This window comes from Alnus glutinosa, chromosome 11, assembly GCF_958979055.1.
Source record: "Alnus glutinosa chromosome 11, dhAlnGlut1.1, whole genome shotgun sequence".
Classification (NCBI taxonomy): domain Eukaryota; kingdom Viridiplantae; phylum Streptophyta; class Magnoliopsida; order Fagales; family Betulaceae; genus Alnus; species Alnus glutinosa.
This window is the reverse complement of record NC_084896.1, coordinates 954,935-1,089,645: the sequence shown is the minus strand read 5'-3', so window position 1 is coordinate 1,089,645 and position 134,711 is coordinate 954,935. Positions and strand designations below refer to the sequence as shown.

The 134,711-nt window shown below is 35.9% G+C and overlaps 12 protein-coding genes, 1 long non-coding RNA gene and 1 other non-coding gene across 20 annotated transcripts; 9 read left to right on the top strand and 5 right to left on the bottom strand.

Moving 5' to 3' along the window:
- The first annotated feature begins 4,285 nt into the window (after positions 1–4,285).
- Positions 4,286–7,276, top strand: LOC133882800 (BTB/POZ domain-containing protein At1g63850-like). The gene is made up of 2 exons (XM_062322020.1): positions 4,286–5,531; positions 6,802–7,276. The coding sequence occupies exons 1-2, from the start codon at positions 4,449–4,451 to the stop codon at positions 7,078–7,080; spliced, it is 1,362 nt and encodes a 453-aa protein (XP_062178004.1). The 5' UTR covers positions 4,286–4,448; the 3' UTR covers positions 7,081–7,276.
- Positions 7,277–8,266: 990 nt separating this feature from the next.
- On the bottom strand, positions 8,267–12,978 carry LOC133882802 (uncharacterized protein At1g01500-like). Of its 3 annotated transcripts, none has more exons than XM_062322023.1 (3): positions 12,676–12,978; positions 10,961–11,672; positions 8,267–8,921 (listed from the first exon to the last, which is right to left on the bottom strand). In XM_062322023.1, the coding sequence occupies exons 2-3, from the start codon at positions 11,666–11,668 to the stop codon at positions 8,694–8,696; spliced, it is 936 nt and encodes a 311-aa protein (XP_062178007.1). In that variant the 5' UTR covers positions 11,669–11,672; positions 12,676–12,978; the 3' UTR covers positions 8,267–8,693. The 3 variants fall into 3 exon arrangements, with proteins under 3 accessions (XP_062178007.1, XP_062178005.1, XP_062178006.1); XM_062322021.1 differs by having other exon boundaries at positions 10,961–11,821; positions 12,676–12,977; XM_062322022.1 differs by lacking the exon at positions 12,676–12,978 and adding an exon at positions 12,384–12,531 and having other exon boundaries at positions 10,961–11,821.
- Positions 12,979–18,154: 5,176 nt separating this feature from the next.
- LOC133882427 (protein NUCLEAR FUSION DEFECTIVE 6, mitochondrial) lies at positions 18,155–20,947 on the bottom strand. Of its 2 annotated transcripts, none has more exons than XM_062321602.1 (3): positions 20,707–20,947; positions 20,513–20,631; positions 18,155–18,406 (listed from the first exon to the last, which is right to left on the bottom strand). In XM_062321602.1, the coding sequence occupies exons 1-3, from the start codon at positions 20,853–20,855 to the stop codon at positions 18,387–18,389; spliced, it is 288 nt and encodes a 95-aa protein (XP_062177586.1). In that variant the 5' UTR covers positions 20,856–20,947; the 3' UTR covers positions 18,155–18,386. The 2 variants fall into 2 exon arrangements, with proteins under 2 accessions (XP_062177586.1, XP_062177585.1); XM_062321601.1 differs by lacking the exon at positions 18,155–18,406 and adding an exon at positions 19,911–20,200 and having other exon boundaries at positions 20,707–20,944.
- A 1,921-nt stretch (positions 20,948–22,868) lies between these two features.
- Positions 22,869–27,720, top strand: LOC133882737 (NADH dehydrogenase [ubiquinone] iron-sulfur protein 8-A, mitochondrial). Its single transcript, XM_062321955.1, has 8 exons — positions 22,869–23,074; positions 23,845–23,923; positions 25,711–25,764; positions 25,868–25,959; positions 26,038–26,151; positions 26,957–27,024; positions 27,098–27,209; positions 27,294–27,720. The coding sequence occupies exons 1-8, from the start codon at positions 23,021–23,023 to the stop codon at positions 27,387–27,389; spliced, it is 669 nt and encodes a 222-aa protein (XP_062177939.1). The 5' UTR covers positions 22,869–23,020; the 3' UTR covers positions 27,390–27,720.
- Positions 27,721–29,372: 1,652 nt separating this feature from the next.
- LOC133882070 (phenylalanine--tRNA ligase alpha subunit, cytoplasmic) lies at positions 29,373–38,562 on the top strand. The gene is made up of 18 exons (XM_062321176.1): positions 29,373–29,653; positions 30,147–30,272; positions 30,553–30,642; positions 31,297–31,353; positions 32,405–32,460; positions 32,669–32,761; positions 33,453–33,543; positions 34,519–34,556; positions 34,659–34,697; positions 35,284–35,360; positions 35,488–35,572; positions 35,669–35,765; positions 36,429–36,525; positions 37,222–37,293; positions 37,530–37,596; positions 37,680–37,805; positions 37,970–38,024; positions 38,116–38,562. The coding sequence occupies exons 1-18, from the start codon at positions 29,507–29,509 to the stop codon at positions 38,164–38,166; spliced, it is 1,464 nt and encodes a 487-aa protein (XP_062177160.1). The 5' UTR covers positions 29,373–29,506; the 3' UTR covers positions 38,167–38,562.
- An 8,338-nt stretch (positions 38,563–46,900) lies between these two features.
- On the top strand, positions 46,901–50,046 carry LOC133882134 (uncharacterized). The gene is made up of 6 exons (XM_062321243.1): positions 46,901–46,960; positions 47,065–47,118; positions 47,190–47,216; positions 49,135–49,250; positions 49,341–49,465; positions 49,602–50,046. Exons 4-6 carry the CDS (start codon positions 49,169–49,171, stop codon positions 49,821–49,823), a joined length of 429 nt encoding a protein of 142 aa, XP_062177227.1. The 5' UTR covers positions 46,901–46,960; positions 47,065–47,118; positions 47,190–47,216; positions 49,135–49,168; the 3' UTR covers positions 49,824–50,046.
- A 415-nt stretch (positions 50,047–50,461) lies between these two features.
- Positions 50,462–55,540, top strand: LOC133882136 (uncharacterized). The gene is made up of 2 exons (XR_009902630.1): positions 50,462–54,764; positions 54,894–55,540. It is a non-coding gene; the product is annotated as an uncharacterized LOC133882136 (long non-coding RNA).
- Positions 55,541–57,807: 2,267 nt separating this feature from the next.
- On the bottom strand, positions 57,808–61,665 carry LOC133882133 (transcription termination factor MTERF2, chloroplastic). The gene is made up of 6 exons (XM_062321242.1): positions 60,972–61,665; positions 60,308–60,716; positions 59,862–60,077; positions 59,455–59,562; positions 58,872–59,146; positions 57,808–58,607 (listed from the first exon to the last, which is right to left on the bottom strand). Exons 1-6 carry the CDS (start codon positions 61,598–61,600, stop codon positions 58,370–58,372), a joined length of 1,875 nt encoding a protein of 624 aa, XP_062177226.1. The 5' UTR covers positions 61,601–61,665; the 3' UTR covers positions 57,808–58,369.
- Positions 61,666–61,735: 70 nt separating this feature from the next.
- On the top strand, positions 61,736–61,807 carry TRNAQ-CUG (transfer RNA glutamine (anticodon CUG)). The gene has a single exon. It is a non-coding gene; the product is annotated as a tRNA-Gln (tRNA).
- Positions 61,808–62,476: 669 nt separating this feature from the next.
- On the bottom strand, positions 62,477–69,121 carry LOC133881801 (probable LRR receptor-like serine/threonine-protein kinase At2g16250). Its single transcript, XM_062320834.1, has 4 exons — positions 66,779–69,121; positions 65,127–65,255; positions 64,286–64,311; positions 62,477–63,504 (listed from the first exon to the last, which is right to left on the bottom strand). Exons 1-4 carry the CDS (start codon positions 68,710–68,712, stop codon positions 62,885–62,887), a joined length of 2,709 nt encoding a protein of 902 aa, XP_062176818.1. The 5' UTR covers positions 68,713–69,121; the 3' UTR covers positions 62,477–62,884.
- A 24,106-nt stretch (positions 69,122–93,227) lies between these two features.
- LOC133881724 (glycine-rich RNA-binding protein-like) lies at positions 93,228–94,319 on the top strand. Its single transcript, XM_062320737.1, has 2 exons — positions 93,228–93,424; positions 93,686–94,319. Exons 1-2 carry the CDS (start codon positions 93,311–93,313, stop codon positions 94,097–94,099), a joined length of 528 nt encoding a protein of 175 aa, XP_062176721.1. The 5' UTR covers positions 93,228–93,310; the 3' UTR covers positions 94,100–94,319.
- Positions 94,320–106,593: 12,274 nt separating this feature from the next.
- LOC133881383 (protein RADIALIS-like 2) lies at positions 106,594–108,124 on the top strand. The gene is made up of 2 exons (XM_062320299.1): positions 106,594–107,007; positions 107,888–108,124. Exon 1 carries the CDS (start codon positions 106,748–106,750, stop codon positions 106,997–106,999), a length of 252 nt encoding a protein of 83 aa, XP_062176283.1. The 5' UTR covers positions 106,594–106,747; the 3' UTR covers positions 107,000–107,007; positions 107,888–108,124.
- Positions 108,125–111,718: 3,594 nt separating this feature from the next.
- On the bottom strand, positions 111,719–115,738 carry LOC133880985 (uncharacterized). Of its 4 annotated transcripts, XM_062319954.1 has the most exons (4): positions 115,585–115,732; positions 114,955–114,993; positions 112,092–112,284; positions 111,719–111,976 (listed from the first exon to the last, which is right to left on the bottom strand). In XM_062319954.1, exons 3-4 carry the CDS (start codon positions 112,272–112,274, stop codon positions 111,884–111,886), a joined length of 276 nt encoding a protein of 91 aa, XP_062175938.1. In that variant the 5' UTR covers positions 112,275–112,284; positions 114,955–114,993; positions 115,585–115,732; the 3' UTR covers positions 111,719–111,883. The 4 variants fall into 4 exon arrangements, with proteins under 4 accessions (XP_062175938.1, XP_062175937.1, XP_062175939.1 ...); XM_062319953.1 differs by lacking the exon at positions 114,955–114,993 and having other exon boundaries at positions 115,585–115,738; XM_062319955.1 differs by lacking the exon at positions 114,955–114,993 and having other exon boundaries at positions 115,534–115,592.
- Positions 115,739–124,762: 9,024 nt separating this feature from the next.
- LOC133881807 (3-ketoacyl-CoA synthase 4-like) lies at positions 124,763–127,164 on the top strand. Its single transcript, XM_062320843.1, has one exon. The coding sequence runs from the start codon at positions 125,279–125,281 to the stop codon at positions 126,800–126,802; it is 1,524 nt and encodes a 507-aa protein (XP_062176827.1). The 5' UTR covers positions 124,763–125,278; the 3' UTR covers positions 126,803–127,164.
- The last annotated feature ends 7,547 nt before the right edge of the window (positions 127,165–134,711 follow it).

Here is a 134,711-nt window from a genome sequence, read left to right as displayed (position 1 = left end):
TTTAAATCGCAATTTCTAATTTTTTATTTTTATTTTATTTTTTTTTTTTTGCGATTTAGTTAAAAATCACAATTGTAAACATACTATTATTCAAAGCAAATGGGTTCCACAAATAATTTCTCTTATTATGTTCAAAGTTTATTTTAAGAATTTCAATTGAGTGTAGACTTTTTTTTTTGAACAAAGTGCCATCTTCATCTTCATTGTTGAACATCCACCCCAAAGAGTAATACAATCAATGAACACAAACAAAGAACCACAGCACCACAATCAAAGCTATAAACAGCAAAGCCCGAAGGCCATAGGAGTGATTAGAAAAAAAGATTCTCTACCCACAAAGTTAGAAAAACTAGCTTAAAGCAGCTACCATTACAGTAGACTGTGAATCAAAGACAAGAATATACACTAATACAAACAGAAAAATTCCCGGAAGCAAGAACCGTAAGCCGCCGGAGACTGCACGCGTAGAACACGCACTGTCTCCGGGAACCTCTCTTGCGCCGGACGACCTTCAGGAGTCCGGATCGTCACCGTCCGAGACCGGAGAAGCAAACGGTGACCCTCACGAGCAAGACCATGGAAAGAAAACCCCGGCACGTGCTGGTCACGCGCCGAACAGGAGCGCACCACACGGACTCACCGAATGACCACCATGACCGGAGAAGGCCGGCGACCGCAACAAAAAGGTCCTTGTCTACGATATTCCAGCCGAGTCTTGTAGATTTAGCTTTGACAACATCTCAGCTGGAACCACCAACACTCGCCGTTCGTCACGGACCTGGACCAGAAAATCTTCTATTTACACCAACTAACAACAACAAAACAAAGAAAAAACAACAACCACCACCGGATCTAACACTAGGGGAACAAAACCACCATTGGAAACAAGCCAGGGGGACAAAAACCACTCTAGCCGAAGGCTAGGGGAAGAACAGCACCAGGAGGGGGAGGTGTGAGGCCAACCCCCCGGCGGAACGTCTCTCACACTGAACTCGCTCTCTCCCTCTCTCTCTAGAAACTTCACGTAGAGAAAAGAGAGAAAACCACTCTTATATATTCATTAGTGACATATTGAGCAATTGAGTGTAGACTTGTCATTGTCGGGTGTCTAAAATCTCAAATCTTATCCATTTTCGTGTTCAAATAATAAACAAGGTTGTGAAGAGGTATAATTGTGTGCTTTATCATAAGTGGGGCACTTCAGCTGTTGATAAGATAACCTTCCCGAGTGGAAGTTGTCGGATGCGACACTGCCGACAGAACCACCTTCCCGAGATCTGTGCCCGACAAGTGGTAGGTTAGGTGCTAGACAAGTGGTCGGTTAGGGTATTCCGATAACCGACAAGTGATAATGATGACAGTACAGATAAAGGAGATCGATTAGGTGGCTGAACCCCCGAAGATCCGGGATTTCCTGGGTCGCCATACTCTAGCATTAAAGAGCCCACCTGCTCATCACTGTCAAGAGCACACTTGGGACCTGTTCATGCGCAGGGAATCGCTGTTCCCTAAAAGCCGGGATATTCCCACCTAACCTCAAGAGGCAACCCCCTATAAATAGAAAGGTCCAGGTATTAAGTTTTTTTTGGATACAAGTTCTAAGTTCAATCTCTCTCTCTCTCTCTAAAAAATCCCTCATCTAACTTGGGCGTCGGAGGAGGACCACTGGGGAAACCCACTGTGTGTTCTTTGTATTTGCAGGTCAATCGGATACTCACCTAAAGCAGGACTTACGTCACCAGCCGTAATCAGCATCAACATCAGCTTTGTTTGATAATATTTTTTTCTCTCTTTCTTTTCTCAAACAAAAATATTAACAAACAATAAAAAAAAAAAATACACAACATTTTCATAAAAACATTCAAAACTATTTTTATCTTAATGTCACATTATAATATTTTTTTCAAACAATAAATAAAAAATATCATCTAAAAAACATTAACAATGGGAACTGAAGTGTTCCAACTTTGCCAAACACTGTTGATCCTCTTGCATGTTAAACCGAATTATGAAGAATCATTAGTGTTCCATCAATTGCACATTTAGGGTGGGTTAAATATGAAATATATTTCTAATGTTATTTATGTTTTAAAAGTTTATGCACAATAAATTATTAAATTTGATAATCACCTCTTACTTACTTTAAACCTCTAAAACATAACTTTCACTTGACAATTAAAAGTTTTCATTCTCATTAGCTCTAAACAACCAATTTAAATAATATGCTCAAAGACAAATAAAAATTATACTATTTAGAAATAGGATATATATATAGGGCCGACTGAATGCCTAAGCAAATTAAGCAATAGACTAAGGCCCCAAATAGTGATAGTATAATTAAATTTTCTTTTATAAAAATTAAAGCCCCAATTATGACAAAAAAAAGTTAGTCAATGCACTTTAATTAAGGCTTTAATTACTGTAAAAAATTATATTACGACAAAAAGTTAGATGGCGCTCTTAATTAAGGCCTCAATTACAGTAAAAAAAATAAATACAAAGAATTGAATTCCAAAATATTAAGGAGGAAAATAAAGAAAAATAAAAAATTACATTAATTGCACCCCGGCCCCTAAAATAGTTATTAAACTTATAATTTCACATGAACTTAAAAACCAACATATTGGCTAATTACATTCATTAAAATAATTTTTGGAATAAAGTAAAATTTATGTTGCGCTAAATTCTACATAAAATAAATTATATATAGCTCAATACAAAATATGACATCTGTTGAAATTAAATATCTCTTAACATAAATGAATTTTGCAAGTCGTTTGAGAAAAAAATTAAATATTTAAATATAAAAAATTTGTACTTAAATTTTTCGTCTTAAGCTTCAAAATTAAATAAATCTACCTTTTATATAAATATACACGGTTGATTACACAATTATACGGTAATGAAAACTTAATAAGAGCACTAGCAGCAGTTACCATATATTGGTTCCCTTCCCTATATTTAAGGAAAATTTCATGAAAAACACCAAAAAACTTTTCACGGCAGATACCTTATATTTAGATGAAGAAGTTGGGAATAAACAGTAATTTATATATATATATATATATATATATATATACATGTCTATTATTTATTCCCAATCCAATATTTTAATTAAAAAAATTATTTAATTGTTAGAGTAATAAAGTAGGAAAGAGTAAAAAGTAGGAAAAAGAAAAAGAATAAAATAAGAGTAAGAAAGATTATTTAATTGATATAGGAAAATATAAGAGAATTTATTGTAAAATATTTTTTTTATAATGAAGCAAAAAGTAATATTGTTTTCTAAATATATGAAAAATGATTGAGAGATTGTTGCCGGTGCTGTAACAATAATTAACACGAGTAGAAGTTGAATTCGGATTTTCAACCATTTATTTTACAGATGACAGTAAATGTAACTCTTTTGCTCCGTTTGTTTCAGCGTAAAATGATTTCTGGAAAATGATTTCGGCATTTTCAGGTGTTTGGTAGGGGCGAAAATAATAATCAACCTGAAAATGATTTCTGTTTGACAAAAAATGCTCAGTAAAAAGCGTAAATCATTTTTCGAAGACGTCAGACGCGGTCGATCTATTTTAAACAACACAATCGACTTTCACGTTCAAGCAGCCGACTACCATCGAAATATTGCCGGTATCGGAATCCGACAACATCCGGTTAATGTCGCCGGAATCTGGCGACGGAATCCGGTCAGCCCAGATTCCGACAACCAATCTGGCTGGAATCTGGCCAGATCCGGCCAGATGGCCGGAATCCGGCTATCCCAGATTCCGACAAAACTGTCCGGATTCCGGTCTTTATCTCGAATTCTGGCTATATTAGCCGGAATCAGGTAAAAATGGTCAGAATCTTGTCGGTCAGTGACCGAATCTCGTCATCGATGATTTTTATATTAATATTTATATATTTTAAATAAAAATTAATTTTTATAGGTTAATATGATTAAATGAAAATATGAAAAATATTTATGATTTTCGGTACACGCCAAACACCAAAAAATACTTTCGGCGAAAAATATTTTCCAGAAAAATGACTTCCTTGAAATTATTTTATGACAAAAATCATTTTACGTCGAAACAAACGGAGCATTTATGTAGCTCCTTTGTCCAAGTAGGAGGTGAGTTGTCCGAAATTTGCTGGAGAAGTATGTCTCATTTGAAGTTTTGTTTTATTACTATTATTTTAAGTATTCTCATCAGCAGTTTGAATGGCAAAACCATGGGACATTAATAGATGGAGTGTTTATCCGAAAAACTCATATCCTGATATGTGATATCCCATACCCACGTGTCGGCCCCTCCACCACTACAATATAAAACCCGTTCCTCATTTTCCTTCCGCTTTCCCTCCCATAAAAATCTTCTCGCCTGAACGTCTCTTCCTTCTTCTGATCTTCTCCTAGCTTCTCTCTGCATCCCAAATCACAAACATCCTCACAGGAAACGATGATTGGGATCCCTAAAAAGCGGCAGCGCGTGTCTCCCACCGCAAGCATCACGGACGCGTTCTTCAACGACCCCTCCACCGCCGACGTCATCCTCCGCCTCTTCGTGGACCCAACCACCGCCACCACTCCCACTCCAGACTCCGATGACGACTCCTCATCCAACAACAACAACGACCAATGCGACGACGTTCAGATTTACCTTCACTCCCACGTGCTCCACCGCTCCAAATACTTCTCCGCCCTCCTATCCGGCCGATGGCAACAACACGATCCAAACTCGAATCTGGCACCGTTCAAGCTCAAACTGGGGGTCCCACCCACCCCTGGGTCCCTCCAGTGCTACCTAACCGTCCTCCAACTCCTCTACTGTTCCGATCTCTCCGGTTCCATCGATAGCGCTTCCACCGCCCTCGATCTCCTCCCCATCGCCCTGGAACTTCTCTTCGAAGACTGCGTTAAATCCTGCGTCCAATTCCTCGAGGCGGTGCCTTGGACCGAGGACGAAGAGAAGCGAGTGTTAAACCTAATCCCGTTTTTGAGAGGCGAAGAGAGTAAAGAACTCCTCGCTAGGGTTTTGCCCGGTCGAAACGACTCGTGCGAGGAAATGCTGCACGGTCTGGTCTCTTCGGCGATCCACAATTACCCAAACATGGCGTTCGTGAAGGCCTTCGTGGCGAAGCTTTTGAGAGACTTCTCGTCGAGGGACTCCGCCAAGAGGGTCCTGGAGAGGGCCTTCGAGAGGAGCCTCAAGGTCGTGAAGGAGTCCTTGGAGGAGTACTCGAGCCCGGACTTCAGAGGGGACCACAACGAGACCGAAGCGATACAAAGGCTGAATCTGCATACGGCCATGACGAATGGCAAGCATTTGCTGTGGCTGGTGGAGCGCATGATCGAGCTGAGGGTGGCCGATTCGGCCGTCAAGGAGTGGAGTGACGACGCGTCCTTCACGGCCGATTTGCAGAGGGCGTTTCGCGATGATGCGTGGCGAAATATCGTGCCCGGGTTGCCGGCTGTTGTGCTCAGGTGCACCTTTAAGCTCGCCAATGCGGTCGCCGCAGGCACCATTTTGGCCACCAGACAGGTATTTTGCTTGAGAATTAGTTTGAGCATGTTGCATCTATCATGTACAAAGTACACATTTTGATATTGATTGATCATTCATTATGACGTTGCACGTTGCACGTTGCACGGTTGGATTGATGAACTAGCATGCTTTTGGATTACATTTATGGGAAAGACAAACGGATTAAGAATGGAGTCTCAGCTAATTGTTGGAATGGTTGTAAAATACGTGATTAATGTGGGATCAGGTTAAGTTTGTTAATATATTTCGGTGGATGTTGAATATAGGCAGTGATTTACCTGTGTGAGATTTTTGGGTATTCGTAGGTTTAATCCATCTAGGTTGTCCCGCATGATATGATGAAGCCAATGATTTAGGTTTAAAGTATATTTCTTGTGTAAAATTATGAGCTACAATGAGTTAATGACTTTGTTCTCCAAAATAGTTTAGTGGGTCAAGATGGCCGGCGCTGGATCTTGGGTTCTTAGTTTTGGGTGAAACATGGGAAAATTTTAAATGGGAGTGTTCAGTCATATATTGGAATGGCTTTAAACATTGACAAGAATACTTAGCATGCATCATACTGTTGATGACTCATCCTGTATAAGCAGCGTTTAGTGCCCTATTTTCTGATCATATTTTTATATTTTCTTGACTATCAACTTTGACATTGTCACCATAAATCAGCTTCATAGCCTTTTGCGGATGACAATTCTCATGTGCGTTTTTAATACCTTGTTCTTTCCCTGGTGAGTTGACGAAATGAGGAACTAGCTCTTTTTTCATTCTAGATTGGTTCCCATCTCTGTTGCCGTGTTACTTAAGGGAAAAGTATCGAGCAAATAATAACAAGAGGTTAAATCTAAATTCTAAAAAGCCAAGATTTGGAAGGATGCAAGTTAAGCTACAAAATTAGTTTGAGGAGCTGAATCCCTATTTTCCTGAATTTGCATTCTCATGTGAAAGTTATTTCATTGTTTGCCATCCCTGTAAGATTTGTCTCCTTTAAGTCCATTTCCCTCCTGGTCTTCACCTTGATTATTGACAGTTTTTGACAAAATTATTAAATGGGACTTTTCTGTAGTCTTGGTGGTCAGTAGACATGTGTTACTCTCAGGGTGGAGGTTTTTAGATTGTTGAAACAGAATCTTTATGTTTTCTGAAAATCCCCAAGACCTTAAACCTTTGATCTGATGCTACTCAGTGTATTTAAACTCCAAAAATGCCAGTTAGATGGATTAATTAAATTGAAAATAATGGGTTTTCTTGTTCATCTCATATTTTTCAGGTTAGAAGGAAGCTTGTGAAAGATTGGCTTCCTGTTCTTATAGTATGCAAGGACAATGTCTCGCCCATGTCACCTGGTAACAAATCACTCTACCTGGAATTGGAGGAGACATTCCTGAGAATAATCTCCACGCTACCCATGTCAGATGCACAGGAGTTGTTGCAGCAGTGTCTCAGCTTCTCAACCCGAAATGTTGAAGATTGCCCTCACTTGTTTGCAGCATTCGACACCTGGTTCCGACGCACAGCCCGGCCTCCACAGCCCGAAAACCTCTCTTAGAAAGTACTGGTGTTTATGTTGTGGTTGTAGATAACTGTTGCGCCATTGTGCTGTTGTCATTACAGAGGTTTAGCCTTTTCTGTCAATATTGTGCATATTAACCAGTGTTCAAATGGTCAGAACTTCGTGTGGACTGTGTACATAAAACTGGATCTTTCCACCTCTGCAATAGAAGCAAGCCTGAATGCTTTTGATATCTTTCCTAGTATCTTTGTGGCCCTCTTCCTGACTACGTTTGATTTTCAAATTAACAAACGAGAAAAGAATAGAGCCGTTGTTGATGTAATTATTAAAATCAGAAACAAAGACCACTTTTGATTAATGTATTCGAAGTTAAAAGAGTAAAGTAATCGTAATCGTGGTTTCATTTTTTATGTTTCTCCGCAGCTTGGCAGTAATGCCACTAAGCCAACGGATGGCTCTGCCAATACGTACCCACTGGCCAGGTAACCAATATGGGTCTCTTTGCCTATAATGTTTTGGGCCGTGCCGTACAAAGTGAAGGGGCTGTGGAACCATTTATGGGTCTCTTTGCCTATTCCAATTCGTATACAAAGGAGGCTTGTGAATTCTTTGTAGTAATATTTTCACTATATTTTAGGCTTTAGCCTCAAATTCGTTCTAGATTGGCTCCCTTAGATTTTTTTTATTTTTTTTCATTCCTCCTCTTCTACATTTATGATAATGCCTTTTACGTCTTTATTTTATTTTATTAATTTATATTGTTACTCCTCAAAACTTTCAAAATCCAAAAAATATGTCCCACAGAATTATATAGTTTACTACAATTCATATTATGTCACTAATATAATAATTAAAGCTAACATATTCAATATTAGAGGAAGGTAACCATCATAATAGAATCAGATAGCTTGTGATCATTGTCTTACTGCCCAATTATTTTTTGTTTAGACAAGCTACCATCACATTAATATAGGTTCTCAACAAAAATTTTAATCTAAGAAAAATGCTAGACTTATAACTCTTTTCCAACTAGTAGACACGAACACCAACACGTAGTTAAAAGATATCAATTTTTTTTTTTTTTTTTTTTTTTTTTTTTTTTTTTTTTTTTTTTTTTAGCACTGACGTAGCTTCAATCACAATTGTAGCCTATATTAAGCAAAAGCATGAGCCGGCAAAAGCCAAGAAAACAAAATAGGTAGGAAGACAGAAGTTGGAGTCATGAGTCGGCAAAGGGATCTACACTTTCTTCCATTACCAAACACTTCACTGCAATCAACACCTTACAAGACAAAAGCAGAACTCACAGATACAGAAGGCCGCAGCAGAAAGCACTAGCTAGATGAGGATCTGAACACACAAACAAGATCATTCCCTACAAAATCAAGTGCAAGAGAAGCTGAGAGGTTTCCTGCTTTTATTGTTGTACATTTGAAACGAATGGTCCTTTTTTATATCAGATGAAAGGTTTAGTCCCAATAGAGGCCAAGAAATACTTGAACTCATGCATTTCCTGCACTTAATTGCAAACTACACGAGCCTCCTCATTGACAACTGGGACATATATGCAACAAGAAACACCAAGTTAGCTGCCTTGGATCATGGGGAAAGTTGAATTTGGCAAGACGGGGAAACAGGGAAAGCCTGGATTACAGTAGCCTCCTTCTGAAGTTGCTGGTGGTGCCTTGGTAAGTTCGAACGAGCAAGCCCACTCCAATTCCAATTCCAAGACAAACGCTAAGGCCAATACCAACACCCACCCTCACGCCAGCATTGAACCATGAAAGCTCTCCATCTTCACCTTCAAAATACGCTGTCCCGGAGTACAGGTTGTAGTCGTCTTCGTTTTCTGGTTTGTGGTTTGGGAATTCTGACATCTGCAAAGTCAATGAAAAGCAGGATGCTAAGTTAGGAAAGCAAAATTTAATAGCAAAGTAGAATGCAAACAAGCATAAAAATATACTTGTTGAAGAAATATTTGTTAGTTTCCCAAGTAAAATACCAACCATATGAGACAAATGTTACCAGTATGCTAACTGGTTACGAAAAACCGCATGAAAGGCAATCAATAAAGTCTCTAGCTACAATAACAATATGAGATATAATTCCCTGTCAACTTTTCACACAACTATCCTATGTGGCAGGGGATCATTGAATAGTTGTGATTTCCTTTTCTTTTCTTTTTTCAAAGAGCTTATGATTTCCTACCATATAGGATAGTTGTGTGAAAAGTTGACAATGAATCGTATCTCTAACAATATCAAGTATTGTCACGTTTAGGCTATTGCAACAACTAGACACAAATGCAGCCCTCTAATTAACTACAACTGATCAAGATAATGAGAGAGATTGTGTAAGCTGTCATCACTGTGAATATAAAGTGCCTGTGGAGTTGGAATATCTTGTACCTACCCAACTGTCATAGTACTTGAGAATTGTGAGGTACCCCAGAGAAGGCAAGCGTGTTTAAGAGGTAACATATATCTAAACAGAGATAACTATGTGTAGATCAGCTGATATACAAATGAAAATCACAATTGCGGCAACTCAGACAGAGCAGCACGGAGGGAGTCGAAAAGACATTGGATTTAGCAGATAGAGGAAGAATATTAGTTGGATCCATCCATCTCCATAGAAGTATATGCTGCAATTATCTGAATACAATGCAGTACAACCCAAAAGATAATTTCACCAGATAACGTTCCAAAGACTCCATAAAACTTCTTTCTGGGGTTAGCATCATTTCACAACTTAACACAGTAGGTGGTCATAGGTTATTGTTTATGGCAAGGTGGAAATAAAGCAAAAAGAGGGAAACTGTATATCTACACCATAAGCAAACTACAATCCTTAAAAAGTGACGGAATTCAAGGTGATATTAAAATTAAAAAAAAAAAAAAAAAAAAAAAAAAAAAAAAATCTCCACTCTTTCAAGTCCAGGGTCATGTTGACTACACCTCTTAACTAAATCAGACTGGGTGTCTAAAAGGACATACAACTTGCATTATTCATCTGTGTCTGTATACGTATTACATAGAAAAGCCATGGAAGACTGCAGCAATAGGATAAAAGATATTTCTATTATACAGCTCTAACAAATTCTAGTAAGTTGCTAAAATAATGTAACACAAAACAAAAAGGGTAGCATCCTATTAATTCATAGCTTCAAAACATATGCCAGCACCTATCATTCTGAACTGTCTAGGATAAGAATGTATATGGTCCCATATTGGGAAGAGATTAATAGCTCATAGTGAGTGGTTTATAAAGATACTTATGTGCACTAATTCTCACATTACCTAGTTACTAGGTGAAACTGGACTTTATAATGGATTTTAGGAAAAGTTCCAAATTGACTAATCTTTTTGGGGTGATAGCCTAGATGTAGCTAGTACTTTTTCCTGAGTCGTTACAAATTGTATTAGAATCTCCTAATAACACTAGGTCATGTGGTACTAGAGCACCGCATGACGTGACTCTAACGAGGATGCCAGGAGTTTAAGGGAGGGAGTTTGTAACACCTCGATCCCATATTAAGAAGAAATGAATAGCTCACACAGAGTAAGTGGTTTATAAAAATATTCATGAGTGCTAAAGTCTCACATTGCCTAGTTATTAGGTGAAACTGAGCTTTATAATGGATTATAGGAAAAGCTCCAAATTGACTGGTCATTTTGAGGTGATCGCGTAAATGTGGCTAGCCGCTTTTTCCTGGGTCGTTATAGGATATGCTTGTCCAATACTTTATGCAACAAGAAATACTACAAAGTAAGCTAACATTTAGGCAGCAAACATGGGATCAAACATGAGCAGGGCTGAAGAAACACTTGCATAAGAGATGAACAGAATATCTAAAAGTAGAAAAAGAATCCCATTAAACCCTTCAACTTACAGAATTAGATTAGCAAAAGGGTACCTGCAAAGAAAGCCTGGAAGGAGCATCTTTTGGGCCTTCAGTTGCCTCATACTCAGGTATTGAATCCAACGTCCCCTTCCTCGTATGCTTTTTTCGATGACTGGGCTGCAAAGTCTTTGTTAAGATAATTGGAGTGCCTGAAAAGGATCCTGCAATGTAGACCTCAATTGTAGGCGAAGCCAACTCCGGCCCCAACATTTGCTTCCCCTTAAAGAAGCCAGTGCCAACAGTCGCATCAGATTCACAATTCATGCTCCATCCCTGGCCTTGATTGTTTGGTTCCTTGACAAAACCATTACTATTACACAATTCTAAAACCCCAGATAACACAAGAAGATCCTTATCAAATACCTCAAACTTCACACACCCTGTCATCCTGATGCTATCAGTGCTCACAAAAGTCGCTTCTTCAGACTTCTTATCTAATCGATCCCTTCTAAGAAGGGTGGACACCCCATCAGAATATATGCTTGTTCTAACACCATTGACTTCAAGAAGTGTATCACGGTTGAGGGGAATATGGTTTAGGGTGAGGTACTCAGGAGTGGAATCATCAATCTCACACTTGCTAACTCTAACATAAAAAACTCTCAAATCAAGCCAGGGTAGAGAAACCTTGACGCAGGGTTGATAAGAAGAGTTCCTCATAACCATGTGGCCATTGTCGGTTGGCCCATTTCCATTAGACATCTCAGAAGAATTCTCCATGGCCCTGAAGAGTTTAATCCTCAGTGAAATCCTTCCACTTTAATTGAGTTTATGAGTTGAGATAATTCATACAAATGAAACTCAAGCGGTGAAAGAACAGCCGTAGCCATGTGAATGAAGTCAGCACAAAATTCGTATAGCATAATTTGGACACTGGAAAACCAACAAAGAGCAGAAAGCAGAAACACAATCAGTATGCAAGAGAGAAGGGGTTGGGAGCATAAATTTCTCATAGAAAAGACATGAACAGAAGAATCTACATGAAGAAAATAAATAAACAAAAACTTTCTAATATAACGGCAGAAACCCAGTTCAGACAGACAGGACACCTAAAAGAAGAAAGGAGCGAGGAAACAAAAACCCAAATAGATATGAAACTTATCAAGATAGATGGCTTGAACAGAACAGACGGCAATTAATTAAACAGAGCAGAAGCCAACGGGGAAAAAACCACCAAACCAGAAGCAGAAAGAAAAGATAAAGAAGGGATAAGAAGACGGAAAAAATACTAGAGAAAAATCCAAAGAACAAAAATGTGAAACCCAACAAATAATGATGACAAAAGCTGAACAATATGGCCCCATACTGATTCACACCCAATTTGAGGTGAAGTAAACATCACACCAAACTCAACCCACTACATACCATGCGATACAAACAAGAAAAACCCCAACAATATGAACAAAATTTGAATATCACCTATAGAGAAACATACCTTCATCACCACAGCAACTAGACACTACAGAAAGAATTTATAAATTACTCCTTTTATTTGTTTTTGCCAAAACTGCAATTCAGCGAAGATCAAACCAAACAAATTGTACTTATAACCATCTGATCAGACATCAAAGGAACAAAATAAAACCCCACAGATTGCAACAAAATTGCCGGGTACAGACGACAAATAACCCGCGTCATATAAACAGACAAAACTCTCGATCTCAAGATAACCATAGAAACATTAAAAAAAAACCACAAAAATTTACTTAATTCCCAGGGAAACTCACCGCGAATATCTTACATCCTCTGGTTGCAGCCTCTACAATCCCAATAATCGAATTTGATCCTATGGCTTGAATACTGACCCCTCACCAATAAAACAAAACAGAGCTTTCGATCTTCTGCAGAAAATTGTAGCCACGAAAAGTTCTGTTCTATAATAACTTATCAAATTGACAGCTAAAAATGGTTGCTTTGAATTAATTGAAAAATCAATCAAATAACAAAATTTGAGAACAACCCAAGTCCTCAAATTTCTCAAATAATAATGGGGTTGTAGTTGTTTTGCTTTAATTTTAATGTTTTTGTCGTACTGGCAAGTTTTGAAGAATTGAAGGTTGTATTTATTAAATATTGTTGAAGTGGGGTCACCCTGCGTCTGATATTCTTCAGATCTTATCCGGGAAAGAGAATAGGCAGGTTCACAAGGCCGATGTATTGAAAATGATGGGCAAGCTCTGTATACATAGGAGGATCTACGAATCTACGAGAGTACGGAGGCTCCGTCTCTCTCTCTCTCTCTCTCCCCCTAGAAGTAAATTGGTGAGGAAAAATCAAAAAGAAAAAATCTAGAGAGACATTCACGGGTCTAAAATGGCTGTTGCATGTCAATTTTAACTGTTTGTTTTGTTCGGAAAATTTTCACTACTCTATCATGGTACACTTAAAATTTAAGTGGTAAGTGGTACGATGTTGTGAAACTCAACAATTTTTTTTTTAAGATTAAATTGATTAATTATTAGATATTGAAAATATAAATATAAGAAAACAGATTCAATTGTCAATTTAAAAAAATGTTATAGTCGTACAACAATCATTTCTCTACTTCAAAACTATTAATCACTTGTGAAGTTATTTTGAAATTTTCTTGTAGTTACAATCTTTTACAAGTTGATAGGATAGTTTACATGAGTGTTAGTTGCACAAAATGAATATTCAAATTAAACAAATAAATTTGACAAATAAATTTAATTAAGTGTTTATTGGCTAAAGTGGTAAACGCTACGTAGACTGTCAAGGTAATTTGTGAAAAAACTTATGATAAATATTGTAGTACCCTAGCGGTACCTTTCTCTACATTTAATTTAGAATATTTTAAAAAGTATTTTACGTAAAGACAGTCCAACTTAAAAATGCTTGAAGAGTTAATAACTTAATATAGTGGTGAAGAACATAGTCCAAGATTCTGAGAATTTTCAATTTTCTTAGGCCTCGTTTGGTTTGCGGAATGACTATTTCATTAGGAAAATGAATAGTTATTCCTAAGAATAGAAACTGATGGAATGGAATGGTTATTCTTAATCTTTAGTTTGGTAACAACTAATATACATTAATTGGAATACAATCAAAATTACTAAAAAATTCTCACATTGTATAAATTTTAAAAATAATAAATAATAAAAATAAAAACTTAAATTATAATTTTTTTTTTTTTTAAAAAAAAATTGAAAACTACAGGGTGGCCGACCACCACAATTGGTTGGCCACCCACGAAATATACAAGGGGTGGTCGCGGCCACCCCTGATGAGAATCGGGGGTGGTTAGGCCACCCACGAGTGACTCTGGGGGTGGCCACGGCCACCCCCGAAGCCCATTTGGGCCACCCCCAAATCACCCAAAGGGTCGTGCGACCATCCCCGGAGCCACTGTTAAGGGGGGGTGGAGTTTCTATTTTTCACCTTTTTTTTTTTTTTGAAAAAAAAGAAACTGAAAGAGAATAAAAAATAATTGTGTTTTTTTGAAAAATCTAGTCTATTCCCATTGGAATAGCTATTCCTATCATTTTTTAGAGGAATAGGTATTCCTCTTCGTAAGGGAATAGGTATTTCAAGGAATAGATCCATACCAAACATAATAATGACTATTCCTATGGAATAGTTATTCAATTCCTGTGGTCTATTCCACAAACCAAACGAGCCCTTAGTATACACATGCTTGCGTGTGAGGAAGGTTTCAATAGTTGGATGTACGACCTCCAAATCCAAATTAAAGCTTTCAATACATTATACATGAATGTGTGTACAATTAATAATATCTTTAGATTGGATCGGATAAAATTATGAAAGTGTCGTATGAACATGTGTCAAGTTCTATATTAAGTTATATATTTTAATGAAGGATAAAGTTTTCTTCTACATCGTGGAGTTTCCTACCACCCACCATTGCACGGGAGATGATTGATTGTCAGAGTATTTCACCACCACCACCACCTGTAAAGGGAATTTCTACCCTTCTTTTTCTTAGGGAATATGCTGATATGATAAATATATGCACGATGCAACATTTTTTTTCTTTAGAGGTGACAATTGACAGACAAGCCTGATGGTTAGTGAATGGAATGACTAATTTTATGAACTCATAATTCATAAAATTCAAAAACTAGTTTTATCACTTTCAAAAAACCTAAAGAGTATTTTGATAAACTTGAAAACCACGTGGACCTTTTTAAAGATTTTATCCAATAAAAAACACACACATACACACACAAGAATCTAATGAATATTCAAAAAAAAAAAAAAAATAGTGAATAAGTTATTAAAAAATCGTTAATCTTTTTCCCGGTTATAAACATGAGTCATGATGATGAGTCGAGAGATGAAAATAATTTTTTTAAAAAAATGAAAAAGAAAAAGAAAAAAGAAAAAATCTCGAGACTCGCATAGTTGGCTTTTCATTGCAATTTCCAATTATTTTTCAAGCCGTGCAATTACAATCTCTGGCATTCAAACAGGAAAACGTGAAAGTAGATCCTTATCTTGTCATTTCACGTGAAATGCACATGGACTGATGGACTTGACCCTAATAGATAGACAAAGGTCACAAAGCATTGGGTCCATTCTCCACTCATGTTTTACCTCCCCTTTTGTTACTGTAAATTTTGGCATAAGTTTTGTTACCAGCATTAAGATTGTTTCTTAAAAGACTGTTTCTTAATATAAATGATAGGGGTATCAAATTTTTTTACAAAGAGATAGGTACCAAATGATGTAAAGCTTATTCATTGAAGATGATCAAAACAATTAATAAAAAGAAATGCTACAAGTACCAACGAATAAGCTCCACATCATTTGGTACCTATCTTTTGGAAAAAAAATTTGGTACCCTTATCATTTCTTTTAAGAAACAGTCTTAATGCTGGTTTAAATATGTTCTTAGTGCAAGTAATTTACACACAATTCTAATATGATTAAGATTAACAGATGTTGGTTTAAGAATGCACGTGAGAATAGGTCGGACGAAATCAATTAAAAATGCAGGTAAAAAACATATCCATTAAGAACAACTGTCAAAATCAGTTAACAATGCAAGTCCATATCATTTTGATACCTATTTTTTAGTAAAAGATTTTGTACTTTTATCATTTTTCAAAACAAATATCAATTTAACAAACTAAAATAAAAAATTTTACAACTCAATTTAAATGAAAAAAGTAATTTTATTTACCCCATTTAGTAACCCCCTTCCCCTTCCCTCCCCTCCCTTTGGGGGGAATTTTTTTGTTGGGTAAAAGTAAAAAGTGATTGATGTGATATAAAGTTGAAAAAATTTATATAAAAAAGTGAAAAAATTTTGTATTGTAGTGAGTTTTTTTATTTAAATAATAATAAAAAATTGTTGATGTGATATAAAAAGTAAAAAAAAGTTAAGAATGTTTTGAAGTTGATGTTTTTTGAGAGATGTAAAAATAAAGGGAGGGAAAAGAGAAGGGGAGGGAGTTATTAATCGGGGCCGTAAACTTGCTTGCGTCTAATAACAATCTTCTTTCAATGTTTACTAATTACTAGTCTCTCTCTAAGGTACATTATTAGGTGGCCGGTCAAATCATAGACCCCAGAAACCATAAACATAACGAAGAACACCTTTTTGGCAGCTTTGCACCAAATAAACCAACATTAAATTAATAGATTAAAATCTTCAAAATCTAAAGAGATTTCTACTTGAAAAAGGGATTAAAATAACAAGGCCACTATCTCAGTGGACGCCTGGCAACGTTTATTGATGCTTGCCATCACACAATAGTCACAGAAACATGTGGGGAATTCCCATTTCAGCAAGAAAGAAAATGTTAACATGTTTCAAACAGATAGGGAATACTATTATTAACGAGTTCTAAGAACCTGTTAGCCTAAAATGGAACCCGCCAGATCTAATTTCCCTCTGCACCACACAGCCCCTACAAGAAAGCCCTAGAATCCATACCAATATCATCATCCTGCCAACAACTACATCAAATTGCTTTATTGATAATTGGAGTGAAGGGTTTTGACATAATGACAACAATGGTTATGTCATTGACAACAGAAAAGTGAACGGTTTTGACATAACTATGACAATGGTGAGATTCACATTTGATTAATGTAACATGATATCTAATTCTTGTGCCACAAATACCCTGGTTAACAAGGAAGTGAGCCAAGAAATTCATATCTGCACTCTGATGTGGAAGACAATTAACTTCACATTCAATTGCTGACACATTGAAAGGGGTTTCAAAGTTCATAGCGACATGGCATCTCATGGGATATAACGATTTAGTATATGGCAAGAAGCTGGTCGCCGAAACCGTATGTCCTCTTCTACAGAAAATACCAACAGTTAATTAGGGAACTAGTAGAGGACACTTAGAGAAATAGAGTCCTAACTAAAGTACACATCTGTTATTCTAAAAATCTATATACCATCTATAACACGTTGAGACCTTACTGTATTTTTTTTTAATGCACATTTCCTACACAAAGCAAAGCATCTTGAAAGGGGCATGCCAAAAGCCTAGAAATGTCCCAACTGAAAAGCAGCTCCTCAAAGAGCGCTAACGATTGTTGGATACGAAGCCTGGGTTCAGTGTCTAACCAAATGCAGACACAAGGATACGGCAGTCACATCAAAGGTTCTAGTTAATTCTCAGTAACTCCTTTGGAGATGATGAAAGTTACAAATTTTTGTGCTTCAAGTATACCTCTAACCAGAAAACGAAGATCCTAACGCTTCTAAAATGTAAAGATTAGTAAGGAGAAAAAAAGGACTTCCTAGTTATATTTCTTGTCATTTGCCTATGGTGTACACACAAATAATTACCACAGGCCCACTTTGTCACCCCACTACGTGTCAATAATCATACAGTCACAAGGCTACCACATGGCAAGCATCCAAGGGACCATCCCCAAGGAGCCTCCCAATAAAAGAGACGCACATCCCCAACATCATGTACGCAAACTCTCCTCATTCCCTACTCACGCACGTTTCTCCTCTCCTACTCTCTCCATTTAGTTTTCTCTCAGAGAACCACTTACTGACTTAAGCATCAAAGGCTCCCTGCTCATCTAGGACCGGCGGTTTCCGGTGACTTTTTCCCCTTGTTTTGTAGGAGCCCCATTGCCAGTCCGGCCGTCCAAAATTTTGCATCAACAGCATATAATTTTTTCCTTAAGCATCACACCCAACATTTTAGGGACAAATAGGAAAAAAAAAAAAAGTTTCAGCACGCATTTAATGTTTAAAACCCATAAATTAAAAACTTATAACTTTTTTTTTACCTTACAGCTGCAAAGAATAAAAAGTCAAAATATGGAGAATTGTGTTCTTGGCCATATGACGGCTTACACCACACAAAAACCAGAAATGGAAAGGAAAATCAAAGAAGTGGACCCAACATGTGTAGTATAAAAACCACCTAAATGCAGGCCAGTAAGGGTTGAAATGACTGAAGCCTTTAGCCTGTCACCGAGGAACTGCAAATTCTAGGAAATGCCAATGAAAAAAATATGGGAGACAATCAGTAGATGAAGAAAACATACAGAGAGAGAGAGAGAGAGAGAGAGAGAACTTTGTTGAGTAGACACAAAGAACAAAACATGTTCAAGAAGAAAGGCACATCACAGAAGAAATCAGTCATATCTTGAGAGGGAAATGAGAAGAATTAATCATATTTTGGTTAGAGAACCAAAAATAACTAATGCTGGATTTGGATGGGGGATTAAGGTGAGTTTTATGTAAAGTTGAAATTAAGTTAAATTTAATCTTAATCTCCCTTATTTGGGTTAACGAGAGAGTTGTTTCAAAAATTCTAGGGAATTTTAAACTTGGGATTTAAAGCCCCCAAATCCCAAGTTCAGAGATTTCATTGAGAAAATGCCATTATACAAATTCTACCAATATTATCATTTTTATACCACCAACATTACCCTTCACACCGACAACACCAACATCATTGTCATGGTCGCTGCTACCAGTACTGTCATAATTATCATCACCACCATTTGCAGCCACTATAACCCGCTGCCAACACCACCACTGCCATCACTAATAGATCTCCTATATTGGTTAGAGTGGCATAGCACAACAAAACCTTACGGAATTCCTTAAATATAAGTAAGGCATCAAATTTCATGTTATTTTAGTGCTCTATCTTTTTATTTTCTCTCTCTAAATATTCTTTGACCATGACTCTAGTCACTACCGAAGTTCAGAATACATTTGCGATCCTAAATTGTTTACTACACATACAGGAAATTAAATCTCATGTCTGCTAGTCATTCACTATCTCCACACAAGTTCTAATTTTTTTAATCCATGTTCAATGGCAACTAGTATTGGAAAACCTAGTAACTGTGATTGCATCTGAAGCCTTCTGGGAAAAAAAAAATAATAATAAATAAATAACCTTGAATAAAAAATATCATATTGCCATTTCCTATCTCCATACTGCATTGGCGGTGAAATTAAATAAAGAAAAACAAAAATTATCAATTTAAAAAACGTCAAACAAGTTGCATAGAAATACAACCTAGCAAAATATACCCTATCAATTATTGTTCCGCACGAATCGAGCAGGTCCTTGTCAACATGGTGTTGCAAGTCCCATACCATGTAGTAGACAAACAAGTCAGAACATATATTTTATACGAAAAAGGAGGAAATGTCATTGATGGCCACCAGACAAATGGAGTAAGTTTCAGCAATGACCCCTTTAAGGAGGAATTAGTAGAGACAGTATTTTAAAAGCATATAACCATGGTAAAAATCAAATGATGATTTGATAACTAGAAACATTTTTATTTAATTAGATCCAAAATCAAGAGTAACTCTCATTTTGGTGCTACAAAAAATAAGGTTAGAAAAAAATTCTAAAAAATACCTAAAAATAAAAATTTAGTAACATCTTTCATTCATTTCCCACGTTCTTCCAGTTTCCTAAAGAAAATAAATTAGCAAATAATCACTAATCCTGCCAAACACACAGCATTAAACAGCGAATTGAAAGGATGTTATTGCTCTAAGATCCAAATACAACCAGTTCCAACTACTGATACATCCACATAATCCATCCTCTTGAAAAATACTAAAAAAAAAAAAAAGATAACAAAACTTAGTAAGCTGGTTAAACAAGTTTGCATTTGCTGCACAATACAAGTACCAAAAATTTAACATTAGAATATTTCTTCTTCCTTCCACAGAGTGAGTAAGAAATAAACACTAGCATTTATTGTCCCACAAAGATCCAGCAAGCCCCTGTCACAATGGTATTGCAAGTCCTATACCATAAAGTACAACAACAGGTCAGAATACACATAGTTGCACCAATCAAGAGGCAACCATCCCTGCTGGCTGCCTGGCGTATAGAGTAACTTGTACCAAGTGACCCATTTAAGATTAAACATTAATAAACTCCCCAGAATCATAACAAGAAGCACAAAACGAGCCTTAACATAGCTCAAATAGTAGAGCACCGCACCAATAACTACACGATTCAAACACAACCCACTTTGCAAATGATGACTAAAACTCATTACCCACAACTTATTCACTAACATCCATGGCATATGATACTTAACTAAATGAAATACCTTGAGAAAGCCAGCTCCAGCAAGAGGAATCGATGGCGATGCTGGATTTAAGCCGAGCAGAAGCAATGGCGCTGTGAAGTGGCATCATTGACTCCACGCTCGCCAACGCCAAAGCAATCCTAAAATAATAAAAAATAACATTAATACGAATTACAAGAGTGTCGGATAAGCGCAGGTCTTAGAAAATCTTGGACCTTGAAGCGCGGGGGATGGCTCTGGTGGTTGAAGAAAATGCAGGAGGGGCAATGGGTTTGGGGCTTAGGGAAATTTGGCTTAAGGTTTTGGAACGAGCGGCGACGGACCTCGAACCCGCTGTTATAGCTGATCGGCACAACGAAGCCATTTCTGGTTCAGAGGTTTTAGGTGAATGGATCTGGGGCCCTGAGGAAGGTCGCTTAAACCCTACCAAAACGAATTGCGATTAGATTGAGCGAACGGCGCCGTAAAAGGTCCCGCTCAAAGTTCATTTTTTTCTTTAAATAATGCCTTTCTTTCAACAAAATTTTCTTTTCCATTTTTTTTTTTTGTAAATTGAATTAAAATAATTTTCTCCAATTCAGTCTATTAAATTAATGTATGTCCAAAATGTATCTGATTTTTTACATATATTTTTAATTCACATATGTAGTTTTTTAGAGGGCAATTCTCAAATGTATTTTAAATGGGTTATAAAAATTACTCCAATAAAATTTTAAGGAAAACTATGGTCTTCAATAAAATTTTGAAGCATATGAAATAATCATATGTTCCGTTGTGTCTAGGAGAAATCGAAAAATTTCATACTTAATCTTTATTCATGTGGTTTTGGGAAGAAAAAAAATCATTGAATTTATAAGAATTTCTATACGGATTAAGATTTTCTCAATTTTAAGTGAAAATGTAAAGGTTTTATTTTTTGGTCAATATTAAATTTTAAATAATTAGTGTTGTATATGTTGCCACGTGATAAATATGTTGTTACATTATTTAAAATTTATAATTAATGTGACATCATATAAGCTGCAACATAATTAAATTTTAATCATAAACTTAAAAAAAAAAAATGAAAGTCATATGAGTGTATAACACAGATTTATTTTACAAGTGACGTGTGATATTACTATATCTATTTTATAAGCAAGTCTTTAATTAGGTGCTTAGAAACAAAATTAGATACAAATCTTGCTGAACAATAATGTATAATCAAATTTGTTGGGTTTATAAGCTAGCAACCTCAATTTTGATGGGTTTATAATTCATTTTGTTAAAGAAATAAAAAAATAAAAAAAACTAAAGGTGGATTGAGGCTGCCACGCCAATATTATATGATAATTATAGAATAAAAATATGGTATATAATATTACTCATGTTACATATCTTTCTCAAGTTAACAAGATTTATTTTTTTAAGTATATTTGTTAGTTTTTTAAAAAATAAACACTTTCGTTAACTAGTTACACTCTTTTGAACCAAACTAAATCGTTAGGTTTGTTAACAACTTTGTTTTATGTTTTCTAGTAGAAATTAACAAATAACCTAAAACACATAACACTTATCAAAACACAAAAACTATTTCCATACTTATATTATATGAATATCAAAACACCTTCTCAAATAATAATAATAAAAACACAAACCTCAAAACATATTTAACAAGCATGGTCAATATACAAAAAATATAATTTCTAATATTTGGTGTGACATTTGTAGTAGATAATTTAAGTTTTCTTATTTTATATTGTATTCAGCATGTTAAGTTCATAAAATATTGCATATTCACGTTGGGTTTTTACTATAATAAACGTTTGGCCTTTTAAGTAGTAAATTTGTTCTTATTTTTGTTTTAAGTACAAATTCAAATTCAAATCTAGAATTTGGTTATGTCAAAAAAAAAAAAAATTATATATATATATATATATATATATATATATATATATATATATATATATATATATATATATATATATATATATATATATATTTATTTATTTTTAATAAAATTCACACTTAATACAAACTCCAAACGTCGAAAAAGTCCATAACTCCGTAATTTTTTTTTAAAATTAGGATATATTTGATGGAACTAAAAAAGAGAAGGTAACATAAGAAATCATATTAACGTATTCATCTATATATTCTATTCTTTTATCTTATTATGGATTTTTTTTTTTTTTTTTTTTTTCTGCTCTTAATAAGTACTTACCAACGCGACGTCGCCTTGATAAACTTTATTCATCAAAAAAAAAAACTCAATTTCGCAAGTAACGAAAGCCAATTTAAAGCGACTTTCTCGACGTTGCTAACGTAAACACCGCCTCTAAAGACTAAAACTACTGCATACATAGAAACGCTGCGTTTAGGAACCGACTCTCACATCTGCTACAAGCCGATCTCAACGATCCAAATCTCCTCCCATTGATCGGGTGGTCTCAGGCTCTCAGTTGCCTCTGTTCCTCTCCTCTCCAACGACAATCGCACGAGACCTGTAGAAGAAGAAGCAGGAGCTACTTGGCTTAGCAATCACCCGCAATGGCCGCGATCTTAGCTCGGAAATCTCTTCAGGCTCTTCGCGCTCGCCAGCTCGTAAGAACTCTCCTGCTCTAACCATTTCTGTTTCCCTTTCTGATTGGTAGCCTAGAAAACGTCGTAAATCAAATCAAAACCTATTTCTACTAAGAGTAATACGAGTTTTTCTTTTCTTTTTGGTTTCTCTTTCCGAGTCGTTCGCTTAAGCTAGTGGAGTTATTCATTTTTGTTGTGATTTAATAAAGCATGAAACACAAAATCTGAAGCACAGACATTGCTTCTCCTCGGTTTTCTCGGAGACCAATAGGAGGGATTTTTATTTTATTTTTTCTAATTTTTTATTTCCTAGCTTCTAATTGTCCAGGCCATTGTATAAATTCCCTTATTTTTGTCTTGGGAATTTGAGTGATGATTTTATTTTGGTCTTTCTCTTTGTGGAATAAATTTAGTTTTCCATAACTAAGAAAATTATAGAAAGGAACGTTGGTACAGGTTTAGGTAAATTGATATGGTTATTGAGGAGCTATATAGGACAATATATATTCTGAAGTTCTGACTGTTTCTCTGACGTTTAGTTTCACAGATGGTAAATTTTTTATTCTTTCACAGATGGGTGTGATCATTTTCACCATGAAATTTATCATCATTATGCTTAGCATTCCTTGCTGTATCCATTATTGCCGTTAATGCTCTTGTCATTTTCTCACCATCAAATTGATGTGATTATTTGAAGGACTTAACTTGGATTTATATATCCTTGTTGTCCCCTATTTGCTGTTGGATGTTACATAGCCTAATGCATTTTCCTCTTATCGTCATTGTTTTAGGCTGTTTCTGGGCAAGCATTGCAGGGTTCGCATCATTATCGGCTGCAGTTCAGTGCTCACCCATACTCCACCAAAATAGGTTGGTTTACTCTTTCAAGTCATATTTATGATTTATGGTATTAATTCAGATACGTAAAAAATAAAATCCATGCGAATTGTATCGATGGTGAGTTCATGTAAACCAAATAGAGAACTAGGGTAAAAGCCTTAAGCACTTAATGCTTAGGTTTTAGTATTGATGTACTATTTATAAGAATTTACAAAGATATACTGTGCCATGTATAAGGCATGATACACTGTCATAGGTTACATAAGGTAAGAATCATTCTGTTCTAGGAAAGTAAATATGGCAATATAGCCGTTGAGTTACAAGAGGAATGGTGCGAGAGAATAATGCTAGCTGTAGGTTTGATATGGAGAGGATATCCGATTATGTGTATGTTGGGGAAGATTGCCTTGATTCACGGCTGATTGGTCTAGGGTTTGTGTGCTGTCTGTGGAGGCGGCTGCTAGGGTTTGTGTGCTGTTTATGAGTGAAGTTGAGTTGGTTGAGGCGGCTGCTGAGTGGGATCCGGGTATGTGATGTGAGTTGACTATCATATCCTTAACAGTTCAAAGGTAAGCGTGTAAGTTATATGATATGAATAAACTTATATGGTTCATATTGCTGGTTTAAAGATAGTGATAGTTAATTCATTGTTGTGTAGTTGTTAGTCTTTATGTCAGGACCAGTTCTGATAGTGGAGGTGAGATTTTTATTTGGTTCTCAATTTTAAAAGAACTGTCTTGAGAGGTTTTTTTTTTTTTTAATAAGTAATAAACCAATTTCATTGAAAGCGTAAGGCGCCTCTAAGTATACATGAAGTATACAAAAGGAGCCATCTAACTAGAAAGAGCAAAACGAACAAGAAAGACACTAAAACTAATGAACAAGGGAGACACATAAGCCGTCGTCCAAAGATACAAAGTTTCAAAGAACATAAAAACAATTTCCCCCATAGTCCTCAAAGATTATATCATTCATTTCCTTCCATAAACACCAAAAGAGGCACGTAACACCATTTTCCATACCGCAGCACTCCTTGGCTTGCCAGAGGACGAACAACAGTCATACAGATCAATATCATGTCTAGGCATAACCAAGGACATCCCAAAACAACTGAAAAAAACACTCAAATTACCAAAAGCTACATTGCAATAAAGAAGAAGAAGGTCCACAGATTCCCCATTTCTCTTGCACATGCAACATGTGTCTATCACGATGACGTGCCGTCTCCTAAGATTATCCAAGGTGAGGATATTGCGTAGAGCCGCTGACCACACAAAAAAGGTTGCTCTTGAAGGAGACCGAGTCCGCCAAACACTCTTCCAGGGGAAGCTGCTACCTTCAGAAGAAGTTAGAGAGCAATAGAAGGATTTGACCTTGAACAATCATCTTTTGGAAGGATTCAACCACAGCTGATCTACACATCCTCTTCTCACTCTTATGGAATGCAACACCTGGAAAAAAGAGGCAAATGCATCTACCTCCCAATTATGTGCCGATCTAGTGAAGCTCACGTTCTACTGGTTGGAGCCGCGCAAAATTCCAAATTAGTTGCAATAGAGGCGTCCTTTGCACAAGCAAGACCATATAAATCAGGGGAAAGCTACCTTTAGAGCCAAAGGGGTAGTGAGAAAATAATGTTTTTTTTTTTGTTGGATCTAATAAGCTATCATAAAGCTTCTTTGCAAGTTATCTTAAACAACCTTGTCATTTATAGTTTGCCTACTGTCTTTTGAGGGAATTTCATCTATTGCCATACTGCATATACTATGTTATTTGATGTTTGTGGTTTGTGTATGTTTCTAATACACCAACTACAGAGGATGAAGAAAGAGAGCAACTAGCAAAGGAAATGTCAAAGGACTGGAGCTCTGGTATGAAGTACTTTTGGGAACATTTTTTTTTTCTTCCCTACTGGTTTAACTGATTTTCTACAATGTACCATGAATAGTCCTGATGCTTTCTGAGTAATTGCAGTTTTTGAGCGAAGCATAAACACATTGTTTCTCACTGAAATGGTTCGGGGTTTGATGCTGACGCTCAAATACTTCTTTGAAAGCAAAGTTACTGTAAGTGTCTTCCTACACCCATTGTCCAGCTTGCATTGCTAAAGCTATGATATAAATTTCCTAATTTTTGTTATGCAGATCAATTATCCATTTGAGAAGGGCCCTTTGAGCCCTCGATTTCGTGGTGAACATGCCCTACGTCGATACCCAACTGGAGAGGAACGTTGTATTGCATGCAAACTCTGTGAAGCGGTGAGAGTTAATTTTATTTGGTAGTTCTTGTAGGCTAAATCAATGTCAGTCGTAATATCTGGACTCCCGGGCTGGCTATGGCCAGTAACAGCCTGGTTATCTTAGATAGTGCCTAGAGGCCTAGTCCTGTCATTGCAAATTACTATTCCTGTTTGACATCTGAAACTTGAGTGGATTTTTGGCCAATTTATCATCTGTGCCATTCAAAGTTTTTGACTTTATGACACTTAATAATTTGCACACAAAATCTCAGTATGTGCGTGAAAACTTGAGGAGTTGGAGATCTAGATATGATGAGGCACATCCATTATTGAATAATGATACCATTATTATACCCTGCTGATCTGTAATAATTGTTGACTGCATTCAAAAACTTGTTCAAATCATGCCATGGTGAGGTATCCATATTTGGTTGATACATTGACCATGTCAGACTTTGCCAGAGTTAGTATGATGTGGAATCCAACTCGGAACTTGATAAATTTGATTTAATCTGCCCTTATATCTAAGAAATGATACCAGTCTTATACAAATGTCAGTAAAATCAACTAGCTGAAACAAATTTTTAAATTTTTTCTTTTGAACCTCGACCTGTTTATTTTAGGCTTATGGTGAATGGGTGGCATTAACCAATATTTAAATTCAGTCAACAATATGCATTCAAATGTCTGAGTTTCTGTTAAAATTTCTCTCAAGATGCATTCTCTAATCTAGGCATGAAAGTAGGATCTGAAGAATGATCAGGCTGGTATCACCTCTAATTTAATTTGACGTTTTAATCTCACAAGCAATTGTTGTTTATTAGATATGTCCTGCACAAGCAATCACAATTGAGGCAGAGGAGCGAGAAGATGGTAGCCGTAGGACTACTAGGTGAAGGATCTTGCTCCCTCTCCCCACTATTTCTCTCTCTCTCTCTCTCTCTCTCATATTTGTAGTTTTCCAGGTACGATATTGACATGACAAAGTGCATCTATTGTGGATTCTGCCAAGAGGCATGCCCTGTTGATGCCATTGTTGAAGGACCCAACTTCGAGTTTGCAACAGAGACTCATGAGGTTAGTATGCATACTTTCTGTAGAATCATGGCAGTTAATCCAATAATAAATTGAACTGATTCTTATATTCCTTCATTGTTACAGGAACTTCTGTATGACAAAGAGAAGTTGCTTGAGAATGGGGACCGTTGGGAAACCGAGATTGCAGAGAACCTCAGATCTGAAAGCCTCTACCGCTGAATTTTCCACCCATTATTTCTCCCTAGCTGATACTTGCATGTTCCTCTTTGGCAATGTGAAAAATAAATAGATCTGTCTCTGGATCTTGAATTTAACCAATGTAACTTGGTTTGTGATGTTGTTTTTGAATACATTCTAATATGATGGATAAATTAAAAATGCAAGGGAAACAGTTGCCTTTTGTAAAATCTTTTTGTTTTGGTTGAGCACCATTTGTAAAATTCTTGACATGTGAAATATTTCTTGAAGATCATGTAAGAGAAAAGGTGGACACAAGGGGAGTCCACCTAGACCTTTGATTTTGTTATATATGCTTCTTCTTTTTTGGTTCTCCTGAGCAATTGCTATGTGTGCTTTGGATTCCTTGGAGAACAGATATATATGAAGCTAAAGCAGCTCTTTTAGCTTGCATTAAAGTTAAGCGGAAGGTAATCTGGTTCTTCAAGGTAATGCTCTTGCCTCTGAATGTGCTAGAATTCAATGGAAATTTTTCTTATCTATTCCTGATTGGTCTAGCAAATATCAAACGGCTCCCTATCTCTTTTTGTTTTTGTTATTTTTATATTTTACTTGTAAAAAGAGAGGTCAATGTAGCTCCGTATCTCATAAAAAATTTATTCTACAAAAAAGAATGGTTCTTTAAATCCCGAGTGCGTGTTAGATTGATTAAAACTGTTTTGAAAAATGCATTTTCAGTAGGGTTTGCAGTTGAGAAAATGTTTTTTTTTTTTTTTTTAATTATTATTATTATCATTATTTTTTATGAAGCACAGTTTGTTATTTTGAAAAACTCAAACAGAAGTAAAGCTCTACTTGTATTAAAAAATTAAAAAGGAAAGTCGGGTGGCCGTGCAATCACCCAGAGCACTACAAGGGTGGCTAAGCATACACTTATTTATTTATTTAATTTTTTTTCAAATAATATGTTATATATGACCTCAACAAAAGTTAATCACCTATTTTGTCAAAATATTTATACAATATAGGAATAATACAAGTTTATTAAAGTGTTTATGTTTTAGTTTGTTAATGTATTTATTTTAAGAACAAAAACAAAAAATTTAACAAACATTGGTAGTGTGTTTATAAGAATTTTTTGTTTCATTGTATTTTACAACTTTTTCTTTGTTTTTTCTTAAATTTTTTGTCTACCAAAAGTCTATTAAAAATCCTCTTCCCTAAAGCACGTGGATTAAGTCATCGAATTAATTGATATTTTTTTTTATTGGATTTAAATCTTCCCTTACATCTCGTTTCTCATTTAGTTAGAAGGAATGTTACATATTATTCTCTTGTCCTCCTTTTATCCTCCCAAAATTGATGTGGCTCTTGAAATTACCATTGAATTTATGATAGATCATTATTGGATTTTGATCCAATGGTGATTTCAAGAGTCACATCAATTTTGGGATGACAAAAAGAGGACAAGGGGATGATATGTAGCATTCCTCGTTAGTTAGAACTTGATCTTATGTTTTTTTTTTTTTTTTTCATCCTAATTTAGTAAGGAAAAAAAAGGCTATAAATCAGATGAGAATGCTTTCAAATACAAGATGAGAAGTGACCCATTTAGCTAAAACATGTGCTCGATAATTGGCACAACGAGACACTTTCAAAACAATCCAGCTCTGAAATAAGATTAAACTTAACGAGAATAAAAACTTCGTTTTAAATTTTGGAGAAAAAAATTTCTCTATTAATATAGAGATATATTAGCTGCACAACAATGTTATGTCTAGCATTTTCATAAAAAAAAAAAAGATTGCTGGACACATCAGCATTGTTGTGTAAAAATTATGCAAATAACATATCTCTAATATTATTGTGGAACGCATTAATATTATTGTGCAAATAACATATATCATATGCATATATTAATAATATTAATGTCCGGAAGAATATATGTTAATTCCTAATTTGATGGAAAAAAAAAAATAGACCGATTCGGGCTGGGCCCGTTATGAAGTTGCCCTACCTTTTCATACACACGAACACCAATCAGCAATCGTCTCTACTGCCCGGCTGTCTGCTCCGTAGTCCTCAGAGCGGACCAATTTTTGGCGAATATATAGGGTAAGAGTGCCATTCGGCGAAACGCAGAGAATCCTGGACCAGAGATGGCGGAGGAAGTGATTCTCGGCTACTTAGCGAAGAACGAAGAAATCGCTGACTCAGGCGAGTTCGCAGCCAAACAGGGACTCAATCACGACGACATCGTCAATGTCATCAAGAGCCTCCACGGTTTCCGATACGTCGATGCTCAGGTGCTAAAAAGCTATTCTGCATTTCTATGCGATTGATGCATGCAATGGATTCGAGTTTGTTTTGTTTGTATTCAGGGGAGAGAATGAAAAAGTATGAATGAAATGCCTGAATTTGTATCTTAGACACGGCTGTGTTCTGTTTTTAGTCCTCTTGGCTCCCAATTTTAATTCAAAATTTTCGTGTATGTGTTCCTTTTATGGGTTTTCCAATTCCAATACATGAAGTCATGAACGTGTACATTGTGTCAATAATTCATACGATATGTCAGCATAATTAATGTGGGAGAGAATGATATAGAGTAATTTCATATAGATGTGCTGTAAGATAGTCTGAATAGCTGGTATGACGCTATGAAATTATTAGTTTTAGCTGCCCTTCATGTGCTTTGCTGGGTTACTTTTTGTTGTCCAATATTATCAGCTATAAATTTTTCCACATGGTTTCATGAATATAAATAAAATTTGACTGCTTCTGTGATTGGGAATCGTGCAGGACATTAAGAGGGAGACGTGGGTCCTTACCGATGAGGGGAATATGTACGCTGCTGCAGGATCACCTGAGGGGCAGCTGTTCTTTGCGATACCTGCGGAGGGGGGTATCCCGAGAGAAGAATTGCAAGTGAGTGCTCTTCTTATTTTGTACTTAGAAGTGCCTCGGTCATTGTAATGTATGTTCTGACAGGTGCTCCCATTTAAGGAAGTTTAGAGCTTATAGGCACTATGTACCGATTTTTTCATTGTAATGAAGTTTAAAAGGAGGATGCCCTGAGATTGGAGTGTGAATATCAGACCACTTCGTTAACATTTGTTGATTGTTATTATCTGTAATAATTTCTGTTTGTGAAGATTCATATGCTATTTGTAGGTGATCTTCTCTTGAAACTGATTTGTGGATGCAGAAAAAACTCGACCCATTGGTTTTCAAAATAGGTTGCGCCCAGGCGGCAAAGAATAAATGGGTGGATATGGGAAAACTAGTATCCAGAAAGGTATCACACTTGGAGTGCTTGAGTTAATTAAATTTGGAAACTTGCTATGTTCCTTGGGGGCTTTTTGTATTTGTCTTATAAAGTCCAGGACTAGTGATTGTATTTAAATTCTGTAGGCAGCTCCCATGGTTTTTCCTTTGTAGATTTTATTGCCCTTTTGGATTTTACAGTTTATTTTTCTAGAGTAACTATGTAGACTTCCTTTGTGTCCTTTCCACTATTTCCTCAATATGTTTTTTTTTTCTTCCTAAAGCTACTGGTCATAAGTCACTGACTCATTTTGGTCCAATTCAGATGCAATAGTATACAACCATATCATGCCTGAATCTCCTTGCTGTAATTTTCATAACTTCACCTTTTCTCCCACTTGTGCATAATAATCATGCTTATAAATATTTGAAGAAAGGGTAGAGGTCCATATGTAACCTATGCTACTATTGTCATATGTGTGACATGTTATGAAAACTAAATTATATTCAGATTCAAGGTACTCTACCCAATGTATACTCAATGGGCAAACAAGTTATGTGATGGTGGACTTCCGGCTTCCCTTTGCTTCAAAAGCTTAAAAATTCTAATTATTTTGAATTTTCAATTTGGGTGCCCGGAAGTTTGTTTATTTAGGATGCTAACTTATTTAATTTCTTTCTATAGGTCGAACATGTGGAGGATAGGGTCAAAGATTTACTTCTACAGATAAAAGATGGACAGGTGAATTCTTTTTTTTTTTTTTTTTTTTTTTTGAAAAAGAAGAAAAAGAATCCAAAAAGAATCCACTACAAAGAATTCGATCAATTGATACACTTTGTTTTCCTTCTTGGATGCTAATAATATTATTTTCTTGCTTTAATTAAGATGAATATCAATACCACTAATGTTAACCTATACTAGATTTCGTGTTAAGTTTCGGGTATACAAGTGTGGTAGGACCAAAAGAGCTAGTTGTATGGTAGTACAATGTGGTATTGTGCTTGTTATTCACTATTAAGAATCTCGCCAAATATTGCAAAATGGATGTAGTAGAGTATTAATTCAAGTATGGGCTATGCCAGTTTAAATATACTCATAAAAATATAAGTGCACATCTCATTTAATTGATCTATGCTTATAATTCTCCTATTAATGGTCCCCCCCCCCCCTTTTTTAAGTCTTGTAGCTGAGCATGTATCATCCCTTTATTTCGTCCCTGGATTATATAATTAGTGATGGTGATGGTTAGGAAAAGACCAATCCAGTAATTAACCCTACTGAGATGATGGGTTCTGCAATGTGTAAATGTGGTATGGGTGGAGATGGAATTTTGTGTGTACTGTAAAGCCTTTTAAATTGTGGTGGGTCCTCATCAGAAGGGGTGGCATTTGGTTCAATGTTAAAAAAAGATGGCGATGTGTGTGTATGTGATGTGGTGGAATTTAACCATTATTACAAAAAGATGGACCATCAGGTTTCACGAGTAAACAAATGGCTGGATGTGGGGGGTTTTTGATAGTTAACTTACTCTTCTTTAATTTGACGCAGAATTGAGATCAGAGGCAGTGTATTGTGGTATTTTGATCTCTCTGTCTCAGTTCGTATGTTTGTGTGTGCGCCATTACCAACTCATGTTTGTGTTGGCTTGGCAAGAATATTTCCTTCCCAAGATGGGTCTTGACAGGGCCTTCACTTCCTGTCCATTCCTATGATATGATGGTTCTTGTTCATTCTCCTTTTTGTGTAATGGGAAAACTACTCATCAGAAATTTTTTCCTTTCTGTGATTCCAGGTTATTGACCAAGATGATATCAAGGCTCTCAAAGGAAGAAAGCTTATTGCCACACAGTAATAATCATGTTTTTCCAATTTTGGTTTCTTCATTGTTGGGGGTGGGGGGTTTGTTTTGGGCTTTATTTTCTTCTTTTCTTGTTTAACCATTTAGTATCCATGGCGGTAAGCTTAAACCATATTCAGGTTGGTTTTACTTGTACTATCATGCTAAAGAAGTTTGCATGTACTTATTGTCTATATTTTTGAATTACTTGTTTTCTAGGACATGGAATGGCTACTCAGTGAAAAAGGGTCCTAATTATGCTCCACAAAGAAAGAAATTTGCCGCTGATTTGACTCGCGAGATGCTTCAGAGGTATAACATATGCTTGAATTTTAGAAGGAAAAAAGTATGAATTATAAATGATAATTAGCAGAGATTAATGGTAATTATAAGGCTGGATTTATTGCTGCAGTTATATTGCCCTTCTCATAAGTCGTGTCATGACTTTCTCCCTGTTTAATGTAACATTGAACTGGCCAAAACTTTTAGGCGGTACTGGCTAAGTCTGAACAGTTATCAACAGCTTTGGCATATAAAATCAGATGCATGATATCATTTTTTTTTCTTGCAAGGAAAATAGACAATTCCCCACTTGTAGTGGGAATGCAAGAAAATCTGAATTTGAAATTGTTCTTACAATGTTTCTGTTCTTTCTGTCGTATTTCTCAGGCTAGTCATGTACATAAAGGCACCGTTTAATATGGTTATTATGATATTCGTGTCTTACCTGTTCTTACATGCATGATGTGTTCAGGATTCTACCTTACTGTTTCTTTCTTCTTGTTGTTTGTGTGTGTGTTGGGGGTTAAGTAACTACTATCTTACTACATATGTACTCTGCACCCTGGGAGCAAGTCTATCTTCTGAGGTTAAAGATTATCACACCAGGGAATGTAACTTGCTAGTGGTTCCTGCCCTTCTATTTTTAGGACGTTGTGTGTATTCTTTTGCCATATGCATTTTATCTTGGTGACATCTTTTTGTGGTGTTTTGTGCAACTTAGTGGCGAATGGAAGAACTCAGAGTTCAAAGAGTACAACTTCAATGCAAAAGGTGCTGCTATTGAAGGTGGTCATCTTCATCCACTGAACAAGGCAAGAATATGCTTTTCTTTTTATATATACTTCTCTTCCTTCCATTCAAATCTAATAAATACCAAATTGGTAATATTATACATTTCCTGTGAGGCAACAGTGACAATTTGCTGGGAACCGTGTAAAAGAATTTGAGAGAACAATAATATCAAAACAAAGTTGATGAAGATAGCTACATCCTCAAGTTTTGTGTTTGATTTGGTTGAATTTGTAATTGTTTCTTGTTTATTTATTATGCTTTGGAAAAAGCAGTGGGTTTGAGTTTTTGGTGGGTTGATTAAGTGGCATCAGTGATGCAAAAAAATCACTTGGTGACAGATATTCTTTTTACAGCACTGCTTCAGGGCACGATATGAAGTTAATTAGTTAATTGAAAAATATATATTCTTATGTACTTCTTAATCAATGTTTTGTTTAAAAGATATTATAACAAGCACCAAGAGTTTTTCTCTTATAAAAAAAAAAAAAGGCACCTAGAGTTTTAAAAACTTATCTTAAACTAATTCAGAAGCAATAATAGATAGTAAACGCGTTACTCCAGAAATGATGTTTAGAGTATGAATTAACTACTATCTACATTTGTTTAAGGAGCATTGCAGTTCTTGAAAAATTAGGGAATGATAAGATGGTAACTTTAGTTATTTATGTTTTAATTGACCTTTAGCTTGAAAGCAAACTAACAAGCATCAAGAGGTTTAAACATGGCTAAAACTAATTCAAACACAATAATAGGTAGCAGAGGAATCATACACCACACAATGATGCTTAGATTATGAATTTATTACTAACTAGCATGTATATGATTCATAAGTATCCTTAAAATACCATCAATTTCATAAATTAACCTGCTATCCTTCAAAGAAAAATAAAGCCAGGAACCCGGCTTTTAGATCTTTTCCTTTTCAATTTTGACCTCAGGAAGTCAGGATATTGTTATTATTCATATGATACAATTGAATGGCTCCCAATTTTCAGGTTCGACATCAATTGAGGATGATTTTTCTTCAGATGGGGTAAGACCTGATTTTTGTAATGTCCCACACATTTGTGTTTTGGCATCATGTCTGTTTTTAGGGTTGTCATTTTTATTTTGTTGCGTATTCTATTGGCTGCAGGTTTGAGGAGATGCCTACAGACAGATTTGTTGAGAGCAGGTAGCTGTTTTTGCCTTCTCTCATTGCAAACATATATTATCTCTATGATTAAACTGTTAATTTGCACTTGTCATAAGAGGTTCCGCACTTGTACCTTTATATGGTCATTCTGAAGTTGAATTTTTTGTTAACTCAAGGACTGAGGTGGTACATGAATTCTTTGTCAAAACATATTTGTATAATTCTGAACGGTGGATGGTGTACACCAGATGCTGTATGATACATTCCTAAATGTGCATACTGTGTTTGAACATAATTTTCAAAAGCCTTTACAACCTCATTTTAGAGATATTCTCTTAGTAATGTAACAAGACCCAATATATATTCTTTAGAAGTTTTTTGGACTGGTGGCTCACACTTAAAAAGTTCCAATGAAATTAGTGTTCAACAGAAGAATGAACTTAGATTACTTAATTATTATTATTATTTAAAGAAAAAAAAAATCTATGCTTATGGGGTGAAATTAATGTTCTGCCAAATTTTTCTTCTCATATTTTCTTCCCTGGGTTTCTAGTTATTACATTTCCTTACTTGAAAGGTCCAATTTGCCAATGCACTCTTATACCTGTTTCTGTTTCATTTGCAGCTTCTGGAACTTTGACACCCTGTTCCAGCCGCAACAACATCCTGCCCGTGATGCACATGACACATTCTACCTGAAAGGTTTGTTGACTTGATTTCTTGAACTGCTACATCCGATTTCCAAATATTCATTTATTTATTATTATTATTATTATTTTAAAAAAAACATCTGGTTTCCTTCTGATTATCACTTGTCATTCACATGCAGCTCCTTCCACCACAAAGGAACTGCCTGAAGATTATGTTGAGAGGGTGAAGCGTGTTCATGAGTCTGGTGGTTATGGGTCCAGGGGGTATGACAATTTCATTTATATTTTTATTTGTTTTCAATCTCACTTCATTTCTGTAGCAAGTATGCAAGTGAAGCTTTTATTTTTCCACTCTTGCAGATATGACTATGATTGGAGCAGAGAAGAAGCAAACAAAAACCTTCTGCGAACGCACACAACTGCTGTTTCATCCAAGATGCTTTACTTGCTGGCCCAGGTGTAATACCATTTAAATGTTTGACTTTCTAAGTTCTCTTGATTTACTATTTACTTTGATCGTAAACTCAATTGACATCAATAGAAAAAGAAAGGGGGGGGGGGGGGGTGCGGTAAGAAGTTCTTATGTGCTATTTATTTGTTTGTTGCATATGTTTTCCCTTTTATAATCCCTTAGGCTGTATTCGTTTCAAGGAAAATCAAGGCAAGAATACAAATCCTGAAATCTTTAGTTTTAATACTGAGAAATATTTTTAGGAGAATTTTTTCACTCGCGATGTTATTTCTGGTGAAACAAACACATCCTTAGTGCAGCCATACGAACAGTACCTTACTGGCATTGGTAATTGCTTTTGCATCTAAAAGTATCACATCTAGAGCCTTGGTTCCTTGTTTGCTATGAGTCTACCTCCTTTTTCTTTCATTAATATTTTAGAGTTGAGATTTGGCTTATTCCAACACCCTAAATTAGTATGTGGCCAATTATATAAACCCCAATAAGCACCACATGTTTTATTTTTTCCCTGACATTAAAGTGTCTATATTTTGAATCCTGTGTTAGCCATTACTCGAAAGAATAATGGTAACGGTTTAAGTAGCCATTGTTTTCTGCTTCAATAGATATTTGTTTTTGTAATTGTTTTTCTTTCTTGAATGTGTGCAGAAACCTTTTACTCCCAAAAGATACTTCTCTATAGATCGTGTTTTTAGAAATGAAGCAGTAGATCGAACTCATCTTGCAGAGTTCCACCAGATCGAAGGTATTGGCAAGCTGATAGATGTGTGATGGGGTAAACTATCATATAAAAAATTAAAAAATATTGGGGGTTGGGTTTGGGGTTGGAGTTGGGGTGTCCTTGGGTCTTCAATAGGATTTTAATTTGTTTTGTGTTGGCACAGTCTGTCATAATACTTCAACTTCAAGCCTATATTGAGAGTTCAAAGCATCTGTACAAGTTCTGACCTTCTTGATTCTGAAACTGTTAGTATCAACTCAATGTCTGATCCAGCCAAAACCAACTCAATGTTATTGTTGCAATAGAAGGGGTTTTCAGATTAGTCAGTCATGAAACTCTAGACTGGATTGAGGGTTCATAGCATCTGAATAAATGACCCTTCTTGTACTTTTGGCCCAACACCTGGATTCTGGACTTGGTCCAACCAAACTTTCTATTTTTTTATGTTTGGCTGGAATTATTTGTGGCGAACACATTGCAAAAAATGCTTGGTGTCGCTTCTCAGGTTGGGTAATTTTTCTGCTCAAGTTGGAACTTTTCCAGGCTGAGCACTAGGTGGTTTTCATGTTGACCTGAAGAACTTCCTGTATTCAGGTTAGGACTGTCAGAGCTCAGTCTGGACTCGTTGCACTGTCAGTTTTAACTTAAAACCTAATGGAAATTATGATATTTTGCTTTTCATGAAGTAATTACCTATTTGACTTCCGACTCTGATTTCAGGCCTGATATGTGATCGAGGACTTACTCTTGGTGACTTGATGGGAGTCCTGCATGACTTCTTTTCTCGTCTGGGTAATTCACTGAGGTTTTGCTGTAAATGCAATTTATGCACTTAATGTTGAATAATTAGCACCGATTTTTTCTTCTAAAAAAAATGAAGCTAGGTGGTTTTCTTGCATATATAAACTATTGCTGCTTATAGTTGACATGGATAATTAACTACCGAAAAGGGTATTGTGAATTTGTGATGTTGGGGGCACTGATATAATGAAAATTCTGACATTTTCAATCCCATCTCCTGTGTCCAGGCATGTCCAAGCTGCGTTTCAAGCCTGCTTATAATCCATATACTGAACCTAGCATGGAGATTTTCAGGTAATGAATTATGAGTTTCTCTAATAAGGCTATTTCATCTTTAGCTATGAGAAAATTCATAAAATATCCTTTTTTGTTTCCAGTTATCACGAAGGCTTTGGGAAATGGGTAGAGGTTGGAAACTCTGGCATGTTTAGACCTGAAATGCTGCTTCCTATGGGATTACCAGAAGATGTTCGTGTTATTGCATGGGGCCTTTCCCTTGAAAGGTAAGAAAAATTTGTTATTAATTAAAGAGTGAGTAAAAATTGTTGAATAGAATATCTTGAATCATGTGCATGAAAATTCAATACGAATTCAGGGAAAGTATAGAACAAGCTCTTTTTATGCAATATTGAAACAATATTGACCTTTTTTTCTCTATATCAACCAGACCAACTATGATCCTGTATGGCATTAATAACATCCGGGATCTATTCGGGCACAAGGTATTACTATATGCTGTCTCTCTTCTGGCTATGAGGTCATATTATCTTAATAATGGATTTAGTTCATTCATTTGTCTCTTGTTTTTCGCAGGTGGATCTTGGTCTCATCAAGATAAATCCTATATGTGGTCTAGGGGTTTGATCAAGTGATGTTTCTATGTATTTCTGTTACAAAATGGTCGACATTTAGTTAAGTCATGGAGAAAAACTTGTTCATCAGCACAAAATCTGCCCAGGCCTTTTATATCATTGAGTTAGCTTGATTTGATTCATTTTCTTTCTCACACACCTTCTTGTTTTCAAGTGGAGTCATTAGTTAAAGGCTGTGATTTTAGTGAGGCACAGTGCAAATGAGAATTACATGCATTTTGAACATATCTGTTTAATAGACTAGGTTGGAGAAAAACTGTCCGCACTACTCTCTTGCTTTAAGTTAGGTCCCTTAGAATATAATCCCATTTCCGGCATTTTTATGTATTCTACTTTGTGATGTTCCAAAATATTGCCAATTTAAAAAGTTTAGGCTTGAATTTGATCATTGTCCTATTATGCCATTTGCTTTTTTTAAAAAAATCAATTATTTTGATATATTTGCTTGAGTTATGAGGAAGTGAAGGCTTTAGAACTTATACATTTGTTTTTTGCAAGACAATCTATTAAAAAAAGGTTAAGGGGGATATAGCTTCATCGTAAGCATTAAGTCTTGATATTTACATGTTGGATTCTCTAAATTTATAGATATGGTCCATAGATGGTCTATTTTATAATTAAAAAATTGTATATCATTTGTTACAAGGTTAGTGAGGACAACTTGATCAATTAGTTTCCAATAGGAAAGAAGCGTGTCATTGTGATTGATAGATGTTATATGTGCAAAATGAATGAGGAGTCTGTGGATCACCTTTTTTTCCATTGCGAGGTTGCCGCGCTCCATGGAATGCAATCTTAGTTGCTTTAGTCTGTCTTGGGTTATGCCTCTTCGGGTGGTAGATTTATTTGTTTGCTGGTGGACGGGTGGTCGCTCTCGGAGTGCGGTCATGTGGAAGATGGTTCCTTGTTGCCTTTTGTGCTGCTTGTGGAGGGAACGCAATGATAGACACTTCGAAGACAAAGAAAGAACCATTGAGGAACTCGTTTCCTTTTTCTTTCATTTTTTGTTCTCTTAGACGACTGCATTCCTTGCGCCTTTAATGATTAGTTTTAATGATTTTCTTGTTTTGTTTTCTTCTTCTTCTTAGATGCCTTTGTTGTATACTTCCTATGTACTTGATTGCGCTTTGCACTTTTTAATGATATTTCTCTTATAAAAAAAAAAAATTAGTTTCCAATAGGCTTGATCAACTTGTACAATCTTCTCCTAGCCTGCATGGGGAAGGAGATAGGATGGAAGATCGGTTCATCTGTGGGGACGATGGAAGAGGTGGATGTCAATGATGAAGAAGCTGGTTTGGTGGAATACCTCCGTTTGAAAATTAGTTTGGATATTTCCAGGCCATTGGCACGCAGTCGTATGCTCCATCTCCGAATTGGATCTACATGGGTGGGCTTCAAATATGATAAGCTTCTGAAATTCTGTTTCCAATGCGGAGTTATTCATCATGGGAGATTTGGCTTGACAAAACGGGAGATAAGAAGTTAGGATCAAAGGGGGTGATGCTCCCTATAGGCATTGGCTGAGGGTAAATTTCCCGACGAAGAGAGGTCCAGGGAGAGTTTTCAAACTAACTAGACATGATGCTATTCAGTTGGGCATGGAAGAAGATGCTTGTTCTTGTACCAGAAAGCAGTCGGCAACGAGTCAGAAGGATGACTCACTGTCGTTAAAAGTCGGTGAGTCGACTGGTGCAAAAACCATGCATACGTTACGGAATTCAAAGCTGTTGATTCTAGAGAAGGCCAATATGGAAACCATGCATACGTTACAGAGCAATATTGATGGGCAAGGTTTAAAGAGGGACGACTAGCGTGGTAACGTAAAGAAAGAATCGCGTAATAAATGAAAGAAGGCGCAAGCTAGGGGTGGAGAATTTAAGGTTGTAGTTTGGAAAGTAGTCGAAAAAGAAACTTCCAAAAGTCAAGGGCAACGAGGATCACGCAATCTGTTCGCAAATAATGATAGTAATGAAAAAGGGAGAGCTGCTGCCACGTGCCTTAACCAAACGTCCCCTACTGCTGCCACTTGCCTTAAACATACACTCCCTATGGAAAGTGTCAATGAAGTAACGGAAGGGGAGACAGGTGGCAAAAACCCCACTAAATATTTGGGCCACTGGGACTCGGGATTAGGCTGCATGGTTTGAGAATCAGTTGAAGCAGGTCTCGTGGATTTAGCAAAAGATCTAGTAATAGGAAATTATTTTCCATGTGTTATTCACCCACAGATGCACTCCTCTACAACAATTTCTAAAAGTGGCAACTCACCTTCTAGTTCGAAAGTTTTGGGCAGTGCCGGGCCTCCCAAGGCACTGCCCAAAACAGAGGTAAAACAGAACTTTTCTACTCCGAGTGTTTATATAAGATGGAAGAAGCGTGCTCGCCAGTCTCAAGCTTGCAATAATCAGGCAATACCAGATGGGTCAATGGAAGGGAAGCAGAAGGGAAAGTCTCCAGCTCATGGGGGGGATGATTATCCTTCTAAGAAAGATAGGAAAACGGTGGAAGGACATAGGTACTCGTTGAAGATACAGGCAGAGGTTGTGGCACAACCTTACCCATCCAAATGATTCTACTTAGTTGAAACTATCGAGGGCTTGGGAACCCTCGGGCAGTTCGTACTCTCACCCACCTGGTGAGAACAAAGAAACCTGATTTGGTTTTCATTATGGAAACCAAACTATTGAGTCAGAATGCAGATTTCTTAAAGAATAAATTGGGGTTCTCTAATCAATTTATGGTGGACAGTAAGGGCAGAAGTGGGGGACTGATTTTACTCTAGCATTCTATGGTCAATGTGGACATTCAAAACTACAGTCGCCGGCATATTAACGCTGTTATCCAGCGCCGAGATGGTGAGATGTTCTGGATGCTGATTGGCTTTTATGGCCACCCGGAGACTGCTCACAGGGATGAGGCTTGGGCCCTGCTTCGCCACTTGTCTCATTTAACGCGTATTCCGTGATTATGCCTGGATGATTTTAACGAAATCCTTTCGAACGGGGAGAAACTGAGTGGTCCTCCCAGACCTAACACTCAGATGGCTGATTTTTCGAAGAGCAATAAAGGATAGTGGATTGCATGATCTGGGGTTCAATGGACCTCAATTCACTTGGAGCAATGATCAAAGCGGCAATGATTTTAATTGTGAAAGACTGGACCGAGTGTTGGCAAATAATTATTGGTCTCGGGTTTTCAATGTGGTGAATGTTGAAGTGTTGCCGAGACATTGCTCGGATCACAACCCCCTGTTGGTCACACTCTCGACGTCACAGGATATAAAATGGCAGAAATCCAGGACGTTTAGGTTTGAAGTAGGATGGTTGAAGCACAAGGACCATAAGGATTTAATAAAACAGGCTTGGAGGATTATTCCGAACCAGACAAACAAATGGAGGACACTTTAGTCAAAGTTAAATGGGTGCAGGAAGACTCTTAAGGTTTGGGTCCGAAAACAAAATAATGAAACTGTTGTCCAGGTGCAAAACAAGCTAGTTGAACTCCAAGTCCTTCTAGCTCAGGATCCTCCTGCGTTGTTTGAAGAAGAAGATCTTGTTAAAGCAGCTCCGAACGACCTCATGGCAGAGGAGGAGATGAAATGGAAACAGCGTGCAAAAGTATCATGGCTCAGAGAGGGAGACCGAAACACCAAATATTTTTCACGTGTGCCAATTAAAGAAATAGACAGAATCAGATAGTGGAGATCAAAGACATGCATGGAACTCAATGCACAACTCAGGAGGACATTGAGATGGGTTTTATTCACTATTTTCACATGGGATGCTTTGGACATGGAACCATGTGTGGAAACGCTGGAATGCAAGGTGACTACCGAGATGAACAACAGGTTGCTGGCCGAATTCACAGTGGAGGAGATCACCAGTGCTCTTAACCAAATGGCACCAACTAAGGCCCCGGGCCCACACGGGTTTTCAGCTTGTTTCTATCAACATAATTGGGGCACTATTCATGGTGAGGTTTGTAATGCAATTCTACATTTTCTAAATTCTGGTGATATGGATGTGAAAATAAATTCTACTTACATAGCTCTTGAGCCAAAAATTGTATCTCCTACTAGTGTGTCGGACTTCCGACCCATCAGTCGATTTAATGTTATTTACAAGCTCATTTCAAAAGTTCTAGCAAACCGCCTTAAGCTTGTGCTTCCAAAAATTATATCATATATGCAGAGTGCCTTCATCCCGAGGCATTTGATCACAGACAACATCATTGTCGCTTATGAGACTCTACACTCCATGCAAAATCACATGTGGAACAAAACAGGATTCATGGGCCTAAAGCTGGACATGAGCAAGGCGTATGACAAGGTGGAATGAAGTTTCTGGAGACAGCCATGCAAAAGTTGGGTTTTGCTAACAGTTGGATCAAGCTCATTATGGCATGTGTGTCATCGATCTCCTATTATGTGCTTATAAATGGAAATCCAATGGGAAACATCAATCCTTTGAGGGGACTCCGATAGGGCGACCCAATATCACCTTATTTATTTCTATTGTGTGTAGAGACGTTGAGCTCATTACTTTTCAAAGTTGAAAATAAGGGATTCGTCACAGGAGTGCCAACATCCCCAAGAGGGCCTCGTTTAAGCCACATGTTTTTCGCAGATGATAGCTTGCTTTTTTGCAAGGCTAACTCGGTTGAATGGCGAAGGCTCATCAAAATCTTAGAAGTCTACGAGGCAGGATCAGGGCAGAAATTAAACTTGCAAAAGACTCCTCTATTCTTTAACAGGAACACTTCCATAGCCCGAAAACAGGAGATTGTGCAGCTCTCTAGGATTTCGGAGGCCAGTCGCCTAGATACTTATTTGGGTGTTCTAGCTTGGATTGGCAAGAATAAAGGTCAAGCTTTTAAAGAGATTGTGGAGAGGGTGCAGAAAAAAACTAATAGATTGGAAGGTCAAGTTTCTATCCCAAGCCGAAAAGGAAATTTTATTGAAGGCTGTTGTTCAGGCCATTCCTACATACACTATGAGTGTTTTTCAACTTTCCAACTCTCTATGTTTGGAGCTAAACCGGATGATGCAAAATTTTTGGTGGGGTCATATGGAAAAGTTGTCCAAAATCCATTGGTGCAGCTGGGAGAAGCTAGGGAAGTCCAAAGCTATGGGGGGTCTTGGGTTTAGAGATCTCAGACTTTTCAACAAAGCCCTTCTTGCTAAATTAGGATGGAGGCTCCTTAACCAACGTTCTTCAATCACTGCCCAAATACTGAAGGCCAAGTACTTCCCTCATTTCGATTTTTTGGATTCGAATTTGGGGAACCGTCCTTCCTTTCTTTGGAGGAGTATATTTGGTGCTAGAGAATTGTTGAAAGAAGGGTTGCTTTGGAGGGTGGGAGATGGTCGAAGCATAAAAGTTTGGGGAGATAGATGGTTGCCAACTCCTGTAACTCATGCTGTACAAACTCCCATTAACAACTTGGCAGACACTTCAATGGTAGAAATGTTGATAGATAAGGAACAGGGCTGTTGGAACTCTACCTTGGTTCGAAATATTTTTTCTTCGGTTGAGGTGGAGGTGATTTTGAACCTCCCATTAAGCCCCCTCTATTTCCCAGACAGGCTCACTTGGAAGGACACAAAAGATGGTGTTTTCTCAGTTCGTAATGCTTATAACTTGGGGGTCAAATTACAAGCAAACAGTAGAGGTCAAAGTTCCCATACAGGTCCAGGTAATGAAATCTGGAAATTCCTTTGGTCCCTTCATATCTCTAACCCGGTTAAAGTTTTTCTTTGGCGGGCTTGCAATAATCTTTTGCCCACAAAGATGAATTTGCTTCAAAATCGGGTGGTAGAGGAAGCCCTTTATCCTATATGTGGGAGGGAAGAGGAAGACACAGTACATGTCGAATGGAACTGTCCAGGTACATGTGATGTGTGGGGAGGTGATGCTTCAAGTTTTCAGAAATGTATATGGGACGGAAACAACTTCTAACAATTGCTCAGGTACGTAATGTTGAAATTTGAGAAGGATAGGGTGGAGCTTTTGCTGTCGTAGCTCGGGGAGTTTGGCTCCGTAGGAATAAATGGTTATTTGACGGCATCTTTCTTCACCCAAATGAAGTTTACAACTCGGCAGTGTTGTCCTCGGAGGAATTTCTGAACAGCAACAAGGCTCAACAAGATCCAGCCGATTTGGTACCCAGTGTCCAAATCCTGGTGCCTCCACTATGGCAACCCCCTTCGTTAGGTACCATGAAAATAAACCGGGATGCATCCATTAATGAGAAGGACAGTCGTGTTGGGTGGGCTTGGTAGCTCGGGATGTATATGGGGCTGTTTTGGGAGTTCAATGTTTAACAAGAAGTCTACGAGTGGACCCACAAACTGCAGATCGAGGCAATGACAGCGCTTTATGCGATGCAATTCAGCTTAGAGGTGGGTTTCTTTGATGTGGTGTTTGAAGGTGATGCTCAAGCAGTAATTAAGGAGATCGATTGACAGCCCCCACACCTATCCAGAATAGGGCATTTTATAAAGAGCATTACCTTAGAAAGGCAACAGTGTAGAAAGTCCAGCTTTGTTTATGCTCATATAAGTAAAAATGGGGCTGTCCATGTTCTGGCATGTGAGGCAACTTTTGGTAATGTAAATGAGACTTGGTTAAAGGATATTCCACGGAGTATCGCTCATATTGTAACTAGGGAATTAATCCCTAAATCCTAATTCTATTTGAGATTTTTTCAATGAATAAAAGCATGAAGTATCTGTTCAAAAAAAAAAAAAGTTTCCAATAGGCTTTAATTGAAAGGAGGTTTACAAATGTCATCTAGTAATAATGCCCGGAAACCAAAAGAATATAGCAACCTTATTTTTCGGTGTGCATTTTTTAAACTAATCTAGTCCACATTAAAGTGTCAATTATATCTGTCACGCCCCCGAGTCATGAGCTCGCCGGTTCTCTCCCTCTCCGGCTACCTGTTTCTCCGGGTCCCAGCTCTCGGATCCACCGGATCTATGGTGGATCGGGTTTCTCCTTCCTCCGATCTCTGTCTCTCCTCTCTCGACATCTTTCTCTCTCTCGATCTCCGGCTCCCACTCTCTTTGTCTCACTGTGTTCATGTGAGAAGAAAGAAAGAAGAAGAAAGAAGGAAGAAGAACTAAAAGAAGCAGGAAGAAGACTTAAGAAAAGAGAGAGAAAAGAAGAAATTAATAAAAGAAGGAACCAACTTGCCGTGTAAGTTGGTTTTTTTTTTTTTTTTTTTTTTTTTTTTTTTTTTTTTTTTAACTTGTTGCTTACTTACTTAATAAGTTTATTATTATTATTATTATTATTATTATTATTATTATTATTAATATATTGTGTCTAATAAAATATGGGGCATTACAATATCATTCACAATTTCTATAGGAGTTTCCTACAAAATGATTTACAGAAAATTTCTATATATATATATATATATCACAAGCAATTACTATTTTTTTCTACTCGACTCGACTCGACTCTATTATTACTAATGTCATGTTAATTATCAGGGTTTTGTGTATACACATCCAACAAATCTTTTAAGTTTTTAAAAATTGAATCACTTAAACTTTGTCCTCTAGAGAGGGACAAGGATCCTCTCCATTTCAAATAGAAATTTTCTCCATTTAGTTAAATAATGAGGGTATAGTTGTCTTTTTATATTTTTACAAAATGTGAAAAGATAACTATACCCTTATTTTTACATGATTCTCTCCATTTCAAATGGAGAGGATCCAAATTCTTTAGGGAGATTGTCAAAACTAAAAGTTTTTTTTTTTTTACTTTATTCTCGATAACATGCCATAGTAGAGGAAAATAAAATTTAAATTCATTTTCATTTTCTTAGACGTTTATTCTTTCTATTTTTCTCACAAGACAACATTCGAAAGATAAAAAAGAATATAGAATAAAACTTACTGCAAAATAATTGAAAAAATTACGAAAAAGAGGAGGGTGACAATTTATATCTAGTCTAAGACCATGATTTTCTCCATGGATAATAATATTAGGCCGTGTCTTGTTAGAATTTTGACTTGGGTAAACTAGTCAGCTTTAATTTATTAGAAAAAAATATGAATAGAGATAAATAAGAGACGGAAAAAAATAACATTTTTCATTATAATATGATATGCTTCAACCGTTCCTAACAACAAAACCATACGCAACAATGGAAATGTTTATTGATTATTCTCATAAAACCCACCAAAATCCACATTAAAATCAAGCAAAAAACCGCCGTGCCCGCCCCCAGCCGGTTCTCAGTTATAAATTTGTGGGTTAGATTTTTTAAAAACTTCATGCCCTTTCCTACTCTGCAGGGGAAAAAAAATTAAAAAATAAATCTAAAGGTGTAATTATTGTAAATAGTTTTTTTTCTAAAAAAAAAAATAAAAAAAAAATATTGTAAATAGTTGATACTTAAGAATCACCCTTAAGTTTCTTTCGGTTTTATTTTTTATTTTTTGCGGGGCGGGGCGGGTCTGGAGTATTTAAAAAATCCAACCTGCAAATTTATATCTGGACTTATCATATGTACCTATCTCACGTGAGTAAAATTTGTGTAATTGTTGTATATAATTGGTGTGCAATAAGCATTTTCCCTTCATTTAACCCTAGCGCCGCAGTCACTTCTAGACTCTTCATTTTTCTCTTTCTCTTCAGCCTCCCACTGTTCTCCCCCCCGCACGGCGCACACAGCACACTTAGGGTTAGGGTTTCAGAGGCTGCGCCGCTCTTCAGCTTCTTCACCCTCCCTCACTCTTGCCTTCCTCAGTCCCTTCTTTCTTCATTTTGGTAATTTCTTAATTCGACTCATCAATCTTCATTGTTTGTCTTTGTATTTTTTTTTTTCGTTGTATTTTCTGGTGGTTCATTCACTTCATTGTTTGGGTTTGAAGGTGTTTTCAGAGCTTTACGGAATCGCGGGTCTCGTTCTAAGGCGCCGAAATTAGGTATTTTCAGAGCTTCACTATGCTTTCCGAGTGTATTGTTGAAAAAGGCTAAACTTTTCTTATCATTGCAGAATCTGTGAGTGCTCGAGTTCTCCCAGGTATGTCTGTTTCCCACGCTTTAGCAATCTATTTTGGCATTGTGAAAGTTGGATTTCTGTGATATTTGGTGGAATCAGATCTTTGGGGTGCTCTGCTTTTAGAAGTAGTTGTTTACTTGTTTAGATCTGTGTGATTTTGTCAATGTGGTTATATTTTATCTGCTTATACATTTCATTTTTCTTGTTTTAGTTTACTTTTTTAGAGATTGTTTTGTCGTGGGTTGGATTTGGAATGTGGAGAAGTTGGGATTTGATATCTGTTGTTGAAATGAAGTGGACTTGGTCGTACTTTTGATTTCCTGATAACGTTTCAAAAAAATGGAGTTTTTCCCCTTTATAGTTTATATGCCCTGTTAAAATGTGTGATATTGTACGGGATTGTTATTTGAGAGTGGGTTCTATTTTTTAAGGGCGAATCTTGATTGATATGTAGAAGTTTGTTTGGAGTCATTAAATTATTGTTGAGGTTTGTTTTCCTTATGTTAATCATGGCTAGCTCAACTTGAATGAAAATAAGTCTATCATATTTGATATGCTTGAGGAAAGTTTGGAAGATCTAAATGATTGAGTAGTTCTCAATACACATCTTAAGATTTGATTTTATGTTTATCAGTGTATGCTCTAGCTGCTCTTTGATTTTATGTTTATCAATGTATGCTCTAGCTGCTGTTTATTATGTTTATTTTTCCCACTTAATTTGGATGCTTGCCTATCTACTGTTCTGAAGAATGGCACTTGGAATTGGAAGCCTGCTAGATCTTATACTTTGGTAGAGATTCAAGGTAGGTTCCCGAAGGTAAAGCTTGGTGCTTGTGACACTCCTGTGTAGCTAATCTCTAGGAAGCAGAAATATACTAGTTCTGATACTTGGGAGGAGATACGGGGAAATAATCCTAGTGTGGATTGGTGGCAGATTGCATGGGGATACAACAGGGAGGGGATATTAGTTGTGTTTTCTGCCATAATGGAGTGGAGAGCAGAGATCATCTTTTCTTCTAGTATAGCTTTAGTTCTAGAATTTGGAAGGAAGTCATGTGGAGGTCCAATATTACTCCTCCTACTGCTTGGGAAGTTGTGGTGCAGTTGGGAGTGGATACTTGGAAAGGGAAGCCATTGATGACAAGTTTGTGTAGATTGGGTCTGGGGTCTTCAGTGTATCATATCTGGAGAAATCGTAATGCGGTTAAACATGGCAGTTACCCAAAAACAGAGAAAATATTGAGTAGTGTTTTTTGGGAGATTCGCACTAGAATCTTGGGGAAAGGAAGATTTAAGAGAACTACGTAGAATATGGAGTTGTGTTGTAACTGGAGTATTAAGGAGGAGATTCTCTATTAATTGTTATTAGGCCTAAGTTTGGCGTTGGTTTGCATAGGTTGGTTTGTTAGTTTTATTTTTCTGTAGAATTACTGCAGTTGGATAGTTTCTGCAGATGAAATTGTAATTGGTTTTTCATGGTTGGGGTGGGGGTTTTGTTTTGGTTGGGGCCTGGTTGCCTTTTTTTTACAGCGTTTAGCTGATTGTGTGTATGTGGTTCAGTTGATACTGAAAAGAAAAACTTATTCATCAATAAAAAAAAAAAAACAATCAAAATGGAATTTTAGTGCAAAGATTATATTTGTTTAAGCAATTTCTATGAGGGTTTCACCCAATATTATTAGAAGAGAATTTGAGGTCAAATTATAGAGGGCTAGTAGGGGTTGTCCTGTCTTTTGATTCATTGGTTTGGTTGTCTAGTTCAATGATATATGACTACCTAAGAAGGTTATATAAGAGAAATATATACAAATTTGAAAAAGAGAAGAAAGCATCAACAGGGGAAAAATGATGATTGGTTTTCATGGATGCATCGGCCTTACTCTAGTTTTCATTGTTCAAGCATCAGTTTTTTCATGTTATGTGGTATTTTTTGTTTCAGATTTTGGGCTCCATCTCATTCTGAGATCAAAAGGATGAATTTTGCAGCTTCTTTATGTAGAAGAGTGAACATCAGGGAGCTCGTTACAAATGCTCCTGTTTACAGTAGTGCTAGTGGTACAACTTCACATTACTTTGCTGGGTAGTCTACTTTCGTAAATTGTTGAAAGTATTGGTACTAATGTTCCATTGTCATGCTGAATTTAGAGGTGTCTGGAGATGGATTGAGTATGATGTTTAGGCGTTGGGCCACCAAAAAGGCTGCCGGATCTACAAAGAATGGACGGGACTCAAAACCTAAGAATCTTGGGGTGAAGAAATTTGGTGGAGAGGTGACTGAATGTTGCTATATGTAGAGAGACATTAACAATAATAAGAAAGAAAAAAGAAAAATGATAAGAACAGTAATGGCCTTCAGAATCATTCTTTTTCTTTACTTACGGTGGGATTCTTTTGTTTATTTTGCAGAGAGTAATACCTGGAAATATCATTGTACGGCAGCGTGGCACCCGTTTCCATCCAGGAAACTATGTTGGAATTGGTAAGGATCACACCCTTTATGCGTTGAAAGAAGGCTGTGTGAAGTTTGAACGAAACAAGCTAACAGGACGAAAATGGGTACACATTGAGCCCAAGGATGGTCATGTGCTTCATCCTGTGTACGCAGAAGCCGGGGCTCAGGAGCTTTAGGCAACTGCTTAAGTCTCATTGTCCATGCTATATGTTGGAATTAACAACTCTTATGCCCTGAGATCATCAATTTCTAGAAATCTTGTAGTTGTAGGTAATGGTTGTACACGTTATGTGCTTGCTTTGAAATCTGTCTTTTGATGCAATTCAGTGCAACATATATATTTGATTCAAAATTTTAAATACCACCAAAGTATGAATGAATTTTCCTCTTTAGAATGTACGGAATGTGTGGCTAAATTGCATGAAATTTCGTCTTTTAGACATGTGGATTTCATATGCTGTTTCTGTTTTTGGTCCTTGTGACTTGCATAGAGTTCAAACTACAGGTCCACACACAAACTATGGTTGTATCAGTATTAGTAGAGTGTTGCCTTTGGTATAGAATTGAGTAGCCTATCTAGTATAGTAGTATCTTCTATTCTTCTTCTTCTCCTTTAAAACCACTCATCAACAACGCCATTTTGATTAGTACTCTGAACTGGGGCCATTTTTCATCAAATTTTCTTCATATTTCAAATGCAAAGTCTCATGTCAGTCCATCTAACCACTCATCAGCAAGGTAATTTTCTAATTAATGAAGCAGTATCTAGTATAGAATTGAATTGAGTAGCCTATCTAGTATAGAAGTATCTTCTATTCTTCTCCTTTAAAACCACTCATCAACGCCATTTTGATCAGTACTCTGAACTGGGGCCATTTTTCATCAAATTTTCTTCATATTTCAAATGCAAAGTCTCATGTCAGTCCATCTAACCACTCATCAGCAAGGTAATTTTCTGATTAATGAAGCATTTCTTTTAGTCATTTATTTGTTTTATTATACATTAACGTACGTGGTCAAAAATAGCAAAGGAATCAAATTGAAACTGATTTCATTGCCATTTTTCGACAAATTATTATCAACTACACCAACTTGCTTACTTTCATTTTTAACCTCTATTAACTTTAATGTGATGGGCACAAACACTCTTTATTATTCCTTCAAACTTAAGTTTTCTCCCCGACCAGTTCTTGAGCTCTTCAAAGTTCTGTACTAACAATGGCAATGCAATCTCTTCTTCCCCATGATGATGAACCAATAAATGCTTATTCAATTTTTCATCCCACTCTGCAACCTCTCCCTCACCCTGACATATCAAAACATGTTTATTCGATTTCTCATCTCACTCCCTAACCAGATCACAACAACATCGACACCCTTACCATGATTATGCTTTTAATCTTCTTGGTATTAATGGTGTTGTACATCACAAAACTTATTACCCGATGAATTCAGAATTATGGTGGTGGCAGTGAAATTAGCTAGCAGGTGGAAATGATGCAACCAGGTGGCAGTGAAATTGATCAGCACATGGAAATCATGCAACCATGAGACAATTTGGAGAATCCGGGTGAGTCTGCAGACCCGCTGTTGATTATCACCTACAATGATGATATTCTTCTTCCGTTCGACCGGAACGGGTGCATTATATGCCTCAACCAATTTGCTGAGTCGGAGCAAATTGTTGTGGTGTCCGCTTGCAGTCATGCATTCCACTCCGAGTGCATGGAAGCTTACTTGGTTAAAAGGTCGCTTGGGTGCCCTCTTTGCCAAACGTCAATCATCCCAGATATTTAGTTTTTGTTTTTTGAAGTTTAAATTTTGGGGCGATGTACGGTTATCAATTTGTAACCTTTGAGAAATGAGTATTTTTCAAATTGCTCGAGGCATATTGATACCCGTACGTCTGTCAAAATTTAAACTTCAAAAAACAAAAAACAAAATATCTGGGATGATTGGCGTTCGGCAAAGGAGGCACGCCAACGGCCCTTCAACCAAGTAAGCTTCTATGCACTCGAAGTGGAATGCATGGCTGCAAGCGGACACCATAACAATTTGCTCCAACTCAGCAAATTGGTTGAGGCATATAACGCACCCGTTCTGGTCGAACAGAAGAGGAATATCATCACTATAGGTGATGATCAACAAAGGGGCTACAGATTCACCTGAGTTCTCCAAATTGTCTCCTGGTTGCATCATTTCCACGTGATGATCAATTTCACTGCCACCTGGTTGCATCATTTCCACCTACTAGCCAATTTCATTGCCACAATTCTGTATACATCGGTTAATAAGTTTTGTGATGTACAACACCATTGATACCAAGAAGATTAAAAGCAAAATCATGGTAAGAGTGTCAATGTGGTTGTGATCCGGTTAGGGAGTGGGACGAGAAACCGAATAAACATGTTTTGGTATGTCAGGGTGGGGAAGAGGCTGCAGAGTGGGACGGGAAACCGAATAACCATTTATTGGTCATCATCAAGGGGAAGAAGAGACTCCATTACCATTGTTAGTGCAAAACTTTGAAGAGCTCAAGAACTGGTCGGGGAGAAAACTTAAGTTTGAAGGAATAATAAAGAGTGTTTGTGTCCTTCACATTAAAGTTAATAGAGGTTAAAAATGAAAGTAAGCAAGTTGGTGTAGTTGATAATAATTTGTCGAAAAATGGCAATGAAATCAGTTTCAATTTGATTCCTTTGCTATTTTTGACCACGTACGTTAATGTATAATAAAACAAATAAATGACTAAAAGAAATGCTTCATTAATCAGAAAATTACCTTGCTGATGAGTGGTTAGATGGACTGACATGAGACTTTGCATTTGAAATATGAAGAAAATTTGATGAAAAATGGCCCCAGTTCAGAGTACTGATCAAAATGGCGTTGATGAGTGGTTTTAAAGGAGAAGAATAGAAGATACTTCTATACTAGATAGGCTACTCAATTCAATTCTATACTAGATACTACTTCACTAATCAGAAAATTACCTTGCTGATGAGTGGTTTGATGGACTGACATGGGACTTTGCATTTGAAATTTGATGAAAAATGACCTGAGTTTAGAGTACTGATCAAAATGGCGTTGCTTATTAGTGGCTTTAAAGAAGAAGAATAGAAGATACTACTATACTAGATAGGGTACTCAATTCTATACAAAGGCACTCTACTAATAGGATTCAGATCCCCTCAGATTTTAAACAATTTGAGATTTTCAAAATTGTGGCAATTGGTTGCATCCAAAGGCCACGATTTCAAGTCGGGTTAACCAGCTTTAAAAGAAAAATCATAACGGTAACAGCCTGTTTCTCTCTCCAAATTTTCATTTCCTCCCACCTTTCTCTCTCCCCCAAGTTCTTTCCCTCCCGCCAAGCAGTGCCGGCCACCACCAAGCAATGTAGCCACCGCCATCCAATGCCTCCGTCCACCACAAGCAATCCCACCATCCGGCTGATCTCCGTCAACCTCACGCGGTTTGATCACCCCCGCCCACCCACCCACCATGACACCAACGGTATGTTTTTCTTTTGATTCTTTCTTATTTTTTTGGGTTCAGCAAGTTTTTTTTTGGGGGGGATATATAGAAAGTTGCAAATAATTTTTAATCTGCATTGTGGTTTGTTTCTTTCTTGCTTTATAGGTTTAGACTGAGCTTTGATCGAAGATGGGTTTTCTCTCTTTCATCTTAAGCTTAAATTTCACCGTTTCTCCTTCACGGTTCTCTTAACCTGACCCTGCATTTTGCCTTTGTTAGTTTTGATGTTTCTCAAGTATGATTTTTTTCATTTGTTGCCTATGTAGCTTCAATGATTGGGTGTTTATTTTATTTAACTTTTTTGAAGTTTCATTATTTTTAGTAGCAATCTGTGTACGTTTTCTTTTTTATGTAGTTGTTTTCTTTCTTGGGAATTTCTGAGTAGCATTGAAGTTCATAGTGTTTTCATTTGGCTTAGTGATGGATTCCTTTGGTGATAAGTGGGATGAGGAATTCTCTACCATTGGAGACAAAGGAGAAATCAGTTTTATTGATTATGGGGATGAGGGTCCTATTGCTATTTCTGCCCCATTTACTCTCGTGGGGGGAAAGCCTCAATCAGTAACCGTAGGAGAAACTGCTGCAGTTCTTGATGCAATTCTGTGATGCAGTTCTTGAAAACAGGGTCTCCCCAAGCACTTTTGTGATGCACATTTGCCTAAGCATGATACCAAAATTGTTTTGGAAGATGAAGGTGGGGAAGAATTTTGAAACAAAATATCTTGAGAAATGCTAGAAATGCACCCCTCATCCCCCCTTTGTCTCCCCCTTTTCCTTAAAAAAATTGATTTTAAGGAAAAAGTTGTCTCTGATGTCACATCAAAGACAACTTTTTCCTTTGAGAAATGCTAAAAAACATCCCTTCATCCCCCCTTCATACCCCCCTTTTCATTAAAACCAATTTATTTAATGAAAAGGGAGGATGAGAGGAGGATGAGGGGTGCATGTGTAGCACCCCTCTTTTCCTTTTATTACAAAGGGAGGATGAGGGGGGGATGAGGTGTGCATGTGTAGCATGGCTCAAATATCTTTGGGTAAAGGTGGGACTAAGTGCTGGATGGAGAGGGTTTTCTATCACTCACAAGTTACTGGTGGGAGATATCGTGATTTTCCATTTAGTCAAGCCTTCCAAGTTTAAGGTGGTCATTTGAACCTTCTTGTTGTTGCTTATAGCTTACCTTGAGCCCAAACTCCTTGAGTGCTTATAATAAATACTATTTACATTGCTTGGTGTTGATTATTTCATCAAAGTACCCAATTTATTTTTAAAGTGAAGGACAACCATTCTGCAGAAACTGAAATGGACCAAAGAGTTGGCTTAATCAATTATTTTGTAATTTTTTTCCTTAACAAATAACTCTCCTAAAGGCCTCATCCACTTCTTTTCTCTTTCCAATGCATGTTGCTTAAAAGGATATAATTTATGATGCTGCTTGCAGCAGTTACTTGTCAATGCTATTATATGTGTAATTTTTACCTGACCCATTTTAGGTATACATTGTGAGATCTAGTAGTTCAGATGAAGTGGATGGTGCTTTTACCCTCTTAAAATTGGATACTTGCATGAAACAAATGAATTGGCAGTAAGTTTTTTGCAGTTCACAATTCCTTTTTTTTTTTGGTTTTTCTCTCTCCTTGATCATCTTTAAATGGCTACAAAGTGCTCTACTTTCTTCAATTCCCTTGCTATTTGTTTCAATTGTGTGAATCAGATACGAAAACCAATGCTTGTGAAGAGTCGGTAAATGACGGTTTGGAGCCTCCTTCTCAAGAAAATACTATGGATAGCCGGATGGTCTGTGGTACTGATCTCGGGCCAATAGCTTGTGAATATTTCACTGAAATCAAAGAGGTATAAAGAAGCTAGGCTTGAACGAGATCATGCAGAAGAGGAGAAGCTTTTGGAAATAAAAGAGAGAATGAATAGCCTTGATGCCGAGATTGAGAATCTGGATCCCACTGCTGAGAGGCTTGAGCTTATGTTTGAAGAACTGGCTAATGCCCCTTGGTAATGAGGAATTTGTCATTGGTTCCAAGCTTTTGTGTGAAGTATAAGAACTATTCCAGGACCAGGAATATGTCGATGCTTGACAGTGAAGAGCGGTTTTGTTTTACTGGTATATTGCTTTTTTTTGTTAAGTTTCTCTCACATAAATTGATAGTTTCACAAAGGATCACTTTTTATCAGCACTATAACTATCTTTTTGTAAGTTAAGGTGATTAATGATAGGGATGGATGACTGGAGAAACTCGTACAACTGTTAGCAATAGCCAGAGGAGATATTATTGTATCTATTGGCTCTCTCTTTTATAAGCTTTTCGACGATTACCTATTATAAAAGCTGTAATTATTAGACAATTTCATGAGCCATTGCTCTCTCTCTCTCTCATACAAGTTTGTCTTTGCTCAAATCCAAAGGTTCCGAAAGATGGAACACGATCATCTCAATTTGAAACTGTTTTTGATTGTATGCACAAGAATAATAAGGAGCAGTTCTGCGTAAAATATGTCGACCATCTCACAGAAAACATATATTGAAAGCGAACACGACGAACACATTAGAACAGAAGTACAAAATATACAAGAGAAGTAAACCATTTTCAGTCTTTTCATGGCAACTCATCTTCAGTTCGCTGCATGCTAGCTGCATTGCATTGACACGTCCAACTGACGAGCCCCTGGAGAAGAAACATTTAGATCTGATCATGAGTACATTTTACAAAAAGAAAAAAAAAAGGCTTCAAAAGAAAAGTTGTATCTACTATCACTGCCATGCAACTGATGCAAGGCAGAAGAATCCATCAAAGGACATCATACACATCCAGTTGGTCTACACATGCTTGCAAGTCCAATATTTGGAAATTAATAAACAAATACTACTTTGTCCTTCAGTTATTGTCGAACAAGAAAGATGGCATGGTTCAGAAATACCCGAGAAAATTAACTCTTTAATGGAAATACTCATGTCTAAAGACATATCATTGAGATCAAAAAAATGACACATATATGGTAGGTTGAAGTGAGGCTAGTGAGCAATATAAAATCCAACCACAAAGACGTGGTTTTTTAACTATTCTGTGCACTAAAAGAAAAAGGGTGCACAACAGGTCGGTTGGCTCATAAATCTTCCTTATGTTCCCTTTGAACGACTGATTCAACCTGAAAGTGAAAATGTGAAATATCTAGACATAAAAGACAACAAAACATGCCCATGTTTCTTCAATCATCACCACACAAACACAATCACTTATTTTAGGCTATATATGACATGCTAATCGTCTTAACCGAGTAGATCTCATGCCTATTAACCGACTGCGTCACCAGAGATTCACTGCATATTCAAATAATATATATAATATTCAATACCTACTACTATCACTACATTTTTCACCTAATAATTCTATTACGAAAGTATGGCTAAGTGGATCTGAGTTTAAAAATTTGTTTTTAACAAGGGCAAAAGAAGACATCAGAATTAGATTGTGCTTTGTGTTCTTTTCCTGCAGTTTCTTGGCAACCAAACATGGGATAACAAGAACAGACATTAAAATAGCATACTCACAGGTATTGGAGACTATTCAACTGGTCCAGAGACCCCAGAATGACACCGGATATTCAGTTGTTAAGAGAGATCCAACGTCAGAAGTCTTGGAAGCGCGCCGAGTTCCGGTGGAATTTTGCCAAAGATATTGTTGTTTTGCAGCAATTTTTAAATTCACAAAGACACAAACATAGAAACCAGAGTCCAAAATGTGCTGGTAACATTAAATTGAGACAAAGAATGTCCTTTTTCCATTTCTTGTCAACCAAGCAAAAATTAAAGGAAAAAGGGGTGTGGAAAGCCAAATACGCTCAGTTTTTCTTACACTTGTCGAGGATTTGTGAGATTTCCCACGGCCCCAGATAGAGAGGCAGAAAGAGATTGGCTTGGAGCTCCCCTGCAGAACCCAGAAACGAAAATGGAGTTTATTTCTGTGTAATCATATCCATTGAGTTAATAATAGAACCAAACCATTGAAGAGTACGAACTCACAGGCCAACGACAAGGTTTTCAGATGAGCAGGTGATCATGGCCCAGCTACAAGGATCCACAGAGTCTTCATCCCAGTTGTTCAACACTCCATGTGGATTACTCAGAGCTATTTTTATGGTTATCAAAGCTTCCACTACAACAAAGAAAACAAAACCCGGAGAAAATTTTCACCTTTATATGTATAAGGAAAATGAATATACCAAATTCAAGCAAAAAAAAAAAAAAGGGTTTGTTCATGGGGGTTGCTTTGCTTGCAGTTGCCCACCTTCATGGTTGTGAGGCTCATAGGACACACAAAGTGTAGCTGAAGAGAGGAAGATGCGTTGTTCAGTGGGCGGAGGCAACCAAACCGCGTGAGGTTGAGAGAGATCGGCATGATAGCGGCCAGCGCTGCTTGGTGGGAGAGGGGGAAGGGAAAGAATTTGGGGGAGAGAGAAAGGTGGGGGGAAATGAAAATTTGGAGGAGAAACAATGTTGTCGTTTTGAATTTTTTTTTTTTCTGTTTTTTTTAAAAGCTGGTTAACCCGAACCAGGTTGGGTTAACCAGCCAAATCGTGGCCTTCGGATGCAACCAACAGCCAGGATTTCGAAATTTGAGAAATTCAGATTTTTTAAAATCTGAGGGGATCTAATACCGATATAAACATCATAGAACAACTATGGATGGTAGTACAATTATGTTTCTTTCGTTCTTTTCTAACAAAAAGGAAATGCCAATGGCGATTCGTGCAGAACCACGTTGCTGCCAATATCACAGGTAACACAAGCTGTGGTGGACCTTGAACCTCCTGGCATCAGTGCTGATAGGCAGAACAAACCCATGTCCGGTTCGGGGTATCAGAAAATGCTGATCATTGGCAGGATGTTGTTTTCCCTTTCCAAGATGCTTCTTGTTTCTGATTTCAGAAACGAATGTCTTTCCCACCATATAATGTCATTTTGCTCCTATTCTCATGTCATTTCCATTCTCGAAATGCTTGTCGTCTATCTTCCAGAAACACCTGACATTTTAAATCCATAACCTCGAAGAATGCTGCTTTTGATCGCAGAACCAATGTCGTTCTCCATCCTTTGAAGGCCTGCTGTTCTGGGTTCCTAAACCCTATGCTGGTTTTGACCTTGAAACGCAAGAAAGACCCGAGTTTCAGAACTTACTATATTGCCCCACTTCCAGAAAGGTCAGGGCCCTCAGTTGCCAGGGAATCAGAGAGACTGTCGTCATCTACGAGACCAGCTTCAAATCTTCGACGCCTTTCCACCATAGCATCAACCTTCTTCTCAAACTCTTCATCAGTGCTTGCCAACATGTAGCGCAGCTTTAAATTGATCTGCCTCTCCACCAAAACCTTATGCCTTGGAATTATTCGGCCATCAAGAGAATAGCTGAAAAACCTGCAGGCAAGTTCATCATGGACGGTGTCAAAAGCTAAGTACAAAGGACACGAGAGATAGACACTACTAACAGGATATTTTCTGAATTTTCAAAATATAACAGCCTCTTTGTGAGACCCTGCTCTTCATTTGACTCGTGGAAAAAGCCACTTACTGATGACCAGGATTGATCATCCAACTAATTTTAAGCAACAGAATGAAGAAACATAGATAAGATTCTAAAATCAACTTAAGGTCAACACAACTCTCTTTGATGCTGTTCACCTGGGAAACTCGATGAGATCTTGCAGAGGGCGGACCATAGTTCTCCGCAAGTAACGATACTTTGGACGGAGGATATCTGGATTGTATCGGAGCAGCATGGGAAAATCAGCAATCATCTCACCCAGTTGTTGAACACGTATGCCAAGTGACAGAAAATATTTCACATTAAACTCGAGCTTTTTCACTATGCTGCATCCTAAGAGCTCTGGTCCCAAAGCTATAACCTTCCCAATATCCTTCTCACTGACTCCAGCTTTGGTCATCAAGAATATGACCTGTATTATACTCTGATTTCAGTTTATCACTACAGGTGAATATTAGATGCAATTCTGCTGGACCAAAAAATTTGCGCCTAAAATGTTATGCCAACGAACAAATTATAAGACAGCAGAAACAAACATTTTAATATAAGCATTACTAGTGCAAGTCAGGAGATGTCCCTAATCTTTTTAACTGCTTTTTGCCAAATAGAAATGCCCCACAAAATAGTATATACATTTGTCTTTTTTCTTTTTGAATGGGGGTGGGGAGGTGGGGGTGGTGGTGGTGGTGGAAGGGGAAGAGATGTAAGAAAGGAACAAACCACTGGCCGGATCTTCCTGTAGAGGCTGTATGTTAGTAATGAAGGAAACTTTACAAGCATGTTGCCAACGGCATCCTCTCGAACACCTATGTCCTGAAAAAATCGTACCTTTGCAATGAAAGAAGAATGAATATTAGTACTGTTATCATGAAGCATAACAATAAAAATAGCATACATTTTATACAACATACATCTTGTTCATGTTCAAAGAATTCATTCTACATGTAATTCAAGAATCATTATGGGAAATTGAAACCAAGGGAGAGAACTTGAGGGCTAAGACGAACATTAGCAAGAAGAATTCCAAACAAAAGAATTCAACTAGCTTGAAGAATTCAATCTCTGTAATAATATTGGATTTACAACAATGTCCAAGTACATACATAATATAACCAGTAAGGGAATACCTTTGGCACAATGGTTGTCTCCAAATCAACACAGAAGATGATTGGTTTAACGATAAGCATTCTCTTCATTCCATCTCGGGAAATCCCAAGGTAGTACAGATACTTAACAAGAGGCTTCCATGTCTCCTCAATGCTACAGCCCATCAAATGTGGTTTAAACGCTAGCAATTTGCCAACTTCCTCAGTACAAAGGCCAAATTCTTTTAAATAAGTAACCTGGTGAACATGAGCAGCATCTCACTTAATGTCTATGCAAATTGGTTAGTGATTAAGAACACATCATATTGAAGTGAAATCAACGCACACAATCAGGATAAGATGAATGAATTCTTAAAAATTACTTTCGCACCAAGTTTCAATTGCTTTTGTTCTGTAAACTACATAATAAAAAAATTGGATCCTATGAGACTCCAAAATTATGGAAGAGCGCACAGGGAATCAGATACCTTTTGGTTCATCTCTTCCATAGTAAACTGGCCAAGTACCCTCGGATAATCGAAGACCATTGTTCCGAAATCCTTCTCATTCATACCCATATCCAAGTAGAACTGCACACGAGCTCTCACTTCCTCCATGCTGTAAGACAACAAAGGGGGACACCGGCTCACGACATAACCAATCCAATCCCTCCTAACTCCATTGCACTCTAGATACTCGACGATTTCATCCAACTCTTCATTGTTGCGCTCCAAAATATTCTCTCCGGCTTTTGTGAGAGCAACCCCAAGAAACTCCCCCTTCACACGAATCCACTTCAACCACTCAACAACACGTCTTATTGATTCAATTTTCCCCCTTGACATGCAAATCAGCTTCCCAATTTTCGGATACGACACTGAATTATGTTTCAACCACCTATACACAATTCAGGAAGCACAATTTAACATAATAACCCCATTTTCCTCTTCGAACCACTAAATTCAAAAACAGAAACAAATAACAACTTGGTATCAAATCAAATCAATTGGGTTTCACAAACAAACAAAAAAAAAACCCATTCATAAATCATCATAAATTCAACAACTTTACGCTACAACACTACAAATAACATCAAATATACTAGATCACACAAACAAGAAAACGTCACTAAACTAGCCTTTGTCTTTTTACCTTATAAGTGGCACTACATTCGAGTCCTGAATCACGGTCTTGGCCCTGAAATTAAACGTGGACTCAGAGAACTCAGGCAAGCGCTTCATGGCGGCGGCCTCAACCATAACATAGTCAATGAAAGGCCCCAACCTGTTCGTCAAATTGGTGGTGTAAGTGATTCCAAACTTGCCCTTTCGCATGGCCTCCTTGAAAATCTCGGCGGTGACCTTGCGCCGAATCTCGAGCGCACGCATTATAATCTTCTCCTCGTCTTCTTCTTCGTCGTTAGGTTTGCCTTGGACCAGGGTTCGTAGAGGGGGCAGAGAGGTGTGGACATCTGGGTCGCTCGGGGACTGGGCGTAGATGGAGCCCGGGAATTGTGGGGTGCGTTTGGTTGCGAGAGAGAGCTGTAAAAGCTTGAGCTTTTCTTCTTCTTCTTCTTGTTCCTCTTCGTCAGGAATAGAGTGTTCATGGTGTTGCGGAGTGGAAATCGGGTCTTGGGAGAGGTGGCGGAGGAGAAGGGTGGTGGACTTGGAGTTGTGTCTGCGGAGACAGGAGGAGATGTTGGTGGAGTTGGGGTTGGGGCGGAGGAGAAGTAGAGAGGGGTGTGGATGGTGGAGGTGATAGTGGGATGGGCATGAAAGCATGTTATTTGCAATGGAATGGACTGAGAGACAGAATGGAGTGGCACTGGCGCGAGTTGGGAAGATAATGCTCCTCTTGTCGTTGGAGCCAAAGAAGTCTAACGTTATGAAATAATCTGTCTCTTAGGATAACATCAAGGTCCCATGGTCTAGTGGTCAGGACATTGGACTCTGAATCCAGTAACCCGAGTTCAAGTCTCGGTGGGACCTTTTCTGAATCTCATTTTTTGTATTTTTCCAGGCTTGAGTTAAGAAGATTATAGGATTCAATACATACAAAAATTTCCTCCAACTCTGTCTATATCAAATTGACATGTGTTTTAAAAATGTGTAATTCTCATGCATTTTTAATAGAATTAATATAATATGTAATTTTCACATGCATTTTTAATTTGAGTTAATAAGATTTAGGATTCAAACAAAATTTTACTCCAAATTGAGTTAAAAAATTTCCTTTCAACTTTAGTCAATTAAACTGAGATGTCTTAAAAACATGTCATTTTAATGTATTTTTTAATATGATTAACAAAGCAATGTCATTCTCACATACTTTGTCCGCTAAGTATTCAAGTCCATCCTGCGTTACTCTCTCTCTCTCTCTCTTTCTTTTCGATAGAACCAAGTTGGGTTTTGTTGTAAGAACCAAGAATGCAGAATGAAATTTTATTTCAAATCTGAGGACCTGAAAAAGCGATTAGCTAGTTTTTACTGCAGCCATTAACTTCCAGGGATAACAATTTCCCCCAAATTAAAACATATTAATTCAATTAGAATACCCGTTAGAATATAAAAATGAGTATAATCTCTCTCTTTTTTTTTTCTTCCCTTGGTCCTCCTTTATCTGAACCAAAATAAGAATCTGATTTGAATGAAGCAGCCTTGACAATTACAATTTACATTCCACAAGATGACCAGAGACAAAAAAAATCAATTACAATTAAAAATGGTAGCTTGTTCCACCATGAACGAGCTGTCAAACAAATAAGAACCCTATTTATCAGTGACACCCCTGAGGCCCTGAACCCTTCTTCCGAAAATTCTTTATATCTTGACCCATCCACATAATAAATCCACCATCCCGAAGACGACAATTTTCATGAAACCTTGGTATCTCAGTTTCCTTTCAGGGAATTTTGATGCCCTGCAAGAACTCATGTTCAAAAAATGGCTTGAACCCATTTTAGCTCCAACAGCAAGAAGGGCGAATGCAGGGTACTGGCAAACAAGCACTCAAATGGGAAGCCTGCTGTATTATTGACAAAGAATCAAGAACACTCAACCTCTGTGCTAGTTTTGATCAGTTCTTTCTATATCTTGAACACCAGATGGTTCAGGGAATATCTCTTTTGAATGCCGTCTGCGTGAGGAGGATGAATGATCACCCCCACCATTTTGGCCACTTGCTTGTGAGCCTGTGGTTCCCGACTGTTTTAAACTACTTGCTCCTTCTGCTCTATAAGTGGAGGCTGCTGGAATAATTGTTACTTCAGATGAGCTATGGCGCCAGCTACCAAACAGAGCAGCATTCCAAGACCCTCTAGAAGAGGTGGTTCTAAGCCTTGCAGACCCAGAATTTTCATCCCGGACAACCTTCAAAGGATTCTCCAAAGCCTTGAGGATGTATCTCATGAGGGGACGCCTTGAAGGCTTTGGATTGAGGCAAGACCTGGCGACAACGGCCATGGCCCACACTTCCTCTAATAAATCCTCATCTATGATCAGAGAGGGATCCACAATTTTTGTCACAAGTTCCTTGTCGTATATACTAATGTATGGTAGTGTATGTTCTAGCCATTCCTTAACTTGGGCATCACTAGAGGCGCTGATACCAAGTTTACCGGTTACAAGCTCGAGTAAAACTTTACCAAAGCAGTAAACGTCATAGGAACATACTGTTGTCAGTGAACCTGGTCATTTGAAAAAAAGCAATTTCAGTAATGGAATTCAAATTCAGGAAAAGTTTTAAATTATATATTATACACCCCTCCATAAAATGTAAGTAATTTTAAGCTTTTAAGCATTTCTACTTTCTATTTGTCTGGCCAGAACAGGTCAGTGAAACTATAACATTCTTCAGAAACTAACAATTAAAGAATGTATGAGCTAAGAAGTTATCTGGTGCTAGCAAATGTCATAAAATTGACTCAACGTGAATCAATTAGGATTCAGCATCACTTCATTCGATTTAAAAAATCCGACAGCATCAATCAAACAAAAAAGACAAGCATTGAGTTATTGACCACCCAACCCTAAACATTTTGACAACCAACTACCGCTTGATCACGAGACAGGTTTTCCCTCTTTAAATCCACCAAAATGCCAAAGGACATCCAAGCTCTTACTTCCAATGCTGTCACAGATATACTACTTACGAAATGATCAGGAATGATAAACTTTGACTACCACGGGCATGGGTTATCTCCCTTAGAGAAAGACAATAAGGATCATCTCATATATAAGGAGTAGGACTTATGCTATGCAAGTGTAAAGCTTGAATGGTACAGGTTGCTAAATAGCCATAAGCTGGATAAAAGGCTAAACAAATTCAAGAGATAAGCAAATGGCTATTTCTACTCAAAATAGATCCGGAAATAATAATAATAATAATTAAATAAATAAACAAGCATCTATGGAACAAAATTGATTTGGAAAAGCAATAAGAAGTTTTATAACGAAACATATACTTACCAGAAGTGCCCTGTTCAGATGATGACCTGCACATAAAAAAGAGAAAAATATTATGACAATGTCATATAAGCATCATCAATCATAAAATCTTCATAAAAGTCAAATAAAACGTTCATAAAAGTTAAAAGAAGAGAGGGGGGTGATTTGTTACACTAAAACATGCAATACAGCATTTATCCTTGAAAAAGAAAAGGCCAACAACAACAACACGTACTAGTTAATTTATTTGGTAATTATTGTTAATTCCAAAAGCATAACAATAATGCTAGTCTTGCTCGAGGTTTAGCTAACGCCAATTAGTTATACATTTCATTAGCAGGCATGTCACGGCTTTTCTGCAACACATCATTGACACCCCATTTGAAACATTAACCCTTCATCAAGAAAATATGTGAAGAAAGAAGGCTCATGAGGCACGATCAAATATCACAAATAAGACAACACTCTTGAAAGCGACATTTGGGAAGCAAGTCAATAAGAAGCAACACATAATGGATGGAAAGACTAACTACAGGCAGATTCCCTATTAGAGGCCAATAGAATGAGAAAGTCAAACATAATTAGAAACTTAACAAGTGAGTGAAATTCAAACTAATATTAAATTCAATATAATGTTTTTTTTTTCTCTTTCAAATATAAGCTGCACATATACCCAGAGGGATTTTTAGACCACAGCCACACCCTCTCCACTTTATTCATACAGTGGGAGGAGGTGCAGATTTGAGCACATCCAGTATAATGTTCATCCAGGTGTACTTGTCAAAAAATGTTCATCCAGGTGTAACCAAGTTCTGAAAATGAATCAACTATCAAGTTATTGAACTATCAATAGAATACTTACTGTGGCAACCGCAGCAATCTGGAAATTCTGTTTTGATGAGTATCCCCTTCTTGAGCACAGACCTCGCTCAAGCTCCCTAGCCGCACTTCAAATTTATCATCAAGCAGTATACTGCTTGCTTGAACATCTCTTCAACAACCAAAAGAAAGCCATGTCACTACTTGCACCACTAGGCACAGACTATCCTACTGTAAAACTAGGGAAAATTCATCTATTGTTAACTTCTTGGAAAATGCTTTACTTCCCAATTTTTTTTTTCACAAAAGTGGTTCCCAAATGATGTGTCACTATCCTATGAGATGGTGACACATTTTCCAAAATAGTAAATCTCATCCATGATTGACACATCATTTGGGAATGAACTTTTGGGGGAAAAAATTGGTAAATGTAGCACTTCTCAGAGTAGATTTTGCATCACATAAACAATACATACAAAAGTCAGTAATTATAAACTAAGTATGCCTAAGCAATGAAACATGGATCTTGTTACATTTCCAACTTTTTTCTCTATATGAATTGACTTTCCCAAGCTTCCTATCTAAGTTGCTCAACAATGCTTCTCTCGAATAGGAATCATCAAACACTTCTGTTTTTCTTGACAATCTCAGTTATTCCCAAACATCACACCTAATTCATCAGCTGTAGCATTAACCAAATCTTTCAAGTTGGCAAGGCAAGATTGCAAGATAACAAGATGAGCGAGTTTAAAATATTTTGAGTCTACTAGATAAGTGTCTGCTGAACAAGACAGACGCAATTAACAGCTTTGTACTTTCCCATCTTGCTTGTGTGTGACCCAGAATTTCTTGATAAAGTATATCAATAAAAGGAGAAACTAGCTTCCTCCATTTATTCTCTTCCAGTCCATATTTTATTTTTAAAATTTCGTTCATAATCTGCCACAACTGTAATCTGATTCTGATTTTGTTGAATATCCAGTCTGCAGTTAAGTTAGTCACATTCACAACATCTGACTTCCTGTCTCAAGGATATTATACTCACCTCTTACAATTCCTAGAAAATTATTTTTTTTTTTTGGTAAGTAATTCCTAGAAAATTATTGAAGCTCACCAGTTATATAATTAGAATTATAAGTAACTAGAACAACCATAATTTTCTGTTGAATATCTCAATCCATCAGATTTGCTTCTACTTCACAGCCACTATTGGTTTGCCCATCTTTCAACTTTCACTGACACTCATATAACTAGTATCTTGCAGCATATAGTAAGCTCTCTCTGGGCAGCAATTAACATATGCCATGGTTGAACTCCCAAAGCTTCTTAAGAATATAAACCTATCATGAAGTCATGCTCAAGCCACCATCAGTTTTATATTCATATTTGGGATACATTCATTAATGAGCATGCCACTAGATTGACACAAGCCTTCAACAAAATGTAAGAGGTATGTTAAATTTACTTGAGATTTACATACGGACATAAATATAATATTCTGATGTCAGAACTTAAAGTTAATTTGGTGAATTGGCAATAATGAAGTATTAGTTATACAAATGAAGGTGGAGTGGCTTTAGATACGTCCAAAATTTCACCAGAACAACTGACTTACATCAATAACAGGAAGGACAAAAACAAGAGAATAACAGAAGGGAAAGAAAGAAACATAACAAGAAATGAGTCTAGAAATACCTGTGCACAAGGGGAGGAGTACACTCATGATGCAGATAACATAGACCCTCCGCCGCTCCTATTGCAATTTTCAGTCTTGTTATCCAATCCAAAGACTGTAAACCATCTTCCTCTGAATTGTTTTTCCTGTACAAGGAATTTGACAAGTCCCCATTTGGCATAAACTTGTAAACAAGGAACTTCTCGTGTTCATTCTCTAGGCAGTGTCCCAAGAAGGGGACCAATCGTGTATGCGATGGCTTACTAAAGAAATCCAATTCAAGAAGGTATGTTTCCTTTGTAATTACCCGCAAATCAATCCTTTTGATGACCACAGTGATCCCATTCTCCAAGACACCCCGGAACAGATTCCCCGAGTGGCCATTTTTTATGAGGTTTGTTTCGCTAAAGTCACCCGTGGCTTGAAGCAGTTGCTGATATGTAAATGCGTCTCCCAGACTGGAAAAGTTAATCACTAATCCAGGAGGTGGTGCACCGCCCTCGGCAGGAACTGGCCCCACACCAACCCCTCTTTGATTTGTAGCACCCCTCTTGCGGGTGCATAACAGCAGCAGTACCAACAACACAACTAAAAGCACAAAACCAATTCCCCCCAAAACTGCGGCCAATATGATTGTCTTTCTATTGCTCTTCCCAGGATTTCCCGCCGCAGGAGGTTGTGTGGAATTTCCAAAATTATCAAAAGTCAGACCCCTCTGTGCATAGAATGTCGAGCACTCTGTCAGATTCCTTTGACTGGACACATTTTGAAGGCAATTGCTGTCAAGTGACGCATTAATAGGCACATAGTCCGGAACACTGCCTTCAAAGAAATTTCCAGACAGATCAATGAAACCGAATCTTCTAAGCAAAGGCGTGAGACCTCCATAGAACATATTTTGAGAAATATCAAGTACTGCAGCAATGGCATTCGTGTTCGAACTCGAATTGTGCAGCATGCCAGAGAAATTATTGCCAGATACATTAAGTAAACGCAATTCAGGCAATGACCACAATCCACCAGGGAGAACACCAGTAAAATGATTGTGTCTCAGAACTATGGACTGCAACTGCGTCAGAGTAGCAAAAAAATCATCCGGCAACGACCCACCAAGCAAATTGTCCCCAATTATCATATTCCGCAAATTCGTCAACCCTCTCAAATCGCCAAGCAACGACCCAGACAAAGTATTGAAGCTGAGATCAAGGTCAACCAAGCTACTAAGGTCCCCGAGTTGAGCAGGTATGGGAGACGACAAATTATTGCTCGAAAGGTTCAAATATTGAAGCTTCACTAGGGTACCAATGCCTGGGGGAATCGACCCCGATAAGTTATTTGAAGACATATCAAGAATTGAAAGATTTCCAAGCGACATAAACGACAAGGGAATCAATCCATTAAGCGAATTCCTCGAAAGATCAAGAACCGAAAGGCTCAACAATTGACCCAAGCTAACAGGAATTTGCCCAGTGAGGTTATTATGAGATAGGTACATACTAGTTAAATTGGTCAAATTTCCAAGACTCGAAGGGAGAGCACCCTCGACAGAACAAGACCGAAGATCAAGTACTTGGAGGGCACCCATTCGAAACCCGAACCAGTCGGGAATCGAGCCGGGAAGCAAGAAATTCGAAGCATTAAACCACGACAAAAGCGTCAAATTGGCCAAAGCATTGACAGCGAACTGAGGGTTTTGCCTGCCAATTCTGGTTCTTTGAAACCCAGAAATGTTCAACCCAATGACTCTACCATTCAGGCATCTCACACCGTTCCAGCGTGAGCAAGGGTCGACCTTTCGAGGCCAGTCCCTGCTTCTCAACCCTAGTGACGATCTGAGTTCGAGCAGAGCAACTCGGTCAGTGCGCCAACTCAGTGGCTCCGACTGTTCTAATGTGGACTCGAACAGCAACAATAACAAGAACCCAAACAATACTATGCTTTGCCGATCCCCCATGGCTTATGAGCACTAACCCAAAGATCCAAACATGCCCGTATATCTCTCTCTCTCTGTCTCTGTCTCTCTCTTTGTTTCACATATGTATGTATAACAAGTGTATGTATCTTTGACTCAAAGAATCACAATCTGAGAAACCCAATACACCAAAATGCATTTTTCTCTCCCTCTCTCTCAAAAAGAGCAAACCAAAAACTCTTACCTCAAACTTCCGCTCTTGAAACACTGTTTCTGAATGGTGACAAATCTGTTTCACTTTTCTCCTCTAGCTTCTTCTCCCATTTTCCCCTCTCTCTCTTTATTTCTTTCTGCGAGTGTCTCTCTTTCTGTCTCTTTCTCACTCTACCTACTCTATGAATCCTACAGTTTCTCCAGTTGACAAAAGAGAGAAGAATAAGAGAGAGAGAGAGAGAGAGAGAGGGGGGGGGGGGAGAGAACAGAGAGAGAGATAAATCTTTTAAAAAATGGGAAAAAAAAAAAAAAAAAAAAATTATTAATTAATTATTAATTATTAAAATAATAATAATAATTTAGAGAGTTTTTTAAAAAAATAAAAGCGTGGTCAAGATCCAAGAACAGCTTTGAACTATCACGCTCTCGCTCTAATCTACAACACAGCTTAGCTTAGCTTATTGCTGCTTCATGCTTGGCAATTTATGACTCCATAAAAGGCAAAGAGTGGCCTGAGCTGCAAAAATTATGTGAGCCACAGGCGCGAAACAGGGGTGAGTCAGGGACTGCACCGGTGGCTCGGTGGTTGGGAAGGACTCTGATTAGTGTCTGACACTGAACCAGGTCCGGCGCCGGGTGTGTCCCAACAGGGGTTTGACCTCCGCTTATCCCGCCTAATCCAGCTATACTCAGTCCAAAACTACAGCTAGTATTGCTCACTATATAGTACTATTAATTTATGAAGGTTTTTTCTTTCTTTCTTTTTTTCTTTTTCTTCTTTTGTTTTTTCCAAAAAGTTTTTCTTTTCACTAGCCAAACCCCTTTTCTAATTTTCTTCTTCTTTTTTTTTTTTTTTTCCTTTTTTTTCTTTTTTTTTTTTAAGTCAAACCCCTTTTCTTAAGACCCCTATAAAAGGTATAATATGAAATGGTAGCTTTTGCTACCTTTATGTTGACCTGCTATTATTTTATCTTTTAAAATTAATGTGATAATAATGTGCTTAAAAAATATATATATAATTTTTAGAAATAAAAATATTTATCTCTTTAACTTACAAAAATAGTTCAATATAAATCTTCTTTATTTTAAAATCTTCATCCAGTTAGTCTTTTTTTTTTATGTGTTTTGGATAAACACACTATAAGGATCAAATTCAAAATTACAAGATAATTTCACCACATCTACTGTTATGTAAAATCATCGTATACCATACAAATATACGGATGAAACTGACCCATTATAATTGGAATTTGACCCATTAAACTAAACTCGTTCAAATTACTACACGTGTTCCTTATATCTTATTAAAAGACGTATCTCAATTTCAACAAGTTCAATTCTAATTGAAATAGAACTCAAGCCATACCCGAACAATGTAAAAGGATGATGGTAATTTTTTATTTATTTTTTCGAGGATCAAGACCCAATGAATTTATCAAATATCTTTACAAGTAAACAAGCTTAATAGTGGATTACATGGGAATTGTTTGCAGATCTGAATTTATGAAGATAACATTTATGTCCATCACCTGTACACAAAATTAAAAGAGTAAGGGGGGAATCATTATTCATTCATTTAATAGTTGAATTTGCAATATCTCTTTAATTGAAAACAATTAGGTTCCATAATGCAATAATTTTAAGATTTGCTTAATTGTAGGTGCAATGCATAAGTCCCTTAAATATGTTCATTCACCATGATGAAAAGCAAGGCCCAATCAAGGGCCGCTACCTTGCATTCTTTATTGACATCATGAGAGAGAAAAATGTTTGGAATAATAAAGTTTTGAAAAGAAATTAGTCATACCCCTTAAATTATCATACATTTGTCAATGTATCCTCTAAATTACCAATTGTGTCAATTTTCCTTCTAAACTACCAAACAATGTCAATGTACTCTAAAATGACAAATATACCCTTTATAAAATTATATAAAAACATAACAAACAAAAAAATTAAAAATTATTTGGAAAAAAATAAAAACCCAGGATTTTCAATTTTTTTCATTTTTTTTTAGATGTTGTTTTATATAATTTTCAGTTTGAGTCACACCCTTGGATTTTCATTTTTCTCTACTTTTTTTTTTTTTTTTGAATTTATAATGATATATTTGTCTTATTGAAACTTTTTAAGGGTTATTTTTGTATTTTTGTTGGCTATAAGGGGTATATTGACAATTTAGGTAGTTTAAGAGAAGAAGACATTGACGCAATTGGTAATTTAGAAAGCACATTGATAATGGAATGGTAGTTTGAATGGAGTACGTATACTTTTCCCTATAATTTTTATTACGATTTTTTGACAAATTGATTTGATAGTTTATAATTGGTAAAATAATTAAAAGTGTATGGTCGACAAGTCAACCCTAAACTAATTAAATTGACAAGTCATATTTTTTGCTTAACCATTTCACCAATTATGGTCTGTCACATAAGTTTTAAGGAAATTTGTTGTGCCCCCAACAACATTATTTTTCAAAAAAGGAGTGTTCTCTTAGGAGTGTTACAATTTTTACTTTTACTACAAATTCTTTACGAACTAAATCTATAATTGAAGAAATTATCAAACAAAAAATCCGAGTTGTCAATTTAATTAGTTAATACCTGACTTGTCAACTATATAATTTTAATCATTTAACAAATTATATATGTACTATCATATCAATTTATAATAAATGTTAGATATCTCATTTTTCTTCCATAATTATTTTTCAATGCTGATATGCATGACAATGTCAACCAAGCATTAATTTTTATTATTATTATTGACAAAACCAATTAACAAACGGAGTTATTTTTTCTAGAACACAATTTGCAATTACTTTTGGGACCTGCATTTTGTGAGACATAAAACCGAGTAATGCAGTGTATTTTAATTTTTTTTATTCTTTTCTCAATACTCAATAAAAAATATTACATATATTTTCAAGTGTTTAATTTTTAATATGATAGGAACATATATAGTAATACAGATTAAGTCGTCTAAAATTCAATAATAAATTTCACTACTACATAATAAAAAGTAAAAAATAAAACCACTTTAAAATGTTGTTAACGAATGCCAATGCTTGTTAACGAATGCCTTTCAAGTATTCTTTAAGGACCATTCTCATCAATGGAAGCCTGATTAATCTCTGACATTTTTACAACCACCTGTCTCCTGAATTTAATTTATTAACTATATATGTCCGACACTTGTCACTATCATAATATTGGCAGTGAAGGTTGTCAATATCAATGATATTTCTCTTCCATTACGCTTTCAAGAGTGACAAGCAAGTCAGGTGAAAAAAATAAATAAGAAAACATAAGGATATGAAACTTAGAAAGAAAATAGTGGAATAATATAAAATAGAGATAAATAATTATATTTGAGGGTCTTCGCTGCTTTTGATTCTTATAGATGAAAGGAAATGAGAGTTTTGTGAATGCTTCCAAACTCTAAGTGAGAAGCTGCATATTTTGCAATAAAATGTGTCTGGACTTGGCACATTCAAGGACTTTAGAGGCGGTTCAAGCACTAAACATGTTGAGTTGCTGGCGCAATAACAAGAGCTGCTCGTGTTCGATTTATGACTTATGTTTACAAATTAAAGTCTTAATGCTACATTTTAATCTTACAATACGAAATGCTCATATTTATAGAAGAATTGAAATAGATAAGTATGGTAATCATCAAATTAATCATATTTTATTATTAAATCTCTGAAATCAAACCTACAACATACTATAACATCTCCTTTCAAACTCAATGCGGAAGATTCTGAAAGAAAACTTACTGGAATTGGTGGCGGCGAACGATTGTGACTAGCGGCAGTCGGCAACCATGATCAAAGATGGGCCTTCCTTAAGTAGGCACGTGTCTTCAAACCATGCCACAAAGGTCTAAAGATGGGCATGGGTCAACAGCATAGTTAACAATAGATTATTAACTTGGCCAACCAAATAGCCAAACAAAAAATATGGGCAACTTCACCTTTTTCTTTTTCTTTTTTTTTTTCTTTTTTTTTTCTTCGCGAATGCGGTCACTTGTACTCTCTTTAGAGTTTGAGCTGCTACTTCTTTTTTGTGTTTTTATGAATATACACATGGCAAGGAGGTAGTGCAAAGATTGATCGGCAAGGCACGGTGAACAGAAGATGCGGCGGCGTGGGCAGATGGCGGAGGTCGAAGGAGATGGCAACGAGTCAGAGTTTGATGGGAATGTTAGAGTATATTTTATTTTGGGATTTGCTTTCAAATATTTAATTGTAATCTCCTATAATCGTATTTGATTACCACACTTATTTACCTCAATTATCCTATAAATATGAGTATTTTGTATTGTAAAAGCATAAGTTGAATAATAGCAAAATGTAGTTGTAGGGCTTTAATCTATGAACGTATGTTAAAAACCGAACCATATAAAATTCTTTGACTCTATTTTATTATTCCATTATTTTCCTTTAAGTTCTATAGCCTTATGTTTTATTTTATGGTATTAAAGCAAATAGTCATGAGTTCGAACTATGACTCAACAATTCAACTCTCATTTTAATTAAATATTCCACGTGTTGGGCGCTTCACCTACTAAAATAGTGTTTGAGCCCATACATGAAGGGAGAGTGTTAAAGTATTACTTAAATGATTAATTTTGTCTCTTCTTATAAGCCTAAACTTTTAGAACAAGTGGTGATTTAACATAAAGTTATAATGAAGCTTGTTAAATTTGGATACAGATCTCTTTGGGCAGGGGAACTTTCAGAAGAGTTGCGAGAGGTAAGGGTGTGCAGAACCTGCAGAAACTGATCTAACCAGCAGGCCTTGCAATGACCCACCTCGTGAAACACCGATTTTCTAGTTTTTATGCGAATGCGAATCCAAAAATAAGGAATCCGCCGGGATCCGCCCCATCCGGCCTCGCGTAAAGAAAGAAGTAAAAAAAAAAAAAAAAAAAACTACCGCCTTTAACCCTAGCGTCGCAGCCGTTCCTCTTATGAGTCTTCCCTTCATTTGTCTAAGCTCTCTAGTCTCTTTGAGTCTTCACGAATCATAGCCTCCCCTTGCAGTTGGAGGAGGAGCTCTAATTGCAACTATTTTGGACTCTGCGAGAAAAATATTTAGAGAGATCAGATGGGAAGCGGTTGCAATGATGGCTTGGACTCTTTTGTGAAGATCCCGACGATTAAGTTCACCAAGCTGCTCATCAATGGAGAATTTATTGATTCCATTTCAGGTTTTCAATTTTCTCTTTTTTTAGTTAAATTACTTCAGACTTTTTAGATTTTTTTCACTCCGATATGATCCTCCTTTTTTCTGGTTATATTACATAAATGCCACTTAGAAGGACCCAACCCGACCCGTCTCGTCAAACCCGTACCCCCGCCCTGCAATGTACCCATACCTCACGGTTTTCTCATAAAAATTGCAGTTCACAGGTTCAAAACAAGCAACCCACAGGGCTGCAGGGAGGAGGACAAAAGGGCGGAAAACCGTCCCGCCCCGCGCTGCCCCCACCCCTTGCAAGAGGGCTACCTATTCAAGTATGGGAGTTTCTGCATCTTTCGAGTGGGCTCCATACTCAGGCAAGAAAGTCTCACTCCAATCTGTTAGACAACTTAATGGTATTTCTCTAGTAGCATTTTTCGATGTCAAGAAAAAAAAAATGCTTGAGTTCTCAGCTCAAGAGTTTAAGCACGTTGTACAACTACATCAGATGTTTCGGTGCATGAAAGGTACCGAATATGTAAAATAAAATAAAATAAAATAAAAACATCATCTAACGCTTTGAAATATTTTCATCACATGGGGCATGGGCCAACAACATTTTCTTGATTTGCCATTTCCATTTGGTGGGTGATGGCTTTAAAGTCAATACAACCACTCACCATCTCTGCTGTACGTAATTACAGCGGCTAGAGGTAAAATATCCACTTGGCTCGACGAGTTCCCTTTCTTTCCATTTCAAGAAGACAAATACGGATCACGATTCCCTCAAATTTTTTGTCCAAATTTGATAGAATTCGAGCAGGTAATTGTGAGTAAGCATTTATGGGATCCACCTGACCAGATTAGTAGTTGGGCAGCCCAACTTTTATTTGGTTAGGTGGATCCCATAAATGCTCACTCACAACTACCTGCCCGAATTCTATCAAATTCGAACAAAAAATTTAAGGGGATCTTAATTCGACAAATAAAGTGTTGTTTCGACAATACTTGCTTTGCTTTCATTTTCAGGAATTCAAACAAAAAAAAGTAAACGAAAAATTAAAGAAAGATTGTAAATGGTTGAGAAGTGTGGTCCCTGGCTCTACCTGTTTCTCGAGGAAGTATTAAATGCATTTGGATCCTTCCCATTTCAAATTGCCAAATGGTTGCCACTAGGCACAAGCCCAAGCTAGAAGTGAATTTTTCAGTATCATCAACATCCATAATTTTCACCTTAAAATTGAGAGACAGAACATAAAAACGATAGATATTTATTAGTAGAGATTTGATAGATAGGGGACAGTCCCCATTTTAATATAGAAAAATCAATTTCAATTAAAAAAGAAAAAAAAGGTGTATTTTTGTTTTTAAAATTGATTTTTTTTTATTATTATATTAACCGTCCCCTCTCTATCAATTCTGATATTAAAAATCTAAAAGATATACTGTAGTAGTCATTATTTAATATTTTATTAAATTTATTCGATAAAACATTTTTTTTATATATATTTTATTTTATAACGAGATGAAATTTTGTTGGCATAACTAATCACATCATTATATTGCTTGACGTACAACTAAACTCCAAGCATGAGCGAAACTAGGATTTTAGATGTGGGAAAATAAAATTTTCAAAAATAAATAAATTAGGGGAGAAAAAAAATGATTTTAAAAGAATTATAAAAGTATTTTTTTTTTTTTTTTAAAAAAAAAAATGGAAAACATTTTTAAGGTTTGAGGAGACTTAAGCCCAAAGCCTCTTAATTAGCAGTTCCATCCTAACTCCCAAGTAATTGAGTTGTCTCACTTTAACACTAGTGAGTTAAGACTTGAAGTGATTTGAAACTCAACAAATAATGCGTTGAGAACAATCTTACTCTAAGTTGAATTGAGGTAGTAGTTTCAATTCGGGTCTAATAATAACTCATTGAAGAATTTGATCGACCGTCTAACTCTTAGTTGAATAGAGATAGAACTCGCAGAACAAATCAAACTCCAAGCACTTATAGTTTAAGTTGGAATAGTAAACCTAATTCAAGTTTGACTCCACATCTTTGCCTATAAATAGGCTCATACTCCAGATATAAACAACAGACTAATTATTTTATGCATTGAGCATATTTTTCTCTCGTAGATTCCCGAAATATATATATTCTTGTTTTTGGGGAGCATGAAAAACATTTCCCCAAAAATAAAAATAAAAAACTGGGGATTAAAGAGCCAAACGCTTAGAACAAACTTCATTAGATCATGTTTTCTATGCATGAGAGGTACCGGGATTTTATTGGGTTGTATGTTTATATTTCTAACAATATAGAACCAAAAGCTTTTGTCAAATTTGGAAATGGTGAAAAAAATAATTATCATATCGAAAGAGGGTGAGAAAATTGGATCCGAATTCCCAATTTGATCAAGTTTAGCTTGGCTTTTTTGAGTTACCAAAAAAAATCTATACGCACTGAGAGTCTCCGCAGAGAAGAAGACAGTGGAGAGTCAACTCCATTTAGTGGTCAAAACACTGTTTTCTGTCTGAAACAGTGGATCACTCCCCTCGTGTTGAAGATCCTTAACAATAAACATGGCAACAGCAGTAATAATTGACAGCAACAACGTTAAGAAAAGGTCCAATAAAGTGTACAAGAAACTAAGTGGGCACTACTATTATCACATGTTTTTTCCCCTGTTTGAAACAATTGAGAAGGACGTGCTTCATCTTACTATTGACAAAATCAAATCAAAGATTCCCCTAAAGACTGAAAACAAAAAAACAAAAACATATTGAGCTTTGTTTGTTAATGTTTTTTTAGGAGGGTGCATTTTTATTTTTTATTTGAAAAATGTATTTTAGTATGACATAAAGATAAAAATAAATTTGAATAATTTATGAGTAATTTTTTTTAATAATGTTGTTTTGAAAAAAGAAAAAAAAAAGAAAAGAAAGTGAGAATGAAAAAGTATTATTAGATAAATTGATTATCCAAAAACCTAGTTTTACCACAAGTAATTATTATTGTTATTCTTATTTTTTTGGGATAAAATGTGAATATCATTAATTAAAGAAGAAAAACTTGCTCAGCAAGAACAGTAGTCTTAATGGAAGGAGGACACTTCTCCAACCATGCCTTATATATCTAAGCATTGCATCAAGGCTAACTTAGCCATATTATGGGCAGCTATGTTAGCAACCTTACGAATATGCCTAATCTCACAAAATTAGAAATTTTGGAAACAAGGTTTGGTGTTTTCTACCGGTTGTCCGAAACTACTCCAGCAAGGGGAGTCTTTTCTCAAAGCCGAAACTACTGTCAAGGAATTTCGCTCCAATATTACCCTTTGCAACCCCAAGTCACCACAAAAAGAAACAGCCCACCATGCCACCATTGCTTCCACCATAGTAGGATCATTGATGAGTGCCAAATATTGTGTATTTAGACCTCTTGATTTACACTAGTTAGACATTTGGCTTTGTTATTTTTTAATGTTTTGGCTAGTTTTTGTGTTTTGTAAGACATTAAGAGAGAAATAGCAAATTTCAAGGAGAAATACTCTGAAATTCGGAAATCCTGAAAAATCGATCGATCGAATGTTAATTTCGATCGATCGATTTTTTCCAGAACTGACTGTTGTAGAAACGCACTAGAACGTCCAATCAGGAGCTTCTCCATGACAAAAAGCAGTTCTCCCTCTAATTTTCGCAGCAGAACACGCTGATTTCGTGATCTTGGTTGTCTCTAGTAAGAGAGGAATCCTAGAGAGGGATAGATGAGTCATTTTACATGAGTTTCTAACTCTAACTTCCTTCTATAAAGCCAAAGCCATAGCCATACCTCATTATTGGAGGGCGATCTCAGAACAATAGCTAGGTTTAATTTCGTGCAATTTGTAATTTATTTCAGTAGCTATTTTCTTTAGATACTTCTCTTTGTAAAGTTTTTCTTCTACTTTCATGTTTGTTCTTCAAGTTCTTGTGGTGTTCTTAGTCATGGGAGGCTAGAACTCTCAACTAAGGTTAAGGATAAAACATCTGCATTGATGACACTCACACTCTTGATGTACTACCTTCACATTTAATGCTATATCATTATGTTGTTCAAGTCCCATTCAATTTAATGCATTGTCTTTTGCAATGAATATGATTGGTGATTAAAGTAGGACATTTAATGTGTTTCAACCGATGAATACATTGTTTTATCGGTTTGAAATAGGATATCCATTATGATTTATTCTTTGAATGGATACAATGGATGATTTGATTTCAAACGGGTACTCTTTGTGATTTATTTTTGAGTTGAATTCATTCAATGGTTCTAAGATTTGCAGTTAAGAAACTTGAATGACACTTCAAACTTAATGTTCTTTGGGTGTTCAAGTAGAAACTAAGAGTGTGAGTTGTTGGATTTGGTTTGGTGAATTCCTTAGCCTTAGCTCCTTTTTAACATATTTCATTTCATCATCTTTAACTTAGTGTCATTTTGCGTGTTTAAACCTCAAACATTTGGAACTAGGTTAAAATGAGGTTAATTAAACAAGACACGAATTTTTAACCATTTTACTGTGGATTCGACTTCGCACTTGCACACACTATATTGCAAACGATTCGTACGCTTGCGAGTACTCTTTTAAACTCACAACAACCATGAATACATGGGAGTACCTTGGCCAAAGCTACCACCACTTGTCTGAAAGCATCTTTAATCACAATACCCACACCTATCTTTTTCAGCGACGTATCCACTGCAACGTCAAAATTCAGGTTCATTGTTCCGTCAGGGGGCTTCTCCCATTTATGGATTGTCATCACTTGTTCATCATCACTAGGGGTAATTAATCTACCATAACGCTCAAAACATAGATTTTATCATTATAAAAAAAAAAAAATTAAAAAAAAAAAAAAAAAAAAAAAAAAAAAGAAGAAGAAGAAGAAAGAAGCAATTTTAATAACAAAGTTTTCATCCTAACTAGCCAATTAAGTCTATTAAACTATATTTTTAAATCATGTAATTTATGAAAATCAGGAATACTTATGAGATTCATATACAATAAAAATAAATAAAAATTTATTAAATTAAATTGGAAGAATTTTCTCCTGTCCCAATTTGAAGTAAGAGCTTATCCATTCTTAAATGGGGTTTCAAGGATGGAGGCGAAAACAAGCAATTCCTAAGAACTAGTAGTAATTCTTTATTTGAAGTGAGAGGCATTGTTGGCAAAATTTCATCACTACATTCGGTCAAATTCAATTTGAAGGGCTGAGATTAGATCAACATGACCTGGTCTTTTTTTCTGTTTTTTTTTTCCTGCCAACACAAGAGGACCTTGAACCTTGGTCGATCATTGACAATGGAGATCATTCCACATTGACTAAAAAAACTGTAAATGATATTTTGTAAAATCAAATGACAATTTATAAGGTTAAAGAGGCACATGACGGCTAATTAAGTATTTTTCAATGATCAATTTTGAAAACTTTAAAGTCTTCAATGGGATCACATACAATTGCCCTTGTATGCTTCTTTTTTTTCTTTTTTTTTTCTTTTTCTTTTTTCAGTCCCATTTTTTCCCCTCTGCCCACTAAACCATGGTAAGAGCCCTTTTATCCAATATTATTTTGTTTTCTAAGAGAAATCAAACAATTCTCAATATTTAATATCTATGTATAGAGATATAAAATATGAAATTCATGTCCAGGGTGATTACCGGTTAGCATACTATAAATTTTCCTACAATTTTTTTTTGAAAAATAACGTGACAGTTCATGTAACACTTACTACATCAGTTATTAAATAATTAAATTTAATGTGACTACTACGACAGTACAACATGAACTGCGACATTAGTTTATAAGTTCACGTGACACTTATCACGTCAATCACTAAAAACAATTTTTAGATACTGAACAAGTATCCACATTCTATTCACCAAAGTTGATGTAGCATGAGCATTTTCACGAACCAAATGTTATGAGAGAATCACGCCACATCACATTTGATTGATGGAATGCATATACTTGTTCAGTATATAAAATTTCTCATTACTAAATAATTAAATTTAATTATAGCTGACATGAGAATATCATATAAATTGTCACATTAATTTATAAAAAAGAATATCACAATCATACACACTTCAAACAAATTAAGATCTTCTCACAATTATCTGTTTGAGAAGTTCAATTTTTATTTAGTCAGATAGATAATAGATTTTATAAGTCGTCTGTCACAATTACGGGTCAAAATTTCCTTAAATTTTAAAAAATAATAGAGATACGTATCCACTACAAACACCATCTTCCTAACGTCTTAATTGGAGCATGAGTTCTCACCGTTGATGTGAAATGAGTTTTTAACGCATCGTATGATGTGGACCAATTGGCACTTCGGTAGCTTTTTGACTGGTCTAAATTATTGAGTCAGTCAACTACCACCTGCTGCGTACGTGGTTCCTCTTTCTAATTGTCGGCTGCTACGCGACGAAAATCTATAAACATCAAAATGTTGTTTTATTCCACATAAGTTTAGATTTAGTGTGAATTTGATTATGTCTTAGTTGGAAGATTTTTATTCATATAATTTTATATTTCAACTCAAGATGGCTATTTTACGGTTAAAATTTTGATTTGTTGCATATAAAAATATATAAAGAGAAATTCATTTATAACTCTTGAACTTATTTAAATTAACAACATTTTATCGTATAAATATTCTAAATCTAAACTCTAATTTTTAAGTTAACTAACTAATATTTATATAAAAATATAATAAATTAATAAATATTGCGTTTATAAAGATGATAAATGTGGATATGTTAATATAAAAATAATTATTAAGATCTGAAAAAAATTATTTAGACTTGAGAATTCTAAAGAATCCACTATCCTATTTAACTATGAAAAAAACAAAGAAATTTAAAGATACGAAGAACAAATTAAATTCATGTACCGTGGAGTGCAATGACGGATCTATGATTTGCTCCTCTGCTTTCTTGAGCTAAAAGTTAAATACCACGTTCTATTAATTTAATATTTCTAAGGATCGGACCGCAGCACTTCTATGATTAGGATATAATTTAAGCGTGAGCGCTGGTGATTTATTAATTAGTGGCCTTGATTTCAGATTCCAGGCTGTACAGTAGATCCGTGTGCAGAAAAACATTGTCAATGGATAATTTAAAAATAAGACAAAAGAAATAAAAAGTAATTAATTTGTTGGGCCTCTAGACCCGACACCCGGTCCATCAACCAACCAGTGAGAACAATTGCACGGTGGTACACTAAATCCTTTCCTTTTGGCAAGTATGCTATAAATCGTCATTTATCATCTTTAAAATTGATGTACCTTTTATTTTCTTTTCTATTTTTTTTTGAGAGAAGGATGGCATTTTTATAAATCAAGAAAAAGGAACTTCCTAAGCAAGTGCAATGTATTAGATGTGGGAAGGGCATTTCTCAATTCAACAATTATCTAACAAATGCCTAAGAGCGGCTTTAGCCAACGTTTGAGCTACTTGATTGGCATCTCTACGGATATGCCTGACCTCAAAACAATGAATATCATGTAACCTATTGCGGGTATCTTCTAGGATTTGTTCGAAGCTGCTTAAGTAAGGAGAATCCTTGCAAAGAGCCGACACAATTATCTTTGAATCACCTTCAAAGATGACCTTATCAAACCCACCTCACAACACATGCAAACTACTCGCCACACGGCCATAGACTCCGCCACAGCAAGATCCTGGAGGAATGGAATTACTGTTGCCAATACACCTTTTAAAATCATCATCATCACAAATTTAATGATTATTTTAAAAGTCACATCAACTTTAATGGGAATAAAATGAGAAGTAAATGTCATTTCAAAAATGACGTGACTTTTAAAATCATTATGAATTTGTGATATATCACTATTGAATTTTCATATAATAGTGATTTTAAAAACCTCATCATTTTTAGAGTAACAAAAAAATGACATGTAGCATTACTCTAGACTACCACATCAGTTTATAAGGGACTTGTAATTAAAAATAAATAAATAAAAATGTAGTACTCCTAAAAACACTCTAAAATCTTTAATATTTGCTAAAAATAAAAAATAAAAAATCTAGAGGACTTTTGACAGCTAATCAAAGGCAACTAACTCAATTTTTTTTTAAAAAAAATAAATAAATAAATTGTGCTTTTCACAATAGTTTACAATTCTATCTTTGTACATAAGATTGTGACAATTAATAAATTAAACACTATATTACACCAATATCATGTTCATGATCTCCATGTAGTTGAGGCTTAAAAAAAAGGGGGGGAAGAAGTACCGTTATTATTATATTATTAGATTGGTGGAAATAATTATATTCTTTTTCTGTTTACTACTTTTGCTTGCATTTAAACGGATAAAAGAAGGCGAAAATTGATTACTGGACGTACGGGAACGTTAGTGCCAGCTGTGACAGTGTGACATGCCAACGCATTCAATGGGAGATATCAATTGAAAAATTGCTATACAAAATTCTAAAATTTACATTTTCAAATGCTTACCTCTTTTTTTTTTTTTTTTTTACGTGAAAATGAAAAATATTATTAAATTTTAGATAAATTAACATTAAATTTTGAAAATGGTGATTTTGGATGGATTGCATTGAATTTTAGATTAAATTAACGTTAAAAATATATTACATTTGAGATTATAAACTTGAAAGTTTGTGTAACATTTTTTTTATTTCAATGACCTTCTATAAAACTCCGAGACTTTAATATATTAATGGCGGAACAAAACTGGCTTTGGCATGGCAGCATGGAAAAAAGTCGCCGCAATGGGAGGGGCGGGAGAGGGGGTTGCAGAGAGATTTTTTTATTCATTTACAATTAGGACCATGTTGTAAGCACCAATTGTCCCTGCACTTAACTTCAGTTCAAAATTTTGACAAAAATGGTTAAATTATACATCAGCACCAATTATATAATAACATGTGCCACCTATAATAATGTATTCAGAATACTATATATATATATATATATATATATAAAAACCTCAAGGGAGTGGCTCGGCTTGGCCACCTCCCTTTGGCCATATGGGGATGACTGTAAAGCCCGAAACTACTCTCTAGCCATTTAGCGATGGCTGAATCACCATTTTTAAGTATATTTGGGATGGCTATAAATAATTTTGGCCACCTCAAATATGTGTATAAATATACTCAAATTTAATTATTTAATTTATATATATATATATGAACTAAAAGCTTTAAAAACCAAACTCAACAGTACAAACACTCCAGCCGGAAACAAGAGCTCCAACAAAGACTACAACCAAGCTGCAGCTACGAGTGGTGATACGCAGGGGACAGTTTCCCGTCCCCTTGCAAGCTCTTTTTGATTAAATCTGGCTTTCTTTTTTTTATCAAAAAGAGTTTGTTGGGAGACGGTTTTTCAACCCCCAACAATCATTTCTCCGCAGCTACACACAAAACAACAACCAAAAATCTCAACAGAAAACAACCCAGACACTACAAGGCTATATAGTTTTATAGTGAACTTAACTAAGACCTAGTTTTAACTTCCCATTTAATTATAGATAACATCTTTTTCACGGTCCATGGAGTTTTGCCATGAAGCAAATAATTTATCTATAAGCACAAGTGACAATAAACTTAGTAAAAAAATAACTTAATATATATATATATATGAGTCACATAAATGCTAGATGCAAATTATGCAATAAGGACCTACAAATACATCCAAAAGGGGGCATGCTATGATTTTCAAACCCTATTATCCACCCTCTCAGCCCTCAGCCGGTCAGCCCTCATAATAAAAGTTTTTTTATTTTTTTTATTTTTTCAGTAACCCTCATAATAAAAGTTAAAACATCATGACTACATCAATAAAACATCATGACTACCAAAACAACTGTCATCATCTTAGCAAATTTGCAATCCCGTGTAAACCTTCATTTCTATACGTCATGCTTACATCATAAAACAGAGAGATTAAGGGGATGATGAATTCAGGCATACAAGTACTTGTCCCGGACGTATGTGAATTGCCTCATTATATCTTAAAATAATAATGTTACAAACCAATTTTTATCACATAATTATTTTATCACTTTTTATTTAAAAGCCACGTTATTTTAATAATAAGAAATGGTTGTTGTAATATAAAGTAGAAATAATCTACATAGAATAGTGAAAAAAATTTGTTTTGTAATTGGTATTTTTGTTTGAATAATAATAAAAAGTAAAAAAAAAAAAAAATTAGAATGTTTTGAATTAACTTTTTGAGTAAAAATTTCGTGCTTGTTGGATTTAAACTCTTTATTTTTACACTTACGTTTATAGTAATGTGTCACCGGTAGGCATTAGAGTTTGTTGGTAGTCTAAATCTTTTCCCGAATTTTGGTATTCGATTGCTGAAATCCGGTGAAAGTGGCTAGAATTTACCGGCCAGCGACGAAATCTCATGCCTATATTTAAAAAGTCGATAACCAAGAAAACCTTGAGGGGCTTTTGTTTTTTTAGGTCTGACCTAAACCATGAGGGACCATTATATATTGATTTTGTGTGGTCAGTTTCATGCCATTGGTGGAGATGACACCTTTAGAGAATTCCGATATTATTTTCAGGAATCGGGTCTCAACTGGCGTCTCAGTCAAGTATTATGAATAATTCAATATATATATATATATATATATATATATATATATATATATATATATATATATATAATATCTCCTCTAAGTCAAATTGCACATAATTTTTTGCCTAGACCAACACTTTCAACAAACAAAAATAGATTGTTCATCGCTTCCCACGCACGAAAAACCCCTTTTACAGGAGCCATGTCAACCTGAGTTATATATATATATATAAATATATATAAATTTTTTTTTTTTTTACTTTTTTTAGATAAATAAATATAGACCCGAGTTATATCTTAAAATTGTTGCTTTCTTGCTGAGTTCGTTTTCAATGAAATAAGATGACAATGATGCGCCACCACATCTGTTAACCGACCTGAAAGATCCAACATTCCTCGTTGTTGTCAAATTCATTGATTATCCAATTAATCCAAACCATTGGAAACTTTCTTTTTCTTTTTTTCTTAGATTATTACCATGACTCTGACTGCAATTATTTGTATATTAAATAAATAAAGACAACGTTAAATTAATATGACTAGGTGCGTCGGAGGTATTATAACTTTTATTACAAATTTCTTATAAATGGTGAGGACATTTCACATTAGACTTATCATATTTACAAACTATATACAGTCATCGTAACACTTATCATGCTAGTCACTAAAATGTGAACTATCACATAACATCTTTTTTTATAAAAATATAAACTGGTATGTAAATTTTAGGGGTGGGTGTCAGTTCGGTTAATGTTATTTTTCAGTTTGGTTAAATCGGTTAATTCACCGACTTTATTTTGACAACCTTTAATTTCGATATTTTTGGTTAAAACAGTTAAATCAATAAAATTGGTTAAATGATGGTTGGTTAAGTCGGTTAAAAATCGATTAAAAGTCAGTTAACCTTTGAAGATTCCTCTGTCTATTCCTTAGAATCGGCTAAAAGTCGGTTATTCATTACTCCATATTGTCGATTCGGTTCGGTTAACCCCCACCCCCCCCCCCCCCCCCCAAAAAAAAAAAAAAAAAAAAAAAAAAAACCTATACCAACTACCTAACCGAACTAGCTTTTGGGATAAAAATTTATACCAACTACCTAACCGAAATAGTCGGTAGGCGGTAGTCGGATATTTTGCCCACCCTTAGTAAATTTGTTAAGAAATTATAATAAAAAATTATAGTACTCATATATAAATATAGTTAAGCTTTTAAGTTTAACTGCAAATGACGAGCTTGTTTGGTAACCAATCCAAACAATTTCAATTCCCATTTCACTTCTTTCAAAAAAATCAAATAAAAAACATTTCAACTTTTTTACACTTTTTACATCACATCAATAATTTTTTATTACTATTCAAATAAAAAAACTCACTACAAAACAAAACTTTTTCACTTTTCTATAAAACATTCTCAAATTCTATATCACATCAATCATTTCTTACTATTATTCAAATAAAACATCCATTTTCCACAACTTACCAAACAGCTTCGATATAAGTGAACTTATATATTCCCTTTTTTTTTTTTGAAGCCCAAGACAGAGAGCCCATCAACTTCTTATTTCTGAACTGAGGATTGACTCCTCAATAACCCAAAAATCTATGGCAAAATTTGTAGGGGCTGGAGGCCCATAGCCAGCAATCGACTGAGGCCCATAGCCAGCAATCGGAATTGGAGTGACTGGGGCAATTGTGATTGTATGCACAATTTTGTGTGTTACGGGCCTTTCCAAGCCCGCCATTGATTAAAACATAGCGATCCATATTTGGATTGAAAAATATTTGAGATATTACCTTTTTATTATAACTTTTATTCTAAATTCGCGTAACATTCATATAACTTGATATATATATATATATATATATAAAATAAAATTAAGCAACACAAATTATTATCATAAATTTATTTGTTTAATGACTGAGGTAATAAGAGCAGCACAAACTAATATATCAATTTATTAAAAACTTGTAGGGATAGGAGAGCCAATCTTTAAGTGTAGGTGGTGATGTGAGGGCCAAATCAATCCAAATTGTAGCCAATTAAATATGATGGTCTAATAAAATTTGTTGCTACCGAATCAAATATCTAGTAAGATTTGCAACATAAGAATTTGAATACTTTTTAAATTATGTTTTAATTTGTGGATTTAAAATTAGAGAAATGATACTTCTATACAATTTTTGTACAACTCTAACATTTTTATTTAAAAATAAAAAAAAAATCAACAATTATATATGTAGGACCTACATGTAAGAAAAGAGTTTCAATAATTAGTTTGAAAAAAAAAAAAAAAAAAAAAAGGTTAGAGTTGTACAAGAGTTGTGTTGGGACAAAATTAATTTTAGGAATCACCAAAGAAGTAAAAAATAGCAGAATAGTAAATAACACAATTACACAAAACACCTAAATTTAAGCGGTTCAGCTTTATAAGCTTACATTCATTGGCGGAGACAACCCAGAGAATATTCACTACTAAAAGATGGAGTACAAAGAGTAGTACGGAGAAAACCACTCAAATTCAAAAGCCTCGATACATCCAAATCCCACTCTCACTTTCACTTGAAAGAGAATTATACAAAAAGAGATAATACTCTAAACTATCTAAGCTACCGTGTGACCAACACAAATAGTAAGAAGTTGCTGCCTCTCTACCTTCTCTAAATGGCCGAACGTGTCTTATATATATAAACAAGGAGAAATGCTAGGGGTACCAATTTTTTTACCAAGAGATAGGTACTAAGATGATGTGGAGCTTACTCATTGGAGATGATCAAAACAATTAATAAAAAGAAATGCAACAGATACCAATTAATAAGCTCCACATCATCTTGGTACCCATCTCTTGGTAAAAAATTTGATACCTCTAGCATTTCTCATAAACAAGAGTCGGTCAAGTCTTTCACGGTGAAGTAAGACAAAACTTAAACTTGAAGTAAATAAGTTACGAAAACTTCTTCAGTAAAAAGTGGCTAATAAGAATGTCCACAAAAAAAAACCAATAAATAAAAAGGGGGCCACTATAACTTTAATTAAAGTCATACATGACAAATTGTATAGAAATCGTAAATCTATCATATCTTTTAAAATTAAGACATTTAAATATAAATATAGTATGTGCTACCATATATTTCTGAAAAGCCCGAATGCATATATCTTGAGAATAGAGGTACAAAATCCCCTACACTCTAAATCAAAAAGATCTAACTTAAAAAATAGCTGTCTAAGCAGAATACAAACCTTATAAGAACAACATTTGAGCATCTCTTTACAATAATGCACATTCTAAAAAGAAAAGAAGGCCTATCTAGCTATAAGTAAACAAATATTCCAGTAAAATTTGAGCAATACAAAGGCAGACTGTGTCCGGAGAAGCAATGGAAATACACAAACATAGCAAAACAGAAAAAACCAATTCAAGCCAACAGCAGAGGGGTTGTCTTCGCTAGAAAAACAACGCGTGTAGAACACGCACCGTCCCCAGAATCACCCTGCAACAGATTGGACTCCATATTCCCTGGCACCACCTTGCACGTCCCAGAAAAAGCGGGGGCGTGGCCATCTCGTGTGGCCCAAAGAGAGAAGATTCCTTGGCGCGTGATGACCACGCGTCGGTCACCGGTAGCCCACACGACCATAGCTTGCAGCAGCAGGACCGGAGGACGGGAAATCACGATTGAGGGGCGTGTGTCTCACAGAAGTCAATAGAAATGCGTAGATCTAACGTCAAAAAATAGAAGTTTGAAGATGATAGTTCAGCCAAGCACACTGCCGACAACACGAATCAAAGCAACCGAACCCTTTCTGGAAACGTCTTGAATGAGCTTTCCTGCTTGAACCAAAACAAATTAAAAATAAAAAATAAAAAACTCACACACACACACACACACAAAGCTCCATAGTCCTCGAAGGACTATGAGAAAATCAGCCACCACTGGATTAACCGGATGAACAAAACTCCACAACCCTAATGGCTAGAAGGCACCTAACCTCCAATGAATCTAATCATGGAGGAACAAAAAGAATCAACCTAGCTTAGCTCATAAGAATTAGGTTGGAGTCCACCACAGGGAGAGGGAGGGGGAGGGGGAGGTGTTAAGCGCCCCCCCCAAAAGCGACAATCTTTTCTAAAAACTCTCTCATTAGAAACTCAGAGTTTGGAGTGGTCGATCAACTTATTTTGGGACATCCATTGAAGTTTTAAAAACAAAATAATCATTTAAATTTCAAAGGGAAGAAACATAGTGAATCAAGGAGAGAATCTCTTGTTTCAACAAAATCACCAATTTAAAAATTTTCAAATGACATATATATTTCACCTTTTGGACCACGATATTCAAATATAAGCATTTCATTGAAGTTTTAAATACAAAAGAATGACTTGAATTATCTTTTGTTTGAAGAAAATCACTTATTTAAATATTCAAATGATATATTAAACCTACTCATTTATGTAAACCTACTCATTTATAAAACTTCACCAAACCCAGAATTTTCTTTTTGTCATAAAGCATCCAAATATTCTTTAAGTAATACTCTCAGCATCTTTATCTCAAATACTCAAATATTCCAGCAGGTCGCTCTCACGACTCTTTTAGATTTGGGGAAATGGATATACCGACTACGTGCGTTTGCCCGCTATTTCGTTTTTAAATAAAAGTATATATATTTGGGAGTACATTTGAAAAATAATATTGTTTAAATGTGTATTTTTAAACTGTATATATATATATATATATATATATATATATATATATATATATATTTTATCAAACTCTTAATTACATAATTAAAAATAATGTTCTCATTTAATTACGTTTTAAAATTGATATTTTTTCAACCACACGTTTTGAAACTGAGAAAACTAACTTAACGCCGTTGAAGCCCAACATCAAGTCGCGAGCAATGTAGCGGCTCCTTTGGGTGTGATTTTTAAAAAAATTATGAATATTTAGAGATTTTTTTTTTTGAAATTATGTTTTAATGGTTTAAAAAATTTGAGAAAAATTAGAAAAAAAAAATGAATAAAATTATAGTAGAATCTGAATTTTAAAAAATAATATTTAAAAAACTAAAACCACCCAAACATACCATTAATAAACACTATATTTTTATATGAACATAAATTTTATACAAACCGGTTTGTAAGAAATTTCATACAACTCATATATAAGAATGACATGTGTCCTTTAAACATGAGAAAAATACATGTTTTTTTGTTAATACAATTAAAAAAACACGTGAGAAACACTTGCTATTAAAACAATATGTATTTCTCACATGCTAAGGAATATATGTCAATTTTATATGTGAGTTGTATACAATTTTTTATAAACTAATTTGTAAGAAATTTTTATCTTTTTTATATTATAATTATTTTATAATGCTGGCATTTACGGTAGATTTTGTTAAAATTATGCTATGTGTGATAAAAATATAATTTATTTTATTATTTTCCAAGGGTTAACGTCAAGGCAAGTCACCTACTTGTGGTCCATTCTTATCTAAATCGGAGTCAATTCTGATATTTTGTTCGCATCCCAAACGAAGGGGTAAGAAAAAAAAAAAAAGAAAAAAAAAAAACCATTTTAGGATGTGCCCTAGACGGCAAGAAAAAGAATTGAAAATGAAAACTAAGAGAAAAGAAAAGTACGTGGGGAATTTCGTAAGAAGTGAGGGGGCATAAATGTACTTACACGAATGAGATATTTTGATTCTTTGATCCCCATTTAGGAGATATTTTTAATGCAGTAAATATCCGGGCTATTAAATCAACATCACGTGACTGTAGTGGACCCTACCACCTTTTTGATAACCAGGGTTCACCCGTGCCAGCCGCATTGACTCTCTTGACGGTGTGTTTGGTTACAAGTACTGGCTTACTCTTGAACCCAAAAGCACTCTCACTTCTTGTTTTTTCTGTTCTACACCTATTAATGCTTACTGAAAAGATTAAAAAATATTTTAGCAGCTAAATGATTTGTTTGGGTATGTGATTTTTTTAGATTATAGTCTATTATTTTATATTATATTTAAATTGCAAATATCGAGATAACTAGCTTTTTAAAATTATGTTTGTATAATTTAGAAAACTTGTGACAAAATTAAAAAAAGTTAGATAAAATCTAAGGATAATTGCACCGTTGGTCCCTGTGGTATACCATAATTATTTTTCACTCCTTATGGTTTAAAAAATTCATTGGAGGTTCTTGTGATATGCAATAATTATAAATCGATCCCTGTCGTCAAATTCTGTTAAAATTTTTAACAGATTCCGTCAAATGCCACGTCAGCGCCACGTGTCGTCATCTTATTGGTGGCACGTGGCGCTGACATGTCCAATCTTAATAAAAAAATATAAATTTATTAAAAAATAAATAAAAATACTTATTTTTTTTTAAAAAATAAAAATTCAAGAAAAAAAACAAAAAACAAAAAGAAGAAACAAAAATGGAGAAAGGGGGTGGCCTGGCTACCCCCAGATGCCGCCTGGGGTGGCGCGTGGCCACCCCAGTGGCCGGGGGTAGCGCACGGCCACCCCTAGATCTACTAAGGGTGGCCGCGCGCCACCCCCAGAGGCCACCTGGGGTGGCGCGCGGCCACCCCAGTGGCCGGGGGTGGCCATCGGGCCACCCCCTGGGGCTTGGGGGTGGCCGCGCGCCACCCCCTGCAGCTTTTTTTTGTTTTGTTTTTTTTTTTTTTTGAATTTTTTTATAAAAAAATAAGTATTTTTATTTATTTTTTAATAAATTTATATTTTTTTATTACGGTGGACACATGTCACCATCTTATTGGCGACACGTGGCGCTGACGTGACATTTGATTGAATCTGTTAAAAATTTTAGAGAAATTATCCCTATACTCATTTCTCACAACAACCCCACAACAAGCTGATGTGGCTGGTAATATTTTATTACTTTTTTTGTTTTGTTTGTTTTCTTTTTGTAAAAAAATAATAAAATACTACCTGCCACGTCAGCTTGTTGTGGGGCTGTTGTGAGAAATGAGTGTAGGGATCATTTCTAAAAATTTTAACAGAATTTGACGCTAGGGATCGATTTGTAATTATTGCATATCACGAGGACCTTCCATGAACTTTTTAAATCATAGGGAGTGAAAAATAATTATAGTATACCACAAGGACTAACGGTACAATTATTCTTAAAATCTAAGTAGAATTTGAATTCTAAAAAACAACCACACATGCTTTTTGAAAAATAATAAAATATAATAAAAGAAAACAATTGTTACGTAAACATGCCCTAATTTTTTTTCGACAAAAATCCTGCATTTTATAAAGAGAATGCTTGATATCTTGACATGCACGTGATGCTTATCTTCACATTATAACTTGGCTTGAAATTCTTGAGGGAATCTTAACTTTCTTTTTTATTTTGATTGATTTGCTTTTAGTACTTTAAATTTGAATCCGTTTCACATTTTCAAATGACAAGTAAAAGGCATATACGTTCTTAAAAATGTACGATTTTAATGACAGAACTAATGCGAACTTATTAAAATCACGTCTTGAAATCTTAATTTTTTGAAACCATTCAAATTTAAACCAAATAGACCCTTTATCTTCCAACTTATTTTCTTTAGTTATTATATATTACTGAAATTGGATATTTGCTAGACAATCAAAATGTGTTTCAAAAGAATAAGAAGAAGAAAAAACTAAAACTTTATTCATCATAGCACACATTATAAGTGATTGATAACCTTAATACTTACATGTCAGTTGTAATTTATTACTAATAGGACCAATATTAGACTGTGGAAATAAAAACAAATTTCATATACATAAATAGAAAGTTTATTAAATAGAAAACTCCAAAATATTATAAAGAAGTGTGTGTATGCAAGAGAATGGAACCAACCATTTATCTCTTATAATACAATTCAAATTTATATCAACCTCTTATAGAAGAATTTGGATATACATCAACACATTGCTCATAAGATTATTGATCTCCTTACCAAGTAGTTCAAAAATCAAATTGCTTTCTTAAGTGTAATGAATAACAGGTATTAAATCAATTCAATTAAATAATTTACCAAAATTTAATATTGTGACTGCATTGGAGATGATAATAATTAGTATATATCTTTTAAATGACTATTATAAGTAAAACTTTAAAAGGAAGTGGATCAGAGTAATTTTAGAAGTTCATTTTGTATTATTCTTGTGTCATTCAAATAATAAAATGACTTTTAAAATTATTATTTAATTAAAATTTAATATTAATTTATTATAAGCATAATTTTAAAAATCAAATCATTATTATAAGAAAAAAAGAAGAAGGAGATATACTCGAGTTTGACCAAGGCAAGAATAGGCAACACCTTATCTGGAGTATCCCATTTACAACTCACAAAGACAGACTAGTATCTGTAACCAAACAGACCACCACAATCACCGCCCGTTCCGCTCTGAAGTTAACCCGAGTTAGCAAATAGACTGGATGAGGTCACCGCAAACTAACCCTGGTTACACCCCTTCAGATCTATATAACCAAGGCTGAGGCTCATTCATTCATCGCACTTTCCTGAGAGATCCCTCTCTACTTTCGAATTCCATTTTCTGTCCCTGTTCTAGGTTTTCTTATCAGCAATGGCGTCAGCTGATGTTGAATACCGATGCTTTGTCGGCGGCCTCGCCTGGGCCACCGACGACCAGGCTCTGGAGCGAGCCTTTTCTCCCTTTGGCGATATCCTTGAATCGAAGGTCCGTTTGTCGTCGCAGAGAGCTCGGATCTGACTCGATTTGGCTTTGCGATGCGAAAATCTGATCTGATCTGATCTGCTCTGTTTGTGTTACTTGATTCTCTCTGTTACTATATGAAACTGATTCTTTTATTACTCTCTCACACAAATCGGTACGTTCATCTTCCGCTTTGTTACCAAAAGGCGAAGATCGATCGGTTCTGTAATTTTTTTTACTGTATTCATTGTGGATCTGATTAGATCTGATTGTTTTGTTTCTCAGATTATCAACGACCGTGAGACCGGTAGGTCCAGAGGCTTTGGATTCGTCACCTTCAGCAACGAGAAGGCGATGAGGGACGCGATCGAAGGTATGAACGGTCAGAATCTCGACGGCCGTAACATTACTGTAAACGAGGCTCAGTCCCGTGGAAACGGTGGAGGAGGTGGTGGTGGCGGTTACAGCCGCAGCAGTGGCGGTTACGGAGGTGGCGGTGGCGGTCGCCGTGAAGGAGGTGGTGGGTACAGCCGTGGTGGCGGTGGGTACGGCAGCAGTGGTGGCGGCGGCGGATACGGTGGCGGCGGCGGCGGCTATGGAGGTGGCCGTGAACGTGGTTACGGTGACAGTGGTGGTGGTTCTAGGTATTCTAGGGGGGGTGGTGGTGGTGGTGGTAGTGAAGGTAGCTGGAGGAGCTAAAGGGTTTAGAGTTTTCTTTAGGCTTTTCGTGATTTGTTTCCGTTGATTCGAGTGTTGGTACTCCGGTTCTGGTTCGGTTCTGGTTCTGGTTCTGGTTCTATGTTATGGCTTTCAGTTTGGCTCTCTTTTTTGACCGATGGTTCCCGTGTTCCCATGTCATGTTACCCCAAAAATATGGAAGAATTACTTTATTGAAATGAAGTATATATGTTCTTTCGAATACCCCATGTTTGATTCATATTGTTCTTTCCATATGTTAATTCCTGATGAGCACAAGGAGCTGAGGTGAATGTATGCGATGAAAGCACGGTACTCTAATCCAGATTAGATTTCTAATTTTCGGCACCAACCTCAACACAAACAAACTTTAGTGAAATTAAACAAAAAAAAATATATAGCAAAAACTATGATTTTAAAATAAATTTTGAATCAAGATTTGAGGGCATGATGCGATTAATTGATTAGGTCTAATCCAACTTTGGAATTTCTTTTTGATAAATTTAATGTACATTATTTAGCCACTTTTTGTAGAAATTTAGGCTGATTCTTTTTTAAATTAAGTAAAGAAATCTCCACTACGCGTTTTTCCAGGACTTAGAAGTCGTAAAGTGTGTCAATTTGTTTGGAAAGTAGTGGGGTATTGAATGAGTCCAGGGTTTTTTAGAAGTATCTATGTATCTTCAATCGGAATAGAGTCATTTTATTTGGATCGAGCGTTTAAATTGAATGGTCTAGATCGTCTTTATATTAATCGTGATCCAATACAAATAACCATCCATATTTTATTTTAGTTATTTTATTTCGGTGTCAACATTTATCGTGTCAAAAAAGAAAAAAAGAAAGAGGAGGTCTTGAATCTATTGGAGTTGCCCTGAATCGCCTCTAGACGGCTGTAATTTTATGGTTAAAAGGATCCGGTTTGTTAACTTTGGTCATTCCAAAAGGTGAGCTGAAAATAGAGGTTTTAGCCATTTCATCAGCTGCTTTTTTTTTTTTTTTTTTTTTTTAAAAAAAAATAAAAATAAAAAAATTGTTAATACGATTTAGGCAGTTCATTTAATGGTTTGTCAATTGTCACCTTTGAATCAGTCTCGAACGGATTATTGAGGGTGGTCGAATAATAGTTTTGGTTAAAAAGGATGATTTGGTTAGCTCCAAAAACCTATATAAACACTCTACATTTTATTTATTTATTTATTTATTTTTAAATGATACCGGGTTTCATTGAATCCCATATCCATGTAAATTTTTCTCAGCTTGTCCAGGTTTGTGAACCAATGACCTCTGCCTCCGGTTTTTTTTTTTCTTGGTGGATGAGATGAAAGGTGAAGAATTTGTCTTTCCCGCCTATCCAGCCATAGCAGAAGGATAAAATCCATGCTATAGATCATAAGAAACAGCAGGAGGCAATTGAGTAATGCTAAACACTCTTTAACTTTTATTTCATTGGACTAATGTGGTAGCTCTTGGATTAGTATTTATTAAAAAAAATACTGATCACCAGCATTTATTAAAAAATACTGATCACCAGCATAAATTCAGTAAAATGAGTTTTTTTTTTTTTTTTTTTAACCAGTAAAATAAGAGTTGAATGTTTAGAAGATAAATAATATTTGCTATCCAAAAGACATAACTATTGACTTTTTTCATTTATTTTTTTAAAAAATAAAAAATAAAAAAACACAAAATTAGACTCCAATTCATTTACATGATTTTGTAATTTTTTGTTTAATAAAAATAAAATTAAAAAAACGAATAATTGTGTAATAAGGTGGCAACATATAATATCTCTCTTTCGGAGGCAACCACATAGGCATAGACACATGGACCGCTAACCATTTAGGAAAACTTAGGCCTCCAGCACAGTATATTACAGTGAGGGAATCACCCACCAAAATCAATTTTTCTAGGCCCAGAGAATTCTTGAGCAGCAGCATGCATGGCAGCTTGGGCCTCACTAGAGTTTTGATCGCATGGCTGGCATCTTTCCTCAAGTTTTCTTTTCTCTAACTTTAAAGAATCTAGACACCCAAGCCTTGATACCACTTCCCTAGGACAAGGCAAGCAAAAGTACAAAGAAATTCTTGGGAAGAAGCAAGGAAGAAGAATAAGAATTTTTTTCAAAATTTATACTACTGTGATCAATGACCTCAATTGTTATATTCCCTCTGATAGCACTCCACGTAGGACTAGGAGGCCGTATCATCCTAATCCCCGTTACGTCCACCTGGAAGGATGAGTTTGGATGCCTATAGAAGACTTAGAGCATTAACAATAGATTCTCAACCATTTTTTTTATATTTAGAGAACAAAATTATTTTTTACTTCCTTATAAAAAAACATTTCACAACAGATTTCTTTATCTTTTTCTATATTGATTAAATATTTTTTTTTTGCTCTTATTTTATTATTTTTCTCTCTTCCCTATATCAATTAAATATACTTTTTTTATATTAAAATAATACATAGGGAATGAATAGTAGACATGTATACATAGGAAATTACTAATCATTCCCAACCCCCTCATCTAAATATAGGACATCTGTTGTAGAATGTTTTTTTTTTTTTTTTTTTTTTTTTTTTTTTTTTTTTTATGTTTTTCATGAAATTTTTCCTAAATATAAAAATGAAACCAATATAAGGTAACTGCTGCTAGTGCTCTTACAAAGAGAGACATCCGAGTGTTCTCACCCAATTATCTTTGTTATATCATTATCTATTGTTATCTCTATCTTAACAATTGTTATCTTATCAGATTAAGCATAGTTATCATTTAGTAGCCAAGAGTAGTATTAAACAACGTTAGATGAGAGGGAGAGGCATCGGAGAATTGTTATCAAACTTGTCTTGTGGTTTGTCTCTGGCCCAATTGGAGTGCATTATGAAAATGATTTCCATCTCTATCGTTTGGGTTCCTATCACCCTCTATGCTTAGGACTTGGTGTCTATTTGTCTCTTTACCTCTCAAGTATTTGAGTTATAAAGTCTTTAATTATATGTTGTTTTATATTTAGGATCTTTGAGACAGTAAGACTTCACCAGTTTTCAAATTGTTTAGCAGTATAAGTCTATTTAAATCAAACTTAAAAATAAAACTGTTTAGAGAGAAGTTTTGAAGGAGATTTAGTTTTCCTCTAAGAACCTATCCTAAATTAGCCTGTTGCAAACATTTGTAACATCAATACTTACATTCGTGTCTCTTATTGATTCTCCTTCTCAACTCTCTCTTCTTTCGAGTGATTCCCAAAAGCAAAACCCTCCTTGCTGGGGACTCACCTGCCTCTTCGGAGGCCTTATCTCAGTTCATCTATTCCGTCGGCTCCTCTTTCACCACAGATGGCTTGACCATCTCTCTCCTCCACCTTGTCTTCAGCCAAATTTGTCAAAGATCTTGGATCAAAATTTTCGAAGTTACATCTACCTTCCTCTGCCAAATCTAGATCATCATCGTCTTCCACTTGTGCCGACACCAGCCGCATCTCCAACTAACTTCCGCACATTGAAACATGACCTACACGTGTCAACGAGTAAATCTCACTTGCTGCCACACTCTTTCAATTGTTGCCAGCTATTCCCTTGCTTTGTCATTACCCCCAACCTCTCATGATTTCTTCAACAACCTCTACAACTAGGCTTGTTTAACTGTTAAGCATTGGTGAGGGTGCTCTATTAACTAGGCCTCTATGATTCTATATTTCTATTAATTGACTTAGAAGCATCTAATTGTTAGAAAAAGAAAATAAGAATTTGAAAGATACTTTCTGAAACGGAAAAATATCTTTTATGGGACGAGTCCGGGCCTAGGAGTTTTACTTAGGGCCAGACTAAGACCTCCCATGCTGGACGAGAGGCAACGGCTGGGCTGCTCTTGGCTCTGCCCAAGGTTAGCCAAATTAAGTTCAAGCGTGGACTGTTTACCCAGCAAAGCCCATCGTGAATTCAATGGCTTAATCCGTAAAATTTGTGACCCAATATGCGGGTCTTGGGCAATTGTTATTCTCTGTCTATCTGGCAATACGTTTTCCTTCAAATTGACATATGTTCAAAATATATATAAGAACACCTACTTGGAAATCAGCTATCCTTGGACTCGGGAAAAATATTTTTGCAACACAAGACACATAGAGTGAGATCCACCACATAGATTTTTATGTGTCTTGTGTTGAGCAATTGTGTTATGCACCAATCACAACTTTCAAACTCCTGGATTGAATCCTCCCTCTCCTGGCCATTACAGGGGAAGCTTGTACGGAAAAAGCTCCCACAACAGGAAGTAAATACTGGAGAAGCACATGCAGCCTTGTTGACAGTAAATTTAGCAGCTTCAGCAAAGTCGAAGCCTATCCATTTAGAAAGAGATTCTTTAGTAGCAACCTCGACAATCAACAATCATTCTCTCACAACAAAATTGCAAATGGTAGCTGATGTGATCCAGGAAACCCATCACAAACTTCAACTCTTCTCCAACTGGACGCATAAAAAATTAGTAGACGTGCCAATTCTAAAACACTCCTAATAGACAAATGGGCCGCTTTCCATTATGTTTATGGAAGCATTGCCACTAATTCTCCCTATTTTCTTCTTTTGGAATTAAACGTGGGAAAGATCCACTCATGTAGCCCCTCTTCCTTTTTGTATTGCATGTATATAATTTTTTTTTTTTAAAAAAAAAAAAAAAAAAAAAAACGAAGAAGAAGAAGAAGAAGACATTCTCATACATTGCATAGGATACATTCAATACCAATATCAGGTAATTATCGAAATAAATGATGAGGTAGACCATCAAAATACCTTGAACCGGCTTGTGTTCTCAAAAAAGCATTTGAACTCCCAAGAGAATCATGAAACACGACATTTTGCAAGAGTCTAAAAAGTGTTGAATGATCATGAATTGTACACGTACATATGAAGAATCATGGTATGAGATTCATCCAAATCTAACACAGCTACTGTCCAAAATCCTCATCTAAATCTGACACGAGTTACTGTACAGAACCTAGGTGTTTCCTCGAACAAGTCCAAGAAATTGACACATGACTTGATCATAGGTCGGCAAACTTAGCTACAACTGGTACACTCTAGGGTTCTGTGGTCATCAGCTACCTAAAGCATTTCATGTTCTGCCATTTTTTTTTTCTTCTTCCTATTCTTCATGTTCTACCATTTAGAAGTTAGAACTGCATTTTGTCAACTTAAGATAACTATAAAGATGGGATTTAGGTTCCCGTGATTCCCTTAATTCAAGCTGTTCATTCAAAACAAACGACTTGGATTCAACCACATAAGCATTAAAAAAAGAGATTCTATTACTCAATCTCTTATTAATTTCTTCTTCAAATTCACTATTAGATCGTGCATATTCAATGGTGAATTGAAAAAAAAAATGAACAGAAATGGATGTGAGATGGAAAAATTAACATTTTTTTTTTAAAAAAAATCAAAAATCAAAAGAAGTTAAGGGGCTAGATCACCTCTTAAGATGGTCAACCATTACAAGGGAATGTCTGGGTGAGATGACTACTCCCTTAGCTCCACGGGGTGGTCAGCCACCCTTAAGAAAGTAGTAAGGGTGGTCAGCCACCCAAAAAAAAAGAAAAAAAAAAGCTTCAAGAATGGTTTACCACCATCAAGCCATTTATGGGGATGGCCGACTATCCCCTAATAGGGCGAGTTAAGTGGTAATCACTCACAGAAAAGAGACTTTAAAGAGTGGTCGATCACCCAAAAAATAATAAAAAAAAGCTCTTAAGGAGTGGTCAACCACCCAAACTAGCTATGAGAGTGGTCAATCACCCTTAAGAAAACTATGAAGTGGCCAACAACCCCCACACCCTTTGGAGGGGTTAGTTAACTACCCCAAGGGAGTACTTGGGTGGCCGACCACCCCTTTAGAGGGTGAGAAGGCGGTCGAACAACCCCAGCCACTTTTTGGGGTAGTCAACCAACCTCAAGCACCCTTTTTAAGTGGTTGACCACTGTTATGAATGAAATTAGGATGAGACAAGACTAAAACTTGTGTTAGTTTACAATTTGAAGAGAAATGCTATTTTGTATTTTCTTGTCATTATCATAGTTTTCTTCGCTAATATGGCATTATCAATCTACTATTGATTTTTTTTTTTATTCTCTTAAATTAATATTGATATAAAGGTAGATTGTTAATGCCACATCATCGGAGAAAGATAATAGAAGGAAGATGAAATACAAAATAACATTTCTTTAATTTCAATTAGAGATGTGCTATACATCATTCTCTAGTCCTTCTTTTATCATTTTCTGCTGACATGACATTGTCAATCCATCTTTAGATTAATCTTAATTAAAAAAAAAAAAAAATCAAATGGTAAGTTGACAATACCACATCAACAAAGAATGATGAAAGAAGGACAGGGGAATACATAGTAGCATTTATCTTTTAATTAATAAGGATAAAGTAATTTTAAAATTAGGATAGAGTTAATTTTACCATTATTTTAAAAGTTGAGTTCATTTCAGTTTAAATGTTATATTATTGTAGTCTATTTAAGAACTATTCTATTGTTAATAAAATTATGAGAGAAGTTTATTTCCAAACTCACATTTGAAGAAAGATCCAAATTTCCTCTAAGAACCTACCCTAAATTATCTTATTAGAGAGCTCATTTGATAAAAATAGGCTATAAAACTCAACTTTTACGGCCTCTAATGAGATATTAACACATCATTTAAACACACACTACACATTAAACATAAAAACACCAGATTTTATACCAAAATACCGGATTTTGTTTTTCTTTTTTCCTGCTTGCACAGGAGTGCAGGAACCGAGTTGTAGTGGGTCGTAGAGGGAGAGATTGAAAATGGGGTTATTGAAAAAAGATTGGATGTTTTCATGTCTATTGTATTTTGTGGTTTTTAATGACTTGTCCACTTATAATTGGTTACTGTAAAATGAAGAATTTCCAGCCTACCCGGATAAAAGATATTCCCATCATATAATCGACTTGATATTTAGATTAGTAACAACCACCCATTAGAAGGTGAGGGAGTGGCTGGCCAGTGGCCACGCCTTCAAGGAAATGCCGACTACTTTAAGGGGTGGTCACGCCACGCCTTAACTTCATCTGCCTTTTTATTTTTTGTTTTTAGTTTTTAAGTGGTTCAATCAAGGTCGTTTATTAAAAATAAACAGAGAGTTTTGAGGAACACTGCTCTACCATATCGCATGCAAATCACAAAGGAGAGGAAAGACAAAAGCATTGACATTGCCCTTCTATGAGAATGACATTAGAGATCAGTGTGAGGATAGAAGAATACATGGCCGACAAGATCTTGGTCTGTTCAAACTGAATCTTTTCTAACACGAATCACAGTAAAGGTGAATTCATGCAAAATTTGAATTCAGATCTTAGAAATGAAGTTTAATTCCTGCAGCTAATTAAAACCCAAGCCATGTACTTTTGAAATAGTTCCAACATGGTCTTTCAAACAGACTCATAAAAGAACATCATTGGTGCATCCGAGATGGATGCATGGCATGCATGCTGATCATTGGTGAAATCCAGAAAATGCCTATTTAGTTAATATTACCTGTGATAATTTCTTATTGCCGGATTTCGCATGGCTCGTGTCATATGTGCATCATATCTTATCCAACCTATAGTGGCCACAGACTTATTATCAACTTATGAGGCCGGCCTTCTTATGGTTTCAATCAACCTGTTTCACTTAGAATAGTACGTAAAAGAAATATATCCAAACGCGCATGCAAACAAATACCTCTCGGACCCGTGAGGATGAGTTTTTTATTTTTATTTTTTTGGGCGATACAATTTACTAAGGGCCCACCTGGGCCTCGGTCCACATCAGGCCCATTTCGCCCTTGGGCCCAATGGGGACCATTTATCCCTCGGGTTGAGCTATGTTCGTCGATAAACGAGGACCAGTGCTGTCAAGTTGGCCTCAAATCCCCGTTGCGACATCACGAAGATGAGAAGCTTTTCTAAGGAGACTCCAATGAAGAATAGAGAAATTTTCCTTTACATGAGAGGGAGTATGGCAATCTGATTACGTGGCATCATCTAGTTGGAGAACAATCTTGTCAATATAGACTGTTAGTATGGATTGTCTCACCTGAGCGTGTGGTAATGGTTGGCAAATATTTCTCTATCAGGCCCATTTTGCCCTTGGGCCCAATAGGGACCATTTATCCCTTGGGTTGAGCTATGTTCATCGATAAACGAGGACCAATGCTATCGAGTTGGCCTCAATTCCCTGTTGCGACATCATGAAGACGATAAACTTTTCTAAGGAGACTCCAATGAAGGACAAAGAGTCTACATTTACATGAGAGGGAGTATGGCAATCTGGGTTACGTAGCATCATCTGGTTGGGAAATAATCTTGTCAATACAGACTATCAGTATGGATTGTCCCACCTGGGCTTTTGATAGTGGTTGACAAATATTTTACTTCACAAACGGTTGTCAGAATGGTCTTATTATTTGCCGTGACGGTGATGTGGCAGGAGCAGAAGTTTTTCGTAATGCAACCGAAAGGTTGAGTAATTTTTGAAGTTCCTTCCACCCTTTTCTACAACTAAATCTCCTAATTAGAATTTCTAATTTTTCAAAGTTCCTCTTTTTGTTAAAAGATTCCACCTAGAAGGCAACCTTTATGCTTTTTTGGCCAATGTAGGACCGGCCGGCCAAGTCTGAGTGGTGGACCTTTTTCCCCCTCACCATCCATTATGTTGGAGATTCCAGGTTGCCTGGTGAGATCAGTGAGGTAAAAGGGCTTAATCTGGATCAACAAAACAGATAAACGTGCTTAATACCCTGTTGCATCTAAAACTAAACAATTTATGAGTAGAAGCACTACACTATTGGACTGTCAAGTGTCAAGGATATTTCTCCTACATCATCTCAGCCTAACAGAACAGCTCAATCTAGTCCACATCATGCAAATTCAAATGAGGATCCAGAACAAGATAACCACCGTGATCAACAAGCCAATGATAAGGCAAAAAGAGTCCACGGTAACTCAATTTCTCCCACTTGTAAGGAAGGACCACTGGTGGACGAAAAGTCCCGAGGAAGAGGAGGATTCCATAGATGTTACTTTCTATGGAGATAGACTTGGTTGATAAGGATTCGAAATATCGGTAGGAGGGTGTATCTCAAAGCATCACTTATTTTCTTTATAGATTCCTAGAAAATTGCTCACGTAGTTTTCAACTAATGATCAGTGCTAGCCCCATTAGCATGTGGCCAGAATCCCATGACCATGACTCATGCAACTTGACAATGGGGGGTGGCTTTTGCTTCCAAGTTTACACACCTGCTGCTCTTTAGTCAAAGCAAGAATAACTGGTGTCAGATTAGACATAAGATTTGCTAAAGAAATCCCAAAGTTCCAAGGAAGTTGGCAATATGACATGAAAATCTGTGGACAGCAATATATCTCCTATATGTTAAGAGGGGTTTTAGTGCGTCATTTTCTTTTAAACCTCTTAATTTCTCAACCAAATTCTATCACTACAGCATCATCAAGATCGTAAGGAATCATAAACCATGCATTTTTACTACTGAGATTTCCTGTTCTTCACCTCCCAATATCTGGAATTGTGTTGTAGATTCTAGTAGTGAATAGACTAAACTGAAGCCTACTTGCAAGACTTTCCCCAATATAGGCCCATAGGTTGGGGCTATCCTACACCAACTTGCAGCTTAAAGCCATGGTATCACACCGCCAGGCTCCTACATTGATGCTTTCTTAGGTTAGCTTTTTATTCCAAACAGATATTTGTGTCATTTTCTCCATCGAGATACTTTCTAATGGAGCATATCAGGGGATATTAATATGCTCACCCCAGGACTACTCCTCGAAACCAAATCTAAAAATTATATGGACCAGCTTTCTTGCTCGTTAAGCACACGTACAATTCTGAACTAGAAAGCATTGTTTACTATTGCTTACCTTGACAAAGACATAGTCAGGACTCTTTTATGAGTCACAGATTAATTGGGCATGAAAAATTGCTTAAAAAAAATGGGGGAAAGGGCTTGTCTGCAATCTGCATGCATCAAATACAAAAAAGGTTGCTCCCGTAATCTCGGAAATTTAACTTTCTAGTTTCTAGCATGCAGCTAATTATCTATATAACAAGAAAGTCCTGGCTAAGTATCTTTATGCAGACAAAACCTAATGCCCTGTAAAAGAGAATTTTCCAAGTTTGTGTTAGGCACCGTTAGTAGGAAATGATGGAAATTAGGGACGACAGAGAGACATGAAAAACTTAATCTTCTTGTGTAATCTGGCCAGCAATTGTTTATCTCATCTATGTTTCTACAGAAAACAAAATGGAAGTGAGAAGAGTTCAAAACAGTACTAGGCCACTAGGAATTCTTCGCATTCAGAGCATGAAAAGATTCCCCCCAATTATTGCATTTCAGTTCCCCATGTCTAACCTGATATCAGCTAGGATATGATCGTGGATCTTCATCATCATCATCGAGGGTGAAACAGATATATGGGCCAGCCAAGCACAAAGCGTGTGTCCATCCAAGAGAGGTAAAACTTCAGGTCACTTTCCCTCTCACTTGAGGAATGACAGTATATAGTCATAAGAACAATTATTTGTAAACCATAAAGAGTTAAAATTTAAGACCAAGTGCGCAAAATTCTGTTGAGGACTCCAGCACACCATCCTGAGGTACCAGCTAAAAAACAACGCAAACAGATGAGATAATGCCTCACTCCTTGTTACATATAGCAGTACAGTATTTTGTATTACTTGTTATTTGCTTTCCAACTGTCTGAACAAGAAGGAACTGAACCAACTTTAGCATCAAAAAATAATTTGTTCTTGACTTCGACATACATACTGTTAAGAGTATCACACTTTCAAGTGTTTAAATCTCACATCAAGTAACAGTCACAAGAGCGATTGGTACAACATTTTTGGCCTAAATGTACAAGTTTAAGCTTTTCAGTTAAGGTGCTGTCTAAACATATTCTATCAACTTTAACTCCCCAACACATGTTACCTATTTTATCACATTTGTTAGGTTAATTCCCCAACCCATACTACCTGTTTATCACGTGTTTTTTCTTCATCTGCAAGGCCTATAGCCAGGTGATTAACTATGCTAATATCATGATGGCATAAGATCTAATCTCCAATGGAATAAAACTTTATGTATTCATCCAAAAAAAAAAAAAAAAGGCCTATAGCCAGCTTTCTACAAAAATAATTTGATTACTGACCAACCTTGAAAGATTCTCACATTAACTTAAAATAATGCATATATCAATCATGAAAAACATGGTTTCTGTCCATTTGATAGTGATGCCTTTGTGACTGAAATGACATGCAATGAATCAATGTTAGCTGCGCATCCATAATTACATGTTATGCTTAGAGTTTAGACCAAGTCAATCAACCACTAAATGAACCTCGTTTTTCATTAATTTGACTTACAGTGAGGAGTAACAGGGCCCTCAATCATTCATTGAACTTTCATGATATTAAATTAGGGAACTTTCATTGTCCGACACGAAAGAAATCCAAATTAAGTACGTTTGTTGGTAGTAGAGTCTTATCGTTCTAGAGCAATGGATGGAACATAATCTCCTTGTTAAGAAGCCAAACGCCAATCATAGAGACCTAAGTGTGCCTGCTAAGACACCCCTCACTAAGAAAAACTAACATTCAGGAAAGGTCTCAACATAGGTTGACCTGTCCTCGGTGAAAAAATAAAACGATGTAACCATTGTACGGACTCATCTGGCCAGCTAGAGAGTGCTTGGAATGTTATTCAGTAATGAAGAGAACCCAGAAAGCTTTATTTGCAGCAGATCTCCCTCGAACAGGAAAAAAAGGATTTTGGTGCACACGTGATAGTCTTGGTACGGTCATTGGATTGATTGGGGTTTGAGCTTGGGCCTACCTATGACCCTGCAACTGCAAGTATACAGTAGAATAGAAAAGAGGGTTATCTTCTGAGACTCCAACCCAAAAAATTTACCTAATTGTCCAGAAGTTAGGTGACTTCTACAGTTCTACAGTCCCACAAACCAACCCACGTGGATCTTGCTAAGCCTAGTTTACTTGCAAAACATGAACGGGCTTTTCTGGAGTTTATATAGGTTCTACTATTTTCAGAACATCTAATGTGTTTTCATGTATATAATCCACATGCTTATAACTTAAATAAGGAGAAAGAAAAGGACTTGATCAATTTTATTTTTATTTAACTTCTTTAGATATTCGAATCTCCCCTTCCCCCTCCCCTTGGGGCCAATTAGTTACTAAAAAAAAAAAAAAAAATTCTTGAGATACTGATTCTCCCACATTGTTGGTCTTCTTTGTCCTTCTTCATTTTGTGGTATCTAAGGAGACAAATCATAAAAATTCGACTAGAATTTTGCAATATGCCAATATTTCTACGCCAACTGGCAGTACCCCACCTCACCCCCGCCACTCATGCTTATAAAGAGAAGGCATTGCCACCTCTTTGCACATAGAATCCCTTGACTTGAGTCTTCTCCCTTGACTCTCTTCAAACCTCTCTCACTATCTTTGGCCTTTCAGCTTGTCCAATTTATTTCTTGCACTCACTATAAAGTGTTTCCTCTCTTCCTTTGCCAACAAACTTCACCTTAAGCAATGGCATCGAGTTCCATGTCCAGCTCTGACTCGTGGACTGCCAAGGAAAACAAGGCCTTTGAGAGGGCTCTGGCTGTGTATGATAAGGACACCCCCGACCGTTGGTACAATGTCGCTAAGGCCGTTGGTGGGAAAACTCCAGAAGAGGTGAAGAGGCGCTATGAAGAACTTGTGGAGGATGTCAAGCGTATTGAGTCAGGCCGAGTGCCCTTCCCCAAATACAAGACAACTCAGGGAAACCTGGGTTATTAGGAGAAGAGGTAGTATAGTTCAAGCCCTTCTTCATATATTGCTTCCTTATTCTTTATTTGTTTTCCGTTACTACTTCTTGACACCCCATGCAAATTCATTGTCTAAAATCCTTAAAAAGTAACCCCCAGCAAGACTTCATTCTTTTCTTTTCTTTTTTGGATGAATAAGACTTCCTTCTTTTCCTTTGAACGCAAAAGATAATAAGAGCAGCTCTTGACTTTTCCAAGTCTACCTCCTAACTTTTATTTGGATTCCCTTCACATTTGTAGTTAAAAAATGACTTGAAAGTATCATTTCGTGGTGAGTGCTGCTAACGATACTATCACTTTTCCTATAAGTTTTTTACAGACTTACCTAACATCATCCGTTACGTTAACCACTAAATAATTAAATTTTTTTATAAATATTTTTTTTGTCCCCAAAATAAGAGAAATAAGACATTCAAACTAATGATCTCCACTTTATAGTGCTTACCAGGTCCATCACATGAATTTGTAGAAAGCTTCCAATAAAAGTTATAGCACCACAAACATTTTTCTCAGTAGCCAGATCAAAAGCACTTTTCTTGCCTTTTTAAAGCCGAAATTGCTTAGTCTTTGGTCCCCAAAGCAAGTATTTCCAAAACCAGAATCAGACAGGGCGTCGATGGACAATATCTTGTCCACGTTTACACGGAATCTACGAATCAGATAGTAAATGTATAAAGTCATATTGAACATGTCTCATATACTCTGCACTCGTGGACAAGTTGCCTTCTACTACTACTATCCACGTGCCTTAAATGTTTGTCTCATATACTCAACAACATGACACGTAAATTAAACAAATAAAAATGAGTTTTTCCTTTTGTTAAGCCTAATTTTCGTGGAATTTTCCACTTATTTGCAGGATCAGAGATCTGAAGCTCCACTGAAAGACAACCGCCATGGAAGCAATAATAAAGGATCAATGGCGCTATTCTTACTAATATTTGACTTTGTTGTAATTGCAATGAATCACATAATGAGTGATTCTAATTTCTATTTCATGTTCTTTAGTTCTTGTTTATCACCTATTTTCGTTCCTATTCCACCGTAATTATATCAATGTAATGAAATATATATATATAGTACGTATTTTGTTAAATAGATCTGTGAATTCTCCTTTCCATTTCCGTCGAAATGAAGAGGATCCTATTCCTTACCAGACCTCTTGACCAATTCACTATAGCAGAAAATATAATCCAAATATGGCATTAATTGAAAGAAAGAAACTAAAAAGCATTCTATAGCAGAGTTTGGGATCTGAAAATTTCTGACCTCGGCGCTTGGAAATCGGTGTTTGGACTTAGAATTCTCCTGAATTGAAATTCTCGACAACGGAATTGAATCAAAGCTAAGCAAGGTTGAAGAGAGGGTGAGAGAATGAGGGACGCAGCAAGAGAATGGGGGAAGTGAAGAGGCGGGAATTATATTATTGCTTTAAAAAGTCCTTTAATCTTTGGCGGATAAACGTTTCGATGACCTCTCGTGTTATCAAATTCTGCCACATCACACATGGCAACGGTTTCTCGGAAAAACTCACAAATTGGTGCATGTAGGAATCTATAATTGATTAAATTATTAATAAAAAATTTGACTTGTCAATTTAATTAAGAAAAATTATTCTTCTACATCTTCCATAAGCCTCTCTCACACTTTTCTTACATGTATGAATATGATATATCCTACATCTTTCATTAAAAAAAAAAAAATTGAATAAAATATGCCAAGTAAGAATATCAGCTATATGAAAGACGTAGAAAAATCATTTCTCTTTTAATTAATTAGTGACGAACTTATCAACCATACACTTTAAATTATTTTATCAATTATGGACTACCACATTAATTATATGGACGTTGTAGTAATAACTGTAATATTATGGCCATTTTCCTTACTAAATTGGTTAAGATATTCTTGGACCATGAAAATTCTATACTTTCTTCCTTTCCTTATGGCTAAATCTTTGATACATCATATAGAGTTTCATCCTTTATTTATTTATTTATTTATTTTAACATATTCAATATGAACAAGAAACTGTTCTCTCGCAAACTTTCCCACACATTACCACTCCAATTTTGAACAATCATCTATGTGTTTGGAGAAAGTGGTTTGCGAAAAAGCTACGGTTCGTATTTCATATACGAAGATTAGTCTGATTCTAGCACAACGTAACTTTTAAAATAAGTGGTGATTTAATATAATAAATATTTTTAGCAATTTTATCGCTCGAACCGTTAGCAACTCAAACAACAAATGACTAAAAATCTATACCCGATCTAACATGAAATCTGAACAAAAGTCTTCATATTTCGTTCCTCCCTCTTAAATTCTTAATGGCTAGTGCTAATCTGCTAGGTAGTGTTGATTTTTTTTTCTTTCTTTTTTGTCCTCGATGTCCTCTTTCATATAGGCAATCACTTGAACCAAGAAAGCAAAAACCTTGCATGTCGTAGAAGCTTTGGATCCTTACTGGTGAACAGAAAAAAGAAAAAAGCACAGTGCTTCTTGATATCAGTTTCCTTATATATTCAACCCTAAGTCAACAGATACAGATTCACGGGTAATTTGTAGGATGGTTCGGCCAGCTTAAAATTAAGTGAGCCAATCATATATACTTGCTTGATAATTAGGTTGGTTTGTTCACCAACCTCCCTAAGTATACGAGATGCATGTGCCTTTGAGGGTTCATTTTCAAGGCTGCCAATTGGCAATAAACATAAATAAATACAGGCAAGGAAACCCCAAAATAATGAAAACATCTTCCGCCTAACCCTCAAAAATAGAGAAGAAGCAAAAGAGATAAGTTTGTTGTAATTAGGGTCGTCGATCAATAAATATTTGTGAATAGGATGAAGCCTTGGGGTCCATCAAAAAAGAACAAAAGAACAAGTCAAATCAACCTCAATTGGGATCATTTGTTAAAGTACACAGAAAGTTTCACGTGATACTTATCAGGTTAGTCATTAAAATATAAATTCTCCCGTAACAACCCACATGTCATTTATCACATTTACAAACCGACTAGTCAATTTACGTGATATTTATCATGCAGACACTAAAATGTAGACTACTATGTGATATTTCACATAACGCTCATTTCTATAAAATGTGAATTGCCACACATGTTTCTAAGGAGTTGTAGTAAAAATTGTAGTACCAAAATATTTTTGAGCAAATAATTGCCCTCATAAGTAATCAACTCCTCAAGGTGAAGGGTAGTCACGGGAGCATTGGAGAGCAAGAGAATCGTCATCTGTAGATGTTACTTTTAAGTAGACAAGTAGTCTCGAGACATGTTCCTCTTGTTTGCCTTCCTGGATCTTTCTTTGGATAGTGGGAAAGACCTCCTTGATAGTTTTTGTTTGCCTACTTTTTGTAAAGGCCTTGGTTTTATTTTCTTCTTGTGTTTGCTTTTGGTTCCTCGTGTTTTCTGTTTACTTTCTCAACCTTAAAACAATAAAAAAAAAAAATCCCAACGAAGTTTGCAGATGCGGTACACTAATAATCTTCTTTAATAAAAACCCACGCTCCATTTTTTCCAGTAAGGTTGTTGGTGTTTTCAGAACGGCTGGTGTTTGACTACAGTAAGAGACTCATTGGGCGGTGCGTGTGGCGCCAGGGTGGTTTTCTACCTTTGCCGGCTTTGAATTGTGTTTTTTTAACAATTTACCTTTGTAATTTTTAAACATCATGGGGATCTGTTTGATGACTTAAAAGTTAGATTTGCTTCTCTTTCTTTGTGTTAGGATGTGCCTTATTGTTAAGAGAGGCGTAATGTCTGCTCCTTGTAATGTTTGTTTATTATTTGGGTAGCTTTTGTTTTTGTATATTTTTTATTTTTGTCACAGTCTACCGTTGATAGCTGCTTTAATTCAAGATTTTCCTAATTTAGTGGGTGAAGATTCTTCATCTCTAGTCACTGTGATGGCCTTCGAGCATTGTATTAGCATTCTGTGCTTCTGTATTTGTGTTGGCTTTTGGCCAAGTGTAATCCCCTCTTGAGCTCATTTTCAGCAATAAAGGTTCCTTTTCTTGTGTTCAAAAAAAAAAATCAGTTTTCATTTGAAATGGATCTTGCCAACTTCTTAGCGGTCTCATATGGTAGACTGGATTCAAATTGGACTAATCCCAATCCACTTGAATAGAGTTGACTCCAAGCCCATCCGACCAAGTCTATTTAATTAAAGGTAATGCTATTCTTCATACCTATTTATCAAATCAATTACATGTCAACCATTAAAACAAGTTACGTCAGCCAGAGTAGCCTTACTCCTTAACAAAAAGCTTTCGGCTCAGTCAGGCTTCCTAGCTCCTAACTTTTGAGCCACCAACAGGCCACAACCGAGAGGTTTCCTGGCCAATGCTTTCTACCATAATGCTTGATTAATCTTTTATCAGGTAGTCTGCAGGACAATCTATTGTACACAGAAGTTCTACCACGTGAACTTCTGCTACCAAATGGAAAAAGCCTACTTGTGTCCACGTTGTTAGGTTCTGCGCTAATGCTTTCCAACAACGGGGCATGCTGTTATACGAACCATGACCTAATTGATCATCACCTATAACTAAGGCAAGCCCCCACATGACTCAGACCACAAACTTATCTCCTATGGAATTCAAGAGTTATTAGGAGCTTACTGAACCAGACGATAGAAGCAAAACTGCAAAACACACATCAACATAGACATATGAATGATGAAATCCCTTCTGTCATAGAAATTTACCCATATGAAATCCCTCCAAGCAGGATTACCCAAGTCAAAATTCTAACAATACACATTGCCTAACATTATTATCCTTTGAGAAAATCATGCTCTAAAACTAGATATAAAGCTGTCACCAAAGAAGGCGAGACATTCTAGTCTGACACCGTTGTTTGGAGGGGCAGAGAGCTTTCAATTCCCTTAGATTCAGAACTCCTTTCTGCAACAATCTTTGACATTCCAAACATCTGAAATTGAATTTGAACTACCCAATTACTAACAGGTAGAAATAGGTAAGGTAATGAAAAAACATAAGCTTGTGGAATAGAAGAAGTAGCATAGAAGTTAGAAAGATAGAACCACCTTCTGTATGGTCTTCTTGAAGCAAGTTTTGTGTTCATCCATAGATGCATGCACGAACTCATCAATGTGCTCCTTCAAATCCTCCAAGAAAGTGGCTTCCTCACTCTTCTTCTTTCGACATGAAGCCATGGGTGGGGTTGTAGCAGAAGATGAAGACTGTTTTTCACTTTTTTGTGCTTCCATCCTCAGTTACCTGATACAGAAGTTACTCCGTATGAGCATTAAGCTAATTAAAAGAGTGTAATGAGATGAAACTAGCAGCTATGCTTACTAACCATACATCACTTAAAACTACATCATAGCCATGCCAAGCCACCTGATTCTTTTTAGTCATTCAGATTAAAAAACAGCACAGAAAACCTTGCAAAACCACTAAGCAACATATCACTCCATAATTCAGAATAATCTCAATAATACACCATGCATGAAAAATGAGTTATGAAAACAGAACTGCTTTACATACAAAGAAGTTATCCTCCTATATGCATAGGAGTCTAAATTTAGAGGAAAATACACTTATGCTCCGTTTGTTTCGACGTAAAATGTTTTCCGTTGTAAAATATTTTGAGGGAAATCATTTTTAGGAAAATGTTTTCCACCGAAAACATTTTTCGGTGTTTGGCACGTACGGAAAATCTCAAATATTTTTTATATTTTCATTCAATCAGACTAACTTATAAAAATCAATTTTTATTCACAACATAAAAATATTAATGTAAAATAATATAAAAAAAACTAAAAAATTATGTTTAACTAAAATAATCCCCATAAGGTTTTTTTGATTCATTACTTCCAATTGAAATATCTTCATTACTATAAACTAAATATAACAGAAAAAGGAGAAAACAAAACAAAACCAATGCAAAAGTGAAAAAGGTTGGAGAGGTGGGTGACTAAATATTGATTCCAGGGAGGATGAGTTGCAATGAATTCACTCATGAGATCAGAAGGGTAGAGAGGACCAAAAACATGTTGCTACAGCCATGCAAGTCGCAAAACATTTGACTTACATGTTCTACCACTTATTTTTCTATGCACTTTAGAGCCATTTAATTGCCACAGACAGAAAAAAAACAAAACTTGACATTCTATTGCACTCTCTGCCGATGATATCTCCACAATTGGATGGGGCATCGTTAGAAAATATATCTATATATTAAAGATGGATACAAAACCCAAGGAGTAACATCACTTCAAACCAAGGAAAGAACATTTCCAACATTCCTCTGGATGAATCACGAATGCATGATTTATCCAGAACACATGGACACCTAGCCACATCCCATAAACCCCCGTGAAGTAGCCTAATAAGAAACAGAATCCTGCAGGCCAAACACTTGAGACTCACATTGAAAAAATTGCAACTTGTAAAGAGACAAACGCTTTGAGTGCATATATTTATACATACAGTTCAAACACTTGAGACTCACATTGCAACTTGTAAAGAGACATTTTGACAAACACTTTGAGTGCATATATTTATACATACAAAAAAACAGAGCAACACAAATAAAATAAAATATGGGTTGTAAGGGTTTCTTCGATCTCTTAGCTTAGGGCTTGTGTCAATGTAAACAAAAGCCCTAACGTGAGTTATTCTCTGTTTTCCGATTAAAGTTCGATTAAATTATAGAAATTGGTTTTGTTTAGGAGCCGATTGAAGGATGATTTATGTGATTTTTAGGTACTCACTGGTTGGGTTTTTGGGTTGATTAATCCTTGGAATCTTTGGGTTCTTCATTTTGGTTGTTTGCTAACCGGTTGGGGAGTTGTGATTTACAGACTATTTTGATGGAGTTAGAACATTCGGTGTTTTTACATAGTATTTTGGACGATCCAACAAATCCAACAGAGAGAGAGTACCTGATGCTAGCACAGAGAGAGAGATCGAGAGAGAGATAAAGGAGCTGTTCTGCCTTGAGCTGTTATCGTCTATGTGAAGGAGAAGACGAGAGAGTCAGTCTTTAGTGAAGGAGAAGATGAGTACGTGAGTCAGGGTTGGGGAAAATGATTTACGAAATTAAAAAGGGTAAATCATTTTTTGTCAAACGAAAATCAACAGGATGACTACTATTTTAACCCCCACCAAACACCGAAAAATGTCAAAAACATTTTTCAAAAAACATTTTACGCCAAAACAAGCGGAGCATTAGCCTCCCAAAATTGTCGGGCACTTGGACCACCAAACTTTAAAAAGTGTCACCCAGCCCCCTCTAACTACCGCTCCGTTACTATTAATACCTACATGTCTTTTTGAACATAAACCGGCCAAAATGCCCTTTTTTTTAGGTTGCTGTTTTCTTTTTTCAGTTATTTTGTTTGAAGTTTTTTTTTTTTTTTTTTTTTTTTTAAGTTGAGAAAGGACGCCAATGGTCTGTAACTAACCCACCAGTTCCTAGTACCAGCACATCAATTCTTGTATATAAATAGGAGAGCATTGCCTGCTTGATGTAGCATCCTCCTCAACATCAAAGCAAAAAGGTCCCATAACCTCTAGTACAGCTGATACCATAAACATAACCTCATTATTAGCAACACAGATTATCCTATATTCTCTCAACCCATACAAAATTTTGGACTAAGAACTACACTTCTTTGCACATAACTAAACATGATTAAGAATTCCAATATTTTGCTCCTAAATTTGGTTTTTCGCACGTGCAATCGACATAACACTTCCAAAATTGTATAACATATAAGAAAGAAAAAACCATAGCCTCCATCATCGTTTGTTCCCAAAAACAGAAATCCCATAACACTGAAATCCCTAAAACTAAGGCGAACCAAAACATACTAACAAACCCACTAAAACTAAAATCACAATCTCTCGGATGTGAAATTTCAAAAAGAAAAAAAATCAAACCTTGCCAATTTGGTTGTCTGATCTGAGATTTCCAGTCAGCTGCAAATCAAATCAACAACAAAAACAATGGAAAAATCTAAGCTTTTCTAGACCACAACCAAATTCTTTCTCACACACACACACACACAAACAAACAAACAACTGATAGACATTGATACATACAGGACTTGTGCTACTGGATTTTCCGCCTTAATCATTTGAACTTTGTAGTAGAGAGAGAGAGAGAGAGAGAGAGAGATACAAATAGCAGTATCTGCTACTGTTACCAAAGAAGACCAAAGCAATACGTATAGCCCCCGATTATTCTCTCCCATTGACGCACGAAACAAACAAAGAATCCAATATTCGTAAATGCTCCAAACAAAATCTCAGTTCACGCAATCAGTCAAAAAAAGAAGAAGAAATTTCATGCCCTGATCATCAATATATTCAAATAGCACAAAAATCTATTCTATCAGAGATTTTGCTAACATTTTCTCCGACGTGAACCAACCGTGATTTTGGTTCAGCAAACAAAAAGATTAGACAATCAAATTAAACACAAACACAGTCTAATCGAGCATATAAGAGTAACTTAACTTCCAATTCTAGATCATATTCGTAGCCAAAAAGAAATTGAAGATGGCATACCTTCAATTGATTGAAATGAGAGCTCAATTTGATATGCTACTTTTGGTTCCTTTTCAATCTCTCTAGCCGAAACGAGGAGAACCGCCTCTGGTTAGGTGGCGGTTTTACCTGGAAACGGGACTTCTCAGGGTAGGGCTGGTGAGCTTTGAACGTGTCGGTGAGTTATTGGTTAAAAGCATAATTAAAGTTGCGGACTTTGACTTTTCATGCAGTGGAATAAACGTGTTTCTGACTTGTCATCGAAGTTTTACGATGGGGAAACCATCTTATCACTGCTCTTTTGCTTGGAAAGCAAGTTTGGTTAAGCCGAATATAGGATTGTTTTAGAATTTTATTAATCTAAACGTCACTCATAAGGAAATGGGAAATGCTGGATGGGGGACATTCATCCGTCCCCCATCACTCATATATAATAAAAAAATAAAATTTTTATTAAAAAAGCTGGCTTTGATGTCCCATCAAAGCCAACTTTTTAATAAAAAACTATTTTTATATTAAAAAAGGCTAACGGGGGACGGTCATGTAGCAAGCCTCTAAGGAAATTGAACAAAACGCCTGAAACTTATTGTTTAACGCGGTTAAAGAATAGCATTCCCAATCAGCCAAGAGAAATATTAGAGATTTTAACTTCTTCTTTTTTTTTTCTTTTTTTAAAAAAAAATTTGATTTCAACATGATGTGTTATAATTTTATGAGATTGTGACACACTTCTCAGAATGATATATCTCATAGAATTATGATACATCAAATCTCATAGAATCATGATACATCAGGTTAAAATCAAGTTCTAGAAAAAAGTGTTTGGATGTCTAGCATTCCCATCAGCCAAACCAAAAGAACAAAACCAAAACTCCCAAAAATTAAAATCCCCTCTTCTTCCATTCGGCCATTACAGATCAACTGGCCATCTGGCATACTCAGCCGAACTAACAAAATCAACCAAAAATTTATCACAATCGGCTACTTCAATAACTCAATAAGATATTACAATCAAGCTTCCTTCAACCCAGAATCTCAACAAACTTCAACCAATCAATTTCTAAGATTTACCAAATTTCAGTTAAACCAACTAATGGGTATAATAAAAACAATAAATCATCAATTTAATCTCAATCCATTTCTGAACTCATTTAACCATTTGGGGCCAATTTGAGATGTACAGAAAAAAAAAATTGGTTCCCATCACGCACCACCATTTACTAAAAAATATGTTCATCAATTAGATATACTCGTAGAATGAAAATGATTTGTGTGGTATGAAGAACCGTCCTACATCATCCTCTTTTTAGTTTTTTAATTCAAAAAAATCAAAATTTGTCCTTTGATGGTCACATCAAATGACAAAATTTTATTTTTTTTTATTAAAAAATAAAAGAGGGTGATGGGAGACAGTTTTCCGTCCCCCCATGTATTAACTCTCCTCGTAGAAATCCCAAACTCGCAATAGCAAAATAGAAACCCAACTTATCACGGCAAATATATTCATCTATTTGCTTATTTACGATCAACAATCAAATGAAAAAGAAAGAAAAAATAAAAAAGTATAAGAACAAAACAAAACAAAAAAAAAAAAAGTGACATATTCGGTCACTTCACCAAAATCTTCAACATCAACATAAAATTAACCAAATCCTTTGATGGGTTTATCATTCGAACCATAAATTCTATGGGAAGTAATATAAATCGGAAATCAATTCTTTTATCAATTATTGATTTTTGAAGTAGAGACCTAGGAAAAAAATTTGAGAGACAATGACGAGAAAGGGAGAGGTAGCTAGATTTGGAAAGAACTTCAGCATATGTGATGGGAGTCCAAGTTCACTAGAAAGTGACGTTTTCCACTATTCTTAAATGGCGTGAAACAACAAGTGCTTCAGACGTTTGGTTCAATTTTCTTTTGAGTTTAAAACGGTGATGTTTACATAACAGTTTATTTTTTCTTTTTTATTTTTAAAAAACAATGAAATCACTGTAGAGAAAAATGGTAGGACATTTTTTTGGGAAAAAAAAAAAAAAAAATCAAAAACAAACTACACGTAGACAAAATTTGATGAGAATTGTGCCTACATGTGTAGAATAATCATTTATCATAAATATAGAAACTTAAACGACCACGTTTGGACCCAGTTATTCAGTGGGTGATCCCCGTACCTGTCGGCACTTGTCTTACTCGGCTTAGTTACCAATCAAAAACACATTACTTTTACAAAAGATGAGAAAAATCATAGCGCAAGTACATTATTCAGACTTGTTCTCTTACTTTGGCCTTTTTGCAAGTCTCCAATATCAAAAGTTAGATGCTAATATATGTATATAGGCCACACCTTCGTACTAGTCCCTCTTTCAAAACTGTGGAATTTAACAGCCCAGACTCACCCGAACAATTGATTCAAACCGACAACGTAAATGTTCATCAATATTGAGGCTACCAATGCCTGAGACAACAGGAAAACAAATGACAGAATGTTTAATTGGATAGAGTTTTCTCTTACCTGATGGCAATAATCTCGTCGGTGGTCGGCTCTCGATGGTTGGAGGTAGCTGACACAACTAGTAGGAGTGAAATTGAAAGTAAGAACATCACACAACTGGCAGTAGTTAGATGCTGAATTAATAGCGTTCAAATGCCTTAATGTACAGAGAATATTAGAACAAGAATGGCAAGAATCGAGTACACCCTTTTGGCCTATTGCCCTAGTATTTTGATTTTTCTTCAAGTTTCAAGATTATTTTTATATTTTTCTTTTTCTTTTAAGTATTTTGTTTGGAGGGCACTTAAATTTAACCCAAGTATTTTGCTTTGTCTCTAAGTTTTAAGATTATTTATATATATATATATATATATATATATATATATATATATATATTTTTTTTTTTTTCTCTAAGTATTTTATTTAGAGTACGCGCACTCAAATTTAACCTAAATATTCTGCTTTGTCTCCAAGTTTTAGGATTATTAATTTTTTCTCTAAGTATTTTGTTTGGGGGACACTCAAGTTTGACCTCTATAAAGGCATATGATTTGTGTTATTTTTCAATTTAGTTTTAAAGTATTAATCAAATTTCAGTATTTTAAAGTTATTTTTTGTTTTATCTAGGGTAATTAGGTTTATCTTTCTTAAACGTTATTATTTCTCTCTATGAATTTCTTTCATAGTTTTTTTTTTTTAATCTTAATTTATATTTACTTTCATACGGTGTGAGAATAATTCCAGTTCTGTTCAACTAGTTGGAGTGAAATCGAAAACTGAAAATAATTTTAATATCTCAGCCGACAATGATATTCATCCACGTAAATACGGTGCTACAAGACTAATAGCCAAAGCCCAAAATAAAAGTATTGCAAAAAGAACTAGAGTTGGGCTTAAGCCTAAATGCTGAGCACACATAATTGTTTGTGGCGGCCCACAAAGGACACGTATTTCTCGATTGTCTGAGCCCATATCACTAGCACTTGTCCTAATTGTTGCAGTGTCCTACGAGGCTACGATTACCGTGCTTGGCTTTTTCGAATTTTTTATTTTCAATCTGAGCAAACAAAATTCAATAGAGAAGATAAAGTCTTTTTTTTCTTTTTTTCTTTTTTTTTTTTTTCAATCATGAAAAAAGGGTTATAGGGAAAAACACAAACGAAAATGGTGGGTTCTCAAACAATAAAACCCGAACGGGAAAGGCAATACAAATAAGAGAACAAATAGTAAACAATGAATCCAAAAAAGATTCGAGTCTCTCTAAAGGTCGCACTGGACAGTCTGGACGGTTTATAAAGATAAAATGACTCTATTAGGAGTCCCAAACAGTAAAGGTAACAATTACCATTAAGCTGCAGAAAAATATTGCCAACAACGGAACATGATCCAACAACACGGAACTCAAACAACACAAGCAAAACAACAGAAAGCAAACAAAGTTGTAGAAAAATAGTAGAAAAAACTCGGAACAAAACACCAACAAAAGGCAAGGCAGAGGAAGGTGGTGATGGCCGGCGCGTGTAAGCCACTCGCCAGGATGAAATGGACCACCACAGAGGATTGACAGCAGTGAAGAGAACCGGAGGAAGATAGAATGCGCAGCAAATTAAAGAACGTTCCATGCGGTAGTGCGTGTGAAACACGCACGTGCAAGTAAGGAATAGTCATCGTTGATAACACTATGCAAGTAAGGAATAGTCATCATTGCGCGCGGAGCACTAGGAGGAGACTGAACAGAAGACAAAATGTTAGAAAGGTTCGTTGGAATACCGTCAGAACTATCTCCGATACATAAGCATAAGCCTGTAAAAGTAGGAGATGAAGTAAATTAACAGTTTCTATGGGCATATAAAATGCATATCTGATGAAAAGTCTTCCTATCTTTAGTAAGCCTTTGGAGGCACCGGCTCAAAGTCTGTTAAAGGTGTGAATGATCACCCCCCCCTCCCAATATAAATAGCCCTTTTAGTCATCGTGACATTCAACAAGAAAATAAGAATACGAGAAATGGTAAAGATGATTCAGTACGTTTTTCGATGTTTTTTTACGCTTTTCAATATCTCTTTCTAGGAGTCTACTATGATGCTTAAGTTAGCTTTTACTAAAAAAAATTTGCTAAATCTCAAAAAATTCAGTCTGAATTTATACTTGGGGTATGAGCCTATTTGTAGGCAAATAGGTGAAGTTAAACCTGAATTATGATTCCTGTTCCTTGTTGATATAGAACTATTGTGAGAGTTCTAATTGGACTTTAATAATTTATTAGACTTTTGATCTGATCTCTTATTTAACTTCTGATTTGATTGGACCTTGAGTCTTATCTCGATTCTACCGAGAATAGGACTACTGATTAAACTATTTTTGGGCTAAGAGTCCTATTCCAATTCTATCGGGATAGGATTACTAATCGGATTATGACTCTTATTTCAATTAAACTTAGAGTAGAATTCTAATCCAGATCTATTGGAATAAATGATACCTGATTTCTTGGAAATAGCTGCTAAGTGTCTATCTCTCGGAATTGATTTTTTCAAGAGTCCTACAATCTCCTCCCAGCTCCTTAGACCGAGTTGAATTGAATTTATTCCCAAGAATATGCATCAGCTAGTTTGGTTCCCGTGGGCCGTTACCATTCATTGCTCACATGATATCTACGGCAAATATGCTGACTTAAATACGGACAAGGTCATGAGCAGACTTTACTAGCCGTTGTAGTCAAGAAAATTTATTGTAATTACTGCCTTAGGTGGGTAATTAGTTGGCCGTTGCGCCAAGCTTTGACGCACTGAAATTAATTCTACAAGAGTAAGATTGAAGCCACGGTGCGAGAAAATTGTGGGAAAAAGAGCTATGGTTATAAATGCACAATTCTAAGGTATATTGGAGGGGATTTATATGTGTAGATTCCACCCTAATATACTTTGAAATTGGATGAATTAAAACATTTTATACCAAACACAATGAACAAGAGCCTCTCCAGGAAAAACTGGATACAAACACCCCAAACAGGGGAGAAGACCTGCTAGACCAGCAGGCAACATCAAACACAAAAGTCATATCTACAATGCAGACAGGCTCCCAACAAAACACAGAAACCAGCTCTGTAACAAACAGAGAACAACAACTACATCACTCTACAAGTTTCTTTCCTACAAGCAGGTTGTTGCTGATATTAGATGGGAAATGGGGTCGAAGATCGATAGTTGCTGCTTTAAAGATTCAGTTAAAAGTTTGTCATTTTTCTTTTCTTCAATAAGAAGGCATTCAATAAGTCAAGCAGCATTGAGTAGAAGGCACAGAATAACAGTCCATTACATGAGAAATAATTGAACATTATCTACAATTTTAAATCAAGCATCGAGGAGCATATTCAACAGCTCTTCACTTTAAAAGGTAACATAATTTCTCTCTCAACATCTCTTTTCATTTCATTTCTCCTAAACAAAATATTGATTTGACCATTAGAGGCTCTCCGACTAGTGGTCCTCTTCTTGTTTTAAAGTTAATCCATAGCTCAAACTGAGCATGTGAAACTTGGCTTCAACAAGAAGGAATTTTTTTTCAAAATTCTCAATTATGGAGAGAATCCCGATACTTGGGGGACTATCGAAATTATATGCAATTAATTCCACAAACAATTGTATAGGGATCCAATTCATTATGTAGAATGGTCAAAGAGGCATAGAACTAATAGAAAATCAAATGCGGTGGCGTTATCAGATTTGAAAGAGCTAGCCTTATTAATTATTATACTCCCCAATGATAACGTGTCAGTGGTAAAAAAAAAAAAAAAAAAAAAAATGATTGATGTGATATAAAATAAAATAAAAAAAATATATTTTTTAAAAGAAAAATAGAGAAGATGATTAAGAAATAATTGCTGAGATATTAAAAGTAAAAAAAATTGTTAAAAAGTGATTAATATGATATAAAAAATGATTGGGACTCGTTTGGGTGTGCGGCTCTTTTGAAAAATATTTAAAATTGTGAATACCGAAATTAGAATTTATTTTTTGAAATTATATTTGGATGGTTTAAAAAGCTCAAAATAAAATTAAAAAAAATTGAATAAAATCTAAGTTGAATTTAAATTATAGAAAACAATATTTAAAAAACAAAAATCACCTTAACATGCCCAAAATGTTTTGAAGCTAACTTTTGTTTTGAAAAAAATATAAAAGCGGTTGCCAAACAGGCCCCATTTATTGACTTCTAGAAGACTACAACTGCACAGTCAATCGGACAGTTGGGTGTTGAGATAGAGGACGTCCGTCTTAACCCTCACCAACGTCACTTGGTGCTTGCTGAGTCATACCTGGGCTACAATACAATACAATACGACGTTTGGATCAATCCTTTTAAAATTTCATGTTAATTGAAAGAGAAATGATTCTTACACTCATTTTTCATAATAACCCCACAATAAGTTGATGTGGCTGGTAATATTTTATTACTTTTTTTGTTTTGTTTTCTTCTTTTTGTAAAAAAATAATAAAATACTACGTATACCAGCCACGTCAGCTTGTTGTGGGGCTGTTGAGTGTAGGGATCATTTCTCTAATTGAAATATGTTAATACACAAACTTCTCGATAGCTCGTTTTCTTATTGTTATAGGTTCTTTCTTCTCTGCATGAGTTCTGTCACGTGTCTTTCTATTATTAAGTAGCACTCAGCTCTTAGTGAATGTGATGTTTGGTTTCTAGCTTTTGGATGAATCATATTTCATGTTGTGTCTTGTCTTCCATTGTTATATGGCTCGGATAAAGTAATGACGTCAAATTAAATGCTACATACTATTATTGTTGGAAGGAGATAAGGTATAATACGTGTACTGAAGTGTTGTTGTTAGTATTCTATTAAGAATATGAAAAGTGATTGACGTGACACAATGTAAAAAGATAATGCGTTTTCTTAGAATCAGCTATGAATTGTTAGACTTTGAGAAACACGATTGGGTTTGGCTAGCTTGTAAAGTCGTTTGTGAGACGGGCCTTATTAATAATAATAAAAAAAAAAAATTGAAGAGAAAATTCGAAAACCAACCCTCCTCGCTTGTTGTCGATATGTAGTTCGTTCGCTGTATATACGGTCTAACATTCTAAATCCCTTTGGATGAACCTTCTCAAACTAATTTCAAGTTTGTAGTCACAAGGGCAATCCCATTAGAACAAAGAGATTTATGTGGAGTAGTTTAAAACAAATTTTAATCTTGAAGTATAAAGTGAAAAATCAACTTGAGATGGTTAACACATAAAAACACGGTTAATGTATTGCTAAAGCTTCTCTTCTTCTTCTTCTTCTTCTTCTTCTTCTTTTTTGTTTTTTTTTTGTTCATTTTATGCTTTTAAAACAAAACATTAAACAAATAACTTAAAGTACATAATATTCATAAAACACACACAAAAAAAAAAAAACATCCTAAAAATAATTAACAAACGGAGGAAATTTACTATATTCTATTATTTTTTTTGTGCGATTTTTTTATATTATATTCTACTATTCCTTACTATATTCAAAATTGCGAATGCCAATAAAATTTAATTTTTGAAATTATGTTTGAATGGTTTAAAAAACTTAAGACAGAATTAAAAAAAAAAAATTAGATAAAACTTGAGTAGAATTTAAATTTAGCAAAACAATCCAAACATATATTTCAAAAATAATAAACTATAATAAAAACAATCGTGTTAACCAAACATGCTCATAGTTTCTTGACACGTACCATAAGCTAGGAATAGGATCCTCCTTCTCCCACAAGCTAATAAGGTAATACTGTAAAAGTGAGTAAATAATATGATTTGAATTGTAAACTATATAAATATATATAGTTTAGCAGTAAATTCAAATATGTCAACATCTAACTACGTGCTCGTATAGAAATTAGAATAGCCTTCAAATTAATCATTTATGAGTCATGCTGATGCAGTTGATTTATTTATTTATTTGTGCAGTTAGCTGTTGGGGCATGCTATAATAAATGTGAATTTATTTATTTATTTATTTTTATCTGTGAGCTATCCCATAAATTATTGATAGGTATCTCTTATGAGTGCAAAGCCATTCCGTTGTCATCTCAACATGCTTTCAATTGAATTTGGTGGGAGAAAATTCTTTTAATTTAGTTTATTAAATTAATATTTATCTTTAAAGTATGTATTTTCACATAGATATTAGTTTTTCACATAGATATTAGTTTAAGAGACTGAATTAAAAGAAAAACTACTATTAACAAAAAAAAAAAAAAAAACTTATTAAGTTCGTATGCATCGGCCAAAATAGGTAAGAAAACATCACTCTTTAATTTGATTCTTAAATCTTCTATGCAAAGATGGAAGGGGCATGCATCCAAATTCCACACCAGAAAACATAACAACCCATTCGAGGAAGATCTCGCGATAATAAATTGAGAAACGATATAAATATATTTTTTATATATCTTATTTTTAAATTTATAATTGAATTTATGAGACTTATATTGAATCTCATAAATTTAATAGTAAATTTAAAACTTAATTGTTTTTTTTTTAAGAAACAAAAATTTTAACAAACACACAAAATATGTTAAAACACAATATATATATATATATATATATATATATAAAACTGGAAAAAAAAATCCAGAACACAGATTAGAAAATGATGGGCCCAACTGTGATGTTGTTACTGCGAGTACAAACAGAGATTAGAAAAACCCAAACAAGCATGGCAGTTTCCGAAGTGAAGTCGTGCAGAGAAGCCACTTTGAACCTTCCGCTCCCTTCTCGCTGACTCTTTCAAATCCCAGGTTTTAAACACCGCCCCCTCCCATTTTTCTTCCCTATAAATTTGATTTCTCCCTCCAAAGAAACACAGAAACTAGCCATCGTCTTCCTCGATAATAAGATTCCTTATATATAATTCCCTCTTCCCCTCAGACATCTCTTCCCCAAAATAGAAAAAATAAGAGAGAGAGAGAGATAGAGAGAGAGGTAGCAGAGGAAACAGAACAGCCGAACCGCCTCACTCATCTCAGTCATATACTCATCTGACTACGTGGTCCATGATCTGTACTGGGTCGTTGCTGTGGTTGTATCAACCCACTCAACAACTCCTCCTCCCACATTTCTCTCATATATCAGATCGTTCTCTTCACCGGCCACCTACATCTTTCTGTGTAAACCTTACCGTTATATAACCCCTCAAACTCCCCCAAATAAGAAATCCAAACAAAAGATTTCCAATCATGAGCACCGAACCCGCCGCCGCCGAGGGGGTTCAGATCCACCAGACCCGCGGGGGGCTACCGGACTTCCTCCAGAGCGTGAATCTCAAGCACGTGAAACTGGGCTACCACTACCTGGTTTCCCACCTCTTGACTCTTTGTTTGGTCCCTCTCATAGCTGTCATTATCATCCAAGCCTCCCAGCTCAACCCTGACGACATTCACCAACTCTGGCTCCACCTCCAGTACAATCTCGTCAGCGTCGTCATCTTCTCCGCCGTTTTCATTTCCGGATCTACCGTCTACATCATGACCCGCCCGAGATCCGTCTACCTCGTCGACTACTCCTGCTATCTTCCTCCCTCGCATCTCCAGGTAGAGTTCCACCGGTTCATGGAGCACTCCAAGCTCACCGGCGACTTCGACGACTCGTCGCTGGAGTTCCAGCGCAAGATTCTCGAGCGCTCCGGTCTCGGCGAGGAGACTTACGTCCCCGAAGCTATGCACTACCTTCCTCCCAGGCCTTCCATGGGCGCGGCGAGAGAGGAGGCGGAGCAAGTGATGTTTGGAGCCCTGGATAACCTGTTCGCGAATACCAATGTCAAGCCCAAGGATATCGGTATTCTGGTTGTGAACTGTAGCCTGTTTAATCCAACGCCATCCCTTTCGGCCATGATTGTTAATAAGTATAAGCTGAGGGTTAATATTAGAAGCTTCAATTTAGGCGGCATGGGTTGCAGTGCTGGTGTTATAGCCGTTGATCTTGCTAAGGATATGTTGCAAGTTCATAGGAACACTTACGCAGTTGTTGTTAGCACTGAGAACATCACTCAGAATTGGTACTTTGGGAACAAGAAATCAATGTTAATACCCAATTGCTTGTTTAGAGTCGGCGGCGCTGCTGTTTTGCTATCCAACAAACCGGTCGATCGGCGGCGAGCCAAGTATAAGCTTGTACACGTTGTGAGGACACATCGCGGAGCTGACGATATGGCCTTTCGGTGTGTTTATCAGGAGCAGGATAATGCAGGGAAAACCGGGGTTTCTTTGTCTAAGGACCTCATGGCCATTGCTGGTGGAGCTCTTAAGGCTAACATCACAACGTTGGGTCCCCTTGTGCTTCCTCTAAGCGAGCAGCTTCTTTTCTTTACTACCTTGGTGGCTAAGAAACTGTTCAATGCGAAAGTGAAGCCTTATATCCCTGATTTCAAGCTCGCTTTCGATCATTTCTGCATTCATGCCGGCGGGAGGGCTGTGATTGATGAGCTTGAGAAGAATTTGCAGCTTCTCCCCGTACATGTGGAGGCGTCTAGGATGACTCTGCACCGGTTTGGTAACACTTCGTCGAGTTCGATTTGGTATGAGCTGGCTTATACGGAAGCCAAGGGGAGGATGCGAAAGAGGAACCGTGTCTGGCAGATTGCATTTGGGAGTGGCTTCAAGTGTAATAGTGCGGTTTGGGAGGCCCTGAGGAATGTAAAACCTTCTCCTAATAGTCCATGGGAAGATTGCATTCACAGGTATCCGGTACAGACAGTTGCATAGCTCGACCACAATTCAGTTGGCCTCGATCTGGGATGCCTTGATATATAGTTCGAACTAGCTGGGCAATTTTCTTGTTCTTCTGTCCTCCCTTGTCACTTTTTTATGTTTAGAACAAAAGCCATAATATATTTGTGTGCTTGTCTTGATTTCTGGCATGTGTTGTGTCTGGATTAATATAGTGTATGCATTCCTTTCTTCAAAGGGATATATATATAGATATATGAAAGATCCAGTTGTACATGGAGTTTATTTCATTTAGCTTGTGACAGAATTTGACTGCATAAATTCCAATTCAAATGTAAATCATGTTCGATCGGGATTGTATTCTAATGAATAAATGGGAACAGATATTATCATTTTCATCTCCACATGGTTTCCTGATGCTTCCCTCATGAAAGTATCACCCTTGTGTGCTTGTATGGGTAATTCTATATATATATGACAATTATATTTCTGAGAACTTTGTTGCCTTGCGGCAGCTCAACACTAGCTATTCTGTCCTGGCCAATACGTTGATTGCTTGTATAGATAGGTCCCCCATCCCCATCAGCACCAAACTCAAGTAACATTTTCCTTATATTTTATCTTGGTTTTCCCTCCCGTTAAAGCTAAAGTGTACGTGTTGCGGTCAAAGGCCTAGACTTCAAGGCATTCACACTTGCTCGGCCGCCATACGCCTAATTTATAGGAGCTCTCTCACGTTAATTTGCTGGGAGATTCGAATGCTGAATCATGACATTAATTGCCCCGTTTAGCAACCCCCTTCCCCTCCCCATTCTCCTTCCCTTCTTTAGTTCTTTTTACTTTTCTTAAAAAACATCAATTTAAAATATTCTTAATTTTTTTCACTTTTTATATCACATCAACATTTTTTTTATTATTATTTAAATAAAAAAAATTCACTACAATACAAAATTTTTCTTTTTTTCATATAAATTATTTCTACTTTATATCACATTAATAACTTTTTACAACCATTCAAAAAAAAAAAAAAATTTCCCTCATACATGAGGGAAGGGGGTTACCAAACAGCCCCCGAATGCCATGATTTAGGATCTATGATCCCTAGACGTGGTGTAGAAATCTAGGTAGGTGTTGTATAGAATTTATCTTGGTTTTCCCTCCCGTTAAAGCTAAAGTGTGTTGCGGTCAAAGGCCTAGACTTCAAGGCATTCACACTTGCTCAGCCGCCATATGCCTATTTTATAGGAGCTCTCTCACATTAATTTGCTGGGAGATTCAAATCCTGAATCATGACATTTGGCCCCGTTTGTCAACCCCCTCCTCTCCCCCTTCCCTTCTTTAGTTCTTTTTATTTTTTTTAAAAACCATCAACTTCAAAATATTCTTAACTTTTTTCACTTTTTATATCACATCAACATTTTTTTATTACTATTTAAATAAAAAAAATTTACTACAATACATTTTTTTTTTTTTTTTTTTTCATATAAATTCTTTCTACTTTATATTACATTAATCACCTTTTACAACCACTAAAAAAAAAAAAAAAAACTTCTCTCGTACCTGAGGGGAGGGGGTCACCAAACAGCCCCCCGGATGCCATGATTCAGCCCAAGACGTGGTATAGAAATCTAGGTAGGTGTTGTATAGAATTTGTTAATTTCCATCATCTGTCTAGAATTTCCTGTCTTGCTATGTCTTTGGGTGATGGGGAGTGGTTTAATTTATCCCGTAGAATCATGGCCTAAAATTAATCTTTTCTCTTTCTGAGGTTGGGGGGTCTCTACATCTACCTACTACATATTTAGAATTAGGCATAAGATATGATATAATTGTCGATCTGAGGCCTTCTATCTTTACTGAGCATTATGAAATAATATTCGTATCTGTGTTTCATAATTGCTTTTGGTTAATGGTTATACATTACTTATCTTGCTCTTGTCTGTTTCTGGGAAATATAACAGAGCCAAGTCCTTTTCTTTTCAAGTTTATCCACTTTTGGAGATTTCCTTCTTGCTCGATCGTATCTATCATTTTCCCTCCATTTTCTTTTAGCCGAAGCTTCCTTCAACCCAAAAATGCCATTGCTGATCAAATCATGATTGATATATGTCCTTGATATAATGGGAAAATAGACAAATCTCTCTTTATCAATAATTTTCAAGTTTATCCACTTTTGAAGATTTCCTAATTCTTGCTTATACGTATCATTTTCCCTCCATTTTCTTTTAGCCGAAGCTTCCTTCAACCCAAAATGAATAAGCAAAGATATACAACATTTGGTTTCTTCTCTTATACTCCATATATATATATCCCTATTTCATATTAATTATAAGAAGAAATCTGTGGTAATATCCTTCTGAACTCCTGAAAATTAACAGTGTTTTGATTCTTCTCAACGTCACATCGTAGAAGAATATGACTTGGGCCGGTTAGCCCATTACAAGGATTGACCAGCCCAGGTCCAATTTAGCCCAATTATAACCTTGCCATTGCGGCTGCAGGAGAACAAATTATATATACAGATAAAGAAAAAGCACCCATTGCTCCTTCCACCCAACATTGGGACATGGGGCCAAGCTTTCACCTAATGAGGTAAAAATAAAAATTTAATTTATTTGGCCCCTATCAAAAACAATTTTTTGGTCATTAGCCCCTGCCCATAAGAACTTCTAATTTCGTTCTTGGGCTCAAGCCAACATGTTTTCTTTAAAAAAAAATTTAAAAAATTAAAATCTTATCCATAATTTATTTATTTGTTTTTTAATTTTAATTTTACCTCTCATACCTTAAAGGCTAGCTCCGCCCATGGTAGCATGATACGTCGGCTGTGAAACTATGTCCCACTCTTTCAAACTTGTCCACTTTGTGATGGCGCTAAGATGACAGCTATAGATTTTTATATTCGTCTAATTGAGACCAAGTCCAGGTGGAGCCACGTGTGGAAAATAGATGAATCAATTGCTTGATTTAGCTGTAACGGCTAGTGGTATCAAAAAGTGCGGCTCCATGTTATATTTAATGGACAAATTTTTATTTTTATTTTTTGGTTCGGTTGAAGAAAAAATTTCTAACCCAATATATTAAATTAACATTAATACTTAGAGCAAGCTTAAAATACATGTAAAAGTCATGTGTAGTTTAAACTTTAAGAACATAAGTCAATTTACTAGACTTCTTTCAATGCAATTAGAAGGAAAACTTTATCTATATTCTCAATTTTCATAATTAATATGTCTTAACAAAATTCAAAACTGGGCATCCAGTTTCTCCTTCTTAAGCTCGATTTGGTGATCCTAAGAGCATCCTCATCGAGCTCGGTAGTTCAAACTTTTCACCAAATTTTACTTAAACTTCTCAAAATCTCTCATGCATCAAACTCTTTATTCTTTCACCAAAATGGATCTTGTCAGATTCTATCACCAAATTTAACGCTCAAAATCTATACGCCATTCTTTTTTTTTTTTATTATTGTTTTATCTCATTCTCGCGCCTTCTTCCCTTCTTCATTGTCATCTCCCTCTGACCTTCCTCCCTTTCTTCACGCCCAAGCCCAAGATTTTGTTTTCCACACCTAGCTCGCACTGGTGGAACCCTCGGCACCCACGGCTTCCTCAGCAACAACGGCGCCGGCGTGTCGTGCATCCAGAGAGAGACCGGCGCCAGAATCCACTGCGAGGCAGCGGCGCTCGGATCCGACCGCCGGATCGTCCTCCTCGTCGGATCTGCGTTGAAAGCCAAGCTAGGCTTCTAGCTCCTCGTCCCCCTGAAATTGGTAGAAAATCCGAGCTCCTCGTCGTCTTCGTCGGAGAAAATCCCTTTTCTCTAGCTCCTCGTCGTCGGATCCGGGTTTCTAGTTCCTTGTCCCTCTGAAATTGGTAGAAAATCTGAGCTCCTCATCCCTCTGAAAGTCGTCCGATCTGGGTTGCCTTCAAATTGGTAGAAAAATAATTTTTTTTTTTGGTGATTGTTGTGCTTTGGGATTTGATTTAAGAGAGTGGATGAAAATTGGTAGAAAATCCTGCAACCTAATTTGAAGTTTTTGATTACGTGGGTAGCCGACTGTGGTGAGAGTGTTTTTGTTTGGAAAATTTGATGTTCATACAGTTAAATTGGTTGGTGTTCAAACTAATAAAAAACAATTTATAATTAAAATAGAGAAATGTTTAGAGAGTTTGATGTAAGAAGTGTTTTAAAAGTGAGAGATAAAATCAAAAAAGTAGATTGTTTAGGTTAAATTTGGAGAAAATTTTGGAGAGTTTGATGAGGATGCTCTAATATTGGCAAACTCACCATCTCAGTCTTAATTTGAGGGAGATGGTATGTAAATATTTTAGGTTAGAATTGAGGTGTCTGATTTGCACGCAATTTAAGCAGCCTTATAGATAGGGGGCTGTGAGACCAACCTGCCCTAAGCAAGTCGGCTTTACACTTTGAATTGCATGGAGTAGATAGGCCCCGTAGCTCTCGATCTCTCTTTGGGGCTCTAACAGAATTACATACTATTCAGACACCTTAATTATTGGAGATCCCAATCCACACTTTTTACTACAGTGTTGTATGTAACTCCATCTAACAGAAAACAAAGATTGCATGTTTTCTAATATTAGTGCATTTTTAAACAAAATTGCTAAAAATATCTCATTTGAGAATTGAGAGTTCATTTTTTTTTTTTTAAATGATGATTTGAAAGTGTAGAAAAATCTATGGCCCTGTTTGACAACCCCCTTCCTCTATTCTTATCTTATTTTCACTTCTCTCAAAAAATATCAACTTCAAAACATGCTTTCTTTCTTTCTTTCTCTTTTTTTTTTTTTTTTTTTTTTTTTTTTTTTTTAACTTTTTATATTACATCAACAATTTTTATTATTTAAATAAAAAAACAACTATAATACTCTCTTTTATTATTATTTAAATGTACTAGGATTATCGATCGACGTGAAGATTATGTTGGTCCCACACCACAGCTGGCTGGTCAGTCCATTTTGAATCTTCATGCATGTCGCTGAGTCGCTCGCCCATTTATGTTCAGTAATAAAAATTCCAACTAATCTCTCACCGGCTGCAATTGCAAACCACGATTCATACACCGGCATGCATGACGCCTTCGCGACAGCGACCCCACGAAAATTTTCATTTTGAACTACCAGGCCATTATGACGTACGGATCAGCACATGCTTCTGCATGCTGTAAAAAGGAAAAAGAAAAAATGAACGGCTCAGATTTTACGTTGATTATTTTTCAAAACAAACGTTGTCGTTTTTGAGATTTATATCTTATTTCTATTCAGCTCAGAGCATTCACAACAACTTCTTTAAAAAGAATTTATTTTTTAAATCTTAAGAAAAATTTCGAAAAAGTTACAAAAACCAAGCTTACTTGGCTTTCTTTGTTTTTTTATTTGATTTCTACTCCCCTCCAACGCGTCTCTTTTTCTCTCTCTCCGGCCGCCCAACCTTCTTCAACGGTGCCATCTCCACAGCCCAGATTTGGTTCACATTTCTCTCTCTCTCTCTCTTGCCGACGCCCAGATCTGGTTATAGCCGTTCTTCACCGGCATTGTATGGAGCTCCACACACACACACATCACTTATCTTAAGCAAACATCCAAAACCCATTGTAGTTCCATCAAACTACTACATATATATACTACTAAATAAACATCAAAGTAAACATTAAGAAAACCATAAATCTCTAACAAAATGTTTGTCTTTCTATCTGCGGTCAACTCTTCTACTCTTCCTATTTGGCGGACTCAAAGCTCTTCTTGCATCGATCTACACTTCAACAACAATTCATTTTCCCTCTATAATGACACAGAAAGGTATATCATATAATTCGTTTTCCCTCTTGAAGTCTCAATTTTTTTATTTTTTATTTTATCTTCATATTTTCCCTCATGTTATTCCATAAATTTTCCAACAGAATCTGCCATAGCTTTCATTCACCTTCAAAGATCTTAATCGTCAAAACCTGACACAACTACCTCTAGTTGAGACATGTAGTAGAAATAGGGAACAGAATTAATTGAAACAAATTAAAGTGACAAAGACTAGCAAGCCTATCCTGTTGTTAGAATATATGAAAAATATATTATATTTTTATTATATTTCATATTTGATTGATATTGTAATCTTCTTTATTTACGAGTTAATTGTGATTAAATATTGAAATTGTAATCAAATTATGGTGATTTGATTACCGTACCTTTTTTTTTTTTTTTTACTCTAAACTCTATAAATATGGACTTTTGTATTGTAGACCAATAAGTTAATGATGACAATGTAGTCTTTAGGGCTAATTCGTAATGGTGGACATGGTAATTCTTTATATTCTTTTCTCTTTCTTATTTTTACCTTTATTATTTTATTTTAGATTTTTATGCCTGCCAAATTTTATTGCCAATGCTGGCCATTATCTTCCCCGTCATAGCTTTCTGTCCGGATCCGATCCCCTTCTTTTTTCACAACATTTATTAATTTCTGATCCAAAATTAGATCGGCAATAGATGGGCGATGTGAACTTCTCCTCCATTCATGATTTACTTCAAAAAAATAAAATAAAATACAAAGAGAACTGCATGGCCCCTGCTAGCTACTATGCATGTGGCCATGTAATGGGTCGCTTCATTAATAAATTAGTGTCATTAATATTGGATCCATCCATTTGTTTGTTTTTTTTTTTGTTTGTTTTTTTGAATATGAAGGGCTTGTGGTTGTGGAGCTTGAAATCTCAACCTCCACTAATACGAAATGCCACAGAATGTTAGCGTTCTATATATCTCTAGCTATCTTCTTCTTCTTCTTCTTAATTCAGATAAAAATAAAATAAATTAACAACAATCTAAATGAGCTAAAAAAGTAACTAATTTTCATAACCCGTAAGACATAAATCATAGTTGTCTAAAAGATTACAAATTCTCGATATAATTACATAATATCACTTAATAAGAATGCAAGCAAGAGTCTGGAAATTCAAAAGTTTTTTTTTTTTTTTTTTTTTTTTTTTTTTTTTTACATGTCTATGCAAGAGGGGAATAGAGGATTTGAACTAGTGACCTCCACTTTATGAGGCATGATTCACAGTCGATTGAGCTACCTCTTATGGATAAGTATGTTATTGACAAGGATGCCGGTGAATGTGGACTATCATAAAGAAAATCTAAAGGTTTCAAATTCAAATTCGAATTCGAATTTGAAACTTCTATATATATATATATATGAGAAATGCTAGAGCATCTTCTGGCGTTTTCCTGGAATGGCATAGATGTAATTTTGTAATTACATCTATGTCCTTTTGGATGGCATAAATGCAATTTTTTAATCAAAAAAATTACATCTATGCCATTCTAAGAGAACACCAAGAGAACACAATAAGATGCTCTAGCACTCTTCATATATATATATATATATATATATATATATATATATATAATGTGAATGCACGTATAAAATTTAAAGAGTGTAGTAATTAGATGAAGACCTAATCGCAAAGCGGCATCGTCAAACCCGATCGAGCGAACATCACTTTAGGGGCACATAATTTATAACTAAAGGCTGGAAATTCTAGGGTTAATTAAATATAGAAACACCAAGAATTTTTTTTAAATTCCTCGGCATTTTTATATTAGCTAGTGTCAATAATTTATTGGCACATAAAAAAAAAAAGCTGGGAAATATAAATTTAGCGGTGTTTCCTACAAACGCTGCTAATTATTATATATATATATATATATATATATATAATTTTTTGGGTAGTGTTTTCGAATACCACACAAGGGCTGCATTTCTAAAAACAATAATGTTAAAGGCTAAATTATGATTTTAAAAACTAAACTGCGACTTTACAAATTGCTTAACTACGTTTTTATTATATTTTTAAATTATACATTTTTAAATTATTATTTTTTAAATAGCGTTTTAAAGAGTACTTTAAGTTTCAAAGCTG

Coding starts and splice junctions, on each gene's coding strand:
- LOC133882800 (XM_062322020.1), top strand. CDS start 4,449: ATGATTGGGATCCCTAAAAAGCGGCAGCGCGTGTCTCCCACCGCAAGC. Junction 5,532..6,801: donor CCATTTTGGCCACCAGACAG/GTATTTTGCTTG, acceptor CATATTTTTCAG/GTTAGAAGGAAGCTTGTGAA.
- LOC133882802 (XM_062322023.1), bottom strand. CDS start 11,668: ATGGAGAATTCTTCTGAGATGTCTAATGGAAATGGGCCAACCGACAAT. Junction 8,922..10,960: donor CTTCCAGGCTTTCTTTGCAG/GTACCCTTTTGC, acceptor TTGACTTTGCAG/ATGTCAGAATTCCCAAACCA.
- LOC133882427 (XM_062321602.1), bottom strand. CDS start 20,855: ATGGCTTCGTTGTGCCGATCAGCTATAACAGCGGGTTCGAGGTCCGTC. Junction 20,632..20,706: donor GCCATCCCCCGCGCTTCAAG/GTCCAAGATTTT, acceptor TTATTATTTTAG/GATTGCTTTGGCGTTGGCGA. Junction 18,407..20,512: donor CTGGAGCTGGCTTTCTCAAG/GTATTTCATTTA, acceptor GGCATTTCCTAG/AATTTGCAGTTCCTCGGTGA.
- LOC133882737 (XM_062321955.1), top strand. CDS start 23,021: ATGGCCGCGATCTTAGCTCGGAAATCTCTTCAGGCTCTTCGCGCTCGC. Junction 26,152..26,956: donor CATGCAAACTCTGTGAAGCG/GTGAGAGTTAAT, acceptor GTTGTTTATTAG/ATATGTCCTGCACAAGCAAT. Junction 27,210..27,293: donor TTGCAACAGAGACTCATGAG/GTTAGTATGCAT, acceptor TCATTGTTACAG/GAACTTCTGTATGACAAAGA.
- LOC133882070 (XM_062321176.1), top strand. CDS start 29,507: ATGGCGGAGGAAGTGATTCTCGGCTACTTAGCGAAGAACGAAGAAATC. Junction 31,354..32,404: donor TACAGATAAAAGATGGACAG/GTGAATTCTTTT, acceptor CTGTGATTCCAG/GTTATTGACCAAGATGATAT. Junction 34,698..35,283: donor GACAGATTTGTTGAGAGCAG/GTAGCTGTTTTT, acceptor TTTCATTTGCAG/CTTCTGGAACTTTGACACCC.
- LOC133882134 (XM_062321243.1), top strand. CDS start 49,169: ATGAATTTTGCAGCTTCTTTATGTAGAAGAGTGAACATCAGGGAGCTC. Junction 49,251..49,340: donor TGTTTACAGTAGTGCTAGTG/GTACAACTTCAC, acceptor TGCTGAATTTAG/AGGTGTCTGGAGATGGATTG. Junction 49,466..49,601: donor TGAAGAAATTTGGTGGAGAG/GTGACTGAATGT, acceptor TTTATTTTGCAG/AGAGTAATACCTGGAAATAT.
- LOC133882133 (XM_062321242.1), bottom strand. CDS start 61,600: ATGCTTTCATGCCCATCCCACTATCACCTCCACCATCCACACCCCTCT. Junction 60,717..60,971: donor AATGTAGTGCCACTTATAAG/GTAAAAAGACAA, acceptor AATTGTGTATAG/GTGGTTGAAACATAATTCAG. Junction 59,563..59,861: donor AGACAACCATTGTGCCAAAG/GTATTCCCTTAC, acceptor TTCATTGCAAAG/GTACGATTTTTTCAGGACAT.
- LOC133881801 (XM_062320834.1), bottom strand. CDS start 68,712: ATGGGGGATCGGCAAAGCATAGTATTGTTTGGGTTCTTGTTATTGTTG. Junction 64,312..65,126: donor AGATTGCTGCGGTTGCCACA/GTAAGTATTCTA, acceptor TTTTATGTGCAG/GTCATCATCTGAACAGGGCA. Junction 63,505..64,285: donor ATCTGAACAGGGCACTTCTG/GTAAGTATATGT, acceptor TCAAATGACCAG/GTTCACTGACAACAGTATGT.
- LOC133881724 (XM_062320737.1), top strand. CDS start 93,311: ATGGCGTCAGCTGATGTTGAATACCGATGCTTTGTCGGCGGCCTCGCC. Junction 93,425..93,685: donor GCGATATCCTTGAATCGAAG/GTCCGTTTGTCG, acceptor TTTGTTTCTCAG/ATTATCAACGACCGTGAGAC.
- LOC133881383 (XM_062320299.1), top strand. CDS start 106,748: ATGGCATCGAGTTCCATGTCCAGCTCTGACTCGTGGACTGCCAAGGAA.
- LOC133880985 (XM_062319953.1), bottom strand. CDS start 112,274: ATGGAAGCACAAAAAAGTGAAAAACAGTCTTCATCTTCTGCTACAACC. Junction 111,977..112,091: donor TCAAGAAGACCATACAGAAG/GTGGTTCTATCT, acceptor ATTCAATTTCAG/ATGTTTGGAATGTCAAAGAT.
- LOC133881807 (XM_062320843.1), top strand. CDS start 125,279: ATGAGCACCGAACCCGCCGCCGCCGAGGGGGTTCAGATCCACCAGACC.